This window comes from Sus scrofa, chromosome 13, assembly GCF_054392235.1.
Source record: "Sus scrofa isolate SSC_HxYL_T2T_F1_AM1 chromosome 13, Sscrofa_HxYL_maternal_Yorkshire_Landrace_v2.0, whole genome shotgun sequence".
Taxonomy (NCBI): Eukaryota; Metazoa; Chordata; class Mammalia; order Artiodactyla; family Suidae; genus Sus; species Sus scrofa.
In genome coordinates this window covers 38,843,939-38,988,117 of record NC_139395.1, presented here as the reverse complement: position 1 = coordinate 38,988,117, position 144,179 = coordinate 38,843,939, and the positions used below count along the sequence as shown (strand labels likewise).

The window sequence follows — 144,179 nt, the reverse complement described above, 5'->3', positions numbered from 1 at the left end:
GGCTAAGACTTTCCTTTCTTTCTTTTCTTTTTTTTTTTTTTCTTTTTTTCTTTTTTGGCCGTCCCAGGGCATATGGAGTTCCTGGGCCAGGGATCAGATCTGAGCTGCAGTTGCAACCTAACCCACTGTGCCAGTCTGGTGTGGTTAAGACTTTCTTGATCTGGGAACATATGAGATAGTAAATCTTCAACAAGAGAGTATGATACAGCAATACCTAGGTCATTCCATTTCCTTGAGAACAATTTTATGGTACGACAATGGCAGAGAATGGATGAATGTGATGCTCATGCACCACCACATTTTTGCTCACTTGCTACTTTGAAATACTCCTTTAGAGAGTAGACAAAACCTCAGATGTAAAAGGAGAGCCTGGAATAAAATTTTATCACCATCTGGGAATATAAGTTGGTACAGCCACTGTGGAAAACAGTATGGAAGTTCCTCAGAAAACTAAAAATGAATTACCATATGATCCAGCAGTCCTATTCCTGGGCGTTTATCCAGACAAAAAACATAATTTAAAAAGACATATGCTCCCATATGTTCATAGCCAAGACATAGAAACAACTGAAATGTCCATTATCAGAGGAACAGATTAAGAAGATGTGGTACAGGAGTTCCCACTGTGGCTCAGTGGGTTAAGAATCCAACTGCAGTGGCTCAGGTCACTGTGGAGGCAAAAGTTCAAAGCCCAATTAGGTGCAGTCAGTTAAATGATCCAGCATTGCTGCAGCTATGACTCAGATTCAATCCCTGGCCTGGTAACTTCCATATGCCATGGGTATGGCCATAAAATTTTTAAAAAGCAAAGCAGAAGATGTGGTACACATTATAGCAGAATACTATTCAGCCATTAAAAAGATGGAAATAATGCCATTTGCAGCAACATGGATGCAACTAGGGAGTCTCATACTAAATGAAGTCAGAAAGAGAATGACGAATACCTTATGATATCACTTATATATGGAATCTGAAATGTGACACAAATGAACCTTTCTATGACACAGAAACAGTTTTGGCAGGCTGTAAGTCTGAGAAAGTTGTCCATTTCTTCCAGGTTGTCAAATTTGTTGGCATACAATTGTTCATAGTATTCTCTCACGGTTTTTTGTATTTCTGTAGTATCCATTGTGATTTCTCCTTTTTCATTTTTGATTTTGTTTATTTGAGTTTTTTCTCTCCTCTTCTTGGTGAGTCTAGCCAGAGGTTTGTCAATTTTGTTTACATTTTCAAAAACCAGCTCTTGGTTTTATTGATTTCTTCAATACATTACCTTTTAAAATTGCACCCCCAAAAATAAAATACCTGGGAATACACCTGACCAAAGAGGTAAAGGACTTATATGCTGAGAACTATAAAATATTAATCAAGGAAATTAAAGAAGATATAAAGAAATGGAAAGATATTCCTGGCTTGGAAAAATTAACGTTGTAAAAATGGCCATACTACCCAAAGCAATCTACAGATTCAATGTAATCCCTATCAAATTACCAAGGATATTTTTCACAGAACTAGAACAACCAATCCAAAAAATTTATATGGAACCACAAAAGACCCAGAATTGCCAAAGCAATCCCAAGGAACAAAAACAATGCAGGAGGCATAACTCTCTCAGACTTCAGGCAACATTACAAAGTCACAGTCATCAAGACAGTGCAGTATTGGTACCAAACCCAACAGACAGACCAGTGGAACAAAACAGAGAACCCAGAAATAAACCCAGACACCTATGATCAATTAATCTTTGACAAAGAAGGCAAGAACATAAAAAGTCAGTCTTTTCAGCAAGCATTGCTGGGAAACCTGGACAGCTGCAGGTTTCAATGAAACTAGAACACACCCTCACACCATGCACAAAAATAAACTCAAAATGGCTTAAAGACTTAAATGTAAGACAAGAAACCATCAAACTCCTGGATGGGAACATAGGCAAAACATTCTCTGATATCAACCTCATGAATATTTTCTCAGGTCAGTCTCCCAAAGCAACAGAAATAAAATCAAAAATAAACCAGTGGGACCTCATCAAATTGACAAGCTTTTTCACAGCAAAGGAAACCAAAAAGAAAACAAAGACAACTTACAGAATGGGAGAAAATAGTTTCAAATGATGCAATTGACATCAATCTCCAAAATATACAAGCAACTTCTACAACTCAACAGCAAAAAAGCCAACAACCCAATGGAAAAATGGGCAGAAGACCTGAATAGACATTTCTCCAAGGAAGATGTACAGATGGCCAACAAGCACATGAAAAAATGCACAACATCACTGATAATTAGAGAAATGCAAATCAAAACTACCACGAGATACCACCTCATTCCAGTCAGAATGGCCATCATTAATAAGTCCACAAATAACAAATGCTGGAGGGGGTGTGGAGAAACGGGAACCCTCCTGCACTGTTGGTGGGAAAACAGTATGGAGATACCTTAGAAATCTATACATGGAACTACCATATGACCCAGCAATCCTACTCTTGGGCATATATCCAGACAAAACTTTCCTTAAAAAAGACATATGCACCCACATGTTCATTGCAGCAGTATTCACAATAGCCAAGACATGGAAACAACCCAAATGTTCATCGACAGATGATTGGATTAGGAAGATGTGGTATATATACACACACAATGGAATACTACTCAATGAAATAATGCCATGTGCATCAACATGGATGGAACTAGAGACTCTCATACTGAGTGAAGTAAGTCAGAAAGAGAAAGACAAATATCATATGATATCACTTATATCTGTAATCTAATATATGGCACAAACGAACCTTTCCACAGAAAAGAAAATCATGGACTTGGAGAACAGACTTGTGGTTGCCAAGGGGGAGGAGGAGGGAGTGGAGTGGTGGGGGAACTTGGGGTTAATAGATACAAACTATTGCCTTTGAAATGGATTAGCAATGAGATCCTGCTATGTAGCCCTAGGAACTATATCTAGTCACTTGTGAAGGAGCATGATAATGTGAAAAATAGAATGTGTACATGTATGTGTAACAGGGTCACCATGCTGTACAGTAGGAAAAAAATTTGTATTGGGAAAATAATTATTAAAAAAAAACTTGGATTTTTCCAAGGCACAGTGTTGTATAAATGAATATGTATTTTTCCCCTTGGGGACAGAAATAAAGAAATGGAATAAAATGTTAAAAAAAGAAAGAAAGAAAAAAAGAAACAAACAGATTCAGGACGTAGAAAGCAGACTTATAGTTGTCAAAAGGGAAGCGGGTTGGGGAAGGTATGGAGTGGGAGTTTGGGTTAGCAGATGTAAGCTATTGTATGTTGAATGGATAAACAACAAGGTCCTACTGTATAGCACAGGGAACTATATTCAATATTCTATGACAAACCATAATGCAGAAGAATATTTAAAAAAAGAAAAAATATGTAACTGAACCACTTTGCTGTATAGCAGAAATTAACATGACATTCTAAATCAACTATACTTCAGTAAGAAAAGATATTATCATCATCTGTCATCCTGGACACGAAAGAGGAATGCAGGTTATCTGGGGGGAGAAGCACTGGCTAGTTTGTGTCCTCAGTGCTTTGTGGTAGATGAACTTCTTATTTGTTTCCTCCTAAGTTGGAGGGTAGAATGATCCCTAGATATGATTGCCCTTTGAAATAATTAAAGGATGGATGTATCACTAGTAGTGAACAGAGGAAAAATGGAGAATAACTTCAAATTTCTACTCAATGTATCTTGAATAAGAAAAGTAATGAATTTTGTCTAAAACATCTTCTGATTGATGTCTCTAAAGTTTTCATTCTTCTCCTTATGAACTTCGTAAAGGTACCTGTTAGTTCACTTTGTATCTAGCTAAGCAAAGTAATTCTTCTCTGATCTTTAGCCAAAATCTCTCCTAAAATATTCTGATGTCATCTGTAAGAAGTCTGTGAGTGAACTCAAAGTTTTTACAGATAAGTAATATGAAAGAGAAAAATCAAATTGAATACTCTTGAGGCATGCATGAATGCATGTTTATTGCTAAATCTGATATGTCGTGTCTGGTGTAGTGCCTGGCATTTGGTAGGTGCTTAATAAATATTTGTCGAATGAATCAGTGAATAGGTTTCATGTTGAAACATGGATTGGTAGTCTAATTATTTATTAGTTTTTCTTTCTTATTTTATTTGCATTTGGTGACCTGACAGAAAAACATTTAAATGCATGGTGGCTTAAAAAGTTTTTTTTCTAAAAATTATAAGAAAAAGTCCACTTGCCCATTAAATGAAAAAGGCCTTTAGGAGGACCTTACATTAAAATTCTTGCACCCCCTAATGGTTATCCATGGGATTACATGTTGGAATTAGAAATAAAGTTGGAAATAGGGCCATATTTTCAAGAGAAATTTTAGTCTAGAACCTAGACTCAGGCATGCTCAGTCAAAGGGTTCTCTTTGGAAGAATTTCGTGTTTTTTGATGACCACCAAGAAATGACAGATTATTTCTGAATAAGTTCTTTGTAAGTTCAAATGGTGAAGTCAATGTTCACACACAAATAAACAAAAGCAATCTTTCATAGCTCAGCTTTGAACATAGGAAAGCCTATGATGGCAAAAAAACTGCACTATAATAATGGCTTTTTAAAGAGTCTATTTAAAGTTTAGTTCCTGGTACAGGTAGATGAGGCACTGTCAGCCCCAGCTATGTTTCCAATGCACCTGAAAGAGATGCTGGCTTGGACAGGGTGGAAATATGGCAGAAATTAGTCAGCCTCTCCCCATTCAAGACTTTATCCCTTCCTTTCTCTGTAGGTTTTTGTTTGAAAGTAAAAAATAAAGCCATGTCTTTACTGTCATACACCTCATACTCTCTGGATAAATATTATGGATTTGAGCAAGGATCCTATGGAGAAGTCTCACTAAAAGACAAAATTCTGATAAAGCTAGAATAGAATTCCAGCAGGCTGAACCCAAGCACATATATCTATTCCTTTATAAACCCCGTTAAAGTAAAATTTAAAGGCGTTCCCGTCGTGGCGTAGTGGAAACAAATCCAACTAGGAACCATGAGGTTTCGAGTTCGATCCCTGGCCTCGCTCAGTGGGTTAAGGATCCAGCATTGCCATGAGCTGTGGTGTAGGTCACAGACACAGCTCAGATCTGGAGTTGCTGTGGTTGTGGCATAGGCCGGCAGCTATAGCTCCTATTAGACACCTAGCCTGGGAACCTCCATATGCCGCGGGTGTGACCCTAAAAAGACAAAAAAAAAAATGTAAAATTTAAAGAATTAAAGGCCATCAATTCAGAAGAACAAAGAGAACAGGAATTTAGTCAAGTAGAACCAGAGATTACACCCAATTTCTATGAATTTTGAAAGGCTGGAAATGAAATGATTATCTGGTAACTGGCTTAGCTAACCAGGCCAGTCTTAAACCTGGTGCTGCAGATAGTGAAGGCAACAAGAAACAAGTGATGACTTGCCAGCACAGACCTCAAGGAAGATGTAGGAAGCAGAGTTACCAATTACTCTGAGGTGAAATGGGGAGTCTGTAGGTTGAAGCTGAGAAAGATTTGTTGATAGTTTGAATGTGGAGCTGATAGAATCCACCCCCAGATCGGCCCTCATACCCCAGGTAGCCCAGGGACATGCTGGCAAGAGAAGGGAGATTAACTTTCTGGAAATCTAAACAGCTAAGGGTGGGGGGAGATGCTGTACAGAGGGTCAAGTTTGCATTCTGGGTAATGATGCTTCATGGATCTCATTCCGTATCTGGTATAGGAACTCCGGTGTCAATCACATGCATCTCAGGAAGGAGACTGGTAGACTGTCCTCTGGGGACATTGACCTTTAAAATCTGTATAAGTGTATTACTTGGATTCTAATAAAATTAAACTAAAAGAAAGAGAGTGGAGGAGCTAATACATGACTCATCAGGAATTTTAGCTCAAGTTATGATTTATAGCAAACCTCCTGGATGGTGTGCAATGCTGTGGCTAATGTTGTGATATGATATGAGCGGGGAGCGGAGGGGTGTGTGTGGGGTGAACAGTCAGTTTAGCTGGGACTCCAGATGTCCTCAGTGAGTACAGTCCTCTGAATATGCTTGTGTGAAAAGTAATATTTTGGATAATAAGAATAAGGAATTTGTGATAGCCACAATTTGGGGGCGATGGGAAACAACTGTGGTCATGGAAAATCCAGGAAGAAATAATTGGATATTAGCAAGGAAAAGTCTCCGAACACATATCCACCCCTAGAGCAGTCAAGGGCAGGGGACCTGCTTGTTACCTTTTAGGGACATGCAAGGAATTGCTTTCTAATGACACTCTCACTATCTTAATAGCTTTTAATGGGGCAAGGTATGGTAGACCCTACTGATGCCTTCCTAAATTTTCTTTACCACCTGGCGCACCTGTCCACAGCTACTGCAGGTACTGCAGCTAACAGCTTACATGGGCGAGCTCCCTCACATTGCCCTTGGCTGATAGAAGCTTCCTCGCCAAGCAGTTGCCTGAGAGATTATACCCTCAGCCCCAAGAGATGGGGTCTGGACAGGCTAAGTGCCTTTCCTCTTGGGAACACTTGGCTTTTCCTCTGAAACTTTTCCATGAAGCCTCCTTAAATGTAGACTTACTCAAAGGAGGCACTTTTAAAAACTACTCCTTACTCTTTGGGTACAGAGAGATCTTCTGCCTTTAGATTTATAGACCTTTTATCTTGGTATTATCTCTTTTGGCTTTGTTTCCAGAATTTTTAACTTTCCACATTGACAGTATGCCAAGGCTTTTGTCCTGGTTGTAGCAATGTCAGAGGGTTTATCCCTTACCTATGATACATCTATTACTTTTTAAGTGTTGTTAACTGGTAGGCTTATTGCAGATTTCAGGTTTCTATACTCCAAAACCTGTGAGCCCCACTGGACATATGGAATGGGCAACATCCACACCACTAGTACCAGAAATTGGCTTTTGAAGCCTTTTTCTTTAGCCTAATCATTGCACTTTCTTCTGCAGTAGCTCTGGGTCTTAGGTTAGGCTGACTAGAAGCAGCATCTGAGAGAGGCATTGGATGCCTGTCATTTATTAGGAGAGTGTTCTTAGGAAGAAGGGAAGGAAGGAAGCAAGAAGAGGCAGGGAGGAGTTCCTGTCGTGGCTTAGCAGAAATGAATCTGACTAGCAACCATGAGGCTGCAGGTTCGATCCCTGGCTTCCCTCAGTAGGTTAAGGATTTGGCATTGCTGTGAGCTGTGGCATAGGTTGCAGATACAGCTCAGATCCCATGTTGCTGAGGCTGTGATATAGGCCAGTGGCCACAGCTCCAATTTGACCCCTAGCCTGGGAACGTCTATACACCATGGGCACATCCCTAAAAAGACAAAATTAAAAAAAAAAGAAAAATAAATAAAAGGCAGGGAAAGTAGCTGAGCAGAGATGTTGTCCCAGGTAAAGTCAGCATGAGGCTATATTTTGTCCCAGCATTGCCCCATCTTGGGGCAAAGGACAGTATTTTGTAGCCCCATGTCCATCACTGGGCCCCCAGAGTGGGGATTAACCTTCTGGGCTACTCCAGGTGAGGAGGCTCTCAGTCAAGAGCAACTCTGAGGAGGAAGTCGTGGAGAGCAAGGAAGGTTCCTGAGAGGGAGTTTGGGAGTAAGGAGGCCTGTGGGTCTGGAGTTTGGCAAGGGAAGAAGAGAGAGGATGTGGGACCTTTTAAATCAGGATATGATTTTGTGTGAGCTGGGAATTGCTGAGTGATTGTGAGCAGAGAGGTAAATTTTTGGATGTCCATGTTTGAAGGCCCACTTCTATAGGGGATTGTGGAGGAAAGTACAGCTGCCTGAAGCCCACCTGAAGGTTCTAGGAGAGAAATGGTTTATATAAGTGTAGTCGGGCCAGGTGTCATGAGAAGTGGCTGTATTCAAAATTCAATTTAAAAGAAATTGATATTTTGAAAAGAAGCATGTTTTGAAAGCAAAACCAACTTTATTTGCTATTAATTTATTTGTGCAAGAGCCAGAGTAGCTAAGGTTCACTACATGAGTTTCCTCTGAGGGAAAAAGAAAAGAGGAAATGGGCAGACATGACAGAGGAAATGAAAATGTGGAAAGAAAGGTTTAGCTTTGAGTGTATCAGTAGTTCCTCACTTTGTATTGCTAAGTAGTATTCCACTGTATGGCTCTACCACAGCATGTCTATTCATGCACTAACTGATAGACACTTGAGTGGTTTCCTATTTGAGATTATTATGAACTGAAGCTTCTAAAAATATTCTTTAAATAGATCATTACTGAATACATGGACAAATACCTGTTATATTTAGGAATTGAATTCTTGGGTCATAGGGCAATTCCAGTACTTTTTAATTCTAGCATTTCTGTTCTTGCTTATATGTTCTAGTTTTCTTGTAAAATTCTCTTTTCTTTTTTTCTTTTTATGGCTGCACCTGCATATATGGAAGTGCCTGGGCTAGGGGTCTAGTTGGCACTTGAGCTGCGAGCCTGTGCCTCAGTCACAGCAACACCAGATCTGAGCCACATCTGCAATGTATGAGCCACAGCTTGCAAAAATGCTGGATCCTTAACCCACTGAGGAAGGCCAGGGATCAAACCTGCATCTTCATGGGCACTATGTTGGGTTCTTAACCTGGTGAGCCACAACAGGAATTCCATCTTTCCTTGAATATATTATTTCTAAAAATGTTAATGTCCCTCTCTGATAGCTCCAATAACATCTCATCTGTGAATCTGCTTCTATTGTTTGTTTTTCTCTTGGTTCAGTTTCTTAGAAAGGCTTTGTAATTCCTTGATGAGTTTATATATTGTGTGTCAAGCTGTAGAAAGCCTGAATGATATTTTATTTCTCTAAAAAGTTTCAACATCTCCTCTGGTATGCAGATCATGAGATGATGGACTAATTACCTTAATCCATTCAGGGACCAAGCTAATTCAAGGTTGGGTTGCACTTTTGTCATAATTTAGTCTACCTCTGATTCCCCCTGCTTCTGCCCTGTGGTCCTTTGGAGTTTCTAACTGAGCTACTAGGTTGCTAACTGGCCCTCTTGCTCATGGTCAGCCCTAAACTCAGTTTTTAATTTTCTCAGTACTATTAAAGTGCAAAAGATTCTGCTTTGCCCTTTGTTTTTCTTATCAGTGTCTGATATTTCTTCCCTGCAGTTTAAGAATTTGGCAAATGCCTCTAAGAAAGCTGACAGCATCAGACTCTCTTCCAAGTACTGTCTTCTCTCATGGGGGTCTTGTGGCTGTTTGGGCCACCCTCAAACTCCACTTCTTATCCCCTGGTCTGTGAGATTGCTAGAATTTCTGCTTGGTTTTCTGCCTATAAATGATGGCTCTCTGCCTTTCTTTGCCTTCTGCCTGGATGGGTGTCAAGAATTGGCAAATTCCCTGAAGGCAGAATAGTTCTAGAATGTCTGCTCACCAGTCTTCAATTCCCTTCCTCTATAATCTTGGCCCAGAATCCTGTTTCCTCAGCAATTTTTCTGTGATTACCAAAAAAATGAAATTTTGTTATTTTATCCACTTTTCTCATCAGTCTTAGGAAAGCATTAGTCTGTTGCAAATCACTGTGTCATATCAAGCAATGGAAATCCCCTATCATTTTGTTTAAATACTGTTCTTCATGTAGCATGTCTCCTTTTCATTTTTTTTAACTTACTCTACTATTTTTAAATTCCTACATATCTGTCACTTCTCATCATTATTTTAAAAACACTAACTATTAGAAATATATATATATATATATTCAGCCAAGAGGGCACTAAGAAGAAACTATAGGAGATGCATATTTTCATGTTGAAACCAAACCAAATAAAAAATTAATAAACATTTGACTCTTGAAGTTAGACTAGGCAAAAGAAATCTGAAAAAGAGCAAGGAGGTTAAAGAAGATGTCAAAGAATTTAAAAAAAACAAATATATTAACAGAACGAAGACAAGCCAGAGATGGGGAGGAAAATCTTTGCAAAACACAGGCCTAATATAAGGGACTGATAGCCACATATACAAAGAACACTTAAAATTCAACAATAATAAAAATAAACAACCCAATTTAAAAATGGGCAAGAGGGAGTTTCCGTCGTGGCTCAGTGGTTAGCGAATCTGACTAGGAACCATGATGTTGCGGGTTCCATCCCTGGCCTTGTTCAGCAGGTTAAGGATCTGGCGTTGCCGTGAGCTGTGGTGTAGGTTGCAGACCTGGCTTGGATCCCATGTTGCTGTGGCTCTGGCGTAGGCCGGTGGCTACAGCTCCAATTAGACCCCTAGCCTGGGAACATCCATATGCTGTGGGAAGCGGCCCTAAAAAAGGCAAAAAGACCAAAAAAAAAAAAAAATGGGAAAGAGATCTGAATAAATACCTCACCAAAGAAGATATACAGGTGACAAATAAGCATATGAAAAGATATTCAATATAATAAGACATCAGGGAACTGCAAACTAAGACAACAGGCAGATACTACTACACACCTCTTAGAATGTACAAAATCCAGGAGTTTTCGTCATAGCTCAGCAGAAACGAATCTGACTAGCATCCATGAGGACGCAGATTTGATCCCTGCCTTTGGTCAGTAGGTTAAGTATTCGGCATTGCCACGAGCTGTGATGTAGGTTGCAGACATGGCTCGGATCCCAAGTTGCTGTGGCTGTGGTATAGGCCAGCAGTTGCTGCTCTGATTTCACCTCTAGCCTGGGAACCTCCATATGCCATGGTCCAGCCCTAAAAAGACAAAAAAAAAAAAAAATGTACAAAATCCAAAACACTAACAACGTCAAATGCTGATGAGGATGTAGAGAAACAGGAACTCTCATTTATTGCTAGTGGGAACTCATAATGGTACAGCCACTGTGGGAGACAGTATGGCAGTTTCTTAGAAAACTAAACATACTCTTACCATAAAATCCAGGAATCATATTTCTTTCCTTTTACCTAAATAATCTGAAAATATATGTCTACACAATCACTTGCATATGAATGCTTATAGCAGATATATTCCTAATTTCCAAAACTTGGAAGCAACCAAGATGTATTTTTTAGGTGAATGGACCAACTGGTACATTGAAAAAAGTGAAATATTCCAGAGTGATGAAAGAAAATGAGCTATCAAACCACAGAAAGACATGAAGTTAAATGTATATTACTAAGTGAAAGAAGACAGCCTGAAAATGCTTCATACTGTATGATTCCCACTCATTAAGGAAAATGTAAAACTCTGGAGGCAGTAAAAAGATCAGTGGTTGCCAGTGATGAGAGGATCACAACTACTCTGTTCTCAAGTTCTGTTTATCATTTGCATGTTGAGAATACAGACTGCATTCTGAAGGACGGCACCTAAATCAAGCAAGGTTTTTCCGTTAGCAACACAGCCATTTTATGGGGCCAGTTCCTTCTCAGTGATGTAGAAGACTGTGAATCCAGAGCATTTCAAAGGTGAGAGCTAAGTGTGTCATAATTTTTATGCTATGAAATGGGTTGCTCAGAGAGAAACTCTGTTGTGAGTGATGATTGATAGGTTCCAAGGCATTCAGTAAGTTTACAGATGGTGCCTTTGGTACTAGCAAATTCTGGCCATTCATGTCCATTCTCCAAACGGGAACATATTCCAAGTGAAGACAAATCACTGCTATTTCCATGATGAAAAAATCAAACTAGTGTTCCCCAGTCTTTCATCAAAATATGCATTATTTTAGGGAGTTCCAATTGTGGTGAAACGGAAATGAATCGGACTAGGAACCATGAGGTTGTGGGTTAGATCCCCGGCCTCACTCAGTGGGTTAAGGATCCAGCATTGCCATGAACTATGGTGTAGGTTGCAGATGCAGCTCAGATCCTTTGTTGCTGTGGCTGTGGTGTAGACCAGCAGCTGTAGCTATGATTCAACCCCTAGCCTGGGAACCTCCATATGCTGTAGGTGCAGCTGCAAAAAGCAAAAAAATAAAAATAAAATAAAAAGCATTATTTTTAAAAAGAAGGAGTTCCTGTTGTGGCTTAGCAGTTTAAGAACTCGACTAGTATCCATGAGGATGTGGGTTCGATCCCTGGCCTCGCTTAATGGGTTAAGGATCTGGTGTTGCCCTGAGCTGTGGAGTAGGTAGCAAACATGGCTTAGATCCCCTGTTGCTGTGGCTGTGATGTAGGCCTGCAGCTGCAGCTCCAGTTTGACCCCTAGCCTGGAAATTTCTATATGCATCAGGTGTGACCTTAAAAAGCAAAATTAATTAATTAAAATTAAAAAGGAAACTATGGGAGTTCCCTTGTGGCACAGTGAGTTAAGGATCTGGCCTTGTCATGTAGTGGTTTGGGTTGCTGCTGTGGCATGAGTTGATCCTTGGCCTGGGCACTTCCATGTGCCAAATGCACAGCCAAAAAAAAAAGAAAAAGGAAAACTACAAAAATTTACATTATTGCTTACTCTAGAAGAAATAAACTCATCTGCTCTGTGTATGCATGTATATGTAAATATACATGAAAGCTTATTTGCATCTTTCTTTCTTTTCTTTTTTTTTTTTTTTTTGCTTTTTAAGGCCACACCTGCAGTACATGGAAGTTTCCAGAGTAGGGGTCAAATTGGAGTTGCGGCTGCCAGTATACACCACAGCCACAGCAAGAGGGAATCTGATCCACATCTGTGACCTACACCACAGCTCATGACATCGCCAGATACTTAACCCACTGTTTGAAGCCATGAATAAAATCTGCATCCTCATGGATACTAGTTTATTCATTACTGCTGAGCCACAACAGGAACTCCTGAATCTTTCTTTTGATGGGAAAATTTTTAAGAAAAAAAAAAATGCAATAACCTAGGTCATTCAAAAGAAAACAGGAAGTCCTGAAAAGCCAAAATTTTCTTTGAGAAAGACACCTTGGGATTTCCCTGGTAGCCCAGCAGTTGTGGACTCAGGTGTTGTCACTTCTGAGGCTGTGGTTACTGATGTGGTTTGGGTTCAATCCCTGGCCCAGAAACTTCTGCATGCTGCAGATGAGGCAGAGAGAGAGAGAGAGAGAGGGAGGGAGAGAGAGAGAAAGAGAGAGAAAGGAAGGATGGAAGGAAGGAAGGGAGAAGGAAAGAAAGAAGGAAAGAAAGAGAGGAAGAAAGAGAGGAAGAAAGAAAGGAAAGAAAGAGAGAGAAAGAGAGAAAGGAGGGAGGGAGGGAGGGAAGGAAGGAAGGAAGGAAGACACCTTGCTCAAATATAGAATTATTCCCTGCTCCCCACCCTCCTAGCTTGCATGCCAAATGTAGTCAGTAGCCTAGCACTTTCAGAAATAGCAATCTGGCAGTTTCAGAGATTTGTAAGCCTTGAGCCAGATGTTTAATATCCCATTGAAAGTACTGTTTGTTTTAGCTATACTTGCATTAGGTGCCTTACCTGGGTTGAGGACACCAATCTGCTTCAAGTAATTTTGTATCTGTGGAAAAGTTTCCAGACTATGACAGGAACTTGAGAATTAAGTTTTTAAGGAGATAATAAAATTGTAAGTTTGCTTTTGCCATCTCAATTCTTTATGATACATTCAACCATGTAGGCAGAATCTGATGTTTGATCATGGCTTAAGATATTCATCTATTTGCTCTTTTTTAAAAAGAAGTTTTTAAAAAGCTTAAAATCCTTTGATTACTTCATCTTTATTTAAACTTTGATTTTATTTTTGTTGTCTTTCTCATTTTACTCTTTCTTGGCACTTCCTTGATAAGAGGGATCCTACATAAAGCATTATATGCTTACTGCTTTACCCACAACTTTGTCTAGATTCTGAGTTGCAGCTGAAAGAGAGCCTCACTGGGCCAATTACCCAATTAAGAAATAATACTGAATGTGGTAGCAGAGATTTCCAACTGACTGGCCAGTTAAGGTCTTAGAATGTACGTCAGAGATATTGCCCAATTATAAGGTCTAACCTCTAGATTTATGTTGGGGCCCATGCATGGGTTGGAAAAAACTCATAGCAAGGTGAAGAGAAAAAAATGTTTATTGAGATAAGAGACACTGCTAGCACAGCAGGACGACTTCCTAACAATCAGGGAAAGCTAACCCCAAGCACGTGGGCATGTCTATTTTTATAGCCCAGAGACAATGAAGAGAGGGGAGGTCAAGGATACACATGCTGGTTGGTTGGGGCCTATATTACTCCTATAGGGGTGGGGTGAGGAGTAGGCCACATATCTTTCCTAGTAGGGGGCAGGAAGGAGTAGACCAGGTTGCTCAAGGTGGGGGAGGGGGCTCAGGTACTTTGTAACAAATACAATGAGATAGGTGGGATGATAAGTGTCTGGTAATTTTTATCTCTGCCAGAGGCTTTTTGAGTTTTATCTCCTTGGAGAGGCCTTGAAGTCCTACAATTTATAGTCCAGAGACTTAATATTATCAATATCCCAAACATGATAAAGAACAGGTTCACACATAGAACATTCTCAGGATACTGGAGAAAGGAGGCTTTCAAGATGTTTCTCTCCATATAGAATTATGACAGCTCTGAGAGTGAATCTGAGCCCTGGATCAGCTATGAAGTTTGGCTTTGCTAGTCTTCATTGACCAGGTGGAAGACCTTAGTAAAACACATTGTGATTGGACTAGATAACCTAGAGTCTATCTTATGACAATTCTAAAGCTCCCAAACATGTATGTCCATATGTGGGACTTTACAGACTTACTTGTTTTCAATATCTGAGACCAAGAAGTTGGTTATAAAGAAACAAAATAAAGAGGAACTTAAAACTAGGACAAAAGGTTATTTGAGATAAGAGAGATCATAAAGCATGCCTGAATGTCTTTTTTCTTAATCAAAACAAAACCTCCTTTGACTCCTTATCTACTTCTAGATATTACTGCATGTTCTACCCCCTTCAAACCCAAGCCACAAAATAATGGTCTGCACAGTGTTTTCATTTCCTCACTGCCTGTTTTCTTTCCTTCCCTTTCCAATATGGCTTCTCCACGGCCACTTTCCTGAAATTTGTCAAAAATCACCCAAAACCTCCATATTTCCATATATGATAGAAGGTTTCAGTCATCATCCTGACCTCTCAGTAGCATCCAGCATAGTTGACCTCTGCTGTTTTTACCAAAAAACTCACTTCTCTTGACTTCCATGACACCACTCACACCAGAGCTTATCGATCACACGTTGGCTGAATGACTTCTTTCCTACAACCCTTCTCCTAGCTACTTCTAAGGGTTAGACTTCTTAAAATTTCAGTTCTCAAACTTATTATTTACCTTAATGTTGTTCTCCTGGGTGGCAAAGGATTTGATTGCCTCCAGCTTGGGTCATATGCCTACCATATTGGGGGAAGTCATGATTAAAATCCCCACTAGTTGTACATGGAATCAACAGGAAGCTCACCAAAGGCATCCAAAGAAATTGAATGATAAAGATGTTGGATGAGCAGCCCTCCATTGCACTCAGATCACTCCAAAAACTGGTAATAGGCTCTCCACCCATGTGCTAACCCTACAGAAAAGTGGCCCCACCTGCTGAGTTCATTTCTCTGTGTTCTATTCTCTGCCCAGTTCCTGGAACAGTAATTATTCACTATCTTCTCAATTCTCTGATGCCTCTGAACAGATTCCTTAAAAATGCTTTCTTCCATGTTTCTAGTTGTTCTTTTTTTTTTTTTTTTTTTTTTTTGTCTTTTGTCTTTTGTCCATTTAAGGCTGCACCCATGGCATATGGAAGTTTCCAGGCTAGGGGTCAAATCAGAACTACAGCTGCTGGCCTACGCCACAGCCACAGCAAGACTGGATCCAAGATGTGTCTGCAACCTACACCACAGCTCATGGCTATAGTTGTTCTTGATGAGAGGTTGGTCGGAATTACTTAGGCATTATTACCAGAACTAAAAATTCTTAGGGTGGAAATTTTGTCTCACGAAAACTCATTATAGTTGATGGTGCTTGATTCTCTAGTTTGATGATCCATATGCTCTGGCCATAGGCAAAAATGCCCTCTTTCTTTGGTAACCACCATGTATTTGAACAAAAACTCTTGTCTAGAATTCTTAGACACTCTGATGATGGAAGAAAATATTACTCTGTTTCTTGCTTTAACACTCTAAGTAGAATATCTAAGTAGAATCTGGATTGAATGTCCTAATTTTCCAAAGGCAGTGTGGCATTTAATCTGTTAACTTAAAGTTCATTTTTGATGAATCATAGCTAGCCAGTCTGGATCACAAACCAATGATTTTTCTATTGATGTGAATAATTTGCACAGAAAAATCTGTGACTCTGTTAGGTTGTCTAGCCTGACTGCAGAAACTGAAAACTCAGAGGGAGCCCAAGTGTTCTTATTTTGAAATATTTAGTCTATCATCTGGTTGGGTTGCTTCTTAAATTTGTCTGAAAATGTAGAGGATAAATAGGCTTTGAGTGGGAAGATGACAGACTCAAGAACTTAGACTTAACTTTATATAAGAGAAGCAACAAAAGATGAAGATAGTTGGTTACTGGTTGACAGACCCAGATGGTTTAGGTTTGGACTGAGACTTAGTGACCAACTTCCAATGACTGATAATCCAAGCTCTCTCAATCACTAAGACAGAATTGGGAGCAGTCAAGCATCCAGTATACAATGCAGCATCCTTGCATTGACTGCTTCCTTTCATTGTTTACTTTTGATAATAAGTTTTGGTAAATATTTAGAGTTTTTCTAAAAAAAAATAAAATGCAAACACATTAGAAGTGGTAGATGTGGAGGCCAAACTTGGAATTCCAAAGCATGGAGACATAGTAAGAAAACGTCCCAAAAGTTCATTGTGTGGACTATTTGGTCTGTGCTTTAAATTTTAAAGGTGGGTTGGCTTTAACTTCAGGACAGCTTTAATAAGGTCTTTAGTCTGCCGTTACATGGAGACTTAAATAAGCCCCCAAAGCCCAATTCCTAATTAGATTATTAACAGATAAGTCAATGATTTCTTCAGTAGCAGCTGCTTCCTGTGGTAACCATCAAAATAGCTTTGCATTCCAACTGACTCTAGTAACCAGGTCAGTTTTCACTGACTTCCACTGCTTCCAAAAATACTTTAGGCTGATGGAGTACCTGTCATCTATGGCCTGCATGCTTCAAGAATAACTCATCCTTAACATCTGTGAGAATTAGAAGGTTTATGTCTTGATTAATGAGTAAATAAAATGGTGGCATTAAGACTTGCTCACCTCTAAACCTAAGTCAACAGAAAATACATTTGGGGTTTACTATTGGCTCCTCAGCTTTCTTTTTTTCTTTTGACATGTACCACACTCCTTCCCCCAATCTGTTCTATCTGTTCTGATCTCACCACTCCATGTGATATGTTTCTCAAATCTCAGATGCTTTGGATCTGCTTAATGATGTACTTGTGAGTATACCAGAGACCATATGGGAAGCAGGGTAGGGAGCCTGACAGAGCCGTAGACCGAGTGTAAAGGAGATTTAAAACTCTAGTCCCAGCATGAACTTGGAATGAAGTCTTAGGACTGGGCTTTCTGGCCATGCAGTGAAGTTGGACTACATCAGATTCTATTACAATTTTCCAAACTGCTATCTAGGCGCTGCTGAGGTAAGGAAAAGAGGAGGAGCAGGCAAAACCCCAGCTAACTTCCTTACACTTACGTACACTCTAGTCACACACAAACACACAGACACACACACACACACACACACACACATCTTAAACTCTACATTCTGTTCCTTAAAAGAAATAAAACTCTGCACAGATTTCTTGGAAAATGTTCAACTTCTAAATAAATTTTTTTAAACTCATGGATCTTGATGATCAAGAGGACCTTGATTAAGCTTTCAGGGATGTTATAAGATTGCTCCACTTACAGATTAAATACTTACCTTGAATGGTGCAGGCTTATTGACTCTTAAGTTTTCCCAAGGTGCCTGTCCTAGAGAGAATGAAAATTTCCCCCTCACTTTATTTAGGCTTTTACTATCCCCATAGGGTGAAAAGTTAGAGAAAATACTTTCTCCTGGGAGGGGGATCAGCATCCCTGAACACTTCCCCACTTACATACTCTGCTCATACTAAGTGACTATAACACTTTTAGGCAATTAAAACATGGCTCCTCAAGAAAGTCCTAAATTACCAACTTAGGTAACCACTAGCTCCATAGGCCCGTATCTCTGAACTTGCAGTATCCCTTTCATTCCCCTTCAGAGTCACTCTTCATCCCTGCCATTTTTCTCTTTTCACCAGAATTCTGACTTCTGTGGATTATCTTAGTATGTTCTCTTGTCTTCTGGCTTCCAGAAAGGTTTTATGGATAGGGATTCCTAGAGATTGGATGGACAGAGACAAGGCAGGGAGATGGATAGGAGTCATATCATGCAGGGCCTTGTGGCTTGGGCTTTTCATCCAGTATCACAGTAGCCTGTGCTAAGATTTCAAGCCAGGGAGTTAATGATCTCATTTACACATGACAAAGATCACCCTAATGCTACACTGGCCGGGTGTGGAGGATCCAGTAGTAATGGAGGCTAGCAAATTGGCAAGCCTCTAAGCATCCCCATGTCACAGTTCCTTCATCCTGGACCCAGTGGTTGAGCCTCTTGCAAAAGGGAGTGAAAGCTCCTAGGCAGAGGTACCATGAGGGTAATGGGCACCTGAGAAAGTTGGGAAAGACACTAGCAAGGGTTAGTCAAACCCAAACGGCAACACCTACTCCTTTCCTCTCCATCCTGAAATGTTCCCACTGCATGTCTTCGCTCAGCTAATGAAGTTGTTTGAGTGTTGCTCAAGTTAAGGTTTGGACTTATTATATTCTTCCTGGGTCAAGCCAAGTTCATTCATAAAACAAAATAACCCAACGTCTAAGGAATGTAAGCACTCTTTAAGAAAAGCCACTCTGGGGTTCCTGTTATGGCTCAGTGGGTTAAGAACCCAACTAGTATCCATGAGGATGCGGGTTTGATCCCTGGCCTCACCCAGCAGGTTAAAGATCCGGCATTGCTGCACGCTGTGGCATGGGTCATAGATGTGGCTCAGATCCTGAGTTGCCATGGTGTAGGCTGGCAGCTACAGCTCTGATTTGACTTTTACCCTGGGAAAAGCATACTTTTTCAATATGCTTCAGGTGCAGCCCTAAAAAAGAAAAAAAAAATTAATAAAATAAAAAGAAAAGCAGACTGAATGAATGATACTAAAGGAGGCCAAATTAAAGGGCCACTTGGAAAAAAAACTCATGGAGTAAGAATTTAAAGTATGTTCAATACATATCCTTAGAGTGGCAAGAAAGAATTTTTTGAGACATGAAACTTGAACAAGCTGTTATAGAAAAGAATTAATTACAAATATAGAGCACGAGGAAGAAAAACTGCCCAAATTTGGTTCAAGAACTCTTTTGTGTAACGTTTTTAAAGTTTAACATCAAACAGGAGTTTCCATCGTGGCTCAGTGGTAATGAACCCGACTAGTATCTATGAGAACGCAGGTTTGATCATTGACCTTGCTCAGTGGGTTAAGGATCTGGCATTGCCATGAGCAGTGGTGTAGATCGAAGACTCGGCTTGGGTCCCATGTTGCTGTGACTGTGGCATAGGCCAGCAGTTGCAGTTCCCATTTGACCCCTAGCCTGAGAACTTCCATATGCCATGGGTGCAGCCTTAAAAAGACAAAAAATAAAATAAAATTTAACATCAAACAGAACATGGATGCTTTGCTATATATTTTTCTATGATTTTTCCTTTTAATGGACATTTGAGTTGTTGCAAGAATTTTGCTGTTGTAAAGCCTGAAGCTGCTAGGTATTAGAGACCATGGCAGGGCCCCTGCTCCATGAGCAGAGGGTGAGTTGGAAAGCAACATGTGTAAATGAAGATAAGTAACAAAACAAAGCAAAACAAAACAAAAAGAATGAATTATTGTCATATTTCAGTCAAATCCTTTCACATATCCTTAATTATAGCCCATGCCCTTTCTACTGAACCATGTTGCCACATTTTGTCACATATATATAGCTCTACAGGTGCTAACCAGGAAATATATCCAAGACAAAGTGTTAAGTAATAAAAATATATACTGTTGAGACACAGTATATATTAAATCCCACATCTGTCAAAATGTATTTATATGTCTTTATATGAACAGAATATTTTTAAAGTAACCCAAGGAATGTTTTAGATTGATTACTGCTGAGTTCTTGGGTATCCAAAGTAACTGGAAAGAAACTTCATTTTATGTGTTTTTGTTCAGTTACCACTCTTACTACTTGCATATATTACATTTATAATACTTTCACTGGAAATTATTTTAGAAGAACTAGTGGTCATAAATACTAGGAGTATTAGAAACAGAAGTAGTAGCAAAATTATTAGAAGCATCAAAAGTTATAAGAATAGGAGCTCCCGTCGTGGCACAGTGGTTAACGAATCCAACTAGGAACCATGAGGTTGCGGGTTCGATCCCTGGCCTTGCTCAGTGGATTAAGGATCCAGCATTGTCGTGAGCTGTGGTGTAGGTTGCAGACGCGGCCCGGATCCCACATTGCTGTGGCTCTGGTGTAGGCCGGTAGCTACAGCTCCGATTCGACCCCTAGCCTGGGAACTTCCATATGCCATGGGAGCAGCCCTAGAAAAGGCAAAAAGACAAAAAAAAAAAAAAAAAAAAAAAAAGTTATAAGAATAGAGAGCAGCAAGTCTTTAAAAAGTCTGTTACTCATCTAGCCTCCCAGCAGGGTGCTCTATCTCTTCAAGCTTGGGCTGAAAAACTGAATTATCCTGGCCAGAGAATATCCCTGTCTCCTGTCCCCTGTCCCCTTCAAAGTACCACCCTGAGTCCTGTCTGAGTCCAGTCTGAGTCCTGAAAAGGCAGAAGATCAAACTGTCATTTAAGTCACACATAGGATCTGGGAAATGTACTTCTTCCCAAGCTCCATCATTACTTTTGTAGAGTTTCTTGTTCCTCAGCCATATAGACTTAATTCGCTCTAAAAGTAGAGAGAGGAAAGGGGCTAGCTGTGAGTGGAGAGTGTGGGGTGATTCACGTGGGACCACTTCCCCTCAAAGACATGGGATCTTATGTTCAGTTTTTCAACATATCCAGTGTCCAGCTGTGGATTTTCTGTTGCATTATCAAGATGCCTTCTTATATATAGCTCATCTCTGAAGTTTCCACCCTGATCATCTTTACCAGCTTGGCCTCAAAGGAGGAATCTAAAGTATTTGCTTTCCCTACAGCACACTTTTCCCTTTATGTACCAGAAAGGAAGCATGTTCTGCCCACAACAACCTTTACCTGTGGGCTTTACGAAACTGTTTGACTTTCTGTTCAAGGAGAGCATTGTAACCCTGGCAACCGGACACCATGGTACAGATGGCAGATCTAATATCCAAAGGCAGTTTGACAGGAACACGCACTAACACTGCAGGCTGAGGCTTCTCTTTTCTGTATCTGACAGGACTTGAAATTGAGCTCAGTTCTGCAAAAAGAAGCCTCCTGGATGCAGTAGGGCTCTTAGTGGTTTACCAGGTTTACCAGCCTTCCCTCTACTCCCAGATCTAGCTGGCGTTCAACCTTCGATCCCTACCTCAGTCACAGAATCCAGATGGTTAGTATTCAGAACACTGAGTAATATTCCACAGCTCCATGCACTGTGACAGTGAGCTGTAAGTCAACTGTAGTAGCTTCTGCTCAAGTATTGAGGAGACTTGAGAGATCAGTATCATACTAGCTTTGTGAATGTGAGCATATTGATAAGCCCCTCTTAGTCTTCTTCTATGACTGTATTTTATCAAGTCCAAGATGGAGTACTAAAATATGGAAATATATGCATTTAGAACTGAAGAAATATGTTAAGTAGGGCTGGCTAAATACTGTAACAGCTAAACCTCCAAATCTTAATAATATAATACTGTAGATGGTTTCTTGCTCATGCAGTTCAGTGATCTATTGATTCATGAACTCTCCATCATGTGGCTCCACCCACAGGCAGATCCTCAGACCTTTCTACAGTCAGCCATAAGGTATATAATTTCTTCTCATCTTCCATTTGTCAGAACTAGTCATGTGACCATGCCTAATCACAAGGAAGTCTGGGAAATGTAGTTTCACTGTGTTTCACCCTGATAAAAAAGGGAGAGGTTTTGATGAGCACTTAGTGGTCACCACCACAGACTGGCAGTCTATGAAATATCCTGTTTATTCTCCCCTTTGCTTAGAGAACATCCAAAAACTTCTTCTACAAGAGAGTCAACCTAAAGTTCCCTTGTGAACCTGCATACAGCTCCAAGTCCAATATCCCTGAAGCCCCCTCTATTAGTTTCATCCTTTTAGGAATGGGCACCTGACACCCAGTATAACAGAGACATTGGTTTCAAATTCTATGTGAAGCACTCAGATATCTTTCTTAGGAAGACCTAGAATTTCCTCACAAGAGGGAGGAAGCTGGAAATAGGATTTTGAGTCATGGATATGCAATTAGCAGCTCTAAATCTTTTATCCGTTGACATGACCTTGACCTCAACTGTAGTCCCGTGCTGGTGAGGAGAACATAATCAAAAATGAAAGTGAGGAGATCATTCTCAAGTGACTTTCTAGGGTCTCTTGGCCTGATAAACCTTTCCAGGATGTTGGCCACCCTTGCATATCTCTTTTAGTTCTTATCAAGCATCATCACTCACCCTCTTAAGTGACTTCCCACAGACCTGTATACTCTTTACTGAGCAGACATGACAAATAGCAATCTGCTGAGGCCTCATGTAATGTAAACATCTTTGTGTGAATGTGTGCACACGTGCTTCATTACAGCTCCTAACGGGCTGGCTGTTGTGCTTGTGCCATCTTCCAGCTTATGGCCCCTCTCCCCACCTTCCTGTTTTCTTCCTGGCATTGCACCAAGGCTGGGTTAGGGGAGGTTATACATCTTGCTCTGCCCAGCATCTAGCATAATGCCTATTTACACAGGCATTTTAGATAAAGACTATCAGTTTCTCTGAGGAAGGAGTGCCCTACCTCCCCAGAAAAAGGGCAATGAGGGTGTTCTATTCCCATTTCTGCTCCCCATACATTGTATGGCCGTGAGAAGTCCCCTTCTTTTCTCCAAAACTTGGTGTCTTTTGTTGTTGCTTTGCTTGAAAAATGGAAATTGGGCACAATTAATTTGAAAATATCTTTCAACTAGAATGTACTATGACCCTATAATTAGCTATGGCCAACATTTTCAGATGGGTTGGCTAATTGTTTCTCTTTCTTCATAATTTTTACAATAGGAGTCCAGAAGCCTCTCTCCCAGATCTTATAAGGTTTCAGTTTCCACCTCTAATTATATATCCACACCATTGCATATGACTCTTTCTGACCCTACTCCTAACACACACACACACACACACACACACACACACACACACACACACACACACTTTGGGTAGGGAGGAGGTAGTTGTTCTCTCTAGAACAGTTGCCTAGGCTTCCAGCTTCTTTATGAGTTTTTGCAAAAAATATCCTGGACCTCCATGGAAAAGAAACAACGTTTTATTAAGTGTCTATTATATATCACACATTTTTCATTTACCCCCCCCCACTTAATCCTCATAATTTAAAGATAAGCCTTATTATCCCTCACACTACATATGGTAACACTGGGGCTCAAAGAAGTTTAAAAAAAATTTTGTTGCTACCAATTTTAGATGGAAGCCATAGTGACCTCAGATCTATCTGACTTTGTAGACCTGCCACCTCCTGAAGGTTTGTTACAATAATTCGGTGGTCTCTCCCTATTGGGTCATAAAGCATATAGTGGCTCAAAGAAAATTATCTTTCAAAAATATTTAGGATGTCCTTGTTTCTTATTCAGCTCAAACCATCAGCATTCTGGGCCCTTGTGAGGTGAGCCAGGAAGAGTTAGGATACATTTTCCTTCAGGATGTGGCAGTATTAGTGTAGTCTCTGATCTAAGAGGATGCTTTATAAGTCTGGTCACTACATAGCTTTCTGCTGGCCAGTGCTATGGAAACAGAACTGGGCTGGTAGATCTTCTTTTATTGAGCATGTTGTCATAGATTTGATGAGGGAGAGAGTGTGGTTCATATCAACATGTTGCTTAGTAATAGGAGAGCTTTCCTGTTTTACTCAAAAGGGAAACATGAAACCATAGAAAACATTTGATGGAGAATGTGAATTAAAGTCCAGACATGCAAACGAATGCTTCCATTTTTGCAAATTCCTCTTTCCACCCGTGCTGAATTAGCTGCTATTTGTTTATTTTGCCTTCAAGGTGAGCAGTACCAAAAATTTCAAACAAATTCTTCTCATTTTGCAGAGGAGTAAGTTTAAGCCACAAACAATAATGGCTTGTTTAATAAATATCTTATTTAGACCAATATACATATACTCTGAGCACATACGTAATTTAGGAAGGATTGTTTTGACTCCTGTACATCCTTTTTCATAAATTTAACATCTCATTTTCTTTATAGAAAAGCAATACATACTTATTAAATATAGCAAAAACTAGAAAACATTTTTTAAAAAATCCATAGCCATCCCAGTCACAAATGACTATAGTTGACATCTTGGTTAATTTTTTTTCCTATCTTTTCTTCCCCAATATGTTTTTTAATACAGAATTTGTATTTATACTATAAATACATAGTATAATCACTTTATTTTTTCATATGCTATTATATCATAGATATCTTTACATGTTTTTACATATTCAACGTATTCAACATTTTCCAAAAAGTGGTAAACAAACATAAGTTCCCTTATATTAATTAAGCATATTTTTTGTTTGTTTATTTCTTTTTCTTTCTTTTTTTTTTTTTTTTTGGCCACTCCACAGCATAGGGAGTTCCTGGGCCAGGGATCAGATCCCAGCTATAATTGCCACCTGTGCTGCAACTGTGGCAACTCAGAATTCTTAACTCACTGTGCCAGGCCAGGGAGCAAACCTGTGTCCCAGTGCTCCAGAGACGCTGCCAATCCTGTTGCTCCACAACAGTAACTCCTATATAGCTGTTTTTTTGTTTGTTTGTTTGTTGTTTGTTTTTTAATTTTGTCGAGGAATTCCTGTCCTGGCTCAGTGGTTAACGAATCCGACTAGGAACCACGAGGTTGCAGGTTCAATCCCTGACCTCGCTCAGTGGATTAAGGATCCAGCATTGCTGTGAGCTGTGGTGTAGGTCACAGACACGGCTTGGATCCTGAGTTGCTGTGGCTGTGGCGTAGAGGCTGGTGGCTATGGCTCCTATTCGACCCCTAGCCTGGGAACCTCCATATGCCGCAGGAGCAGCCGTAGAAAAGGCAAAAAGACCAAAAAAAAAAAAATATATATCAAGAAAAGTTTTCCGTACAGGTAAAGTAACCCTATTTATACAATTGTTGCTTTTTTTTTTTTTTTTTTTTTTTTGTCTTTCTAGGGCCACATCCGTGGCATGGGGAGGTTCCCAGGCTAGGGGTCTGATCAGACCCACGCCAGATCCTTAACCCACTGAGCAAGGCCAGGGATGGAACCTGCAATCTCATGGCTCCTAGTTGGATTCATTAACCACTGAGCCACGACGGGAACTCCATAATTCTGTCACTTTTGACAAATTCGTACTTGACAAACACATGACCAATGCCTGTGACTACCACTGCAATCGATAGAACAGTTAAAAATTCCTTTGTGCCCTTTTGTAGTCAACCTTTCCCCCTACTCCCAGTTCCTGGAAACCACTTATCTGTGTTTTGTCCCCATGGTTTTTTGTCTGTTCCAGGATGTCATGGAAATGGAATTGTACAGCATATAGCTTTTGGGTCTGGCTGTTTTCACTTAGCCTAATGAATTCAGATTTGTCCTTATTGTTGCATGTATTAATATTCTTTTCTTTTTATTACCGAAGGGTATTTCAGTGCATGGCTGTATCATGGTTTGTTTATTCATTCCTCAGCAAAAGGACATTTGTTTTTCCAATTTGAAACAATTATGAATAAAGCTGCTATAAACATTCATGTACAGGTTGTATGAACATAAAGTGTATATTCAACTTTATAGGAAAACTTTAAATATGTTTTCCAAAGTAGTTGCACCATTTTGTGTTCCCACCGGCAGAGTTCCAGTTCCTCTACTTTATCACCAGCACTTAGCATTGTCTTTTTTTTTTCATTTTAATTATTCTAATAGGTATGTAATGGTATCTCACTGTGGTTTTAATTTGTATTTCCTCAGTGACTAATCATGTTGACTACCTTTCCATGTAGCACATTTAGGTTTGACAAGCACAACTCTGATCTCATTATAATCTTTTCTACTCTTTGAAAATATGTTTCTAATTTTAGCCATTATCAATGGTGGTGTGACATATATCTTTGTAAGTGGACTCAAAGAGTTACATTTTAACACACTTGATGAAACTACCCAAGTTAGTCATATCAAATTTTATACCCATTAAAAATATTTAAGAAGAGTAGAATGCTGTTTTCAATATATTTAAAACATTTTCTTAACAGCTCTTTGAGAGATAATTCACATACCATACAGTTCACTAATTTAAAGTATACAGTCCAGGCGTTCCCATCATGGCTCAGCGGGAATGAACCTGACTACCTATGAGGACACAGGTTCGATCCCTGGCCTTGCTCAGTGGGTTAATGATCCAGCATTGCTGTGAGCTGTGGTATAGGTAGCAGATGTGGCTCGGATCTTGTGTTGCTGCGGCTGTGGAGTAAACCGGCAGCTCTAGCTCCAATTCAGCCCCTAACCTGGAAACTTCCATATGCTGCAAGGGTAGGCCTAAAAAGCAAAAAATAAAATAAAAATAAAAATGAAAATACAGTCCAGTATCTTTTAGTACATTTACGAGGTTGTGCATTCATTCCCAAATCCAATTTCAAAATACTTCCATTGCTCCTGGAAGAAGCCCCACATCCCTTAACTGTCGCCACCTACCCCACCTTACATTTCCCTCATCCCTAGGCAATTACTAATCTCCTTTCCTTCTCTACAGCTTTGCCTATTTTGGGCATTTTACATAAGTGTGATTATATAACCTCTAGTGCTTTGTGACTGGCTTCTTTCACTTAATGTAGTATTTTCAAGATTTATCCATATCATAGCATGTATTAGTATTTCATTTCTTTTTATTGCCGTGTACTGTAACATCATGTGACTATCACATTTTATGTATCCATTCATCAGCTGATGGATCTTTGTTTCCATTTTTTGGCTGTTATAAATAATGCTGCTATGAATGTTCATGTACCAATGTTAATATGGATGACTGCTTTCAATTCTCTTGGGTAGGTATCTTGGCATGGGTTGCTGGATCATATCTTAACTCTATGTTTAACCATTTGAGGACATGCCAGGCTATTTCCAAAATGAGTGTAGCATTTTACACCAGCAAGATATGAGCATTCCAATTTCTCCACATGTTGGTCAATACTTGCTATTATCTGACTTTTTGATTGTGATTAACCATTCTAGTGAGTGTAAAGTGGTATCTCATTGTGGTTTGACTTGAATTTCCCCAATGGCTAATAATATTGAGCATCTTTCCATGTGCTTATTTGCCATTGATACATAATTTTGGCAAAATGTATATTCATACATTTTGCCCATGGTAGACCTGCTCCCTATTCTATCCTGGCAACCCAAGGAGCCCAGATTGACCTGGATCCCTGGCATGCTTAGCATCTCCAGTCAGGGCCCAATTGACTCACGGTCCTGTTAAGTCAGTAAATCATAAGGCACTGGTGACTCACCTTTTCCTTTTGTGAACATAATAAGGAAGTCTCTGCATAAAGCCATGGCATTCATTTTCAGAAAGTTCCCTGAGATTAGTTGATGAGCACATTTTTATTCATCACAGGAAAAGGTCACATTAAACTGAAAAAAACAGAAAGTCATAAATTATTTTATAGGTGATATTGGAGGGAGTAAAATAGACCTACGTGCCCTCTTTGAGTAAAAGAGAATTATTCTCTTCCCCAAGTAAGAAGTAATGGCTTCAGTAGTGGGTGGATTATTGAACTAAAAATGTGGCTGGTTGGTGAGAACATAACAAAAAGCTATCAAATGTGATTTTAATCTCTGACATACTAAGAGGAGTGACACAAAAAATGAATATCTAATAGTTTCCCATTTTTATAAAGTAGTCAAACCCTTCGACTTGAGTTGCTTATGAACAAACTCTTTGTGTTTTGAATTTGAAACTGTAAAACCCATCCTAATACATTTTTGGAAGCTGACTATGTGAACACAGCACTGTGTTTAACTTAGGAAGACAGAATTTGGTATCTGCTTCTTAAAAGCTCACACTTGGTTGGGCCTGAAATTCATGTATATATTTATTCATTCAATATTTCTTTAGTGTCTACCATGTAGCAGATATACTGGGATTAAAGCAATATACCCCTTGGGCTCTGATCTCACGTTGAAATTGTCCCCCATTTCAAAGTCATATTATGGAGGTGTTGGCCATGTTGACCAACTTTCAGACACTCTTTTGCATTATCTCGTTTATTTTGTACAGAACATTTTGGGAGGTGTCACCTTGTTTCACATGTGAGAAAACCAAGATTCACAGATGTTGTCATTTACCCAAAGTGATACAGCCAGCAAGTATCAGGGGTGGGATTTGAATCCATGTCAGGTCTCCATAAATCCAAGCTCTTTTCAGTGTGACCAGCTCTATATTGTCCCAAGGAAATGCCTTAAAATTTCATGTGACAGTGGACGAGTGGAAGGAAGCTGCTGCTTCTCTCTGGCTTTAGCATTTATTTCCTTGGAAATGCGAGGAAATCAGAGTTGATAATTTTGTAGTCAGATTGGTTGGATGTGGCTTGACAGTGCTTCAGAATGTCATAATCATGGCAAACATGAATTGTTTGATGGGATGGTTAATTTTATGTGTCACCTTGACTAGCCCATGGGGTGTCCAGATATTTGGGCAAACATTATTCTGGGTGTTTCTGTGAGGATGTTTTTGGATGAGGTTAACATTCGAACGCGTAGGCTGAATAAAGCAGACGGCCCTCCCACTTGTAGGTGGACCACATCCAGTCAGCTGGAACCTGAATGAAACAAAAAGCTGACCCTGACTGAGCAGGAGAGAATTTCTCCTGCCTGACTGCCTTTGAACTGGGACCTCAGCCTTTCTTGCCTTTGGACACAAATGGAAATGTTTTCCCGGGCTTTGGGCCTGTCAGCCCTTGGATGCTTCTCCTGGTGCTCAGGCCTTCAGACTCATCCTGGAATGATTCTGTATCTCCAGTTTGATGACTCATCCTCTAGATCTTGGTCCTTGTCACTGGCCATCATGGCAGGAGCCAATTCCTTATAATAAATCTCTGTGTATATATATTAATTATGTTTCTCTGGAAAACTCTGGGGCTGTGAGGGCACTGGGGCTTTTCTGTCCATCACTCCCAGTGGCTATCATCCAAGCATTATCTAGCAAACATGCAGGGGGAGGCATCAGGCCAGACCACAAGAGTCAGTCCTCATAATATGTCCCTGGGCCATGCTGCCACCTATTACATGTCTGGGCTTTAGTTAAGTCACAAGCATTGAAGGTAAGAAGTTGGCATCTAGTGTCCTGGGTGTTGTGTCAGCAAGAGCTGACAGCAGCCACCTACCTAGGGTAGTGAGTGTGGAATCACAAGGCCTGTCTGGGAGGGAAAGACAAGTGAGCCAAAGCTCTCACATTTCATCTGACTCCCTTGCTTTGCTATGAAAAAAATATATAAAAAAGCGTATACACATCCCCAAGTCCTGACCCCAAGCCACCTCCACTATTCCTGCCTCACACAATTCTGAGTGCCCGCACTGGCCAGGAATGGACAGATGACTGCAGAGATCTTGCAGCATCCTCGACTTTCTCCACAAACCCAGGCATAAAGAGCTGATGAAGTGCCCTGCACTCAAGAGAGCTTGAAAGAAGCAGAGCATGTACTTTTCTCTGTCAACAGAGCCTGGAGGATTTTGCTGGTAAAGGGAAGGAAAAATCAATAGGACTGTTTAAAATGTAATGGTGGCTGCTAAGCAGTGCAGAAAGGGCAGGCCAAGGAGGATTTCAAGGCCCTGGAGGATGCCAGGCCCCCGCCTATCGAGGAGGACTGGCCAAGGAAGCAAATTTCTAGAAAAGATGAAATGCTTCTACCTTCTTCTTTCCCTACTTCTGAATCACATTCCTCAGAAGGCTTCTTGCCACTCTCATGCTGCACAGCATCAGCAGTAGCTCCAGGACCTCCAGGACCCACCTTGTGTCAGGTTTACTCAGCATTTTCCCTGTCTTGAGAAATCGGCTAAGCAATTTACACACAAACATAGATGCACGTGTTATCTCCAGTTTACATGAAAGGAAACTCAGCTCAGCAAGGTTAAGTAACTTGTCCATCTTCACACAGCCAGTGAGTTGCAAAATTCAATGTAGTAAGCCCAGGTAGGCTTGGTTTCAAAGCACATGCTCCTTTTGTCTTAGCATGTCACTCCAGCCAAGGTCACCTGAGAGTCGATTAACCTGCTTCTGTGAGTTGCAGTTGGTCGGTCATTTCGGAGCTTCTCCTAAGTATATCACTTAGGTATTGGGCTGCCTTTCAGCCCCTAAGCTACTCACAGGTCAACTTGCTAGTCATCTTGGCAAGAGTAATGGGTGTATAAGTGGCTGCAGAGTGCGACAGTTTTAGTCCTTGGTAACTGATTTATGTCACCTAAAGTCTTTGGCTGTGGGTCTAATGGTCAGTAGTCCATTTTCCCATTTAGGAGTGGGGCTGGTGCACACTGGGGATCTCATGTCCAGCTCAGAATTTGAAAGAAGATATACAGGCACCCCCCAAATGATTGTGTTTGTGTTTTTTTTTTTCTTTCCTAGTTCTTTAAAGAAGTTCTGGGCACAAGGCTGTTAGTAGGAATGAGGAGAAGGTGAGAAAATGCACATGTAACTTACAGTTGTTGGCTTTGGGAGAGGTTCCTCTATCTCCACCAGTATACCTCCACAGATGCAACCAACCACAGATCATGTAGAACTCTAATATTCATTATTGATGAAAATCCATGTATTCATGGACCTGAGCAGTTCAAATACATGTTGTTCAAGAGTCAATTATCTGTGTGTGTGTATCTGTGTGCGTGTGTGTATCATATTTTGTGTATTCATTCATCCACCAATGGACGCTGGGGTGACCTACTGGATATTGCAAAAAAAGTGTTCCTATGAACACAGGTGTGTAGTTTTCTTCCTGTTTTTACATATGAAGATCCTTAGGTGCAGGAAAGTGGTATAACAGCCCGAAGTTGCAGAGTCAGTAAGTAATAGAGCTTGAAAAGCTAAAAAGTCAAGGCATTAAGGGGACTCTACAAAATTGCAAAGCAAAGCACTGCTCCCTGGAGGGCCAACTCCTCCAGTCTGTGCCCAGGACAGAGATGGAAGGGCCACCTTGCTGAGCAGGGCTCAGGTCTAGTGCTCCTCGGTGGAAGTTTTGCAGAGGCCGCTGTAGGGCTGTTCTTCGGGGTGATTGGCTCTCTCCCTCCTTGGTGCCCACAGCCCAGGGAAGTGGAAAACCAGTGGGGACCAGTGCCAAGGGTGGCTGGACAAAGCTTGGAGAGAGAAGAGCCCATCCTCAGTGCCTTCCTTCTGGAGGCGTGAACAAGAGTGTGTAATGGGAAGGGGCTGGCTCATGAGGACACAGGCAGCTGCCAGCATGGAATCTTGTGTGTGTGTGCTTTGATATAGAAGGAATCATTTGGAGTGTAATCCATGACTACCACCTGGTAAAAATGCAGATTCTCAGGCCCCACCCTAGACCAGCTGAATCACACCTGCATTTTACAAGTTCCCAAGCAGTCTGAGGGAACTTTAAGGTTTGAAGAGCACTGCCTTAGAGCTTTTGGAAGTACATACACATTTATGACATTTCTTCCTCACTTTTAAAATTCACAAAGTCTTCACCAGACAAGGCTGAAGGTGTAGAGTGGGCTGCCTGCTTCCCCCGTGTTTCCTGGAGGCAGAGGAGAGTTCCCCTGGGGATAAGGGCCTGTCTTCCCATGCCACGTGTCTCAAGGTTCTGGAGGGAAATTCTCAAAACCAATGAGAGATTGTGTGAGGGAAGGGAGAGACCAAATGGGAAAGTATTGCTTTTGTTGAATAGAGATTCAGCTCTGTCAGGCATATACTTATAGACTTACTTAATTGCACAAAAACCCTCTGAGGAAGTCACTGTGTTTACACCATTTTGTAGACAAGGAGAATGATATTCAGAGAGGTGAAGTGCCTTACCTAGGGTCACACAGCAAAGTGGCTAGTTCTCCCTGAAGATGGCCCCAAATGAGGCTCTTCCCCTGCTGCCTACAATGTCAGGTTTGCTGTTTGGGTCCCAGTGTCAATTCCTGGACTCTGCAGTCTTAGGACACTCAAGCAGGGGCTATGAGTTCAGTATTCACTCCAGGGCTAGGTGAATAAATTTAAGGGTATTTGAATTTAAGGAAGTAAAATAATGAATAAGTGGGATATATATTCCTGGTTGTGGAATTACTGGGTCAGAGTTTGTATTCTTCTTGTGGTTTTAATTTGCATTTCCCTCATGATTAATTTGCATTTCCCTGATGTCGACCATATTTCATATAGTTTATATCCTTCTATGTTAAGTGTCCACTTTTCTACTGAGTTGCCTTTTTAATTGATTTGTGGAAGTTCTTTATGTTATTAGTATACAGATGGCAAATATTTTCTCCTGCTCTGTGGGTATTTTTTACTTCCTTAATGGGATTTTGATGAATAAAAGTTTTTAAATTGTGGGGTTTTTTTTTTCTAATGAAGAGGGGAGATTAGAGAAGGGCCTTTTTCTAAAAGTTCTTAATTTTAATGAATTCTAACTTAAGTATTCATGCATTTTTGTGTCCCATCAAAGAAATCTTTGCCTATGTTAAAGTCATGAAGATATTTCCCTATGCTTCTCCTAAAAGCTTTAATGGCTTAATATTCACATTTAAATCAGTAATCTATCTGGAATTGGGTTTTGTGAACCATGTGATGTAGAGGGTCTAATACCATTTATCAAAAAGACTCTCCTCCTCCAACTACACGGCAGTGTTACCTTTGTGACAATAGGCAATGCATTCATCTAAATCTCTTTTCAGATTCTACATTCTGTTTCGTTGATCCATATGCCCAAACTTGCATTCATTAATGTAATTCTAAATTAAGTCTCAATAGCCTCCAATTTTGTTCTTCCATATTGGCTTGGCTCTTCTTAGGCTTTTGCTAAAATCTGCTTGTCGATTTCCCCCAAGAAACATCCTTCGGAGATTCAACCCTGATGCATTGAATCTACATATCAATTTGTGGAGAACTGACATTTTCACACTATTGAGGGTTTATAGATTCCTTCTATTGATAGAAGTAGTCTTTAAAGTTTCCTGTTGTGATTTTTACTTTTCACTGTGAAGGGCTTAAACATCTTTCATTATATTTATTCCTAAATATTTGGTACATTTTATGCAATTGTATTTTTAAAACAAAATTTAAATTTTATTTTCTATAGTGTTTGTTTAAAGAAATACAGGTGATATTTATATGTTGCCCTTATAGCTGAAGGACTTAAAATTCACTTGCTAGAGTTCCCATTGTGGTTCAGTGGTCTAAGAACCTGAGTCCATAAGGATGCAGGTTCGATCCCTGACCTCGTTCAGTGGATTAAAGGATCCAGTGTTGCCACAAGCTGCAGTGTAGATCACAGATGCAGCTCGGATCAGGTGTTGCCATGGCTGTGGTGTAGCCCTCAGATGCAGCTACAATTCGACCCCTGGCCTGGGAACTTGCATATGCCATACATGCAGCCCTAAAAAGAAAAAATAAATTAATTAAAAATAAACAAATAAATAAAAATCCACTTACTAATTCTAAAAATTCACTTATTAATTCTAATACTTCTATTGATTCTACATCTATGTCCCTGCCTTCTCTTCCTCATCCCTCACCTCTGGCCAATTTGGGGACATTGCCTCAAAGAGACATGAAATAAAATTCCACTCACTCCATAGCTCTAATATGTCAAAAGAATAACAAATTTGGGGGCAAAACATGGTCTAAAATGAGTCTGGAGGTTTATGAACAAATTTAATCTGTCGTGCCATATTATCAACCTAAATTATAAGTGGGCTGAATTTGTGAGGCTGCAGTCTGTAATGTCTCATTATATTCTGCATGATGTGACCTAGGAGGCATTTGGTGTGGTGCTTACTATTTCTAGCCAACTTGTAAAAAGGACTGATGAAGAATCTGAAATAGACAACTGGGAGCTTGATGCTGCCCCAAATGTAAAAACCGGCTGTGTGCTACAGACCATGACAGGGACCATCTCTTTAAATTGGCTACAGATTTTCAGCTCATTAGCAGAAGCTCAAAATCATGCAAGCCTCAGTCTAATTTGTCTTGGTTTATTGTCATCCTGTGACTCTGAGAAGAGGCTGAATTTCTGTTTCCAATTAAGGGTTGGAACCAGGGTGAAAAGCTGGTACCAGGGAAGCAGGAAGATTAAACCTGGTAGAGCTTAGCCACCAAGAGCATTTAGCAAACCCAGGCAGCCTTCATCTGAGTCTGCCCTGTGCCTGTGGCTCTACCCCAGAATAGCAACAGGAAAAAATAGCAAATAGAACATTTCCAAATCTGAAGGATTTGGAGACACTTCCTCATTCCTCCCCAGCCCACAAACCCTTTATAAGTGCCTGTGCCATGACCTGGAGGTAAGACACACTCAGAGATGATGCTGTATAAGAGGCAGAATTTAGACTTTGGAATTACCCTTTAAATTGGAATCTGGGCTCTTCCGCTTTCTAGCTGAGTTACTTTGAACCCATGATCTATCCTCAGTGAGCCTATTTCTTCACCTATGGAAAGGTGACAATGAGACCTACTTGAGTACCATGAGCCCCACCCCTTCCACCCCCTAGCATGGCACCAGTTGGCATGAACTGAGTCTCAGCTTGGGCTCTCTGGCTTGCTTCAGTTGACTTCATTGGCTACCTGGACACCTCTAGGATCTGAGTTTGCAAGCCCTGATCTGGCCCAAGCACCAAGCCACTTCTTGATTCTGTGAGAAAATAGAGACCTATGAGTAAGGGAGCTTGCTGCAGCCATCTGTCTGTCAAAGTCCCTTTAAAATATTCCTGTTATATATGTCCTATTTAGGCCACCAGGGCAGAAACTGTTGGTGGGCAGAGAGTCAGGGATAAAAGTATTCCTGAATGAATGCTTAAAGGATGGGCTCCAGACCAGCACTTTTGGCATCACCTTATACTTGCTGTAAAGGCAGATTCACAGGCCCCTTCTGAGGCCAGCTGAACCAGAAATACTGAGAAGAGCCCAGCAATCTGTGTCACAGCCAGCTCTGAGGGTTCCTCTAATGCAGGCTGACATCTGAGTACAGCTTATCCAAGCAAGTGCTGGCAGTAACAGATCTAACTTGATGGTCTTCTGCCTGGGAAATGGAGGCAGCAAAGGGACTCTGGTGTGTTCTCAAAGGCCGTGGGCAACCCATGAGCTTCTCACAGTTCTCTCAGAAGGGAGCTCATCAAGGAACAAGGTACAGAGCTTCCTCCCATAAGTCTAGCCCCTTAGCCTGGTGCCCAAGCCTTTACAGAAGGCTTCTTCCTCTCTAAACTTAGCTACCAGACTGCTCTGCTCCAGCTCCTTTTCTTCTCCTTTGTGTGGCCATTCCCTGCTTGCTCCTGTTGCCACTGAGTGCTTCTTGTGTGACAGTCCTCCCCAAGTGGAAAGGTCAAAGTCAGCTTTCCCAAATTGTGTTCCTGTTGATGTCAGCAGGTGTTACTGAAAAGAAGCTCTGTGGTCAAGTCAATGTGGGAAATCCTGGCTTACACAAGTAACCGGTGTGGGAGCTACAAAAATGTTTAATATCTGTTGTAAATTCCCAAGGGAGTGGATACAAGAGAGAGAATTTTCCAAAGTGATTTAAACACAGAACTTTTATGAAATATTTGGAGGGGCCTCTTCTGTGGGTCATACTTTCAGAAAGACACATGTTGTCACATACTTCCTCACACGGTTATTTAGGTTTTATTTGTGGACCCAGCCTCTCCACCTAGGCTGATTATACAGCTGCCATTGAACTAACATCAAGCTCTGGGTATCTTAGGTGTTCAGTGAGATTTTGATACCACTGCAGCTGCTATTTTCCATTTGAATAACATTTCTAAAGTAGCCATTTAATGGTTGCACTATCCCTTTAGTCGCTGTATGAGGAAGTAATCTCTAAGATTCAGGTGCTCTAGGACCCAGGCAGACCAATAGATTTCCTCAAATGTTAAAAAGTGATATTTGCAGGATGAGCTGGACCAGAATCTAGGTGTCCTGATTCCCAGCCTAGGTTCAGCTGAGTCTTAGCTGGGTCTGGGGAAGAACGGGTCTTGGGATTTTCCTATATGCCTGAGTGCCCTGCTGTCGACAGGTGGAGAAATGAGGGTGTGGGTGACAGCTGGAGTCTGTCTGGTTGTTCCTGATCCTCACTTCCCAGCATTAAAAATACTTGGATTTCACAACACACTACATCTTAAAGTAACACGGTGTTATATGTAAATTATACCTCGAGAAAGCGGCGCGGAGGGAGGGGGCAGGAAAAAACAGCTTTCAGAAAGCAGAATACAAGAATTCTGGCTTGTCTAGAAGCCTAGACAGAACCTTTCTTTAAAATATATATAATCAGGAGTTCCATGGTGGCCTAGCAGGTTGAAGATCCAGTGTTGCCACTGCTGTGGCTCAAGTCAGTGCTGTGGTGTGGGTTCGTTCCCTGGCCCAGGAACTTCTGCATGTTGTGGGTGCAGCCAATAAATAAATAAACAAAATAAAGTAAAAAATTAGAAGAGCTGATTAGCCCAGTAATAAAAAGGCAGAGAGACGGGCCAGTCTTTGGGATAAGGATGAGGTCTTTCCTTATTTCCCTGTGGATCTAAAGACCTAGTTGACCTCCCATTAAACAGAACACTGATTACCAAGTCACAGACCACTGGACAAAGTCCACTCAACATCTTAGCATCTGAAAAGGGGGGTTCTCGGGGCACCAGGGGCTTGAGGTCTGGTGGGGGCACTGCTACTGTCCAGCCATTTGGTCTGTCTACCTTGATTCTACTAAGGCAAAATAGTTATAAAGTTCAAAATATTGAGTTCTGCAAATGAATCTATTTTTAGCACAATGACATAATAGATGCTTTGCTGATCGCCCCCAGCTGCTCCAGAACACCTAGATCTTAAAGGAAATTTACTTTTTGGATTGTTGTACTTGCAGGAAGTAGAGAAAAATCTCCCAGGAACCCTCCTTCCTAAAGGAAGGGTAACAAATTCCAAGCCAGAACCAGAGCTAAGAGCCAAGAGTGGAGAATAAGCTGCAGAACGAGATTCCTGACAGCAGCACTCTGATTTGTATTTGGGATAGTAAACCTTGAGCCACAGTGAGGAAGGGGAGTTGAACAGAAATCTCTGCATCACACCAAAATAGCAGCAGCCCTCCGACTCCAGCAAAAGCAGGTGCGCATTGTGTTAATGTGTTTTAAGTAGCTGCAAAATATAATCTCCCGGTGCCCCGCCATTTTTCCTTCTCAGAATTTATGTGTCTATTCTCAGAGCTTATTTTTTAGATTAATTTTATATTGTGGTATCAAGTTCCAACATGATTTTATAGATCATGTCAGCAAAGATCGACATTCTACAGTGTCAAATCGTCGCATGTGTGAACAGGATGTATTGGGAGGTACTATCTTCAGGTACAAAGGCCTCTCATCCCTGATAAATGTTACCACTGTGCAGTGACATAGACAGCATTGGTGAGGTTAGAGGGAGACTTGGTTCAACATGTTATTGAGGGGAATTCCTGTCATGGTTCAGCAGAAAGGAATCTGACTGGGATCCATGATGACACAGGTTCGATCCCTGGCCTTTCCCAGTGGATTAAGGATCTAGTGTTGCTGTGAGCTGTAGTGTAGGTCACAGATGCGGCTCAGATCCCGTGTTGCTGTGGCTGTGGCCGGCGGCTGTAGCTCCAAATCAACCTGTAGCCTGGGAACCCCCGTATGCCGCAGGTACAGCCCTGAAAAGACCAGAAAAAAAATTTATTGAAACAAAATGTCATTAAATTTATTTATTTATTTTTGCTTTTTGGGGCCATACCCATGGCATATGGAGATTCCCAGGCTAGGGGTCTAATTGGAGCTATAGCCTATACCAGAGCCACAGCAATGCCAGATCTGAGCTGCATCTGTGACCTACACCACAGCTCATAGCAATGCCGGATCCTTAGCCCACTCAGCAAGGCCAGGGATCAAACCCACAACCCCATGGTTCCTAGTCGGATTCTTTTCCACTAAGCCACAATGGGAACTCCCGAAAGGTCATTAAATTTAAAAGCTACCCATTGTAGTCATCCCTTAGACCAGGCCCTTTATCATGTCCTATTTTAGAGGATACAAAGATGAGTAAGAACCCATTAGGATGGCTACTATCAAAAAAAACAAAATAATAAGTGTTAGCAAGGATGTGGAGAAATTAGAACTCTTGTGCACTTCTGGGGAGAATGTAAAATGATGCATTGCTGTGAAAGACAATACAATGGCTTCTAAAAAAATTAAAAATGGAATTACTATATTATCAAACAATTCTACTTCTGCATATATTAAAAAATTGAAATCAGAACCTTGAAGAGATATTTGTACACCTATGTTCATAGCAACATTATTCACAATAGTCAAAACATATCAGCAGAGCTCCTGCCATGGTGCAATGGGATCGGCAGTGACTTGGGAGCATTGGCACTCAGGTTCAATCCCTGGCCCAGCACAGTGGATTAAGGATCCTGCATTGCCACAGCCATTGCTTAGTTCACAGCCATGGCTTAGTTCACAGCTGTGGCTTGGATCTATGCTTTGGATCTGATCCCTAGCCTGGGAGCTCCATATGCCATAGTGAGGCCACAAAAAAAAAAAAAAAAAGCATAGAACAACCTAACTGTCCACTGATAGATGAGTGGACAAAGTGTGGTATATCCATACAATGGAATAGTATTCAGTCTTAAAGAGGAAGGAAATTCTGACACAAGGATGAACCTCGAGGACATAGGCCAAGTGAAATAAGCCAATCACAAAAGGACAAATAATGAATTATTCCACTTATATGAAGTACCTAGAGAAATCAGATTCATAAGGATGGAAAATATAATGGGAGTTGCCAGGGGCTGGAGGGGAGGGGGAAATGGGGAGTTATTGCCTGATGGGTAGAGTCTCAGATTTGCAAGATGGAAAGAGCTCTGGAGATGGATGGTGGTGATGATGGTTGCACAACAATGTGGATATACCTAATGCCACTGAACTGGACACTTAGAAATGGTTAAGATGGTAAATTTTATGGATGTGGATTTTACTACAATTACAAATAAAAATCATAAAATAGTTTTTTTAAAAGATGAGTGAGGAAAATTGTGTATGCTCAGGGAACTCCAAGGGGAGGAACAGTGCCAGGAAGCACAGGACACAAGCACCCCAGTCAGTCAGAAGTCTGCAGAGAATAGCTCCATGACATAACCTGCCTTGATGCCAGACTTCATCCAGGATCGTGGAGGCTGGATGGCTTAAGGAAGAAATCCAGGCTAGCAGAATCAGAATCAGAAGAGGCTTCTTTAAAGCATATTCCAAAGGCCACCCCTACCTCAATGTTGTCAGTTGGTATGTTCATGAGCTCTCTGAAACCTGAAAATCACTTCTTATTTAATGGACTCCCTTGCTTTCTCCTTCTTCTCTGTGTTTGCCCTCACATGTCTGTCTTAGGTGCTCTGACTTTTGGCCTCACTACTGACGGATGCAGCAGCTCAGGCCCAGCACTGACAACCATCCACCAAACTCAGGTGAATAATTTCCCTGCTCCAGAAGCTTTCAGTTCCCATCCAGAAGGTCACGTTATTCATTAAACAGGCCAAAGCACATTTTGGAAGGTAGCTCTGTTAGTCTGCAGGAACTGCTGAGTTGACACTTCATTAACTGGAAGTGTAGATACTGGCATTAAGCATCCAAAGAAATCCATTAAAATGTATCTAAATATAATCTAAATGCTGAGAAAATATGGCTATGAAATGCTTTCAGTCAAATTCCTGCAAAATCATGACCTATACAGCCAAGTTCTGCATCCTGGCACCATCATGTATATAAAAGGGCCCATCTTCTTAGGAAACTAGTTCTTATTTTGGAAAATAGAGTGCTTCATGATTTATGTTAACATGTAATGATTTTATTATCACCATTAGTTGAAAACGAAGTCATATGTATTTTTATGTCTTGCTGTTCATTTCTAATATGGTAAGTATCCATGGACATATCCTATACCAACAATCTCTTTTTGGGGTCCTCAGTAACTTGTAGGAATATAAAGGGTCCTGAGACCAAACATTAAAAGAATCACTAAGTGCAGAAGTTCCCCACGGAAGAGGAAAGATGTTGGTTACCACAGCTGGAGGTGTGGGTGGTGAGTCCCCAGATTTCTAGCACTGGTTGTAAACAAGAGGTAAAACAATTCAAGCCAGGTGTGAAAACTACTACCTGACAGGGGAGGACCATTCGGGAGGTGCTAGGGCTTATGAGTGTTGTACTTTGCACCATCATTATTGCTAGTCAGCCCCTTTTATTTCACTCCCTCCTGTCCCTCCAGGTCGCCTCTGAGAGTAAGAACTGTGGGCTCTGAGTCCTCTCTGCCCCCATCTTCTGCCCCTCAACAGTCCCCCGGAATCTGGCCAGGCTTCTCTCCTGGGTGAGTACCTGTGTGACCTTGGCTATTGCATACACCATCCACAGAGACTCTGCCCCTGGCAAGGCGAGCCCTCTCTGCACCCTGTGTTAGTCACATGGTGAAATGTCATTATTGTCATCATCATGGTTAATATTTAGAGATTATCTACAATTTCACTTTGCCTTTCTGCAAAATAAGGATAATATTCCCCAACTTCCCTACTTCTCAGGGTTGCTTCAAGAGATAAATTGGTTAATGTGTTGGTCCAATATATGCTTGTGGCCCAAACATTGAAGGTGGTCAATTCAGGACACAGCAGGGAAGGCAGTTTTCCTCCAAAGTCAGGCTGGCTGGTTTGACCCTGATGCCATCATCATTAGTGAGCTGGTCTAGGTGACATTATTTGACTTCTTCATGCATCTCCATCTGTAAAGCAGGAGTGATTGGAGTACCTAAATTTCAGGGGTTTAGTGTAAGACAAGCCCTTGTACAGTAGGCATTAAATGGAAGTTCTTTCTTGTAACATTAAGAGAGACTCTTGGTTCTTATTATAAAACATAACTAGAGGGGGATATTGTCCCTGTTTCTTGAACTCTTTGCGCAGTAAAAATGGAACATAAAATGCTTGGACAGGAGGAGGGCCATACGTACAGGTTAGAATTTTAAGAATAATGGAGACTCATGAAACAGCCTAAGTAGGAGAGAAGTTTCATAAAAAGATAAGTCCCATTCCTGTGTGTGGAGACTGTATTGTGTGGGGACCATGTACAGAGGAGGCATGCAGGCAACTGTTACAATGGTATGAGAGTGGAGAAGTGCAGGGGTTCTGTCAAGCTCTAGGAAGTGGAGGTGATGGGCTTGGTAACTGGTGGGTGATGTGGAAAGTGAGGAGAGGAAGGGGCATAGGATGAGTTCATGTTTTGAGCCAGAGTGAATATTGTTTTCCTTTTCTGACTTGGGCTCTAAAAAAGGTGGAAAAAAATTATATACAAAGAAAAAATATTGAAAATTGGAAAAGAAACAAATAACATACAAGGGAACCCCGATAAGGTTATCAGCAGATTTTTCAGCAGAAACTCTGAAGGCCAGAAGGGAGTGGCATGATATACTTAACAGGATGAAAGGAAAAAACCTCCAACCAAGAGTACTTTACCCAGCAAGGCTCTCATTCAGATTTGAAGGAGAAATCAAAACCTTCACAGATAAGCAAAAGCTAAGAGAATTCAGCAACACTAAACCAGCTTTACAACAAATACTAAAGCAACTTCTCCAGACAGAAAAGACCACAACCAGAAACAAAAATACCTCAAATGACAAGGCTCACCAGTAAAGGTATATATATATAAATATATGAAATCATCCATGCATAATTATATACCAAAATCAGAAATCATGAGAAGAGGAGGGTAAAATGCAGGACACTGGAGATGCACCTGCAGATAAGAGACCAACAACTTAAAACAATCTTGTATATATATATAGACTCTTATATCAAAACTTCAGAAATTGCAATCCAAAAATCTACAATTGATACACACACAAATAAGAAAAATCAACTCAAATACAACACCAAAGATAGTCATCAAACCACAAGAGGAGAGAACAAGAGAAGAAGGGAAGAAAGAAGACCAACAAAAACAAATTCAAAGCAATTAATAAAATGGCAATAAGAACATACATACATACCTTAAATGTTAATGGACTAAACACGCCAACCAAAAGACATAGACTGACTGAGTGGATACAAAAATAAGACCCATATATATGCTGTCTTCAAGAGACCCACTTCACTTCTAGGGACACATACAAATTGAAAGTGAGATGATGGAAGAAAATATTCCATGCAAAGGGGAATCAAAAGAAAGCTGGAGGAGCAATACTCAGACAAAATAGACTTTAAAATGAAGAATATTTTAAGAGACAAAGAAGATCAGTACCTAATGATCAAAGGATCACTCCAAGAAGAAGATATAGCAATTTTAAATATCTACACACCCAGCACAGGTTCACCACAGTATATAAGGCAACTGCTAACAACCTTAAAAGGACAAATCAACAATAACACAATCATAGTGGGGGACTTTAACACCCCACTTACAGCAATGGACAGATCATCCAGACAGAAAATCAATAAGGAAACACAGGCCCCGAATGAAGCATTAGACCAGATGGACTTCATAGATATTTATAGGACATTCCATCCAAAAGCAACAGAATACACATTCTTCTCAAGTGCACGTGGAACATTCTCTAAGACTGATCACATCCTGAAATACAAATCCAATCTTGGGAACTTTAAGAAAATTGGAATCATATCAAATGTCTTTTCTGATCACAACACTATACGACTGGAAATAAACAACAAGAAAAAAACTGCAAAAAACACAAACACGTGGAAACTAGACAACATGCTACTGAACAACCAATAGATCATTGAATAAATCAAAGAGAAAATTTAAAAATACCTAGAAGCAAATGACAACAAAGATACGACACTCCAAAACCTATGGGATACAGCAAAAGCCATTCTAAGAGGAAAGTTTATAGCAATACAAGCCCACCTCAGGAAACAAGAAAAAGCCCTAGAGAGGGAAGAACAGACAAGACCTAAAGTTATCAGAAAGAAATAAATCATAAAGATCAGAGCAGAAATCAATGAAATAAAAAGAAAACCATAGAAATGATCAATGAAACGAAAAGCTGGTTCATTGAAAAGATCAACAAAATTGATAAACCCTTAGCCAGGCTTATCAAGCAAAAACGAGAGAGGACTCAAATCACTAAAATTAGAAATGAAAAAGGAGAAGTAACAACAGACACCACAGAAATACAAAGGATCATAAGAGACTACTATGTGCAACTATACTCCAATAAAACAGAAAACCTAGAAGAAATGGACAAATTCTTAGAAAGGTACAATCTTCCAAGACTAAACCAAGATGAAATAGAAAAAGATGAATGGACCAATCACAAGAACTGAAATTGAAACTGTGATTAAAAAATTTCCAACAAACAAAAGTCCAGGACCAGATGGCTTCACAGGAGAATTCTATCAAACATTTAGAGAAGAGCTAACACCTATCCTTCAGAAAATATTCCAAAAAATCACAGAGAAGGGATGCTCCCAAACTCATTCCATGAGGCCACCATCACCCTGATACCAAAACCAGACAAAGATACCACAAAAAAAGAAAACTACAGGCCAATTTCACTGATGAACATTGATGCAAAATCCTCAACAAAATACTAGCAAACCGCATCTAACAATACATTAAAAGGATTGTACATCATGATCAAGTGGGATTTATCCCAGGGATGAAAGGATTCTTCAATATCCACAAATCCATCAGTGTGATACACCACATTAACAAAATGAAGAATAAAAACCATATGATCCTCTCAATAGACGTGGAAAAAGCCTTTGACAAAATCCAACACCCATTTCTGATAAAAACCCTTCAGAAAGTGGGCATAGAGAGAACCTACCTCAATATAAGAAAGGCCATATATGAAAAACCCACAGCTAATGTCATTCTCAATGGTGAAAAGCTGAAAGAATTCCCACTGAGATCAGGAACAAGACAAGGATGTCTGCTCTCACCACTACTCTTCAGCATAGTTCTGGAAATCCTGGCCACAGCAGTCAGAGAAGAAAAAGAAATAAAAGGAATCCAAATTGGAAAGGAAGAAGTAAAACAATCACTATTTGCAAATGAGATGATACTATACTAGAGAATCCTAAAGACTCTACCAGAAAACTGTTAGAACTCATCAATGCATTTGGCAAAGTCACAGGATACAAAATCAATACACAGAAATAGAAGCATTTCTATACACTAACAATGAAAGATCAGAAAGAGAAATTAGGGAAGCAATCCCATTTACCATCACATCCAAAAGAATCAAATACCTAGGAGTAAACCTACCTAAAGAGACAAAAGACCTGTACTCTGAAAACTAGAAGACACGGATGAAAGAAATCAAAGAGGACACAAAGAGATGGAAAGATACACCATGCTCGTGGATTGGAAGAGTTAATATTATCAAATGACTCTACTACCTAAAGCGATCTACAGATTCAATGCAATCCCTATCAAATTACCAAGGACATTTTTCACAGAACCTGAACAAAATATTTTAAAGTTTGTTTGGAAGCACAAAAGACCCAGAATAGCCAAAGACATCTTGAAAAAGAAATGGAGCTGGAAGAATCAGGCTCCCGGACTTCAGACTATACTACAAAGCAACAGTCATCAAAACTGTATGGTACTGGCACAAAGACAGACATAGAGATCAGTGGAACAGGATAGAAAGCCCAGGATTAAACCCACGCACCTACAGCCAACTCATCTATGACAAAGGAGGCAAGAATATACAATGGAGAAAAGATAGCCTGCTCAACAAATGGTGCTGGGAAAACTGGACAGCCACGTGGAAAAGAATGAAATTAGAACACTCCCTAACACCATACACAAAAAGAAACTCAAAATGGATTAAAGACCTAGATATAAGGCCAGACACTATAAAACTCTTAGAGGAAAACATAGGCCAAACATTCTCTGACATAAACAACAGCAATATCTTCTCAGATACACCTCCTAGAGTAATGACAAGAAAAACAAAAATAAACAAATGGGACCTAATCAAACTTCAAAGTTTCTGCACAGCAAAGGAAACCCTAAATAAAACAAAATGACAACCCACAGAATGGGAGAAAATCCTTGCAAAGGAATCAACTGATAAGGGATTAATCTCCAAAATTCATAAACACATCCTACCACTCAGTACCAAAAAAAAAACAAATAACCCCATCAAAAAATGGGCAGAAGATCTAAACAGACAATTCTCCAAAGAAGACATATGGATGACCAAAAAACACATGAAAAGATGTTCAACATCACTCATTATTAGAAAAATGCAAATCAAAATTACTATGAGGAACCACCTTACACCAGCCAGAATGGCCATCATCCAAAAGTCTACAAACAATAAGTGCTAGAGAGGGTGTGGAGAAAAAGGAACCCTATTACACTGTTGGTGGGATTGTAAATTGGTACAACCGCTGTGGAAAACAGTATGAGATTCCTCAGAAAACTAAACATAGAACTACCATTTGATCCAGCAATCCCATTCCTGGGCATCTATCCAGAGAAAACCATGACTTGCAAAGATACATGTACTCCAATGTTCATTGCGCACTATGTGCAATAGCCAAGACATGGAAACAACCTAAATGTCCATCGACAGAGGAGTGGATCCAGAAGATGTGGTACATATACACAATGGAATATTACTCAGCCATTAAAAGTTACAAAATACTGGCACTTTTAGCAACATGGGTGGACCTAGAAACTATCATGCTAAGTGAAGTCATTCAGACAATGAGACACCAACATCAAATGCTATCACTGACATGTGGAATCTGAAAAAAAGGACAGACTGAACTTCTTTGCAGAACAGATACTGACTCATGGACTTTGAAAACTATGGTTTCCAAAGGAGACTGTTCGGGGGCGGGAGCTGGGGTTGTGGGATGGAAATCCTATAAAATTGGATTGCGATGATCATTGTACAACTATAAATGTAATAAATTCATTGAGTAATGAAAAAATTAAGTAAAAATAAATAAATAAAATGAAATAAAACTAAAAAGGTGGAAAAATGAAGCTTCGGTTTTGACTTGGTAGAATTTAAGACTTTTCCAGGCAGTACCTGCCAGCATCTCTCTTCCACCTGGCCCCTCTCAAACCACCCACAAACCCAGCTACCTAAGAAACTCAGAGCCCTTGTATAATATTTGTCCCTCTGTCCCTCTAGGGAGTTCCTGCTGTGGCTCAGTGGTAATGAACCTGGTTAGTAATCATGAGGACACAGATTTGATCCCTGGGCTCACTCAGCTGGTCAAGGATCTGGCATTGCTGTGAGCTGTGGTGGAGGCTGGCAGCTGCAGCTCTGATTCGACCTCTAGCCTGGAAACTTCCATATGCCACTGGTGTGGCCCTAAAAAGACAAAAAAAAAAAAAAGTCCCTCTGTGAGCATGACCTCCTTCCTTATGGGAATTTGGGCCAGCTCACTGATGTGTGGGGGCTGCTTCTATGCCCCTCAGCAGACTCCTGTCCCTGTACCTCCTCTGCCATTCCAAAGGAAGCACGGGATCTGCTTTCCTAGGAAAGAGGGGTATGCAGAATGTCCTCTTCTAGGAAGTCCGCACGTCCTCAACCTCCATTTCAGAAGCAGATATTTCTAGAGGGCACTCGCCCAGCACAACTCTCTTAAATTGGGTTCCCCTAAAAACAGAGGGTGAGATAAAGTCTGGAGTACAGATGGTTTAATGAGGTGATTCTAGGAAGCAGAAATGAGGGAGCAGGGCAAGGGAGAGAGGAAAGAGGAAAATCCGGTATCAACCTCTTGACCCTGACCTGGACCCTTTTACTCCAGAAGGTGACATAAGGCAGCTTCTGGAGGGAGATGAGCAGCCATCTGCCTATTCCTTGGGGAAGTGGGGCGGGGGCGGGGGGGGGCGGCTGTCAGGAGGCCTGAAAATAAGAGGGAGGGGAGAATAAACCCAGCTCCAACCCACAGAACTGAACTCTGCCAGTCCCTAGGGAGTATTTGTTCTCCTTGAAAAGGGGAGGCATTAAATGCCTGTGATTGGCAATTTTTTACAAAGTCATCAGAGAAAAACGCACGGTGCTCTGGTTTGCCCCTTCAGCCTTCACATTTTTCCCCACCATCATCTTCCTTTGCTCTGAGTCTCTTTTATTTTTATTCTTAATACCTTGTTCTTTTGTCTCACTGCCCTTAAATCTCCTTTGTGAACAAGATGCAGTTTAGAGAAATAGGTGAGGATGAGTGAGGGGCCCCTCCTGGCATCCTCTAAACAGATTCCTCCCCGTCTTCTCAGAGGAGCATCCTATAGAGTCAGATCTGAGAATTCTCTGCCACTGGAAGGAATTGCCGGTGAGAAATGCTGTCACATGCTTGCTTTCATGAACTCAGCCACAGGCTGTTCGGAAACTTGAATCCAGTGGCTCCCTAGGAGGAGTCTGCCCACAGCATGGAACCCTGGACCCTTCTGGACCCAGAAACTCGTGGCTGGGCTGCTGGAGGCAGATCCATGGTTGACCGTCCCCACATTCCTGATCACGCTGACCCATGGTCAACATCTGAAGGATGACTGTGAATGTGATGCTTCTCTAGAATAAGCATCTGCGGGAAACCCGAAGCTGTCTGTTAGGTCTGTTGGGCCAAAGGAAGCCTGCTGGGTTTCTTCCACCTCTGCCAGCAACAAAATGTACTGTCAGTATCACAGTCTATGGGCAGAGAATGCGTTGGGCACCGAGGCAGAAATCCTATAATGGGTAAGGCTCCCAGCCAAGCACATTTAAATAGCACTGATAACAGAGTGAGTACCTTGTTTCCCCAACACAGCATTCTCTGTAAGCAGGGATCCTGCCAGCTGGGCGAGAAGCCACAATCGCCCCACATTTTATGGAGAGGGGGTTGAAAGTGTGGACTCATCCAAGAAACTAACCAAGGTCATACCGTTGGTCTATAATAGAGGTGACTTTTTTCTGTAAGGTTGATGTCCTGTTTACTCTACCAGGACATCTGCCCTCAGGTGATGCCAGTGCTGGTGGAAGCCACAAGCAGCCTATGATGGGACTCATCCTACAAATGTTACAAATCCTTGAAAAGAAATATTCTACTGAAAAGTATACCTGCATATGCATACCCATGCACAAGCCCCCACCAGAAGTACCTCCCCACTTCTCATATCCATCCCACCCTGACTTTGCCACTGTTTATCGCTTTTGGGATCACAGAATTCCATAACGAGGCTCTGGCAGGTGGGGTAGGCTGCAGTCTTAGATACCTTCTTGGTTCATAGGGAAAGTATTCATACCTGATAGGTTTATGCAGGCCTACATCAAACAAAAGGTAGCATCATTGAAACCAGGGATAAAGTCAGACCCATGTCCCTTCCTCTCTTCCTGTGCAATAGCAGATATGGCCTGGTCACCACAGTCAGATTCCTATGGAAGCTGAGTTTTTCCTTGACACGAATTAATCCAATTCTGAGCCAGGCCCATGCAGCATCTTTCAAGGCTTCTGATGAGGATTGAAACCTGCACAGACCTTACTGGGTTGGCCACTTCTTATTCTTCTGCCCATATCATTTGGTGAGGAGAGAAGGGATCCTACCCACTGTTCCTACTGCAGGGATAGACTGAGGTTGGACATAGCTGACAAAAACCGAGGTGGGGAAAGCTGGTGTGGAGGCAAATCTATGGGCTGAGCTGAGTCTAATAGGTTTCTCTATTAGGAATGTAAATTACAAAACTCAGACCCTGTGACTAGACGCTGGGTCATGGAAAGTCAGGCCATGCTGCTGCCATGGTGAGCCGGAGCCACAGTCATTCAAATATTTTTTGAGTGTCTATTAGGTGGAGGAATCAGAAGCAGAAACAGGAGAGTCTTATGGCCCAAGAGTTAGAGACCTCAGGTTCTGACTTAATAGACTCTGTCCCCTGAGCCTGGCTGACTTTATATTCAGCCCTTGGAAGCCTATGCAATGCCTCACAAATGATCCCTCTTTTCTGCCTCACAAATGATCCCCCTCCACAGGGGGATTCTTTTTCTTTCTGCTCTGTGTACTTGCAGCAAGACAGCTCCTTATCCTCTCTGTGAAGGTCAATGGCAGTGGGATGTGTGGTCAGGCCAGTGATGCTGCTGCTGAAGGCAGAAGACTGCCCAGCACCTACTGTCTCCTGAGTCACTGCAGAGTCTCAGGGGTACAGGCACACACTGGCCAGGTGAGAGGGCTCTTTGTGTGAGGCAGAGCTGCTAGAGAAAGGGCTCAAGAAGGAACAGCAAAACTGTTAGCAATAAAGTAGATCTAAGATATTTCTCTGATTCTTGGGGAGTTCCCGTTGTGGCTCAGCGGAAACAAATTCAACTAGAAACCATGAGGTTGCAGGTTCAATCCCTGGCCTTGCTCAGTGGGTTAAGGATCTGGCATTGCCATGAGCTATGGTGTAGGTCACAGACGTAGCTTGGATCCTGCATTGCTGTGGCTGTGGTGTAGGCCAGCAGCCACAGCTCCGATTAGAGCCCTAGCCTGGGAACCTCCATATGCCGCAGGTGCAGCCCTAAAAAGACAAAAGACATAAACAAACAAACAAAAGATATTTCGCTGATTCTAAACATGCTTTTTTTTTTTCCTTCATGGTTTAACATTTGTGAGATCAGGATGTATCTCACAATTCCTGGTCTGGCAGCTAGAACCATTGTCATTATCATGAACAAACTTGGCCAGGGCTGTTGCCAGTATTGTCGCTTTAGCATTGTCAGAGCTACAAATGTTGAGTCTATTATTGAAAATATCTTCAGAAAGATTTCACTGTAATTTGGCAAACAAAAAAAAAATGCCTTGTGTTTGCAGAAAAGGCATGGAAACAGAGCAGTCGAGTATATATTTTATATTAATGAAGCAGATATTCTTGTTAAAGGAGTGATTGCAATCTCATATTTCTTTCAAAGCAATAACCAAAAGCTTTAGAAACCCACAAGTAGAAGAAATGTGGGTACATTTTGTTACTGAGATAAATATACAAGGATGGTTTATCACAATGAGACTAAAGGCAGGAGAAATTGCCATGTCTCTCAGAACCAATAAAAGGCATTTCAAAGCACTGGAAAGTTGGTGTGCCCCATCCATGCACTGAGTGGGGACATTGTTAAGCCTGTGTCCTAGTGTACTTGGTGCTGTTTGTTATTTTTCTTTTTTTTAGTGGCACATAAAATCATGGTATGACTTACAGTGAAGGAATCTTGGATTAGACAAGAGACATTAATAATAACCATCAAACTGTGGCTGAACCGACTTACACCCAACCAAGAAGAAAGCCAAAGGCCACTCAGGCTTCAGCCCCTGTTAATCCCTAAAGGACAACAGTAGGAGAGAGCAAAGGGTCTCACGTGGTTCTATAGAACTTCAAAGTTACAGGCTTTGTGGCTACAAGTTTAATACATGAGACACACCCTCTGCGCTATAGGCTCAGTACAGGCACCAGATGCTTAGGAACTTGTACTTGGCCATGTTGTCTATTGGTTTTAATTAAGATGTGAAAAAAAAAGGAGTCTCCTTTGTGGCTCAGCAATGAACAAACCCGAATAGGATCCATGAGGATGCAGGTTTGACCCATGGCCTCACTCAAAGGGTTAAGGATCCAGAGTTGCCATGAGCTGCGGTGTAGGTTGCAGACACCATCCAGATCCCACCTTGCTGTGGCTGTGATGTGGGCCAGCAGCTATAGCTCTAGTTCGACCCCTGGCCTGGTAACCTCCGTATACCATGGGTACAACCCTAAAAAACAAACAAACAAACAAACTAAAAGATGTGGAGTGAAGCTGGAGGAAAGCCACAGTATCCTGTTTTTCTCTTCACTTCTCACAGAGAGCCCACTGTTCCCGGGTCCATGTCTGGCATACCTTCCTTCTTTCTGCCTCCCTAGCCCCTTCCTTTCTCTATCTCTCTCTTCCTTTCTCTATCTCTGTCTTTCTTTTACCTCCTCATAGTAGCAGGCTATACATAATGGAGAGAAAGGAAAGTTTGGGTAAGACGGGGGTAACAACTAGGGGTAAGTTCAGTATGTATGCATGTATGTGCAGGTGCACACATGTATACATATGGGTGCAGAGACAATGTTTCCTCTCCCATTTGCAATGGGGTCTTAAGAAACAACAATATGAGAAGTAAGTTCCTCTCAAAGCACCAAAACAAAAAAAAAAAGATCATTCAGGAACATGGAGTTCCCGTCATGCTCAGCAGTAATGAACCCAACTAGTATCCATGAGGACTCAGGTTTGATCCCTGGCCTTGCTCAGTGGGTTAAGGATCTGGCATTCCATGAGCTGTGGTGTGAGTTGCAGACATGGCTCATATCCTGCATTGCTGTGGCTGTGGCTACGGCCAGCAGCTGCAGCTCCAACTCGACCCCTAGTCTGGAAACTTCCATATGCTGTGGGTGCAGCTGTAAAAGACAAGAAAGAGAGAGAGAAAGAGAGAAAGAGAAAGAAAGAAAGAAAGAAAGAAAGAAAGAAAGAAAGAAAGAAAGAAAGAAAAGAAAGAAAGAAAGAAAGAAAGAAAGAGAAAGAAAGAAGGAAGGAAAGAGAAAGAAAGAAAAAGGGAAAGAAAGAAAGGGTAGGTGGAAAGAAAAAAGAAGGAGAGAGGAAGGAAAGAAAGAACAAAGAAGGAAGGAAGAAAAAGAAAGAAAGAAAGGAAGAAAGAAAAAGCATATATATATGCTTCCTGGTCTAAATTACCTCCACTTCTATTCTTTTTTATGGCTGAATAGTACTCCATTATATATATATATATTTATATATATGTATCATATTTTCTTTATCCATTCCTCTGTCGATGGACATCTAGGTTTTTTCCATGTCTTGGCTGTTGTGAATAGTGCTGCTATGAGCATTGATGTGCATATATCTTTTTGAATTATGGTTTTCTCTGGATATATGCCCAGGAGTGGGATTGCAGGATCATATGGTAACTCTATTTTTAGGGTTTTTTTAAAGAAACCTCCATACTATTCTCCACAGTGGTTGTACCAATTTACATTCCCACCAGCAATGTAGGAGGGTTCCTTTTCAGTTTGCAAAATGACTTATGACTCTAAAACCTTATTCTATGACAAAGCCTTCAATTGCATATTATCTTTGCTAAAGAGAACCTTTGTCTTTATAACATGAGTACAATGGTAATTGTAAGTCAACTGTTGTCATTTTGACAACATCAGCCTAAAGTCATCCAAAAGAGGCTTAGCAACAGATTAAAAGTTCAAAGCTGTCACTTCAAGACAAGGATCACTTGGTGCCCACATGATGTCAACACAGCTCATAAACTGCATGGCAAAAACTGGGTTGACTGTGAGTGTATCATCCATATGAATGAGAGCTTGGTTAAGTCTTTCAAGACCATCAACTTTTGAGAACGTAACATTTTCAAGAACGTTATCTTTGGGGAAAAGAAAAAAAAAATGTAATTCTCCTAGAATTCTCTCATCCACAGATACCACTGTGTGATCTCTGCCATTTTCATTGTTCAGGAGAAGAACCAGGCCAGAGAGATGAGAGAAAACTGACTCAAGGCCACTCAGTTGCTTCATGGAATGGCTGAAACTCCAGCCCAGAGCCTGTTCTATTCTACTGAGCTTTGCCTCTATATCATTTCAGCTCTTGTATTCCAAGAAGCAGTCTGGTCTCAGTTCAGATATACAAAATGGTGATGTTAAAGGATACTTAGTGTTTCTTAGTTTAATTATTTTTTAAATACATATTATCTGTGTCTCCATTAAAACCTGGAAATAGGAGTTCCTGTTGTGGCTCAGTGGAAACGAATCAGACCAGTAACCACGAGGTTGCTGGTTTGATCCCTGGCCTCGCTTAGTGTTAAGGATCCGGCGTTGCCTCGAGTGGGGCCCTAAAAAGCAAAAACAACAACAACAACAACAACAACAAACACCTGGAAACAGTTTCACATTAATGTTATCAATTCATAGAGGATAATTCTGTTTCTAAGATACAACCAGAGCTCCCTCTAATGGCTATTTATTTGGAGAGCAAATTCTGGGGGAATTGAAATAACCCCTGATTTTTTTTAGAATTAAGGATGTCTAAAATTATTACTGTATAATGAGTCATTATTTGCCTTTGCAAGTAGATCATTTTAAAACAAGACTTACCTGAAGTGATGATTAATTTTATGTGTCAAGATTGACTGGGCCACAGGATGCCCATATATTTGGTCAGACATTATTTTGAATATGTCTGTGAGTGTGTTTTGGATGAGATTAACATTTGTATCAGTAGCCTAAGTAGACTGCCCTCCCTGGTGTAGGTGGGCCTTGTCCAATCAGTTGAAAGCCTGGAGCAAAAAGGCTGAGCTTCTCTCAAAACAGGGAACTCCTACTGCTGACTGTTGAGTTGGGGCATCAGTTTTCCCTGCCTTTGGTGTGGAACTGAAACATTGTCTTTTCCTGGGTCTTTAACCTGGCAACTTTGGGACTGAGACACTGTCATTTCTCTTCGTTCCCAGGCCTTCAGACTCAGAGTAGAATGGCACCATCAGCAATCTTGGGTCTCAGCTTGCAGCTGCAGATCTAAGACTCTATCATCAGGCAAGCCATGTGAACTCTGGCTAGTATATTTGATTTCAAAGCACTTTTATCAAAAACATGAAAAAAGAAAACAGTTACTGTGTAGGGTAGTTCTCCTTGAAGTGCAAGTCTGCCTACCATCATGGATGGTTTTGACTAATTAGTAGTAAGTCAGGCTGACAGTACAGAACACAAGAAAACTGAGATCTGTGACCACTGTTTTTTAAAAAACATCATATAACATTAAATGTAAGTGTATTCAATAAAAGTTATATCAACTCTACTGATATTGCATTTTTCATATTTTATTTATTACCACATTTGATTGGCTCCTTGCAGCCATGCTGAGAGACAGAGCAGATATCCTGATCTCAGTATAGAGATTCATAACCTGATCCCCTCAGGTAGTAACTGATCTCTAATACTGTGGCTTTTCCATTGTAACCACAAGATCACTCTGAGTCATTCTCTGCCATAAACCAGTAAAACAGCATCTCCAGTTATTTCACTATAGTAACTATTGATGACTTTCAATCCAAAATGTGCTATTCAACGGCTGTTTTCTGGCTAAAGTGGTTCAATAGCCTGGAGCAGAATGAAAACAATCCCTGGCTCTTAAGATATACAAGAGATGAAGCTTACTTACTGTCTCACACAAATATCTTCATATTGAAATTCCAGGTGTATTTTTTTTTGAAGAGTTTTATTTTGATCCTTTCTTACCAGAAATCCCTGAGTGGAAACTCAACTACGTGGCTCTTATAGAATTATTGACTTTATCTTTGGGACAGAAACAAAAACAATCCTCATCCACCAATGTTACCATTCCCTTTCATCTGGACTTGCTACAGATAACAACCAGGACTTGCTCTTTAAACTAGGTTTTTATATCATCTCAGTTACCCTGGACCTTGCTTTCTTCATTTATATGTCTCAGAGATTCTTCACTAACAACAAACAAAGCTTTCACTCCTTTTCTAAGTATTACATATTGTTCCATTATATGAATTCCCAATAATGAATGTGACACCTTTTTAGTGAAATTCAAATCAAGAAATCTTTATTCAAGTCTGGAAGGCAGAATAGAATATATTATGATGTGATGAATAATGCTTAAGGATAAATGACAAAAACACTACATTTAATGTTCCGTTGATAAAAATGTTTATAAATACAATGACTTCTATTTGCTCTGTCTTCATGAAAAAATCATAGCTGGAATTCCATGTTAGCATGGATGGACTGACATTTCTCAGTCTCCTACATCCATGACATGCATAACCACAGAAGGGAATCAGATTACCCATATTACAATTATAGGATTATCTATGTAGAAGGAGATGATGTCCAGGGTACAGCCCAAGATCTGTAAAATCTTGGTAAATGTTACCCAAATGTAGGCCTTTTCGCAAAACTGAAAACAAAACCCAAAATTTGCTATCGTCCCCTTTTCTTTTTTTTTTAATTTAATTTTATTTATTTTTTTCCGCTGTACAGCATGGGGACCAAGTTACACTTACATGTATACATTTTTTTTTCCTCCCTTTGTTCTGTTGCGATATAAGTATCTAGACATTTTTCTCAATGCTGCACAGCAGGATCTCATTATAAATCCATTCCATCATCCCCTTTTCTTTCCTATCTATGTATAAAAGACACAGAAATCATTTTTCACTATGTCCATTTCTTCAATCTCTTTTATGCTACCTCGCTAGAAGACAAAGAAAAAACACACTCAATAAAGTTAGAAAGCTATAAATATGTAAGAACTAAATTCAGGAGAATGCAGAAGAGCAAACTGAAGAAGAAAGTTCAAATACTATTTATCAGAAGTAGAGAGTGGCAGGAACAATTTATTGTTCACTGAAATCTGGTTTTCTTCTTCTTGGTCACACAACCAGATTGCACTCCCCAGCTTCCTTTGCAATTTGCACTTCAGCCAATAGGATGTGAACAGAAGTTACACGTGCTGCTTGTGGCAGTGATCCATGAAAACCTTTCTTTGCATCTTCCACACTCTTCCCTTCTTCCACTTGATTGGGAAGGACGTGACAGTAGTGACCTTGAAAGCCCTGTTCTGAGGATGGCAGAGCCTCTTTCATCCTAGGTCCTTAAATGTCTACCTGGGGAAGAGGTGTCCACAAACCTGCTCAAGACTGTCACCTGAGCCTGGGCACAAATTGTGGATTGTCTTTGACTCATTAATCAGTAGTTGTTACTTCAGCCTGGTATAGCATAAATAACACATGTGATTGACACAAAACACTATAAACCCATATTTTGTATTGGATTTCGGTAGGTTTTTTGACAGATGGGAAATAGCCTAGACAGATATTCACACAGCAAACAGCAGTTTAGGGTATGCCTGGTTTGAGAATGGCGTTAGCCCTCCTTTTCAACATTGGAGTGGGTCTCAGCTAGAACAAGGGGTTAGCAGATCTTCTAAAGAGGTAAGACCAGAACACTTAGGGAGTGTTGCTAATGAGCCTCAGGAAATTTCTGGGGCAGGAGGTGTCCAGTTGAAGGGCATCACCAGTTCAGAAAACAGGGTCATAACTGAAAGTTGAGGAGGCCACGGTGTCTGTGAGTCACTGAGTCAAAACTAGGAAGAAGACCTGTGGTCAGTTTCTGGAGTCAGCCAATTTGACAAAACCAAGAACTCCTGGAGATGGCAGGTCAAGAAAGCCAGGATGTAGGCTACTGGGTTCAAAACCCAGCCTCATTCCTGCCTAAGTATGCAATCTTGGACAACTTATTGTTTCTGGGCTGATTTATTTCTTCTACAAAACTTGGATTACAAAGCTAGGTATTTCAGAGTGTCATTGTGAAAATTAGATCTATCTTTGGGGCTTAGTTCAGTGCCTGGCACCTAAAAGCATTCAGTAAATGATGGTTAGGTTTTTTTGTTTTTTGGTTTTTGGTTTTTTTTGTCTTTTTTTTTTTTTTTTTTTTTTTTTTGGCCATTTCTTGAGCCGCTCCCACGGCATATGGAGGTTCCCAGGCTAGGGGTCTAATCGGAGCTGTAGCCACGGGCCTACGCCAGAGCCACAGCAACGCAGGATCCAAGCCGCGTCTGTGACCCACACCACAGCTCACAGCAATGCTGGATCCTTAACCCACTGAGCAAGGCCAGGGATCGAACCCGCAACCTCATGGTTCCTAGTCGGATTCATCAACCACTGCGCCATGACGGGAACTCCCAGTGATGGCTATTTTTTATGAAGATGATTGAGGAGGGTGGCACATACCTGGGGGAATCAGGATCCAGTGCAAACCAGGAGCCTGGCCAGAAATGGTTCAGTACCAGATTTCACTCAATGCAGAGACTCCCATTTGAAGCTGTGGCCTGTGGCTTTGGGTCTTGCGCCATCTGGATCTGAAGTGTGGAGTAGCTGGGTCATTCCACTGCTCACCACCAGTGGCCACTACCGGCCAGACAGCATGTAGGACTTACAGGGGGCGGGGAATCAACAGCAGAAGCACCCATCCTGAGGGAAGACACGGCTGAGTCCTCCCAGGGGGACACCAGAGAGTGTCAGTTCATGAGATTTCCCAGGAAAAGAGGGCTTGCCTGGGTGTCAGAACCTCAGGTCCTCTAAATATCAGCTATGTGACTTTGGAGTGGGTCTCAGAACTTTACTTTTTTCTCATTTAAAATACTATCTCAGGAGTTTCCATTGTGGCACAGCAGAAACGAATCCAACTAGTATCCATGAAGATGCGGGTTCCATCCCTGGCCTCGCTCAGTGGGTCGGGGATCCGGCATTGCCATGAGCTCTGGTGTAGGTCACAAATGCGGCTTGAATCTGGTGTTGCTGTTGCTGTGGCTGTGGCATAGGCTGGCACAGCTCCGATTCGACCCATAGCCTGGGAACTTCCATATGCCACAGGTACAGCCCTAAAAAGAATAATTAATTAATTAACTAATTAATTAAAAATATAAATAAATAAATAAAATGCTACTCAAATTGCTGTGTTATGCGTAAAGAAGTTAACAGGGTATTGTGAAATACCTGAGAGGACACAGCTCAATAAATCTTTAATACATGTCAGTGGAGGCGGGGGTAGGGGATGGTGTTAATATGGTCTGTGCTAATGGGTAGGTGGCTGGGCTGGGCATGGGGACAGTTCACTTTATTTCAAAACCACACCCAGAAGCACTGTTGGTTATAATTAAATAGCTAATACTGTCTAGTGTGGGGCGAGTTGGCTCTGGTGCTATAAGTTACCATTAAGGCTCTGTGTGTGCTCAGTCTAGTGGGCATAACTTGGCATTCTGGGGGCTGCTCCCTGAGCTCCTGTCTCCCACTCACTCTGTGTGAGCAGCGCTGCGCTTAGCTGTGGTTTGGGACACCTTGCTCCAGGGTCTCCTCATGGCTTCCATCGTGCTGTCCATTGGAAGCTATGAGTGAATGTGTTTGTACTCCTTTTATTACTGGGCTTTCAATATTTCCACTCTGTGTTGGATCCTCTTCTGGAACTTTGCCACATGCTGAGTTCTTGGGTACAGTGAACATTTCCAGGCTTTGCAAGGAAATCCTCATTCCATGGAGGTGGACTTATCTGCTGCTCTGCCTCTATAAGGCTTCCTAATCTCCATTCATGCTGCATCTTTTGGAGGCTTTCCTACCTCTGTACAACCATATACAGTGTTACCTCAGCTGGGAACGTCTGGTCCCGGGGAAGTATAGGGATGAGCAGATGGGGCTGGTGAGGCAAATGACTCTGAGTCTCCTTTTTTGACATTAGAGTCCACTCCTTCATCAACTATTTCCTCGACTTTTAAACAGCCTCCTATATGTTTTTCCTGCCAGTCTCTCCCTGCTCGAATCTGTCCTCACAGCCTCTAGAATGATGTCACTAAATTGCTCTTGATGGAGTGTTTTTTTTTTTTGAACACTGAATCTGGGTGTGTGACTTTTAGCACAGCTTCTCTGAGAAGTATAGGGCGAATCATTCGTCCTCTCTGGGACTCGTTTTTTCCCCTGTAAGTTAGATGTGTGGCACTAGATAAACTCTCATGTCTGTACTTGTCCAACGAATCTGGAGTAAAGGAGTCATTGTACGACTTTCATTGTCCTACAGACTCAGATGCCATCTCCTCTGTGAGGACACTGCTGACTCCAAAATGTTACTGGCTCTTATGAGAAACTATGGGATCCATTCTGGGTAAAAATAATGTTAGTGAAGAATTAATTGGAGCAAATGCTCTTGGTATGTAAGAGAACAGAGAGAGACGATCAGTATGGTGTGTTTGTATCTCAAGAGGGAGCACGGAGGCCCATAGGTAACAGAATTCAGGTAAAGGAGCAAAGCCAGAAGCAGGAGAGGGCCCAGATTCTCAGTATCAAAAATAAGCCACTGGACTTCTTGTTGTGGCTCAGTGGTAACAAACCCGACTAGTATCCATGAGGAGAGGTTCGATCCCTGGCCTTGCTCAGTGGGTTAAATATAGGGTGTTGCTGTGAGCTGTGGTGTAGTTTGCAGATGCAGCTCAGGTCTGGTGTTGCTGTGGCTGTGGTGTAGGCTGGAAGATGCAGCTCCAATTAGACCCGTAGCCTGGAAACTTCCATATGTCACAGATGCAGCCCTAAAAAGCAAAAAAAAAAAAAAAAAAAAAAAAAAAAAAAAAAAAAAAAAAAAAAGAGAGAGAGAGAGAGAGAGAGAAAGAGAGAAAGAAAGGAAAGAAAGAAAGAGAAGAGAAAAAAAAAGAAGCCCAGTACCTGGAGGGAAATCTGGATTGGGCCACACAGAGTTCAGATGGAAGCAGGACAGCATCCCAAAACTACAGGATAAAAATCCATCCAGTCTGAGTAAGGAGGCAAAGCACGGGGAGTAGGGAGAGTAAGGGGTAAATTTGAGAGAATTTGTATGTGGAATATTTGTTGACTATGGACTCACCAGCTTGTGACTTTTGAAATGGGACAACATATATTAATACTCCCAAACAACTTCCAATCCCCAACAAAATACCCCTGATTTTCTGAGTGGTTATGGAGGGGTTGACACACCAGGCTTCCTCAGCAATTCTCAGTAAAGTCTGCCTTCCCTTCTCTCCAAGCTGACAAGGCCCCTGTTGCTTCTCCTTACCGAAGGTCTGGAGCTAGAGCCTTCTGTATTTTTACATATATCCAAGCAAGAGGTGTCCAGCGGGGTCCAGAGTAGTATCACCCCAGTGGCCACAAATTGTGTTAAGTGATTTAAAGAGCCAGGACAAGGTTGATGCTCACGTGTTCACAGCTTCCTTTTTTACCCTCTCTCCAGAAGGCTCATCTTTCCTGCAGGGATGTTAGCAACGAGGGCAGTTTGTTTAGAGCATTAGACTTTCTCCATCACGATGAATCCAGTTTGATTCACAAGCTCCTGGGTGGGTTCTCACAGTGACACCCATGGGAGAGAAGAGGAAACTAAGGAAGGCACATCTGCCAGTCCCACATGATGGACACAGTCTGACTGTGGACGGTGCTCAGAGTCTCACCAACACCCATCCTTGGACTTACATATTTAAACAAAACCAAAAGCCCTCCTCTCCTTTCTTCCTTCTTCGGTTTAACCCCACTCCATTTCCATACAATACTCCTTCACGCCGCTCACTGGGCAGTTCTACAGGGTGCTGACATCTTGTCCAAAACAGCCCCCCCACCTCCTTTAGGGGAAGGGTTTGACCTCCTCTTTTTGTGGTTGACACCATCTCTCCTTTGTTGATGATAAACCTGTTGGTAGTTGGTTTCCTTCTGATTTCGTGTAAACCATAGTATGTGTCAAAGATAAGGATTTTGCAAAGAGCCAGATGTTGTCACAAACACCAAATCCTGTCTAAATGTCCTTTTCTTCACTGCTTTTATCACAAAACAAATGGCCTTATACTGACCTGTTTTTCCACTTGATTTTTGTACTTTTGGTGTTTAGTGTGAGCATGTTTTTTCCTCATCTACTTATGACCAAGCTTACCCCTTATCATTCTACTCTCTATTTTTCACTTATTTCCTATACTTTAATTTTAAAATCTCCTTAGAATAAGAAGTTCAGTTAAAATTTCCATTTTTGTGGAACAATTTTCCCTTTATCTTTTTTGCTTCTACTTTCTAACTCACTTTGATACTTCACTAACGTGCCTTTTGTCTAATACTGCCCTCTCAGCTTCCTGTTTGGTAAGGCCCACTTAACATTTTCAGACATCTACATGATTTTTTTCTTCTTGTGGTAAGGCATGGTGAGGTCTACTGTGGGTAGAAAAGCTGCTTCTGATTTGCCATCTGAGGTGCACAGCCATGTGCTAATAAAAATAATATAGAAATAGGATATAGAGCCCTTGCACATATAGTGAATCATTACTGGATGAATAACCATAAGCAACACACCATAACCTGCAATAGTGCATGTGTGCTGGCTAGTTGATAAAACTTAGTTTTCGGTATTCTCTGGTGGTGCAGAGGGTTAAGGTTCTGGTATTGTCACTGCTGTGGCACAGGTTCGATCCCTGGCCTGGTAGCTTCCACATGCCTCGCATGCAGCCCAACAAAACAAAACAAAACAAAAACAGTTTTCAGAGGATGCCTCTATCTGCTATGCAACCACTGCTGGTAATACTTAGGGAAGATTGTAATTCATTGCTGGAAAGATAAGAGAAATAACTCCTAAAGGTCACCCCTAACTCACCCAAAATCCCAGTTCCCTCCAATCCACTTGCATCCTCTTCTATTAAATAAGTCACATTTCACGGAGATCTTTGGAACTTTGATATTGTCCAGTGACTGTCCTGCTACAGGTTCATCTCCTTATAGAAAAAGGTAGCATCCTTCATCTGCACCCTGTTGCTTATGAAAACTTAGGGGTAGAACTCATATGATTTTTATTAATCAATAATACAGCCTTTTCAGTAAACAATTTCAGAGACTGTTTTTCAGGCAATTCTGTTTTATCTTCTCTTTTGCATCATTATGGATTTATGACTCTCTGATACCCTATGCCACCTTGCTTTCTTTCAATGTCTAGAATTTACAAATGAATCCTGGTTTTTTTTCTCCCCTGCCCAGAAATATGGAATCAACTATCTTCCAAGGACATTTGTTCCTTGCAGTGGAGAATAGTTTTAGAAACCATAAGCACTAATTCTACAAATAAGCTTGTCCCACATTCCAACTGGAACTAGGCAGATGGCAGCAAAAATATCCAACAGCATAAATCACTGTAGGGATGGAACAAATAAACCTCCTTTAAAAACATGCCCGTGGATTCTTATTGATATTTCTAATTCACCTCAGTTTTAATAAGTTCCTCTTGCCTTGCTCTAATAGAAGAGTTTATTAATCCATTTTTTTCAATTTTTGAACAACTGCTTTTTTCTTGTTTCCATTAGCATTAACTTTTAAAGCAATATATTATCATACCAAACCACACATATAAATATAAGTGTTGCCTCCCCAAATTCAGAAGGCTCCTCATCTTTTCTTCTGTCACCACTCTCAGCTCAGCCATCCTGAAACTGGCTTCACAGTGAGCAGGTCCCATCAATTCTTTGGACAGCATCATCTTAGCACCAATATCTGAAAGGAAAGAAACCCTAGCCTCCATCTCAGGGAACACCAAAGAAACTAAGAGTTCAGAACACTGGAGATGACACATAGATACTTTGTTTTCTTTTAAACATATAATAATAAAATGTAGCATATAGACAAAGTTGAAAAAATCCTGTTATTTTCTCCATTTGAGCTTCCAATTTGAATTTATTTTCCCTTTATATTTTTTCTTCCGCTGGTACCTTTGTATATTTATGGGGCAACATTTTTAGTAAAAAACTGTAGTTTCACACAGGCTCCTGGGTATATACAGTGGCTTGTATGGACTCACAAGTGTCCACATTGCACATCCTTTCCCAGTTCTGCACTCAATGATAGCACATTCATAGCTTGCAGTCAGCCAGAGTGGAAGTAGTATTTACACCATGGAAATTGGCAAACACCATCAATCAGAATTTTCCACCCAGAAGGCCAGTTTTTAAGCATTTGCCAGGAAAACTCTGGGTATACACCTCATTTTTCCCCAAAGCGGTCAAAATGTCAGAACATAAAACCAATTGACATATACAATTATCAGAGTAATATGCCAAACATCATGAGAATTCCCACTCAAGAAATTTACATAGAGTAGCTTTTGGAGTTTTATGTCATTTTTGTAACATTCACTGCATAGTGCTCCCCGGAAACAACCCTTAAAGGACAAAAAATACAATTGGATTACAGTACATTTTAGTTATCATTCCATTTAGTTATTCACCAGTTTCAAGTAATTTCCAGATATTTTTGATCCATCCCCAGAGGGCTTTATTTCCACAACAGACAACATAGAAAATTCAGTAATTTCTAGTTATTAACATTGCTGTGCTTATACCCAGGGTTTTTTTTACATGAATAAATACACACCACGCTCTCTCCTCAGTGTCACCTTCTGCAGTAACAGTGTATCTTCTGGATGATATGGAGGATAGAACCCAGCAAGCTTGGAGCATGGGGTCTGGCTTTGCCAAAAGCTAAAACAGGCTAAAGGAATATGAAGTTTCCTCCTTGGGTCTTACTGGAGTGGGGCTGGCCCACTAAGTTGTTCTTTCTAGTTGTCTGTCATGGCACCCCTGGCTTTATTCCCAGGAATGTAATGTCCTCGGATATCTCATGGTTGGAAACTCTTCATAGTAGAGGTTCTCATTTTGTTGTTTGTTTAGCACCTGAATTTGGGCAGGAAATATTTCTCCCTGAAGGCTCTGAGTAGTTCAATTCCCCTGCCTTTGTATTGCCACTTCCACAGAGAACTGGCCTCCCCACGTGAAGAAGCAGGATGCTCTGGCTTCGCCCTCCCGCTGCCTTGGAACAGTACTTGGCCAGGTTCCTCTTTCCAGGAGCATGGTTTTCTGAGCTAAAGCTCAGCTGAATCGAGCATGCTTCCCCACTTCTCCTGGCACTCCCTCTCACCCCAGCCCCACACCTTGAGCAGGACTTCCTCTGGTGTTGCTCTTGTATCCTCACTTGCCCTTTGAGCTTGGCTGGGTCTGGCTGCCCTCACTCAAGGACAGAAATCCATGACCTTGTTGGTGCATCAGGTGTCTGCCTGTGCATTTCGACCCCAGCCCTCAGACAACACTGCCCCCATGCCTTCTCCTTTGCTCTGAACTTCTGTCCACCTAACATTGCCCATGTTACATCCCTCTACATTCTACTACGTTCTTTTATCTTCTATTGTGCTTTCCTACTTGTTACTAAAGGAAGGTTGGGAGAGATGGAGAGAGGGGTACATTCTAACTCTTCCCCCCTTTTCCCCATGTCAGAAACCAGCAGAAGCCACAGGAAAACCCAGAAAAAAAATGGACTCAGAACAAGTATCTTTGCTTTCTAAGACTTGTAACCTTGGAGAGACCCCGGACTGATCACTAGTCTCCCTTAGCTCCACGAACACATCTGTGTCTGGCTAATACTGTTGACCATTTCTATGTAGCTTTTAATTTCTGTTATTTCTTCAAACCAGGAATTATTTTAGATCTTCTTTTTTGATTTCCAAGAGGATAAATATTTCTTGGATTGCCTTTTATCCTGTTTCCTTTTTTTTTATTTTAGTGCATTGTAGAAAATGTGAAATCTCATGGTTTCTACATATTGGGCAATTATAGTATTGTGGGTGGTTAAAATTTATCCATAGGGAATTGTGTTGCATTTATCATCTACTTTTTACTTTATTATATTTCTCATTTTGTCTTCCAAATTTGCCTACCTTGTGTGAGTATATCTGATTCATTTGTTTTAACTGCTGTTCAGGATTTTATTTTTGAAAATTATGTTAAAGATTCATATATCCTCCTATTGAACATTTTGATTAATTTCTTTCTCTTTTTTTCCCAACGGCAAACAATGCTTCACTGAACAGATGTGCATGTATCTCCTTTTTCTATGAATGCAAGTTTTCTCAGGATTGGTGCCTAAAATTATAATTGCTTGATCTTAGGTTATCCTGTTTTGCTAGTACCCCCAGATGGCACCCCAAAAATGTTGTAATCATTTATAAATTCTCATTGGTAGCATATGAGAATTTTTCCCATATCCTTGCCAACACTTGATAAGTTTTAATTTTTGCCATTATGATGGTTGTACAATATCTTTTTTTGCACATCCTTGAAGAAAGATGCATATCTTCAGATTGAAGAAATTTGAGTCCTGAGCAAAATAAATAAAAATAAATCCATACTTAGTGGCATCATAGTGAAACTTCAGAACACCGAAGACAAAGAGAAAAACTTTAAAAGTAACCAAAGGGAAAATACAATTTACTTACAATGGAAGAACAAGCAGACTGACAACATATTTCCCATTGGCAATTATAGAAGTCTGAAAATGACAGGACACTATCTTCAAAATGCTGTGAGGGGGGGAAAAAACCATCAAGCTAGAACTCTATATTATTCTCCCAGTGGTTGTGTCTTGCATCCTCAACTGACCTTTACCACCTTCTTCAGAAACAGATATAGCTCCGTGACTGAAGGGCTGGGTAGGTGTCTGAAGCTGGGCACATCCTAGAACTTCATGCCTTCTGGTCACATGATGGGTCCCTTCCCTTGTCCAGAACCCTTTGGTTCTATCCCAGGATTATATACACCACTTGGCAAGGGAACATGCTTTGGTTAACCAGATTGTTCATATTCCTCAAGCTCGCCCCACCTTGGGGAGCTTTGTTCAGTTTGCTCAGCCATGGGGCATGCATGGTTCTAGGTCCAAAGGATGGGACCAGCATATCCTTTTCTCAGCCCAGTATGGCTCCAGGCCTTGTTCTATGTCAGTAAGCAGACTGGCTTATACTGTCAATAAGCAGTACTGTGTTCAGTACTCTACTTGATCACCACGTTCCTGGAGTTCTAGATGGCTAAAAAGTGGTCAGATAATTTAAAAAAAAATTCACATGTATAATATACTGAGAAGTTGGGAGTTCCCATTGTGGCTCAGTGGTTAATGAATCCAACTAGGAACCATGAGGTTGTGGGTTCGATCCCTGGCCTTGCTCAGTGGGTTAAGGATCCAGCGTTGCCTTGAGCTTTGGTGTAGGTTGTGGATGCAGCTTGGATCCCACGTTGCTGTGGCTGTGCTGTAGGCCAGCAGCTACAGCTCCAATTCGACCCCTAGCCTGGGAACTTCCATATGCCATGGGAGCGGCCCAAGAAATGGCAAAAAAAGACAAAAAAATAAAAAAAAATAAATAATATACTGAGAGGTTAACATATTCAAATGAAATCTTACTTTATAAATATTAATTTATAAATATAAATCTTACTTTATAAATATAAAGCCTAAATAGGAATACTCATATAAATATTTCTCAGAGCAGAGGAAAAATCATTTGAAAAATCAAAGAATTACATTTAATAGATCATTATTTTCTGAAAGCCAGCTCTTGGTTGGCTTAAGTAAAATCAAGCACCTTGGTCATAAGAGTTACTCTGTGGAATAGCAGCAAAAGATCCATGTGGGGATCTGACATCATATCATCTACTCTGACTAATGAAGGCAGAGGGCCTGCAACAGAGGAAGGACTCTACCTTCATCTTTTGCTCTGAGCAGATGACAATAGCTCACATTAGTCTTACTCTGCCATAGCGTCTCTGGCCGCAGCCCCTCAAATGAAATGCTTTATTCCTGACTAGGGTAGGGCATGTAAAATAATCACATTTTTGTCTAAGTCACAGATGTAACCCCTGAGTAAATGAGCTGGAGGACGAGAGCAACCTGAAAGTTTTTAGGAGGAAGAGTCTTACAGCATATAGAACCTTTTGGGTAAAAGCTGTTACTGCATGCATCTTAAGAAATGGTATACTTATTTTTCATGATGATGCTTTTCATCATTATTATTATCTTTTTTCTTTCTTTTTATTTATTTATTTTTTGTCTTTTGTCTTTTTAGGGCTGCACCTGCAGCATATAGCAGTTCCCAGGCTAGGGGTCCAATCAGAGCTGTAGCTGCCAGCTTACAGCACAGCCACAGCAATGAGGAATCTGAGCCGCGTCTGCGACCTACACCACAGCTCATAGCAATGCCGGATCCTTAACCCACTTAGAGAGGCCAGGGATTGAACTCACGTCCTCATGGTTGCTAGTTGGGTTCATTAACCACTGAGGGAACTCTATTATTATCATCTTTCAAAAAGGAATTGCAAAGATGGCACATCTCTAGGTAAAGACTGTTCATCGTAACAGAGTGGCAAGTATACCAAATCCATACTCTGCAAAGTCAATAGCATGGTGGATATGGATGTTTAAAAAGGGGTCAGAAGGGGATTCAAGACCATGTTTTCAAAGCTGTTCTCATAAACCCTAGAAAATGACATTTGTCCAGATCATATAATCAAGGGGGACAAGAGACAACACAGGGATGTGAAACCATGGTCCTCAATCTTGCATTCTAGTGGTGGAAACAAGTGGAAAGTATACAAATAAGTGCAAGAGGTAAATACAAATGGTGATGAGAACTATGCATATGAGAATGAGCATCATATTTCCATTTTACTGAGTGCTTTCTATGTGCCAGCTCTATGCTCATTAGCTATTTAATTGTCCTCACCTATAAAAATGAAGCCTAAAGAGCTTCATTTTATTCAAGTTCCCATAACCAGTAACACTCAAACAGGGGTCTGACCACAGGGATTTTCATATCCCTCATTCAGAACCAGCTCTCCTAACAATGGTAAAGTGATAGCTGCCATGGACACTTCCACTTCTGCTGAGAGTGTGAGAGCTGCCCTGATCCCATGCCCTTGGCCCAGACCCATGCCCACACCCTCCCACCTGCAAGACCATCAGCCAATAAAGGGAGCACTCGCCAACGTTTAGTTTAGGCTACACTAAATACAGCTGTGTGTCTAGGCATCCAGCCCCATATGGACGGAGGAGTTGGTTGCATCCTCTTAGGTGTGCTCAGCTAGCCTCTGGAGTAGTTGTGTGAGCTTGAGCATCTTATGCTGTTGTTTGGGCTCTCTGCCTGATGGCTGGGATTTTCATTTCTGAGTCTTTAATTACATAATACTCAGTATATCTCTAAATAATTTTTCTTTAATATAACTTGATTATTTATTAATTCAGAAAATATTGACTTTCTTAGCCAGTGACTCTAGTGATGAGCAGACTTTTCCATGAACTTGAGGACAGACTCTTTTGTTTTGATCTTTTAGATATCACTATAAAAGTGTTTAGTGCACCAGGGTTCCATGGGGAAGGAATGCTCCTAAAAAAAAAAAAATCGGTGGAGAGCAAAGGTAATCTCCTAAAAATTTTAAATGGGGGCTCAGATTTTGAGACCAAATGATTTATCTATTAAGAAAGAAAACACACCTGTGCATGCACACGCACGCACGCGCGCACACACACACACACACACGCCTGATTTTTACCCTGGGTTAAACAAGTTCATTGGCATAATGCATTCCTTGTATGAGAAAGCCACTATATAACATTGTTTTAATTCAGTTATATCCTGGGAGGGGTTAGAAGTGTTCAGAAAACAGAGCTGCCTTAAGAAGTGGATTTATGAAGTCCTGTTGGGTGATATATGTACACTAAAGCATTTTCATGTTCACAGTAACTTGAGTTTCACAAGTTGAAAGAGAGAAAAAATTGGAATGTCATGCCAACTAAACCTTATTCTGTTTGGGCAAGGAGTACCACAGGGTTTACCCCTGCCAAGAGCCCTGTACCTCTCATCTGCATATGATTTTGCTCACGAGGAAGACAGGGAATCAGGGGATGGAAGAAGGAATAACCTCTCCCAGAGCACATGATGCAGCAGAAGGAAAGAAGCCACATAAAGGGAAGAACCCCCCACCCACCCATACAAACACATGTCTGGTGCCAAATGCTCCTAAGTCTCTTCCTTTGGACTCCAGAGATTCTCCTATTAGGATCTCAAGAGCTCACATACACTAGAAGAAAAGGGAAGGTATCACCTGAGAACTAGTATTTGAGCACTTTTGGAGACTTAAGGCAATGCAAGTAGCAGCAAATTAAAACTGTAGGTGAAAGCAAGTTAATGAAGTAGATTCTACAATGATATAGCCATGCACAGTCCAGAGAGCAGATCTGCACCAGGCCATTTGGGGAAGTGAAGAAAATTGGGATTGGAGAGACCCGGAGCCAGAATGCACCTGGATGTTGGTCAGCACCCCTCTTAGGGTCATTCTTGGTCACATGACAGTGGAGACCTGCATGAATCAAAGTGATTCTGGTTTGGGCATAATCTGAGTTGGCAGCTGGGAACAAGATCTGGAGAAGATAGTGAAGACAGTGTGAAACCCAGAGCAATAAAAGTGCATAAAGTTGTTAGCAGCTCTGCTAGAGATCTAAATACCAAGATCTTCTGTGAATTTAAGCTGTAGGAAAACAGACGAGTGAGGGAAAGAGATAGGAGGAAGACAGGAGCTAGGAGAAGAGTAAGAGGTGAGAGTTGGGGGTGGGGGGCAGAGTATAGAGAAGGCTATGGTCCCCTTCTGCCCTCCCAGCCCTGCCCACTTGGATCAGTAAGCAAACCAGATAAGATCTCAAGTCTCAGGAAGAACTGTGACATAGAAAAATAATGGAGTTGGAGTTCTCCATAAATATGCTCTGCAGCTGAAACAACTTAATCATGATCTTTGCATCAGAGGAGAAAAATCACAGGGAAGGAAATGAGCAGGATCATTTTAAAAGTAAAGATTAGGTTGGAAGATTACCACAGTAAGAAGATGAAAAGTCAGAAAAGTTGGGTACCAAAATCCACATTAACAAGAGTTGAAGAAAACAGAAACTATTTACATTCCAAGCCAAATAATGAGGTGTCAGCAAGGTATCAGCTGGAAGAAAAAAGTTGGAAAATGATTCCCCCTTTTTTTTCACTGCTTGCAGCAAAATCTCTAGTTGAAAATAAATGCAAAATCTTGCAGCTGGCAGTAAAGATCCTTAATGATCTCCATCAGCAAAAAACTAAGATTCTGTTAAAGGGTCTGACTCAGAAAGTTTATAAACCAGAAGAGAAAGAACAGAAGCTGTCAGCTGCAGAAGGGAATGTTCACAGAGAATTCAAGAAATGGAGGATGAATTATAGGGAAAATAGATTATGTAAAATCTGTTGGCTCACCATATGCAGGGAAAAAAATGCCCAAGACACCAAGCTTTTTCTTTTTGATGCATCAAGATTTCTTCCTGGAGAGAAGAGAGATGTTCCCTTCCGGAGACAGAAATTGCAGATGGCAAAGCCAAAGATGAGTGTACTTCAGAGAGCTCAGAAATAAGCCAAATCCAGCAAGATCACTAAGTTAACTCCCATCACTGAGAGGCCCTGGGACCCAAGCTGGCTGCCTTGGCACATTCCTCATGAAGACGAGGGCACTCTGCTTCACTGTGCCCATCCCCTCTTCCTTGCTATGGAAGAGGCATGCCTAAAAGTGAATTCCTTGTGCCTGGGCTGCCACCTAGGTGGAGGGACCTATGACAGGTCAGGAAAAACTACCTCTGTTCTGCATGCAAACATGACTTAACTATAAAAAATTGCCAAAATGTCTATTGAATCCCACACCCTCTGAATGACAGACTGCCCCACCTTCATTGATGGTAGACACCATAGGGATATCTCCACTTCATCATTAATCAAATAGATTTGCCTAGAGCTCAGCATGGGACTGCACAAGGACCACCACCTGGGCCAAGGGAATATTTTCAGTATGTGATAAAACATCTGCCTCTTATATTGGCCCTGATGTGGCTTCATTAACAAAGTAATGGCCCCAGGAGCTCTTACTTTCTTCAGGGAGGGCTGCTTTGGCTAATGCTAAAGTCAGTAACTTCCTGTTTTTATCAGGAACATCTGTCATTAACTCAACACATAAAATTCTTCAACTGCCATCAGCCACCTTCTCAAACATGGACCCAGACATTCCCAAGAATCCATCTTCTTTCTTGACCCTAATTGCATGAGATTGTCCATCTTTCTGTCTCTAAAAAATACATATAGCCTTTGGGTTCCAGAGAGGAGCTTCTCCAGATATCACTACTGGCTCCCCAAAGCTTCCAACCTCAAGCTATGACCTTTAGGATGGTTCAACTGCTCCAAAATCCAATGTGACTGTTACTTTAGTAATTAGATTAAGTTCTATTTTAGAACTTAGTTTCATTGTTAAGAGATGTTTTTGAACCAAATGACCCAAATCTGATAGATATTTGATTTGCTAATATATATATACATACACAATATATAATATATAAACATATATAATGTATAATATAATAGCTATATTATATATATAAATAACTTGAGCTGTTGTCTTTCATTTTCTCCACTCTCCTCAATTTTATGTACTATTAACACGGTTTATATAATTAATGTAGCATGTGCAACAGAGATGTGTTTGAACACAATCCACGTTGAATATAATGTTTTTACATCTGTTTGCTTAAAAGGAAAAGTGTATGAATAATCATGAGGACTATTTGCTCATCTATGTTCTTCTGCTCATCCATAGTTTGGATAGACCTTGTTCAAAAGTCAAAACACTCAACTTGGTGGTAGGTGAACTGTTACTTAGGCAGATTTAGTAGTCACTGAAATACCCGTCGACTAACCCAGACCTATGATGTGAGGCACTCTTCCATTGTCATTCTGTTGCTGCACTCTTCAGTTAAAGAAACACTCTAAATATATTCTTCAATTCAAGAAACCATTTAGAAAATTACTAACATATGTATTCTATCAATATTTGCTCTCAGGCATGAAAGTAGGTATTGCCAACTTGTTCAGCACAATGGGACCCTTTATCTAAAAATTAGAAGTCACCATAAACCCTAAAGGCTGCAGTAACTGACATGGAGATGGCCTGGTCCCCTGTTGGCTCCACCTCCCTCTCATCATTTAAGGGGACCTCTCTACACCAGGGCTACACCAAGCTCAGTTTGGCAACTTCTAGGTCATAACATAATAGCCATAAGGTCAAAATTATGGTTTCAGTGGTCATGGAGATCATAACCAACTTTTCCCATTTATAAACATAAATAGTTGATCTTCAATAAAAAGAAAGTTCTATCACTATCCTTAACAGCCTTCTTGCAAGTGTGTACCTGTGTTACCAATAAGAAGAGTAAGTATGCAAAATCTCTCCAAGTTACAAATGTACACCCCACTCTTGGATCAACAACATCATGTTTGTCAATAATAATACTTCATTCTATTTAAGCAGAAATAGTAAGTGCCTTTTAGTGATGCTGTTAATAGAGCTGAGACATGTGCTATGGGGTCAGGCAAGCAGCCCTCCAGTCCTGAGTTTTCACATTTCTCTGGTGTTAGAACAGCAGCCCAGGTGGACACTAAGCAAATTACTGTCTCACAGCACAGTCCCATCTCACTGTGATCTGTCAGCATTTTTGCAGCTTCCCATAGTGAAAGCTTCCTTGTGATTCTGTATTCCTTGAGGAGATTAGACTCTGCCTTTTTCCCTCCAACTCATACCTTCCCTCTTGAGATCGCATGGGTCTCAGCTTTAGATCTTAGATTTACATCTAAATGTGAAATTGTAGGTAACGTTTTAGGGGGAAAATAGACCTTGCACTGTAAATTAATTAATTAATGACTTTCATCTGGAAGAAAGGTTTATCTAGGAAGATTTCAAAGACCTTAGATAAACTGATTTCTTTATAATCTTCTCCACTGTCCTCATATCTCCAACCCCAAGCATCACCCCCTTCACCCCCCATTTATGAATGGCCACTTTACCTCCCTCTTCAAAAGAAAATCAAAGCCACAAATAGGAATTGCTTCAAGCTCCTGCCACTGACCCTGCAAACCCACCAGAATCTATGCTCTCCTTCCCTCCTTCCTTTGTTCCAGTGAGAAGGGATCCCTGCTCTGTGCCTGATCTCCTCACCTTTGCCCTGGATTCCTCCCAAAATCGCCCTCAGTTCCTGATTCCATCAGTTAACTCCTCCTCCTTCTTCTTACACCTTCTGCTGCCTCCTTCCCAGCAACATCTGACATGCCCAAGTGTCAGCTGAGTTCATGGAAAACTCCAGCTATTGCCCCATCCTCTGCTTCCCTTCATGATCCAGCTTAGTTGAGGGAGTTGCAACTACCTTCATGAATTCCTATCCTCACCTCCCATTTATTCCCACAGAGGATGCCCTGCAAAGTCACCCTACAAAGTTCCTTGTTGCTAAATAGATACCTTTGACTTCTCAAAAGTATCTAAACTTTTGGAAAATTATCCTCATTTTTAAAATAACAAGCAAACATCCATGCGGTCAACAAGCATTTATTGAGCTCTTAACTAGTGCTGGGAACTTAAAGTGTAGCAGTAAACAGGTGTTGGCAGTCATGAAGTTTACATGAGGAAGAGGAGGGGACCCAAGCAATAAATAAGTAAATAAATGAACAAGGTAATTCCAGAGGGTGATAAGTGCTAGAGTGATGGGATAGAGAGTAGCTATGGAAACCACACTGAATTTCCAAGGAAAGCCTCTCTGAGATGATAATGGAGCTTAAGGCATTAGAGCAAAGATCTTGGGCCAGAACATCAAGGCAGAATGAACAGCAAGAACAGAGCCCTGAGGTGGGCACAAGCATTGAATAGATATGACAATATATTGTTTACAGGTACAAAAAGAGAAAAGAGAAGGAAGCAAGAGAGTGTGGTCTTGCTGGGTAGGGAAAGGGCTTCTGAGTCACAAGTAAAGTAGACTAAGTCTGGAAGAACAGTGAGCCTCAATACCTTTTGGGTTAGGGTTTGGCTCCACTTCCCCCCACCCCCCGGGCCTCCTGAGTAGAAGGATCGGAGGGGTGGAGGAGGAGTGGGGGAAGGATCTGTTGCCTGCATCCTTCACCCTTCAATTCCAACTTTTGAAGCCAATAAGCAAATCAGCCAGCTTAAAACAAGTTTGAATGGCTTCTGGAATGGACCATAGTGGAGCCTGAAGAAAGATGGATCCCCTCCACCCTCTCCCTCAGCTCTGAGCTGAGTACAGAAAATAGCCCAGGAGGGGCTCCTGCACCGCCACTGCTGGGCACACAATGGAACCCTAAGTCAAGGTCAGCCCCTGAAGGGAACATGTTGGAATTCAGTCTTCTTTCATGATCAGCTTCAGTGGCCAGGGTCCTCGAGGGGCATGGACTTGGAGGGGCTCTTCAGCAATTGCGCCTGGGAGAGAAAATGAGCCCAGAGGTATTCTCCCAAAGCCAAGTTTCTCAACACACACACACACACACACACACACACACACACACACAACACGCACTCTCACACATGCATGTGCAGACTACATTTCACAGGACTGAAAAGTGATCTAAGGGTCCTCCATTTAACCTGGGGACAACCCTGCCCCGCCCCCAGCATGTGTATGTGTGTAGGGACTGTGGTACAACCACAGTGGAGTTAGGAGGGGGGTTAGTTCCCATGGCCCTGATAGAGAGCCCATGCTTGAGGTCAAAGTCCTTTTCAAGAGTCTAGGGCTACAGATAGTGGGAGAAAATCAGAAAGAAAGAGGTAAGAAGTCTCCTTCAATCTCGCTGCATTGTAATTGGAGTCAGACTGCCACATGCCTCGGAACAGCCTCAGACACAGGGAGAGAAGTCTTAAGACTACCTACCTCCCCTAACTCACCTCTTCCCACACTTAATTCTCCTCTCCCCAAGGCCAAGTTCGTCTCCTAGTTTTCCTGATTCCTGCACAGTATATAGAGGGTCCTAGCCAGGGCCAATGGGGTGGGGGTCAGGGGACCAGGCCTCAGCCCTTCCCAGGAATTTGAGGGGCTATAACCCAAAAACAGCAACTCTCTGAGCACCCCTTCTGGTCCTGTGAAAGTGCCCACCTGCGTCCTGAGGTGGAGAGGGTGGGAGGGCAGTGGCTCTGTCCTACAGGGAGCCGTACTTGTCTCCAGGAGCCCTCAGGAGAGGGGAGGTGGGGAGGGCATTGTGCATGAGCCCAGGTTGCTTGCCCGGAGTCACACATTTTGCAAAGCAATTAGTTCTGGAGTTGAGACTGTCCAGATGGGTTAGACAAGGCTCAAAGGCAGTGCCTTGAGTGTTTTGCTGTCACCTAGGCAGATCAGGAAGAAACATTCATAGATTCCAGGATGAGGTTGGAGATGGGGACCTGGGGAGTGGGAGGGAGCACCTTTCTCATGACTTTTCTCTCAGCTTCTGACACAGCACATGGGCTGCATCTGACCTGTGGATTTAGACAACTCCTACCCTCCCTGGGAATCTCCTTGCATCTCCAGACCATTTGGTAGCCTAATAGCTTATTAAAGAACTTGAATTTCCCCCAAAGCCAGTGGTGTCTCTGACTGTGAGTTGGTACCGGGAACTGATTGGTGAAATGGAAATCAAAGGACACAGGGGGAGAGGGGAACCCAGGTAGAGGATTAATTACAAAGAAGGAGGTTGAGGTCAAAAGTCTGACTAGGCAACAGGATGCCAGGGGCAGAAGGGGCTAGAGGTTGGAGGACAATGCATGGACTGACACTGGGGCCATCCTGAGCCAAAGATCCTGGACACCAGTGCGCACTGGGGGGAGAAGGGACTGTAGCTGAGACCAAAGGAGCCATGCACAGAGCTCTGGAGACTGAGTGATGCTTCTAGGAGGACCCCCCCTCGCCCCCACCTGGAGCATAACACACAGAAGTACCCCCTCTCACCTCCAGGCTGGCTGCCCAGCAGCCCCCATGACATGGAGACTGTGGGCATTGGCAGTTGCTGCATCAGCAGGTGTCTGCCCCTGCATCATATTCAAAGCCAGATAACCTGTCCAAGGGCATGTGGGTCCAGAAGCAGAGAGACTGAGAGCTGAGGCCGTCCATTCACCTGAAACTCCTCCATCACTTCTTCCGAGGGGTGGGCTTGCTCTTCCTTTTCAATCTGATTTACAAAGAAAAACATAAAAATCCACAGTGTTGCTAATGATGTACTCTTTCTCCTCACTCCGTCAATAGAACTGTAAATTTATAGACTACATTTGAGGTTATTACATTTCTGGTAAATTCAGCCTTAAAAATCTCTCTTTAATTTCTTAATTCTGGAAGTATCTGGCCAAATAATATAATCATATTTTTTCCTGGCCAGAGCTTCTTTAAAAGAGCTTCTCTTTGGAGTTCCTATTGTGGTGCAGCAGCAACGAATTCGACTAGTAACCATGAGGTTGCAGGTTCAATCCCTGGCCTTGCTCAGTGGGTTAAGAATCCAGCGTTGCCATGAGCTGTGGTGTAGGTCACAGACGCGGCTTGAATCCTGCATTGCTGTGGCTGTGGTATAGACTGGCAGCCATAGCTCTGATTCAGCCCCTAGCCTGGGAACCTCCATATGCTGCAGGTGCAGCCCTAAAAACAAAACATAAAAATAAAATAAAAATTCAAAAAATAGAAGAGCTTCTCTTTTTAGATACAGTAATTATTGCTTTTCTATTTAATCATTACAGACATTTTGAAATACAGAAAAACACACAGGAAATCAAAATACCCACACACCTAGAAAAAACTGGTTTTACTGCCCATAGGCATGAACACAAGAACGTACATACATATACATGTAGGGGTGTTCTTTCACATTATAAAACTGTGGCCATATTGACATGTTCTTATTTTGATGGGGAATCTATTTTTCAAAAAGAATATTCACAACACCCAGTAAAAAAAAAAAAAAAAAAAAAAAAAAAAAAAAACATTTTACATATGTGGCCCCAAAATAATATTGCTCAAGAGCTTATTCTCTAACTGAAGGATTAAATTATTTAGACAGCAAAAAATTTACATGACCATCTTCAAAATGAGGCCATCGTCAAATGCTTTTAGAACATCACCCAAGTTCTTAGTTTAAAAAATAAAGAAAAAAAGAAAAGAACACCAAAATACATGCATCAGGAATGTACACTTTTACACTAGAGACTGAATTTATGGGAATCACAGCTTTTCCTGTAATTTGGGGAGTTTAAAAATTTAGAAATAAAATTCATATTCAAGTGCTAACGAGAGCATACTCCAAACCCCAACGTTATGTCAAGCTAACAATGCTGGTGTCCTTCAGAAAGGATTGAGGATACCAGGAAGAATAAATGAAGAGATACTCTATATCGAAACTTGCAGGGTGAATTGTTGCCTGGAAGGTTGGAACATATCCCTTAGAATTTGGGGAGAGAGTATCTTTCTGTTTTCTGGATTGCTTCCATGACCTCCAGACTTGGGCCAGCCTGTTCATATTAGCACTTCCTGTAAATCCTGCTAAATATAAAACCCTGGATGCTGACACTAGCATGGAAGCTCATGTAGCCTGGCTATCACTCTGTGCAGTTACCACTGTAAATAGGTCATTTGGCATCTTAGATAATATGAGCACCTAAATATTCGGTGGCACACCCCTTCCCCCGGTGGCCACATTGATGCCACTGGGGATGGCCAAATTGTGCAGCAATACCTCTGAACTCCTATTCAACCAGGGGAAGCAACTGAATTGGGGAGGGAGGATCTGCTGGTAGTTAGGATCAAATGACACAGTGTATCTATTAAATAACAATTCTACTAACATCCATTTACTCTGAGTAGAAGATGATGAACTAAGCACTCCACAATGATAACAAATGAGGTAGATTATAGCGACATTTCACAGATGGGAAAACACAGCTTTAAGAGAATAAGTGACTTGGACAGGCAGCAGTGCTCAGCCTCAAACCTGATGCTAGATCACTTGCCCTCCACACTGGGCCCAACTGACTTCTAGGTATATTTATAGGCCTCATTCAGTCAGTAAGAGCAGCCAAGCCCTGAGTTGGACCTTGGGAATATAATAGTAAGATAGAGACCCTGCTCCTGACTCACACACACTCCAGCAAGGTAGCTGGACCTCGGGGTGTCAAATGTAGCAGTGAGGGTACCAGCTGAGCCCATGGAGGAGGTGGCCTCTGCTCAGTGTGAAGGCTCTTAAGTCTAAGGGCTATTTCAAGGCTGCTTACCACCGACAATAATGGCAGGAGTCCCCTGACTACATGAATTACCCTGCACGTCATCCTCACGGACCAACTCAAAATAGGAAAATAACAAGTCGCTATTATGCAAAACTCAAACCTATATAAAATCATCTTCTGGTAGCACAGCTTTGAAGGGTGAAAATTATAGACGGTCTACATAGAGCAAAAGAAACAGCTCAGGCCCATGTCGGGTTGGGGAAGGAGGAGGCATGAGTTTCGATCCACACATGGACAACCATCACATGACTGTTCTTCAGGGTATGTGTCCTCTTCAAGAAGAGGTTGGCCCTAAATGTAGACTAGAATTAAGTCCATCATATAAATCCAACACCAAAAGTTTCATCTCTCATAAGCATTAAGGGGACCTCAGTACCTGGTGATCTTGGCAATTACCCAAATTAAGAATTGTAGTGGTCACTGTAAACTAGCTATAGTGAAAAAAAAAATTTAAATCATTAATAAAATGTTTTAAAAAAAATCATAGTGGTAATGGGAACCTCTTTGATTCTCTAAGTCCAAAGCTCATTCATGCCCATTCTCTGGTTTGATGATAGAGTATGTCAATCAATGCAGAAAGATGACCCATGTCCTGAAATAAGGATTTGAGGAAAAACAGATAGGAACCTACGACTCAACCTAAGTACATTATCTGGTTGGGCTCAGGCCTTTGGGATCCAAATCCTTTTAATGATTCAGAAAGCCAATTTGGCAAGGACTTAATCTTGTGAAAATATTTTTCTCAAAAGAAAATGTTCTAGGGAGTTCCCGTCGTAGCGCAGTGGTTAACGAATCTGACTAGGAACCATGAGGTTGTGGGTTCCGTCCCTGCCCTTGCTCAGTGGGTTAACGATCTGGTGTTGCCGTTAGCTGTGGTGTAGGTTGCAGACGCGGCTCGGATCCTGCGTTGCTGTGGCTCTGGTGTAGGCTGGTGGCTACAGCTCCGGGGGGGGAAAAAAAAAAAGAAGAAGAAAATGTTCTAGGAGTTCCCGTCATGGCTCAGTGGTTAGAATCTGACTAGGAACCATGACGTTGCGGGTTCGTTCCCTGGCCTTACTCGGTGGGTTAAGGATCCAGCGTTGCCGTGAACCCTGGTGTAGGCCGCAGACGTGGCTCACATCCCGCGTTGCTGTGGCTCTGGCATAGGCCAGCAGCTACAGCTCCAATTGGACCCCTAGCCTGGGAACTTCCATATGCCTCGGGAGCAGCCCAAGAAATGGCAAAAAGAAAAAAAAAAAAAAAAGAAAGAAAGAAAGAAAGAAAAAATGTTCTAAGTGAAATAGTTTAAATCGTATACAAAATCTAGGCATACAGATCAAAAAGGAAAAAAATAAAACTGTCTCTACTTACAGAAAACATGATTGTCAATGTAGAAAATCCCAGAGTCTACCCCCCAAACAAAAGCTAGAATAAGTGAGTTTGGCAAGAGCATAGGATACACTATTAGTATATAAAAATCAATTATATATATATTTTTTATATATTGGCAATGAACAACTGAAATTGAAAAAAGTACTATTTTTAATCATACCTAAAAGCATGAAGTGCTTAAGTGTAAAGCAAACAAAATATGCACAAGATCTATATGCTGAACATGACAAAACAAAGAGGACCTAAATGAATGGGGAGATATGCCATGTATAGTTCTCCCCAAGTTGACTTATAAACTTAATACAATCCCATTCAGTCTTACCAGGATGTGCTGTAGAAATTCACACACTGACACTAAAATTTCTATGGAAAAGTGAAGGAACTAAAATAGCCAAAAAACAATTTCAAAAATAAAAAAGTGTTGGAGAATTTACACTAAACTGATTTTAACACTTACTATAAGGCTATAGTAATCAAGTTGGTGAAAGAAAAGATACAGATGGAGTTCCCATCATGGCTCAGTGGTTAACGAATCTGACTAAGGTTGTGGGTTGTGGGTTCGATCCCTGGCCTTGCTAAGTGGGTTAAGGATCTGGCGTTGCCTGTGTGCTGTGGTGTAGGTTGCAGACGCGGTTCGGATCCCGTGTTGCTGTGGCTGTGGTGTAGGCCGGCAGCTACAGCTCCGATTTGACCCCTAGCCTTGGAGCCTCCATATGCCTGGGAGTGGCCCTAGAAATGGCAAAAAAAAAAAAAAAAAAAAAAAAAGATACAGAAATTAATGGAACATAATAGAAAGTCCAGAAATGAACATGCACATTATGGTCAACTGACTTTTGACAAAATTGCAAAATTAATTCAGTGGAGAATATCTTCAACAAATTGTGTTGGAACTATTAAATATCCATAGGCAAAAAAAAAAAAAAAATGAACCTCAATCCATATCTCCCACAATTTACGAAAAAAATTAACTCAAAACAGATTATAACATAAATGTGAAACGTAAATTTTTAAATTTATTTGGGAAAACATAGGGGAAAATCCATATAATTTTGGGTTAAGCAAAGAATTCTTATAATACAAAAAGCATGATCTATAAAGGAAAAAAATTGGTAAATTGTGGACTTTGCCAAAGTTTAAAACTTTGGTTTTCACAAGACTCTGTTAAGAAAATGAGAAAGCATATCACAGACTGGGAGAAAGTATTTTTAAATTATATATTTGATAAGGGATTTGTATCCAGATATATATTTTTAAACTCTCAAAACACAATTTGAAGGACATAACCCACTTTTTTAAGTGGGCAAAATATTGAGCACACATTTCACCAATAAATGTCTTTTGGAGGATGTTATATAAGCTCATTAAAAGAACATCATTAGTCAACAGAAAGTGTAAAATTAAAACTACATTACAGTGTGGGAGTTCCCATTGTAGCACAGTGGAAACAAATCTGATTAGGAACTATGAGGTTGCAGGTTTGATCCCTGGCCTTGCTCAGTGGGTTAAGGATCCAGCATTGCCATGAGCTGTGGTGTAGGTCACAGATGTGGCTCAGATCCAGTGTTGCTGTGGCTGTGGCTGGCAGCTGTAGCTCCAGTTCGACCCCTAGCCTGGGAAACTCCATATGCCACGAGTGCAGACCTAAAAAGAAAAAAAAAAAAGTCAACAACAAAAAAGAACAAAACAAACAAACAAACAAAAAAAAACCTATAGTGTATTACCACAATACACATGTTAGAGTGGATAAAATTTTAAAAGCTGACGCTACTAAGTGCTGACAAGAACACAGAGCATCTCACATTCCTAGTGGGAATAAAAAATGATCCAACCACTTTCAAAAACTATTTAGCAGTTTCTTATACATTCACACATACACCTACCATATGTCCCAGCAATGTCAGTTTTAGTAATTTACTAAAGAGAAAAGAAAACTTACAGTAACATGAATGTTTACAGCAGCTTTATTCATAATCACCAAAAACGAAACAACCTATATATCCTTCAACTCATGAATGGAAAATTGTTATAGGTTCATGCATACAAAGGAATACTACTCAGCAATAAAAAATGAAAGAGCTACTGATCCATGCAACCACAACATGGATCTATCTCACTTGTATTATGGTAAGTGAAAGAAACCAAGCCTCAAAGGGTCCATACTGTATGATTCCGTTTATGGACATTCTAGATAAAACCAAACTACAGGTACAGAAAACAGATCAGTAGTTGTCAGGGGTTTGGGGATTGACTTCAAAGAGGAAGTATGAAGGACATTTGAAAGGTGATGAAAATATTCTATATTGTGATTATGGTGGTTGTTACACAAGTCTGTGCATAGAACTGTTTGCTGAAAAGGTTGAATTCTATTGCACGCACATAAACCTGATATACATGGAGTGTGTGTTTGTGTGTGTGTTTTGTGTATTACACAAACATACATGGTGCTTTTCCTATCATGGTCCATGGCTTTATCTGAATGCAGGTAACTGAAATACGACTTCCCAAAAGAAACAGGGCTTAATGATATAATGACCATGATCCTGCTTTTACCCAAATACTACTGCCCTGCTGTGTTTCTTCCCCAGTAAAACTCAACAGACATGGTGAAGGCAGATGAATGGATCCATACAAAGATGGAGTTTTTCCCAAGAATTTGAGACATATTTTCAAAGGGTAGGGAAGTGTAGGTTATTTTTGAGAGAGTTTAAAATGTTGGGCTGTGGTTTCTAATTTGGAAAGGGAGAGAAGTGAAGAAAGGAGTCTGAATAGACATTTTTTCCGAGAAAACACACAGATGGTTAACTGGTACCTGAAAAGATACTCGACATTACTAATCATCAGGGAAATTCAAATCGAAACCACACTGAGATATCACTTTATACTTGTTAGAATGCCTATCATTAAAATGACAAGAAATAACAAGTGTCGGTGAATATACAGAGAAAAGAAAATCCTTGTGCACTGTTGATCGAAATGTAAATTGGTGCAACCACTATGGTAAACAGTATGGAGGGTCCTCAAAAAATTAAAAGTAGAACTTCCATATGATCCAGCAATTCCACTCCTGGGTATTTATCCAAAGAAAACAAAAACACTAACTTGAAAAGATTCACCCTCATGTTCATTGCAACATTATTTACAATAGCCAGGATATGGAAACAATTGTCCATCAGTGGATAAGTGAATAAATAAACTGATACATACAATGGACTGTTATTCATTCATAAAAAAGAATGAAACTTGGATTTTCAGCAACATGGATGGACCTTAACGGCATTATGATAAGTAACATAAGTCAGAGAAAGATAAACATAGGACCTCTTCTATATCTGGAATCTAAAAAAACAAACACACGAATGAAAAACAAGCCCATAGATAGAGAACATATTGGTGGTTGCAGAGGCAGGAGTGGGAAGTGGGAGAAATGAGTAAACTGTTTTGATTTTTTAAATTTAAATAAATGGAGTAATTTATAATAAAAATAATAATTTAAATATTTTAAAATCAAACTTCCAGGGGAAAAAAAAGGAGTATAATGGATGGAGAAGGAAAAAAATGGGGGTCAGAGTACCAGAGGCACCTGGTAAGGTTTAAGAACAGTTGCTGTGGGGACTCTTAACAAACAAGCTGGAAGAAAAGCAGCCTGCCGGTGTGGAGTTGGATGCTTCCACCGGCGATCTCAGAGATGGCAATTTATTTCCCTCACTGGAGAACAAACTTCTCAGAACAGATGGTTCCTATGCAGCTCCATTAAGCAGAGCTCAGCAAGCCCTCAGCAGTGCTCACAGCTTGTCCAGTATTCCAAGCCTACCCTAACCTTCTCAAACCTCCAGCTCTCTCATCCTCAGGGTATGAATTGCCTTCGTCTTAACACCCACTAATGGATCTCTCTCTATTTTGCAAAATCAAATGGCTTTGCATCAGTGGCCAGTCTTTCCTCACATACCATGAAAGAGCCTTACTCTACTTTCTCTGCAATGCTCTCCATACCCTCTCCTTTCTTTCCAGTCTCACCCTTACTTCCACACCTCTTTCCATCAGCTCTTAACATACTTTAAGTTAGAGTAAAAAAAAAAAAAAAAAAAATTCTAGAAAGTAAAATCGGCAGCCATGTGGTAAGAGGTTGGAGGTCAGGGTTGTGCTTCATGGGGGTGATTAGAGGGGTTGAGGTGCTCTTGGCTGAGATTGTTTTTTTCTTTTTTGGCCACACCACAGCATATGGAAGCTCCCTGATCCAATCCACCTACACCACAGCTGCAGCAATACAGGTTTCTTAACCAGTGCATCAGGCCAAGGATTGAACCAGCACCTCCACAGAGACAAGCTGGATCCTTAACACACTGTTCCACTGCAGAAACTCCTTACTGAAACTGTTAATAAGAAAAAGAGTTGGTGTTCATGGGAAAGAAGTCAAAAGGAGATGAGTTGAGTTTGACAACATCTGTGTTGATCTGCATTAAACATATATGAGTTTAACACCAGGGCTATTGTAAGATTTGAAAGTCATCACCATGCCACTCATGGTTAAACCCATGAAAGAAGGCAAAGTCACTCAAGCTGAGGGCTCAGAATAGAACCTATCGGATGCCAAGGTAAAATGTTGGCAGAAAAGGAATGACTCATAAAGATTAAGAGGGAAAGTTCAAGGGGACTAAAAGGGTTAGTTGACCCAATTCTGCACAAAGAAAGAGAGAATGCTCCCTGGTTTTCTGGAAGGAGAAAATGCATAATGTATGCCTTGGCACCAGGAAAGACTAAAGCAGAACAAGTCATATCATAGTATCTGGAACAAGTGGGGGCGTGCAGACCTGAAAAGCAGGCAGGCTACCCCTACCCAACAGCCCAAACCTTAAAAGCTGGCCCCAATGCCTGGTTCTGTCAGGACACTCTCTTGGACCCTTCACAAGAACTGCTCACAGGCTGGCCGTCTTTCTGAAGTAAATCCTAGCGTGTCAAGTAAGTAAGTGTTTATAATTGCTTTGTTCTTTGGCAGTTTTGATCATTCCAAATAAACCCAAAACTTCATACAAATATGAATCTTCTACAACTGCAAGGGGAAAGGAGAGTGCTTTACACTCTGTTACCAACGAAACCGGCATGCAGTCCTTCAGTTGGGTTTCTTTTGCTCAACTTTAGGAGCAATTCACAGCCATGCTTAGCCCAGGATCGTGGGCAGATAGAAGACACCAAACCTGGCTGGCTTCAATTTGAGACTCAAACCCAGATCCTCCTCTGTCTCCAAAAGATCAGATTCTATAGAGAACCAAGAGCCACGTGGAAACTTTACCTTCCAACAGTCAGCTGTCTTTCCTGGGTTTTGATTTTTTCATCTGCTGAAGTGAGATAAGAGAATAAAGACGTGGCTGAAGGAGAAGAAGAAGGATCAAGCAGGTGGGACCACTGAATGTGGGCTAGCTCAGTGTTGTTACTGAGGAGAATAGCAGCATCACCAAAAGATGGGCGACTCACAAATACCATCTGAGCAGCTGGACCAGGGGTGTACATCATCTCTCCTGATTGTCCAGAGCTTGGTGTGGTGCTATGCACATGGTCTTGAGGACTAGGCTTGAAAATGTATGTAGAAATAGGTTGGTCCTCCAGGCTTCTAGTGCGCAGGACTTGGTTTGTACAAGACATGCTGTGGAGGAACGTGTCAAAGACACACACAGCACTTCCCACATATATGTGACTGGCCTCAAATCAGTCACTCACAGCCACAATGACAGCCGTTTTCAGAAAACCACAGATCCAAGCTCCCAGAGGTGGAGCACCGAGAAACCAGAAGAGTCTTATCTCATAAAACATGTATTAACCCTAAAGGCAAGGGAAATCTGTGAAATCCTAAAATCTTGAAGAACTGAGAGTAAAACAAACTAAGAGGAAGATGCCAGGGTTTCCTCCCTTCAAATAAGAGAATGCTGCCATGTTCAATCAGGATGCAAGGATTCGTGCCTATTGGATCCTAAGATTTAAATATTCTCTGTTTTTTTAAAGATCTATCCAAGAGAACTAGTAAAGTCCCAAAAGGGCTTTGTCAAACTCATCTCCTCTAAAGATCAGACCTCAAAAATGGCACCATTTCAGAAAACAAGCCTGTTTCAGGAAAACTTTTTTGACTCTTTCTTCCTGTATAATTTAGTAGCTCTGCTTAGGAGTGAATTTTTTCCCATTAACCTTTCTCCCATCCCTTTGATTTGGGATAGTCAGTCAGTGTCAACAGAGTATGTATGCATACAGCAAACGGCACAGTGAAGTGATGGCTCTAATGCATTACCTTAGGACCTTTGGAAATCTGAGAAAGAAAAAATGGATATCACAGGACAGGCTCAGATGGTGCATCTGTGATGTTGTGGGGCATTAAGAAGGGAGTCTTTCAGGCTCCCTCGTCCTAAGGAAGAGATAACGGCTGAAGAGGCATGAGGGCTGAAGAGGCATTAGCAGCCTCTGGAGGCACCTCCCCATGACTCCCACCAAGAACAGTTAAGAGAGGAAGTCAAAATACACCAACACTAAAATATCTCTCCAGTTTAGATGAATAAAACCAGCAAGGTTGAGTTCCAACAAATCTATGGCTCAGATGAAATTGGCTTTCACTGTCTTCCATCTCCTTTCTGTGTCCTGGTTCAACTCTCAGCCAACCAAACTGCCAATACACAACTCACATGAGACAATGGGCTTGAAGGCACCACCACAGATGACATGCCTCATATGCAATTCATTTCCTCTGCTCTGCACATTTCCTAACTACCTCCATATGTCAAAACTTACCTGTCCTAGGCCCTTATTACTCAGGCCCCTTAGGCATAAATGAATGATTAGGCAACCTGATATACAATTTCCTATTACTTTTTTTTCTTTTTTGTCTTTTTTAGGGCCACACCTGTGGCATATGGAGGTTCTCATGCTATGGACCAAATTGGAGCTGTAGCCGGCCCCACAGCCACAGCAATACCGGATCCTTAAATCACTGAACAAAGCCAGGGATCAAACCTGCATCCTCATGGATACTAGTCAGATTTGTTTCCACTGAGCCACAATGGGAACTCCCCTATTACAGTTTTAGTGACTGGTAGACCATAACTTCACAAATTAACCTCACATAATTACACTGGAGGTGAGGTGGTTGCTTGTTGAAAATGCAGATCCTCAGACCTCATCATTGGCCCAAGGAATTTGATTTTCTGGGAGCATTTTAACATGCTCCCTAGTTGATTCTTCTGCAGACTAAACCTGTAAACATCGTGGGACATGAACATACACATAGGTGCTATGCAGGTTCTGGGCATCAGAATAGATATGAGAACCTCAAACACAATTAACACTCATTATTAACTTATAAAATGGGTTCATTTCCAAATACTAAAAGGACTAAAGAGTTGGCCTGCCATGTGTGTGGACAGGGAGTATATGGGAAACCTCTGTATCTCATGCTCAACTTTGCTATGAACCTAAAACTGCTCTGAAAAATAAAGTCATTTTGAAAAGTGTAGTTCCTATTGTGACTCAGTGGATTGAGGACCCAACATTGTCTCTGTAAAGATGTGAGTTAGATCCCTGGCCTCGGTGGATTAAGGATTCAGCGTTGCCGTGGCTTTGGCATAGGCCTCAGCTGCAGCTCCAGTTCAGCCTCTAGCCCGGGAACTTCCACATGGTGCAGGTGCAGCCATAAAAATAAATAAATATAATTTTTTTAAAATCTGACCTACCTAAGATGGAGCAGATGAACATGGGTTCTCTGGCTTGCCTATTCTCTCTACACGTATCACCCCCTTTTATCCTCTACTTATTCTAACCTAACCTCTGTGAAGCCCCAGACAGGCAGAGCCCATAGCCTAATGGACATACTGATTGTGAGTGTATTGGAGTAGTTAACCCTACACTGTGAGCAACTATACTCTTGTTTGGTCCTGGTGAATAGCAAACAACCTGACTTGTTCTGATCATGTTCCCATCCCCCAGCATGGTATGTGGAACTCTGTAGGATGCGATCAAGTCTGTTGAATGACTGAATGAGTGAATGATCTTGCCACTGAGGTTAACATCAGATGAAGGGTATTGGGAGGAGGGATGGATGAGTTGGCTGAACCTTTCCTTTTGCATATACACTGATACTCTTTAGCATCACCATTCCTTCTCTCTCTGAGACATGGGCATTGAGGGCCTCATTTATTCAATCTGTTACCCAGTCCATACTTTGAATTGATAGATTAATCACTTCCAGTCCTTCTAGACAAAGGAAGCAACCAGCACTGCCATCTGAAGTACTGTACCAACAGTGTCTATGAGGAAACAGAAGCCACACTAGGTGTTTCAAATGAGGGGATTTAATGCAGGGAATTGGGTACATAGGTTTGGTAAGGCTGAAGGAGGGCCATTGAGACAACCGGTTGTTAGTTAACACAGGAAGCAGCTACTAACCTTAGGGCTAGGGAACAAAAGGGAAGAGATGGTGTTACCAGAACCTAGTAGCTTTGATGGGGGACCCCCCACGACTGGTGCCTGGCCCTCTGTTTGGGCTGCTGCGCGGCGGCTGCTTGGGCTTCTGAGCGGGGCGCTGCTTGGCTGGTGGAGGTCGGGCTTCTGGGCGGGGGCGTGGCTGACGTTCAGACCTTGGAGGGGACCGTGGCTTGGCTGGTGCTCTGACCACCGCGGGGGGTGCAGCTGGCTGGCGCTTGGGCCTCTGAGGGGACGTTGCACGGCGGCTGGTTCTGAGAGGGCCAAAAGAAGCTGGAGGCTGGAGCAGCGGCTCTCCTCTGCTGCTTAAGGGATGCTGACAGGAGCTGGAAACCGGTAGGCAGGCCCTGCTCCCCCTCCCACCTTCCAATCTCCCTCCTGCATCTTCCAATGGCGGAGCCTAGCAGGGAGCCGACGGTCGCGATTGGGGGAAGCGCGATTGGCAGGTCCCCAGCCCCAGCATCACAAAGTAGAGCAGGAAGGGGGATTCGAGCTGAGAGACAAAGACCAGCGTCCAGCCCAGGCGCTGGTGGACAGTGTAGACCACTCACCTGGTCTTCTGGCAGGCACAGCAGATCCAGTCCTCCTCTTTCTTCTGGTAGAAGCAGCCACTTTTACAAATGCTGTATTTGCGATCCACAATCTCGCGTTTGGAGTTGAGGAAGGTGAATGGCGGGCAGCAATGTATGCTGAAGTGCTCGGAGAACTTCTGGTTCTTGGAGAGTCTGGGGCCCTCCTTAGCTACTTTCTGACTCATCTCACTGAAAATCAGTGGTGCGGGGAGAGGTGGGGCGACAAAAAAAAAAAACAACAACACATCAGGTGAGGGAGCTTTCTACTCCAGGAACCCGCTCCCTGCTACTCCCATATTCCAAATTAACATCCAGGGAATGGAACATGATGGAGGATAATGTGAGAAAAGCAATGCGTATGTGTGTGACTGGGTCACTTTGCTGTACAGTAGAAAACTGAGAACACTGTAAACCAACTATAATGGAAAAAATAAAAACCATTAAAAAAAAAATCCAGGGCTATCCTCCACCCTTAATCGAGATCAATTTGCTGTCCAACACTATGGAAAGGAACTAACTTAAGCATTTGTTTATTTTTTTCTTTTAAAAAAATTTTTTGTTTATACTTTTTCAAGGTTGCACTCCATTTATAGTTATGACAACATATTGGCTCTATTCCCCATGTCGTAAAATACATTTCTGTAGCCTACCTTTATGTACTTATTTATTTATTTCTAATTTTTATTTTTTGGCCACACCCATGACTTGCAGAAGTTCTCAGGCCAGGGATTGAACCTGCACCACAGCAGAGATCTGGGCCACAACCATGACAAAACCAGATCTTTAACCACTAGTCCACCAGGGAACTCCCTGTAGCCTAAAGTTTGTACCTAGGCAATACAGGGGAAGTGTCTATTAATTTTCATTTGTGTATTTTTAAGTCATGTTTTATGAAAATGTACTCTTTTTTCCCTTCATGTTTTAACCACCCATTTAGGACAGGAAAAATATTACAAAGCCAGACACATCCGTGGCAAAATGACATTCTAGGTTTAGGGTAGGCCATTTCTCTTAAAAAAAAAAAAAAAAGAAGAAGAAGAAGAAGCATTTGTTCTTAAAAGAAGAATCATTTGTTCTTAAAAGCATAATCACTACTCTCCACACAATGAAATACAACACCAGAATAGACTATGCACATACGACAGCAGGTTTGACTCTCACAAAGATAAAGCTGAACAAAAGAAGCCAGACAAAAGGATACAGGCTATATGATTCAATCTATATGTGGTTCAAAACCAGGCAAAACTAGTGTAGTTTATGGTGCTAGAAATCAGAACATAGTTATATTTGGAGAAGGTGCAGTCTAACTAAGAAGAGGCAGGAGGGAGCCTGCTGGGGGCAGGAAATGTTCTGCATCCTGATCTGATAGCTGACTGCCCTCATGTATCTGTATGTACAAATTTAGAGAGCTGTACACTTAATTTTCATGCATTTGACTGTTTACCTCAGTTAAAAAGGAGGAGTAAAAGAAGGAGGAGAGACTAAAGGGAATTTTGAGTCTTGAAAAAAATTCCAAAGGGGGATTAATTACTACAACATCCTTTGTAGGAATGTGCCATGTGCTGATATAGTCTCACCTAACACTCCAAAACACTGAAGCACACAGGGGACTTAAAGGATTATTAATAAGCAAAAGTCTACAAATATACACAGGTGATCACATATACTAGACACTGAGAACATTCCTGCTTTCAACAAACTCAAGGTCAAGTTCAACACATAGACTCTGCAGTGTGTAATTTACAAGACACCATAGAAGTCTGTACAAAGTCCAAGGAAAGCAGGGAAAAAGAATAGAGTCTTTGAAGATAGAGTAGGTTTTAAGGATGAATACATTAAATGGGTTTTAAGGATGAATACATTAAAAACAACTAAGTTACTCTGAGGAGATCTTTGATTTTCGTTTGGTTGGGTTTTTTTTAATTGAAGTATAGTTGACTTACAATGCTGTATAATTTTTTTTTGTTTTGTTTTCTGATGGACTCGTCTTCTGCTACAGAGAGATGTGAGGACTGAGGAGCCAGCTGAGTGTAGTTATAAAAAGAAAATACATTCTTTGGCACCTCAGTGTGTACAGTTCAAATTATGTGTTACACTTGTTAAACATGTTGCAAATGTTCTTGCCCAGTACTTCATCTGCTTTTATTATGCAAAAAATAATTTTTATGTAATTTCATTTCCTCTTACTTAGAGTTTTAAATTTTGGTTAGAAAAGTCTTCCCCATTTCAGAAGCCCCTAAATCATACTCACGAATATCCCATTTTAAAAGAGAATCCTGGGAGTTTCCATTGTGGTGCAGCAGAAATGACCCCAACCAGCATCCATGAGGATGTGGGCTCAATCCCTGGCTTCACTCAGTGGGTTAAAGATCCAGCATTGCCGTGAGCTGTGGTGTAGGTCGCAGACACAGCTCCCATCTGGCATTCCTATGGCTGTGGTGTAGGCTAGTAGCTGTAGCTCTGATTCAACCCCTAGCCTGGGAACTTTCATACGCCACTTGTGTGGCCCAAAAAGAAAAAAGAGAGGGAGAATCCTCTCTGGATCTTACCTCCATGTGTCTTTTCCTCCCTATAACTCCTGATGTTTATAGGCAATATTCTTGAGAAGTTAGCAAAAGTCCTTTTTTCCATCTCTACATCTCCTCCCCAGTGCACTCCAATCTGGCTTGTGTTCCTGTCCTCCCAAAGTGGTTCTCACACCTCCCCAGAGATGCCATGCTGTTAAAGCAGCTGTCTTCTTATTCGATCTCTCTCTCTCTCCTTGTCAACTCTTCCCTGTCCTGTCACTCCACATTCCCCTAGATTCTCTCCTCCATCTCTGGCCCTTCCTTCTCAGTTCCTCTTACAGGCTCATCTGCTTTTTCCATCTAACTTTTCATGTTACAGTTCTTCAAGGTACAGTAAATACTAAATGAAGAATGGGGTCACCTTCAACCATTCGATTCAGGAATTATCATATTCTTAGGTTGTGCCAGGCACAGTGCTAGCCTCTATAGTGGATGCAAAGCTGAACCATGCTTAGTCTAGTCTTCAAGAAACGTATCCACCAGCTGGAATGACAGGCAAGGATGCTCACTCATAGTGTGCTATTGGCCACAAAAGACATCTATTGAGCCCAACAGTACAAGTCTCTGGGGAGGTTAAGGGGGTGGATCAGATAAATATCCTGCTGAGAGTGAGCTTACAGTATAGATGAAGAATGTTGCAGAGATGTCAGTAAGTGCAATGCAAGGAAGGCATGCTTTGGAATGAGAAGGTGCTGATACAGTGGCATGGAGAGTCCCCAAAGGCAGGGCAAGACATTGAGCTAGGGAAGCAGGTAAAACATCATGGGTAGAAGCATTTCATCTGGACCTGAGATTTGGACAATCAGACATAAGGGTTTGTGGAGCGATGGGAATGTTTGATTCCTAAACAAAGATACAGAAGGGTGAACTGCAGTCCCCCCCGAGAGCCCACCCGGTCCAGTGTGGTGTGAAAGAAGTGATGGTGCCAGGACACAGGTGATGAGGCAGTACGGGAGTTACCCATCATCACTGTGAAGGAGCAAGCCCTTGGGAGTGGGAACCCAGTCATGCCATCTGCCGAGCAGAAGTCTAAGTAGATGAGGGGGAGGGTGATCATCTCATCGCTCTGGGATATCATGAGTTCACGGCACTCACAGCCTCCACATGCCAGAGTCCTTCACCTCATGGACCAGCACAGCCTTGGGAGTGGATGTGATGGGTGTGAGCGGAGTGAGGAGCCAGGCCTAGGAAGGCTCCCGGGAGCCTTCCAGCCCCAAGAAGAGGGACCAGGGAGGAAGGAGCAACAGGGGCAGCCAGGGAGGTGAGAGGAGTAAGCAGCCTCTTGGAAGAGAAATTTCCAAATTTGTATGAGCAGAAGATGGTCAGCTGTATCCAAAAAAAAAAAAAACAAACCTTTTGTGCAAATAAGCACTTTATAAACCAGTGTAAACCTAAAGTCAGTTTCTAGGGTCTGAGTCACTGTAATTATGAACCTAAAGATCTGCCAAATCCCTACCAAACCCTACACATGTAGTAAAGTTCAGATCAAGTTTCTTCTCCCTGGGATATAATGAAATTACACACTCTTTAGGCTCCTAGCACAGAGATGATGTTACTCAGCTTTTCACAGACAACTCGGACATCCCCAATTCCTCCAGCCTTTTGGGGGTCATCTCCCCACAAATGGCTCTGACACTCATCACACATAAAAGAAAATCTACAACTTGCCCCAAATTTTTAAGAATAACTGACATGGGGAGTTTCCACTGTGGCACAGCGGAAATGAATCCGACTAGTATCCATGAGGATGTGTGTTCGATCCCTGGCTTCACTCAGTAGGTTAAGGATCTTGCATCACCGTGAGCTGTGGTGTAGCTTGCAGGTGAGGCTCAGATCTGCTGTGGCTGTGGCTGTGGCGTAGGCCGGCAGCTGTAGCTCTGATTTGACTCCTAGCCAGGGAACTTCCTTCCATATGCCACAGGTGCGGCCCTAAAAAGGAAAGAAAGAAAGAAGAGAGAGAGAGAGAGAGAGAGAGAGAAAGGAAGGAAGGAAGGAAAGAAGGAGAGAAGGAAAGAAAGAAAGAGAGAGAGAGACAGAAAGAAAGAAAGAAAGAAAGAAAGAAAGAAAGAAAGAAAGAAAGAAAGAAAGAAAGAAAGAAAGAAAGGGAGAAAGAAAGAAAGAAAGAAAGAAAGAGAGAAAGAAAGAAAGAAAGAAAGAAAGAAAGAAAGAAAGAAAGAAAGAAAGAAAGAAAGAAAGAAAGAAAGAAAGAAAGAAAGAAAGAAAGAGAGGGAGGGAGGAAAGCAGGGCGGAAGGAAAAAAAAGAATAACTGAGATGGAATAAAAAGGGAGATTTTGTCTCCTGTGACTCTGAACTCCTGCTCTGACTGAATTCTCAATTTCCACCTTCCTGACATGATGCGTGGGTCACTCTGCACCTCTCTTGACTCCCACTCACCATCCCTTCCCCAGGGGGGAATGTTCTCAAATTATTGACAGCTCCCCTCACTGTCTGCCTTCACCCATTATGTCCAGCAGGGGGCAACCTCACCACTTGGGTGTTTCTAATGGGAAAGCAGTTGTCTTCCCTGGAACCCTGGAACATTCTTCTCAGACAACCAGATGAAAAGTCACCCAGCTTTAAAATAGCATTTCCCCCTTTCCTTTGGCAAAATGTTTATAGTCTGTGAAAAGGCACTAGTTACTATGGCCCCTGGGAGCAGAAATATTATCTTTAGTTGGGGTATGTGATTAAATGGCTATATCTACTTCCCAACAAATCTATCCCACACCATGCCCCAGTTTAGGAATGCTAAGGTCCACACGCTAAGCCACAGCAATATACACACGAGCCATCCTTTCCCACAATACCTAGTAAATTAGTCAAAACTATTGGCAAATAACTATTATTCACATTCACTGAGACCCTATTATATGATGGTTATTTTATTGACTTTATCTCATTTTTATAATATGGCATTATCATCAACACACTAAAGATGAGAGAGGCTAAGGAACATGTGCAAGTTCAAAAGGCCAATAAGAGGCTGATGGGAATGTGAACCCAGGTCTGTGTGACTCCAGCCTCTGGTGCTGTCTGACCAGGCTCAATACTGTCTGAGGTCCCTGTGCTCTGCCCTCCTCTCTGAGGAGCAGGCATCCAGGTGATTGGTCCAGCCTGGACTTCGGGGGACTGGAGATGGGCCCAGGGGTGGGATAAGACTGCAGGGAATGTGTGGGTCTCTGTCCCAGGGTGAAAAAGACTGAAAGGTGGGGAAAGAGCTCCCTGAAGAAAAAATGGTAGAGGATGTAGTTTAGAGACAGCAGGACAATCCCAGGACCTCCTGCCAGAGTAGGAAGATTCAAGGGGGGTGGGGAGAAAATGTAAACTCAATCAGGGTCCTGAGGGGAGGGACCCACAGGTGCTTCCTCCATCTCTCCCCCACCAGTCTTTACGTGGTTTTGAAAAAAACAATTTATTGAAGTATAGTTGATTTACAATGTTGTGTTAATTTCTGCTGTATAGCGAAGTGACTCAATTAAACATATTTTCGTAAAATTTTAAGACCTGTATTCACTATTGAGAATTAGAACACTTGGATGAATGAAAATAATTAAAATTCCTCATTCTTGTCCCATAGTTAACCACTTGTAAAATAGTTGAATGTTTTTTGCCTTGAGAATATTTACATGTAAATATGTAGTTAATAAAAAGTCAGACCATAACTTATGGAATTTCCAAGTTTATATACTTGGAAAAATCATTCATTCTTTTAAGTTTTATAGATAGTGATATAACATTGCTTATAGCATTTTCTTATGGCTTTTAAAATCTGTGATTAATTTATAGTCATAGCCCCCTTTATGGTTGATATTATATATTTGCATCTTCTCTCATTTTCTTGATTAATCTTGCCAGATCGCAGATTGTATCCACTTTATTAGTCTTTTCAGAAACAATCTCTTGATTTTCTTTCTTTCTTTCTTTTCTTTTTTTCTTTTTTGTCTTTTAGGGCCACACCTGCAGCAAATGGAGGTTCCCAGGCTAGGGGTCAATTCTGAGCTGAGGCCGCTGCCACTGGCCTGCACCACAGCCACAGCAACGCCAGATCCGAGGAGCGCCTGTGATCTACACCACAGCTCACGGCAACACCAGATCCTTAACCCACTGAGCAAGACCAGGGATCGACCCCAGGTCCTCATGGATGCTAGTCGGGTTTGTTAACCACTGAGCCACAATGGGAACTCCTCTTGGTTTTCTTTCTTATCTTTTCTCTTCTTTTTTTCCTAGTCCATTAATTTCTGAATGCATTAATTATTTCTTTTTTGCAACTTTCTTTAGGTTTATGTTCTTTTCTTTTTCTGTATTCTTGAGTCAAACGCTTCTCACATATGCGTTTATGACAACTTTCCCATACAACATTAGCTGCATACCACAATATTACCATAAATTTTTCATTTTCTCTTCACTTTAAATATGAATGAGTTCTTCTTTGATTCATCAATTATTTGTAAAAAGTCGTTGAAAACTTTCCAAGTGTTCAAAGTTATTTTTATTACGTTTGATTTTTTTTTTCACATTTGATTTTAAGGCATTCTAGTCAGAGAGTGATCTGTATATCTCTTTGATATTGGTTGAATTTCATGGTTCACGGTCAGCATTTTTTAATGTTCTATGTGTGCTTTGAAATATTGTGTTTTTCCAGAAACAAGTTGGATTGGGGAAGATAAAAATGTGAACAAACTACAATCTATCAATTATTTATTCTTGGGCACAGACTACATGCTAGCAATTTATTCTTGGGCACAAACTACAATCTAGCCATTTATTCTTGAGCACAAACTACAATCTAGCAATTTATTTTTGGATCATGGCTCAATTTTGTACATAAAGCCACTTCGTGGAACATAAAGCTAGAGGAGCCTGATTCCTTGATGACAATGTTTCTGGGCCTGGACCCTTGAACACTGAACACCTTTTACAGGACAAATAAACCAACTTCCACCTTGTTTAAACCACTATTATTTCAGCCACAAGCAGTCAAATAAAATTCTGAATTATTATGCTAAGTTTCATCATCTAAAAGAGGGTGTCTTCATCAGTTTGGGTGCTACAACAAAATACCATAAACTGGGTAGCTTATGCACAACAGTAATTGATTTCTCACAGTCTGAAGGCTGGGGAGTCTGAGATGAAGGCGCTGGCAGATTCTGGGTCTGGTGAGGGCCCTCTTCCTGATGCATATGTGACTGGCAGAATGAGTGAAGGCGCTCTCTGGGGTCTCTGTAATAAGGGCACTAATCCCATTCATGAGATCTCTACCCTCATAACCTGATCACGTCCCAAAGGGCCCACCTCCAAACACCATCACACTGGGGATTCGATTTCAACATATGAATTTTGGAGGATACAAGCATTCAGTTCATAGCAGAGGGGACTAACGAATAATAACAATGTTCAACTCAAAGGGCCTTTGATAGTATTAATAAAGTAGATACAGAAACCTAGTCCTACCTAATACAAATAACTTGCTTCATAAATTCCATTTCCCTTTCACTAAGAATTCATTCAAGTGACCTGTCTAATTCTCCTAAATTCATCAGACATACTCTTTATGTATCTCACGTGGCATTTAATTCAAGCATTAATTAAATGATTAACCAAGTAAAGACATCGTAATACTTTTGTGGCTAAAAGAAAATCATTGTAAAACTACATGTTGTTGGGAGTTCCCATCATGGCGCAGTGGAAACGAATCTGACTAGGAACCATGAGGTTGTGGGTTCGATTCCTGGCCTCTCTCAGTGGGTTAAGAATCCGGCATTGCCAGGAACTGTGGTGTAGGTCGCAGACATGGCTCAGGTCTGGCGTTGCTGTGGCTCTGGCATAGGCCGGCGGCTACAGCTCAGATTCGACATGTAGCCTGGGAACCTCCATATGCTACAGGTGTGGCCCCAAAAAGACAAAAGACAAAAAAAACCCAAAAACTACATGATGTTTTCACAAACTATACCATCTAATTGCAGAGCAAATATAATTATAAGTTGGCACAATGAAGAGAAAAATGACTGAATTTGAAACTGTAAAATATATTCTCTTCCAGAGTTTCCAGACATCTTCATATACTATAAAGAGGAAGGGAAAGTGAGGCAGATATTTGAAGAAGGAGAAAAGGGAAGTGAAGGAGAGGAACCAAAGGGAGAACGAGAAGCCCTCATCGCAACTTATTGAGCATGTACTATGCTCCAGATGCTTTATACCTGTCATGTCTAATTCCCTGCTCCAGCTAGTATCTACAGTCCCCATCTTAGGGATGAGGAAACTGACACCTGAAGAAATTATGTAAATTCTCTAAAATCACACAGTTGTAGTAGTAGTAGCAGCAATAATAGTAAGATGATGATAGTAATAATAATAATAGAGAAGTTCCCATTGTGGCACAGCAGAAAAGACTCTGAATAGGAAGCATGAGTTTGCGGGTTCGATCCCTGGCCTCATTCAGTGGGTTAAAGATCCAGCATTGCCGTGAGCTGTGGTGTAGGTTGCAGATGTGCCTCGGATTTTGCATTGCTGTGGCTGTGGTGTAGGCCAGCAGCTGCAGCTCTGATTTGACCCCTAGCCTGGGAACTTCCATATGCTGCAGGTGCAGCCCTAAAAAGCAAAGTAATAATAATAATAGTAATAATAATAATAGAAAACTCATAATGGCCAGTATGGCCACTGACTACTCAATAACCACTCTGTCTTTCATCAATAACAAGCCCTGATTTTGGTTGGCAGCATGGTATACCCAGTTAAATATCTACAACTCCCCATGTGATCACATTCCGGCTAAGGAGATGAAGGCAAAAATTCACAAGGAAGATGGCTTTTTTCAATAAAAAGGCTTTTATTCAAGAAGGGACTCTCCCCTACATCAGCTATACTTCAATTTTAGAAGAAGAAGGAGAAGAGAAGAGAAGAGAAGAGGAGGAGGAGGGAGGGGGAGGGGAAGGAGAAGAAGAAGGGGGGACTGTCCCCTGGTGAGTACATCCAGCCCACCCTAGCTTCTGCTGGTCCCCAAGAGGCAGGATTATTTCAAGCCTTTGGACCTTGAGCCTTAAGATTCCTTCCCCCCTACTTCCTTCAATTACACCCAACAATCACATAGGAAATGCTTCTAACACCCTGGGGTTCAGCCCAAAGCCAAGTTTACTTCCTGGGGAGACTTTCTAGAGCCTTCCGTTCCCCCAAGGAGAAATAATCATTCCTCCCTCTTATGTGCCTGGTCATGTGTGCTGTACATAATTCTAGGGAAGCATCTGGATCCTATAGTTTCCTTAAATATTCTGCCCTCTGAGCCTTGTTCGATGCCTGATTCAGAACAGCTGTTCAATAGACGCTTGAGTAATGAGAGCATGAACCAGGGGTGCCTCTCACATGGGCTGCAGGGGCCCTCGACCTGTTACTGCCTGTGCCCAGAGGCCCTTTAGCAGTCCCATGTCCCTCAGGGACCCCTGCTCTAGCTCAGGCAACAGAGTCTCGTCAGTGAAAAAGGAAACACAGGAAAGGACCTCTCTAACTGACCTCAAAAGTTGTAAAACTGGGCTCCTTAGGAAAAAAAAATAAGACGTTGTGAATCCAATTCTTCTTTTCCTAATTCAGGCAAATTAATTAGCAAACTTGAATCAAGACATCCCTACACAGTCTAGAGATGGCGCTAGCATCTCTGCAGACCCACCCGTGTCGGGGTATCTTTAAGCACACTCTCACTCTCCCCTAAGGAGTCTGCAGCTGGAAATGAGAACCCTGAACATAAAATGGATCTTCTTCCTTCCATACATCCTCCCTTCTTTTCTATCATCTTTTTAAAAAGGCGACTGGGGCATGGAATAATCATTTAACAGAAGCGGCCCACAGCCCTTAGTCCTGGGCGGCCCTCTGGAAAGAAAGACAGTACAGGTAGTAAGGTGACATGAGACATCTGCATGGGATCACAGGAAGTGAGATGTGGAAATGGGTACAGGCCCTGCCAAGAGAGGGGTGGATGCAGGTCAGAATTTGGAAAACAGAGCATGTCTCCAACTCTTGTTCACGAGATCCCTTGGAACCGTGAGAAAGGGCCTATCCTGTCTTGTGACTAAAGAGCTCCACATGGGAAGGGCAAGAAGCAAGACTTTATCCTAACTACCCAGGGCCTGAACCCTCTGTGAGAACAAGGTTCTAGCTTCAGATATCAAAATTCCACAGGAGGACAAGATCCCTTAATATGTTACATGGATAAAGGAAGGGGATATTTAAAATATACTTGGGAAAATTTCTTCAGTTAATAACGCGTGAAATTTCAGATTTATTGAAACAGCTAAGATGTATCAAAAATAAAAAACAAACAAAAAAACACACAGTTTTTTTCTTGGCCACCTTCACAGCATGCAAAGCTCCTAGGCTGGGGAACCTGCATCACAGCAGTGACAATGCTAGATGCTTAACCTGCTGAGCCACCAGGGAACTCACCATTACAACTCTTCATTACTCTATAATTGTATAACTAATGCAATACTACAAGAAGGGAGAATGGAGAGGGCAGGAGAACTTCTGAATTTGTACTACTTCATCACTTCTGGCACAAACTCTCTTGCTAATAAGTAGTCAGCTATAGGGGGTTCCCTGGTGGATCCATGGTTAAGGGCTTGGTGTTGTCACTGCTGTGGCTCTTGTTCGATACCTGGTCTGGGAACTTCCACATGCTACAGGTGCAGGCAAAAAAAAAAAAAAGTCAATTCCAATTCAGCTCCCTGTCAGGACTATTCTTTACCCTACTCTGTTCCTTCTCAAGGTAGACTCATAGCAATGCAGAGTTCTTAACCCAGTGAGCAAGGCCAGGGATCAAACCTGCATCCTCATGGATACTAGTCAGATTTGTTACTACTGAGCCACAATGGGAACTACCCTGAATGGTTTCTTTTGTTTAATTATTTTCCATTTTCGAATTGGATCTTCCTGACCAATTGAAATGATTTTGATATACTGATCTTGGGTCCAGAAATCTCATTGGACTTTCTTTAAGTTTTTCTTTTCTTTCTTTCTTTCTTTTTTTTCCTGTACTCCTGGCATGTGGAAGTTCCTAGGCCAGGGATCAAAATTGCACTGCAGTTGCGACCTGTGCCAAGCTTTGGCAATGTCAGATCCTTAACCTGCTGTGCCACATGGGAACTTCCTTTTTTTTTTTTTTTTTTTTTTTAGACTTTCTTTAAGGTCTATCTCAAATCCCTAAATTTAACTCAATTCCAATTAACATCAGATTTTCATGATGATTTCATGGTTCTTATAAATGAGTTGAGACAATTTTGATTTAGAGTAGGGTTTTGCTCAACCAAGTATCAACACTCATCATAAACTATACTAATTAAGACAGTAGAGGAGTTCCCCCTGTGACATCTCTGCAGCACCAGGACAAAAGTTCGATCCCCACCCAGCAAGGTAGGTTAAAGGTTCTGGGGTTGCTGAAGCTGTGGCTTAGATCACAACTGTGGCTGGGATCTGATCCCTGGCCCAGGAATTCCATTTGCCATGGGATGGCCAAAAAAAGGGGGGGGGGGAGGTTGAAGGTAGAATACTGGCTTGGGAATAGACCAATAGATCAATGGAACAAATTGGAATCTGGAAGCAGACACATTTGTGTATAGAAGCAAAGTTTATAACACAGGGGGCATTTTTAAAAAATAGAAAATAGTTAAACCACTCAAAAGGGAGATAAAAATGAAAGTAGACAGAAGACCCCAACAGCATCAACACTCATCAGAAACTATACTAATTAAAACCAAGACACAGAGAAGTTAGAACGAGAAAATGGGAGCCCCAGGATTCCAGCCAAGCTAAACTAGTCTGTATTCCTAATCTTAGCATTTGCTTCTAACACAGCAAATGTGGGGATGAGGGAAGGAAATCAAAGACTATGATTTTATAGAATAAAAGATACCAAGAAGTTACAAGACCTATGCCATGAGAAGAAAACATACAAACACATAAAACTATAGATTTCATAATAAGAATGTTTGGGAAAAAAACAAACTACAAATTTTTTAAATAAGTAAACAATAGAGAGGAATCTTTAAAAGCCAGAAATCATTTAACTCTAGGACTCAAGGAAAGAGAAAATAACTGTAATAAGAGATTGTCGATTTCACACTCCTTCTGAGCCCCCCCCAAAATGGGTGGGGGTATGACATTCATGAAGGAGGGGAAAATGCAGCCAATCAGAGCGCGGGGAGGGGCACAGGGACTGGTGCGTTCAGGGTTCAAAGCACCTTCCCGGGCTGTCAGTGCCCAAGCTGCTGAATGCACTTGAGTGCTTTGTTGAGAAGCTGTCTCTTGAATAAAACCTGGCTGCGAAGTTTCCACTGCAGGCTCCCACTTCTCTCATCTACCCCTACCACAGCTTTCCCAAGGCTGCCCAGCATGACAAATCTTGCTATGAAAACCATTATCACTGAGGAGAAAATCCACTCCACATTCACCATCTCCCTTAGACATCTTGAACAGTTTCTAAAACCTTGCTAATTCCTCTCAGGCCAGAGGCTAAAGCTTTCCTCTGGGAGTGAATTTACACAGTTAAAGACAATGGCTTCCGTGTTGATAATTGACAGCAGCAAAAAATACAATGTCGGAAGTGAACTTTGCTTCAATTAAATGCAATAACTACTACATGCTGTCTCTCAGGATGGTTTTATCCATTTGTCCTCATTTATTCATTTGTCTCCTTGGCAACCAAAATGTTTACAAATTAGTACAGCAAATGTTGAACAGTAGATTCTTGTTAGGAAACCAGTTCCCCTGGTAATGGAAAATTTCATACAGATATTTGTTTTGAATCAGAGTGCTTTTCCACAAAGAGCAGCATGTTGCCAAAATCCAGCACTGATTTGGGGAACTGCTGAGACTATGAAAATTAACAGCATAAGAGAATACTGAGGTCTTGAAGTTGGCAACTCATTTGGGAAGACAAAACAAAGTCCTTGATCCTTTACTTTGTTTCCAGATGACAAAGACAAATGAAAGTGGCCCAAGGACTACACTGCCAGAAACAACTATTTCACAATCTCATGCAAAAGCTCTGTCTAGTTGAACAAAATCTACCTAACCCTGACTATTTGAGGGAAGGGAACAAGTGTGACCCAAAGTTGGTATCCTTGGCACAAAGATAATGTATTTAGAGAATGTTTTAGAGGTAAAAACCTTTCTTATTACAGTGGAGGTAAATAAATTTGTAAGAAGTACGGTAATTTTCTGAATGCAATTTAAAAAGCACAATGTTCTGGATTTTTTTACATCTAAAATTATATAATACATCGTTTTAGCTTATCCTGTGGACTTACACTAGAACTGTGTTTAAATGAATAATTCATAAGTCCATACTTTTCTACAGGCAGGGGCAAGAGGGTCCAAGAAGGAACCAAAAGCATGACTCTGTCTCCTCATTTATCCATTCCCCTACTCAAAACTTCAGAGGCTCTCCCCCATGACAGAGCAAAGTCCTTTCTTCTTAGTTAATTTGGCACATAAGACTCCCCATGATCTGGTACCTGTCCACCTTTCCCCTTTATCTCCTACCCCCTTACACACTGCTAGAGGACAGAAACATCATCCTATGATCGAAAGATGTGCCTTTGAACATACTGTCTCCTTTTCCTGGAATGCCTTTTCCCTATCATGTTTGGGTGGTAAGCCCCTATTCATTCTCAACAACTCAGCCAAAGTCTCACTTTGCCAAAGGATCCTCCCCTCCTGGGCTATAATTTGTACATATTTCTTTTGGTGAACACATCACACTCTGTAATGTTATAATAATGTGGCTGTATGTCTGTGATCTCAGGCTGAATTCTTTGAGAGAGGATTTCTGTCTGAATCCTCAGGATTCTGCTGATCCTTCCACTCAGTGAATGAGAAACAAGCCGGATCATAACCCACTGCCCCACAGCAGGAACTCCACACTCCTTTCTAATTCCTTTGAATGATGGAGAAGGAAATTAACCTTCCAGATTTGCATTGTCTAATACAACAACTTAAATGTTAATTTGGCCCAAGGTCTTAGCGATGGGGATGGGGGTGGCTAAAGAAGAGAAATTACCTGATGGGCTGGTTTATTGCTCCACTGACAGCTAGCGGATGGTGAGAGCTTCTAACCTGAGTTGGGTTCTGCCTTGGGTTCTCCAAGGGCATCCATCTCAGGGAGACAAAGAGACCAGGCTAGAGACAAGCTGAAATAAGCATTGTCAACCACACTTTTTCCCACATTTTGTGTCCAAGGCCACCATCTGAGTCAGCCAATAGCAGTGACCCTGGTAAACTTCCTCAGTTTGATGAAATGCCACTTATCTTTGTTCCATTCTGCAATTTGTACTTACCAAATTTTATTGAAATCATTCACCTCTTCACAGAAGCAAGAGTTGTCAAAGGTGACTCGAGGGTATAGAGGTTGAGCAAGTAGGTAAGTGGTTGGAAGCATCTACTAGAGGAGAAACTTTGAGGGAAGAGGTCACATAATGAGTTCAGTTTCAGATGCATTTGGGTTGAGGTGTTTGAGGGCAGCTAGATGAAGACATGAAGTGAAGAGTCAGAGAAGTCTGGGGAGGAGATAGAATTTGAAAGTTGTTGGAGTATAGGTGGTGATCGAAGCCATGGATATGGATGGGATTGCCCAGATGACAGAACGTAGAGTGAGGAGAGAGTATGACAGTGTCTGGGGCACTCCCACTTTGGCAGATTGGATAGAGAAGCAGTGATTGACAAAGGGTAAAGAAAAGAATCAGAGAGGAAGGAGGGAAACCTGAGCATGTGGTATCATGGAAGTCAGAGGAAGGAGTGTTTCAACAGAGGGAGTGGTCAACTTTGGAGGATGATTTTGAGAGGCAGTGTGATATGCAGACTATAAAGAGTACATTAGCTGAAGGGATATGGAAATAATCAGTGAACTTAACAAGAATGTTTCCACCAAGGGGTTGAAACCAGTTGATCAGAGGGTTTATGGAGGGAAAGGGGGCTGAAGATTTGGAAAGAAAAACTATAGGCATCTTGGGCCAGAAATTTGAGAATAAATGGAAAGAAATTAGTGGTAGCTAGAGAAGAATGTCACTTCCAGGGGTCCTTTCTCTCTTTCTTTCTTTCTTTTTTCTTTCTTTCTTTTTTTTTTTTTTTTGGAGGGGGGAAGTGGTGATTGGTTCACTTGTTGATGTTTTTGTTATAATGGGACAGATGAGACCATGCATTAAGTGCTGGTGGAAAGGGTCTAATAGGAAGGAAGAGATTGAAATAAAATACAAAAGAAAACAGTTAGTGTTCTTGAGGGAAAGCTGAAGAGATAGAGTTCAGAACACATGTAGAAGGGTTGTCTTTTGTTGGAAGAGGAAAAACACCGGCTGTATGAAGTTCCCATCTAATAATACCAATTTTCCAGTTAAATGGAGGCAAGGTTATCAGCTGAGAAAGAGAGAGTTGGAGACTTGAGAAGAACAGAATGAGTTTGAAAGATTTTGCAGAAATCTGAAGACCAAGCTATCAGGTATTTTTGATAGCCTAGTTGAGGTCACCGACCATTAATTTGTAGTGGCACCAATCTGCTTCATTGTGTTTTGCTCCAACTGTTCTCAGAAGCCTGGGTGGAGACATGAAGACAGATATGTTCATCTAGGGTCGGGATTTGCCAGAGAATTTGCAGGAGAACAGTTGAAGTGATAAATCCTAGAATCTATCCATAATAGGAAGACAAATGTAGAAATGAGTGATTGATGAATGCATGGGTGAATGTATTCATAAATGGATAGGGAGATGAAGGGGCAAGTCAATCAGAAGTACCTAGTGAAAGAACAGTTGTAGCGGGGCACTTAACAATTAAAGTTGAGGAGTTCCCATCGTGGCACAGCAGAAACAAATCTGACTAGGAACTATGAGGTTGTGGGTTCAATCCCTGGCCTCTCTCAGTGGGTTAAGGATCCGGCATTGCCATGAGCTGTGGTGTAGGTCACAGACACAGCTTGGATCTGGCATTGCTGTGGCTCTGGCATAGGCTGGCAGCTATAGCTCTGATTAGGCCCCCTAGCCTGGGAACCTCCATATGCCACTGGGGCGGCCCTAAAAAGCAATACAAAAACAAACAAACAAACAAAAAACCCCAACAATTAAAGTTGAAAAAAAAGGAAGGTTATGAATGAGATGCTAGATGTTTGTACTATTTCATTCAGAGATAGAGTAATTTCAAGCATTGCTAAGTTCCACAGCATGACAGTGGATGGATGAGGCAGAGTGAATAATACACTGGAGTTGTGAATAGGTTATTCACATGGAAGCTACAGTCATCCAAGTTGATGGATGGAGTTGAAGTGGAGAGGGAGTGGGGAGTCTGGTAACACAATTATCAGTGAAGAAGGAGAAGTGACTGGGAAGTCAGATGAAGACTGACACAAGGAATGGAGCACAAGCTTTCAATTTTGGAGGAATAACTAGAGAGTGAAGGAGTAATGGCCTGAAAGTGGCTGTGGGGAGGACACTGACCCCACTCTCAAACTGAACTCCTTGGAGTGTAAAACGGCCCGCATTTAACAGGCAGACAGATGAATCCTTGTTCTCAGAAGACCAGCTGGATTCAGTTAAGACAACAAGATAGAAAGAATCTCCTGCACAGAGTCTGAGGATACAGGGAGTAAAGGTCACATTTTACACTTCACTCTGCACTGTGGTATGCGGGTTTGTCAAAGGTGAGCAGATGGTGACTTGGGTCAGAATTCCTCTGATCGATGCCGAAGTGTTTTTTCCATATTTCTACTCCCAAAACCCAGAATATTATAAGACACCTGGAATAGTTGTTTTAAAGTATTTAACTCTTATCGGAAGTTTCGTAGTTCAGTCTTTTGCTGATTCCTCATTCTACTTTGACATTCTGAATACTAGCAATCATTATACCATAATTTAGATGCTGATCCAAAACAGTATGAGATTCACTTGTACCTGTATTTTCATCCGAACACTTCTGTTGAAAAGATCTCTGTTATGAGCTTTTCTTGGTATCATTTGCTTCTTTTTTCCCTAAAAATGAAGCAGTAGAATGTATTCTGGTTAATTTAGTGTTTTGATTACTGAGGTTGTAGTTAACTCAAATGTCTTATACACAGAGCTTCACACTCACAGCCCTAGAAAAGATCACAATGTTTGATCTAGGTACTGTCTGTCAGTTGGAGGGTAGGAGGAGGATATAATCACAAAATCCCATGCAAACTTTTAAAAGTCCACCTTATAATTATAAAGGAAAAACAGTATAGTCTAATTAATTCACCATCATTAAGTAAAAAATATTTAGCCCTTTCTCCTAGTAAACATGAGCTCTACAGACTTGATTCTTGCTTATAATACTAATGTCTGAAATTCCAGTGTTTTGCTCTTGGTGAAGGAATCCACTTTGATAAGGCATCAAAGAACTGAGAACTGCTAGAAAATATCAATATTGTTTTCTCACGCACTCCAAAGATTTATGTGACTATTCATACCATTTGTTCCATTCTTTCTTAACATATATCATATATTGGAAGTGCTGCTTAAACAAAGGGTTCTTATGCAATTATGAAGATTCTAGACACAAAAACAACTTCCAAAAGAAACCTGTCATTCTGATTGGTTGTTTTAGTTGATGCTTTTTCTAGTAATAATGTTGTAATTGGCCACTCTAACTGTGTAAATCTCTGTAAGATTTCTCTAATAAATCAGATGAACATCACTGGCACACTCCTCTTCTCCCATCTGCTTGACAGAATGATTGACATCATATGATTCTACAAGCTTTCTTATTTAAAAAATTGTTTAGTCATGCTGTAGTAGCAAGTATTGAACTTACATTTCCACTGAAAACAACTACAAAGGCTGAACAAAATATACAAAAGAATTGTTTGCAGGCAGTGGGTAGCAAATATTGCAGGGCTATGATCCCTGAGAGAAAGATAGAGAAGGGAACCCCACACTTACCCTGGTTTTCTCCCTAAAGATATTTTTCAAACTGTTGTACGGGGGAAAAGAGTTCAAGCAGAGAGAAGAAACAGAGATCAAAGTTAGGGGTTTCTAAGACCACAGAGATCCAGAAGGTATTGGAGGGGTGCGCAACAAATAGTAGGGATCTACTAAGAAGATACACAATTTTTCTCAGATTCTTAGCTAACTCCAAAGTTGGGCAATTGCAGGATAAGACTGTGGGAGGCCAAGAAAAAACATTTGCTAAGATGTTGATAACTAGTTGGAAATATCAGAGCTTACACATTACTGGGGGAAACAGTGAGATGTTGGTGAACACTTTGGGCTTTCAGTTGAAACCCCATAAAGACCTCACCCTAGGATGGAACCATGCCTAGAAGTAAGGGCAAAGGTGAAATAGGTCTGCCTAAAACCAAGCCTAGACAGGACCATGGTGATCCTCCAGTAATTTAGTTAACCCAGAACCTCTAAAATCTATTATCTACAATGTTCAGCATACAATAAAATAACAAGACACATGAAGATTTAGCAAAAGGACACTGAAATCAAGAGAAAAAGTGGTCAATAGGAGCAGACTCAGAGATGATCATTATTGATATGTTAAAGGAAAGATGAACAGAATGCATGACAAGATGAGGCATTTCAAAAAGAATAGGAAAATGTCCTTAAAAATCAAAGAGAAAATCAGTCAGGATGTAGGGAAGGAGAAAATCAGTCAAGATGCAGTAAAGATGGGATGCAGACTGTGGCAAATGAATCTAACGGGATTACAAATTAGTTACATAACCCCACTGAAGGAATGGGGGGAAAAGATGTGACCTGAATAACTTTGGAAAATAGTATCTTTAACTGGACACTATAAGGCTAAAGACAAAAATAACTATACTCAAATGTTACATATACCATTTGCTAGTACTCACAGAAGTTTATAGATTAGCAGCTCTAAAACTACTTCATATGTGTACTAGGACTGAGCAAATAAGTAAATATATGTAGACTATGAGAATCAAGTTTCTTTCTGTCAGTGAATGAAGTTACAAACAAGGAAAAGAGGAACACTAGGATGAACCTTTGGTACTGTTTTGGAGTCAGAGATACAGAGATAAATAAAGATGTGAGTGTATATAGATTAGTATATATGTGTGTGTTTCTTATCTCTGTTCACTTACAAGGCTTAGAAGTGACATCCCAAAAGCAAAGAATACATTTAGCACCCAGATCTTGGTTTCTAAATAACACTGTCCAATAAAAGAAACCCTGGCACCTTGGAATAGTGGTAGACTTCAGGCTAAAGCAGAGAAAATACAGGTTGGTCTTGGAGCAAATTTAGTGATATAAAAAATAAGGAAAGTGTTAATAAAAGGTAAGGACATGTCAAAAGGGCACAGGAGCCAACTTAAAGAGTTCCCAAAGACCAGAGCCATCTGAGCAAGAAAATAAATGGCACTGGTATTGGATTATAAACAAAAGAATAAAATAAATATCATTGGATTCAGACTGATATAAATAAATAACTGAGTAAATAAAGAGATGAGGTATCAGAGACAGTCTTCCTTAAAGAATAATTACAACTAACAAATGCAGAAGCAATGAAGGAAATAGAAAATCACCATTCAAACAGCACAGTAATAATTTCTGCAAGCAACGTTCACTAATGTGTGCTAAAATTAGCAGATGAAAGTTTAAAGAAAAAGGGGATATAGTCTCAAAATATATTCCCCCAATAAATAGTTATCAATTAAAAAGAAAAATAGTCATTTTATAGTGAAGAAATGTGGCAAATACCACCTTAACCAATGTGCTCAACATTTATTAATCCTAAACCTCCTGTGAGAGGCAAAGTGGTCCTCTCAACCAATTTCCAAATCCTAGTTCCTGAAACCTGTGAATATGTACTATCACACAGCAAAAGGAATTTTGCATGTATAATTAAGGTCGAAGACCTTAAAATAGCAAGAGTATCCTGGATTATTTGGGTGGGCCAAATCTAATCCCATGAGCCATACAAATCAAAAACTTTCTCCAGCTGTATTAAGAGAAAGGCAAGGGAAGAAGTCAAAGAGATTTGAAGCATGCAAAGAGCTCAACCCACCATTGCTAGCTTGAAGATAGAGGGAGCCAGAGACCTGAGTCCTACAACCATGAGGAAATAACCAACACCCAGAGGAGGCTTGAGTGTAGATCCTCCACCAGAGCCTCAAGATAGGACCTTAGTCAGCCAACACCTTGATTTCAACCTGTGAGACCCTACTGGATGTCTCATTTACAGAACTGTGAGATAATACATAAGTATTGTTTTAAGACACTAAGTTTGTTGTCATTTTTTACATAGTACTATAAAACTACTATACTCACTGCTGTGTATCGCTGAAAATCCACTTATGGATTTTCTATCCTTGTAATGAATTTTTTTACTTGCATAAGAAATAGACACATTCTTTGAACGTACCTATATCAGATATTCTGGCTCTCAAGTGCCATCTCTCTCAAGTGTATATGTTGTTTTCCTTTGTCATACCCATTCACTCCAAATGTGGTCTCTGCTTGTGTGTTAATTATATTCTTATTTTCTCTATTCTTGATGCTCTGGCATCTAGAGCCTTGCTAATCTTGGAGAGACTGCTAGGATTAAGCTAGCTAATTCTTACAGATAGCAAATGACTTCCCTGTGAGGGTGACTTTGGTTTGCAAACCAACCAATTTGGAACCTAAACTTACCAACCACCTTATTTGTAAATAAATGGATTGAATAATAGCATTTTCTCAATGTTAATTTTCTGGTTTGGATTGTGCCTGTAGTTTAACTTTAAATGGCTCAATAAAAAAATAACATGTAAGTGTGTACACAGAGAGAGCGTGATAAAGGAAATGTGGTAAAGGTACATCTGAAATTTTTATGCTATGCGTGACTTTTTCATAAATCTGAAACAGTTTTTTAAATCCACTCACCAAGGCATTATCCTGTTATTCTAAATAAACATAAACTAGCATAGCTGCATATCTGACAGCAGTCTATTCTCCACCTCCCTGTTTTATTCACAAAGCTTTCAAAATTCTTTCCCTGATTTTCCTCCTAATGTTCTAGCCAAGTTCGCTAGTTTATTCCCCTGACACATAATTTTTTCATTCCTTTTTCTACCAACCACAACATTGAAAAACTGATTTTTAGGAGATTCTGTGCAAGATGTAGTAGCATTTGCATTTTTCCATTGAAGCTTGCTAGTCTACAGGGAACAAAATTCTAACCAGACTTGGGCCTTGCTGTCCCTCTAGTACACCTCACCCAACCCAGCTGTAGGAGGAAGCAGCTCTTCCTAGATAAGAGGAAAAACTCATTTTCAAATTATGACAAGCAATAAAAAAAGAAATAGGAAAAAAAAAAAAAGAAGAAGAAGCCAACAAGTGCTATTGATCTAGCTCCTGTAACACAGGAATTTAAACCCAAGAGAATCTGGGTTAAGGTTTGGCGATTCTCATCAGCCTCAGACCATCCCAAATACCAGCCAGAACCTCCCAGGAGGGCCCTCTGCCCACATCAGAATAACCTTGGTGTCCTCTGTGCTTTCTTCCTCCATCTGTCTACCTCCTCCCAATCCTGACTGCTATTACCTCCTTTCCCTGGGATGTAACAAAAGAGCCCAAACGAAAATAGACACTTGCCCCCTGGAGATGAAGCACCACGTGAAGTAAGATGCAATGGAATCCCCTTACCTTCAGGTCGCAGTTGTGTGAAACAGGTTCCACGTCTGCACTAGGTCCCTGGGGGGTTGAGGCTACCTCAGTGCATGCAGAATATATAGGGACAGATTATATATTCACATTTTGCATTACACAAGGTGTTTTTGATGCGTTCTCAGCCAAGATCCACTTAAAAACAAAAGCTACACAAAGACTACAAAAAGCCCACACAAAGTTTAAACAAAAGGCCAAAGAAAGACCAAACAAAAGCCAAAGAAAGTTTAAACAAAGAATGAAACAAAGACAAAACAAAGGCCAAACAAAGACAAAAACAAAGACCAAAACAAAGGGCAAAGAAAATCTAAACAAAAGCTAAGCTAGGCTACAACTTTGTCTCACACACACCCACATACATATACACACACTCCCATATTCTGGTCTCAGGCCTCCCACATCCCACATAATCAATGCTCTGTGCCAAACCCCTCACTAAGGCTTATTCCACACCAAGTGTACCCCCTTAAACCACATACCAGATCCAACCACACCACACAGCAGCTCACCCCACCAAACCACACATGCTTCCACCAATGCACCACCCAACTATAGCAACCGTCTCATCTCATCATGCCATGTGCCATGCCATGCACCACAAGCCAAAACCACAAGCTGTGAACAGAGTTGGAGTCAAACTGACAAATCTCTATTTTTAGGCTTCTGTTTCTATACTCTATGCAGATTAAACATCCTTCCACACTTCCCTCCCTAACATACCTACACACACACACAAATACACACCCAAGACTAACATTCACATTCACGTGTCCTCATACACTTAATTTAACAAGAGATTGGATTGGGAAGATGCTGTGACAATTACCCTCTGCATTCAAATCCATGAAAACTTTTAAAAAACATCTCTTTTTGTACATGATGTCTGTAAATGAATCTCACTTAATTAACGTGATAATATTGGCTTCAGTAGCAGACATAGTAGACATTTGCGTTTTCTTATCATTGTCCTAAAATTTGGGGTCACACCATTGAGTCATCTAGCTCTGTGCCTCTGTTACATTTCATGGATCCTATAACCCAGTGCCCCTGGAAAACTTCATTTTGTATACTTAGAACTACACACTAATGATGTGCAAGATATAAGGACACTCCTGAAACTAATCCAACCAACAGCAGCATTGCCACTTGAATTCCCAAAGCTCCCTGCGTGATGGTAAGGTATAAATGTCACCATGGCCATCAAGTTTCCTTTTAGGCTTATGTCACATTGCATGCAAAAGAGAATCACTCAGGGAACCTTGAAAAGGCAAACTAATGAGACTACAAGAATCCAATATAAATCTCACCGTATTCTGAGTTCATGGCTAACAAAATATTCTTCCTCTGAGTAAGGAGTTATGAATATATGCTGGCTGATTCACTCCTACCATGAGGCCAGGGCTTGGCTTGTGCTGCAGTGGATGAACTTGAGACTCTTGAGGTCTGGGTCAGGTAAGGTGGTTCAGAGCAGGGGCTCTGGAAGTCCTGGCCACTGGGGGAGTCACAGGACTGTGGCTCCAAGGAGAAGCCAAGGCTCGTTGACGTGTGGTGGAAAGGGCAGCCAGGCTGGCCTTCACCTGGGCAGACCTCAAAATCCAAGTAGCTGGAGGATTTTCCCCTCAGTTAATCTTCAGGAAAGGGCAATTTATTTTCCAGCCATGCAGGGTAGGGAAGGTAGGGGAGTTTGAATATCTTCTGTTGACATGCTGTGATCAGAGTGCTCAAGGGGCTCATATGAGTATGTGGATGTTCCCTTTTCTAAGCCCTGCCTGTCACCCTGCTCTCTACAGTTTCTGAGTCTGGAAATTTCACCATAATAAACCTCCAGGAACTAGGGCATGTTGGTTCAGTGAACCTGAAAATCCCAGCAGAATGTGCATCTTCCTCCATGGCTTACCCTGCTTTCTTCTAGGCCTGGTGCCCCAAGTGTAGAGACAACACATACTTTTGACATGCTTTTCTCTGGCATGACCCTGCCAGCTCTTAAAATGGAACTTCCTCCAGTCAACCAAGTCATTTACTGCCCTCCACTCATTTCTATCTCCCCAAATTGTACGTGGTTCTGCAGGTTAAGGATCCAGCATTGTCACTGCTGTGGCTCCAGTCACTGCTGCGGTGTCAGTTCAATCCCTGGCCCAGGAACTTCCACATGCCGCAGGCACGGCCAAAACAAACAAACAGACAAAAATTGTGTTATAATCACTCATCTTTTGGTGTCTCCTTTTCTTGGATGGGTTAAAACCTTTTTAAAAATTCTGTACTGCCCATGTGGGAGTAAAAATTGTTAAAATTCAGAGTTCCCGTCGTGGCGCAGTGGTTAACGAATCCGACTGGGAACCATGAGGTTGCGGGTTCGGTCCCTGCCCTTGCTCAGTGGGTTAACGATCCGGCGTTGCCTTGAGCTGTGGTGTAGGTTGCAGACGCGGCTCGGATTCCGCGTTGCTGTGGCTCTGGCGTAGGCTAGTGGCTACAGCTCCGATTCGACCCCTAGCCTGGGAACCTTCATATGCCGCGGGAGCGGCCCAAGAAATAGCAAAAAAAAAAAAGACAAAAAAAAAATTTGTTAAAATTCTTTCCCTTTTAAAAATGTTTTGCTGCTATAATTTTAGTAATTTTTTGGATAAGAGTAGATAAAATAAGCATGTGTCGCTAACCTGCCACTTTTGACCAAAACACAGTAATTGATTTTATTGAGATAGAATTTGCACATCATAATAGTCACAAATTCAAAGTGTAAAAACTTTTTTTAATGTTTCTTTTCAAAAACACTGTATTTAATATACATTGCTGGTTCATTAACATTGAACTCACTGCCAACATATTATGTCTGAATGAAGCTTACATAAACACGCATTTTCTCTATATGGTAAAGTGTAAAATTTAGATTAATGTATTCATAGCATTGTGGAGGCATTGCCACTATCTAATTCTATAACATTTTCATCACTCTAAAAATAAATCCATATGGATTGGCAGTGAAACATAGTACTATTTTATATCAGTTCATAGAGAGAATCGAGCATAAAGGGGGTTAGAGGGTATGGCAAGCATTGTCTTAAAGGGGTCACTGAAAGTTAGTACCAAGTGAGTGAATCACCTATAGAAAAAGTTACATTAGGAATGACACTGGTGAGAACAGGACATCTCCATATTCTACCTAGAAAGTTAGATGGACATAAATTCATATCCACATTTAGACAATGGAATAGTGTTGGTGGTATAGTGGTGAGCACAGTTGCCATCCACAATTGGACAATGGTTGTTTACCTAACAAAATTATGTACCAAAATATGTGTTATAAAAGTTGTTTTTTGATTTAAAAAAGGCTAGAGATGTTCAGATCCATAACAGTGCTATTTTTCCTGTGGAAATATGAAAAAAAATAGTTTTATAAATAGCTGTAAGACCATTTTGTTATTGCAAGGTAGGAGTTCCTGTGTGGCTCAGCAGGTTAAGGATCCAGCACTGTCACAACAGTGGCTTGGGTTGCTGCTGTGGCGCAAGTTCAGTCCCTGGCATGGGAACATCCACCTGCCATGGGTATGGCCAAAAAAAAAAAAAAAAAAAAATTATTGCAAGGTAAATAATGAATTTATCAAATCTGAGAGAAACAGAGAAATGTTTCTTCATTTTCTCTTTAATCCTCACTTTCAGAGAAAACCTATCTCCTCCAAGACTTTGACCTTATTTTACAGATTTTGAGCTGTGCACTTCCCAACTTGAGATGGTAATCAGAGGAATTCGACACCCACTAGGCTGCCAGGAAATCAGACAAAGACCCTGTGTTTCCAAGCTCCACACCCAATATCTCTCTCCCTTTCTCTCTCTGCTCTGCTTGAGCTAAGTCACAATTGTGTTCTGGTCAATGGTGACCTGTATAAATGTACATTATGTTCCCCACTTAAGGGACTGAGTTTTATCCAACTTGGTGTGTTAAAACTCACTCTGTAGAAGACATGGTTCTGCAGTTCAACCTTCTAGACCCACCCCCTGGATTTTACCCCTTGTAATATTGCCATTAGAAAAGGACAGGGTGGACACAGTGTAGCAAGGATTCTAGCAAAAGGAGAGCTTCAGAAAAAGAATGTACTAGAGTCCCCGTCGTGGCTCAGTGGTTAACGAATCCAACTAGGAACCATGAGGTTTCAGGTTTGACCCCTGGCCTTGCTCAGTGGGTTAAGGATCCGGCATTGCCGTGAGCTGTGGTATAGTTTGCAGACGCGGCTCGGATCCCAAGTTGCTGTGGCTCTGGTGTAGGCCAGTGGCTACAGCTCCGATTCAACCCCTAGCCTGGGAACCTCCATATGCCGTGGGTGCGGCCTTAGCAAAGGCAAAAAGACAGGAAAAAAAAAAAAAGAGAAAGAAAGAATAAGAATGTACTGTATGAAGTGTTAAAGAAAACCAAAGCTGAATTGTAATTAAAGTGTTAAAACCAGATTTTATTCAGCACCTATTGCAATAAGAGAAAAGAGATCTCAGTACAAAACTAGGCTCGGAGTTCCCATCATGGCTCAGCGGTAGCAAACCTGACTAGTATCCATGAGGACTCAGGTTCAATTGCTGACCTTGCTCAGTGGGTTAAGAATCTAATGTTACTGTGAACTGCAGCACAGGTCACAGGCATGGCTCAGAACTGGCACTGCTGTGGCTGTGGCATAGGCTGGCAGCTGCATCTCCAACTCAACCCCTAGCCCGGGAACTTCCATAAGCCGCAGGTGTGGCCCTAAAAAGAAAAAAAAAAAAAGAAAACCTAAATTCCCTGGTAGCTCAGAGGGTTAAATATCTGGCATTGTCACTGCATGGCCCAGGTCACTGGTGTGACCTGTGTGTTCAATCTCTGGCCTGAGAACTTCCACATGCCACAGGCGCAGCCAAAAAAAAATTTAAAAATTAAAAAAAAAGAAAAAAGTAAGGGATACAAAGATGGACATTGAGGTCCCAAGTTCAAGAGCTGGTTGGGAAGAGGGTTCAGAGTTGACCTGAATAAAGTTGGTCCAGGAGGATCTTTGTCATATGTCAATATGTGGCAGTGACAGATCCTTGATTATAATTATTAATATCAGTTATCCAGAGCTGAGAGTGAAGTGAAGGACTCAACTGTTAAATTAATTTTACCAATATGAATTATTATTAATGGGAATAATCTTTGAAAAAAGTGAACTATCTTTGTTTTCATTCTGTGCTTAACAAGCTGCCAACCACCTATCATTTTTGTTATCAAAATAACACATGCCAAAGTGGCCCATTTTAGGGTATTATATTCTACTCCTCTTCCTATAAAAGTACCTTGAGAAAAGGTTGTATTAGAAAGTATCATGTGTGTCGGGAAAGTAAATAAAAGATAGAATTTTCACACAAGTGCATTCAAGGCCACATCCTGTTCATTTCTCTTCTATGTTCCCCTTTCAGGGTTTGCTCCTCTTAGGCCAACAAGCTGTTTGGGCCACTGCAGCATCCCAGATAATATGTCACACAGCACTTCTATGTATAAAACCTATGGTTCCTGAACACTGCAAGATTCCCTGGGGTGCAGAGCAGGCTCACAGGGTGCCATGGAATATTTAAAATGTCAAGAAAAACCCAACCACGCTAGACCTCTCTCTGACACCCTGTGGACCAGTGGCTTGAGATATTTCAATCATCTCAACAGTACATTATACTGTGGTATTTTCAGATAATGTCATATTCTTTATAAAGGTGGATTTTTAGGTTTTTGCTTGGTAAAAAAGCAAGCATTGTGGAAAAATCATGTGAAACAGGAAATGAGAATAGTGTTGTCAAACTTTGACTTCCTGCACATAGCCCATTAGCAGGCTGTGGTTACCTAAGAATAGAATAACATGTTACTGTTCTTTTCAATTTAACGTGTATTTTTCAAATTATTGCTGAGTTATTAGAATATAAATGCTTATTACATTATTTGGGCCTAACTACTTCATAAAAAGAACTGGCAGGTATTTCTTTCGGTCTATGGCTATGGTGAAAAAATTACAGAAACCCCTAAAAGCTCCTTGAACCAAGATGCTCAAGAATTTCTGATCTAAAAATGACAGAGGTATTCCACAAGAATGTTGTCTTGACTTTTACTAGAAAAATGTTTATCTATGGAATCCCTGAAGCGACTCTGATGAGCCCTAGGTTTCCTCCTAGAGCAACACTATGAAAAACGTAAAGAACAGCACAAAAACTAACCAAAGTGAATTTATTGAAACCTTTGATCCAGACACATTAGTTTCACCGAGGTGATGGCTGGAGGACAGGGAAGAGTATCTGAAATATCCTGGACTACCTGGAAGAACCATGGACCACAAACCACTAATTGCCCCCAGTACCTCCTCCATCTGTCCTTCTTTGTCCCAGAAGCCCTGTAATAGCAGAGCAGCTCAGCTGTGGAAAGAACTTTCCCACCCCAGCCTTGCTGCCCAGGATGGCCGGATGATGTGGAGGCAGATACCTTGGGGGCCCTTCAGGAGGCTCTTTGAGTGGACTTGCTCAGTGGCAGGCACCCTTCCCCCTTCCCTTTTCCCCGCCTTCTGCCTGTAACATGAGATATTTCAAATGGATCCACAGTGGCCACTGTACAACCCTGGGAATAAAAACCTAGGTGGCAGAGCACAAATAGGAGGCCCTGGTGCCGAGACCAGCTCAGCAGGATGGAGCTGAAGAACGGGTGCTGTGAAACTTAAGGAAACTTAAGGAAAAAAGTTAACATAAAACAAGACACAGAGACATTTATCTTAAGTAAAGGTGGGAACCGGGGCACTCACGGTCTCAAGAGCACCGCCTTAAGAAACCACACTGCTTTTATTGTGTTTTTTAGGATTACGTCAAGTGAGAAGGGGGTTGTAGGTGCAGGATATAGGTTTTTTTAAGTTATTTTAAAAGTCACATAGCTGGGTGCTGATTAAGCTTTTACTCTGACCTTTAGGCATTTAACAATCATTAGCATTTGAGGAAGCTTGGCATCAGCTATCTATGCATAGCATCTAGAGAATCACCATTGTGCTTCTGCAGACATGCCTATCTGCAGCAACCCGGTGTGCCTAGGTTTGCACCTCGGTTCTTCTTTGCCAATGTGTATCCAGCTAACGACCCCTCATAAACTCCTTGGGGCTATGGGGCTCCTCTTTTATTCTTAAGAGGACGTATCATGCTGTGCTGTGCAAATCTGCACAGGTCCAGTGTGCCTAGACCAACACAATAAGTCCTCATTCAGCTGACCCTATGAATAACTTATGCCTATAGGTCTGTGTTCTTAAGCTTAAGTACCGTCACTGCGACTGTTTTTCAAGCAGGAAGATGGGGTAAAGTAAAGCAGGGCAAGACAGAGTTTTCAGCAAAGAGGCTAAGAAAATATTGTAGAAACATGTCTCGTGACACCCTGGAACACTGAAAGCAGCCAGAGCATCCAAACACTCTCTGGGTGGCCTAGAGAATGGAAGTCACTTTATTAGAGTGAAAACTGGGCACAGCAGAAACAAATCTGACTGGGAACCATGAGGTTGCGGGTTCGATTCCTGGCCTCTATCAGTGGGTTAAGGATCCGGTGTTGCCATGAGCTGTGGTATAGGTCGCAGATGCAGCTCGGATATGGCATGGCTGTGGCTGTGGCTGTGGCATAGGCTGGCAGCTGTAGCTGTGATTTGACCCCTAGCATGGGAACCTCCATATGCCACAAGTGTAGCACTACAAAGCAAAAAAAAAAAAAAAAGAAAAAAAAAGGAAAAGGAAAAAAAAAGTGAAAATTATGTCCCCATCATAATTAAGGCACTGTTCTTTTAGGCCTCGTAACCAGCAGCCAAACACTTTCTAGGTGATACAACTGGTCTCCTTAAGGAATGGAAGAGAGGCAAACATGGTTGGAAATGACCCCTATGTATAATAAATATTCATGTTATAAAACTTAAAAATTTTTTTCACATCATGTAACTTCAGTATACCAATTCTTTTTTTTTTTTTTTTTTTTTTGTCTTTTCTAAGGCCACTCCCACGGCATATGGAGGTTCCCAGGCTAGGGGTCGAATCGGAGCTGTAGCCGCCAGCCTACGCCAGAGCCACAGCAACACGAGATCCGAGCCGCGTCTGCAACCTATACCACAGCTCACGGCAACGCTGGATCCTTAACCCACTGAGCGGGGCCAGGGATCGAACCCGCAACCTCATGGTTCCTAGTCAGGTTCGTTAACCACTGAGCCACGACGGGATCTCCCAACATCAATTCTTAAATCAATTGTATCTCACCTATGGAGTTCCTGGTGGCACAGTGGGTTAAGGATCTGGCATTGATTGCTGCTATGGCTCAGGTAAGGTGGCAATTACGGTGCAGCGTAAGACAGCTGAAAGGATAAATACAAATGAAAAAACAAGGAAGACTTTTAAAGACTTAATTCCATCTGTTGAGAATAAGAGTCCCTACTCCTTCTTGGACCATTTACTTTAGAAAACCTGTAATTATGTGTTTTCTGTCTGTCTCTTGAAAATGTATATAAATCCTTTTAAAAACTCACTAAGCCTCCTGCCAGCTTTCCATCCCAGGAATGTCTTCCTTAGGGATCCAGGAGTCAGCTCTGAAATATCATCCCCAAGGAAGATGCCCCATCTTCCAGCTCCCATGGGAGGGTAGGAGCCTAACTCCAAGCAGCAAAAGATACAGGAGGTTTTATTTTTCTCATAAAGATCTTTATCTTTATCTTTCTCATAAAGATACAGGAGGTTTTATTTTTCCTTTGGATAAATCCAATTAGCTAATTCAGATGGTCCCTCCAATACCAGTTGAATTTAGGATGAACTGTGTGTGACAAAGTCCAAAAACCAAATGCATTTGTGATAGCTTTGAAAGTTGTGGGACAGCGTCATTTTCTTTCTTCTAAAAGATTTCACCCCTGAAAAGAATCAAATGTCCTTTTTATCAAATGTCTGTCTTAACAGGTGCTATCAAGGAGTTCCCTCATGGCTCAGCAGGTTTAGGATCTGGCATTGTCACTGCAGTGGCTTGGGTTGCTGCCGTAGTGTGGGTTCAACCCCAGACCCAAGAACTTCCACATGCCAACGGTGTAACCAAAAAAAATTAAATAAATAATAAGGTGTCGTCAAACCCTCTTACTTGAGGACAGCTATCATTTATTGTGGGGATGTGTCTGTATTAGGTTTTATTTGCCCGGCCGTGTACACCAGATGTGGCCAGGCCAAGTCAGCAGAAACAGCAGAAAGCCATCACTGCTAGGAGCATGGTGACATAATGTATGCAATAAGAGGTAATTATTATCACCAGCTGGAGAATGGGACTTTCCTAGATTTCAGCCTCGCTGAAGTGGTGAGATGTTACCAAAGCAGCTTCCTCGTTACACCGAGGCTCACACGTAGCTGTGACTGGGTGACATCCCTGACAGATGAGCAAACATCCCTCAGGCCTAGAGTGGCCTAGTTTATGTCACTTTTCCCTCTATCCTTTCTGGTTTATCATTTGCCTGAGTTTTTTGTTTTTTTTTTTTTTTTTTTTGGTCTTTTTAGGGCTGCACCTGCAGCATATGGACGTTTCCAGGCTAGGGGTCCAGTCGGAGCTGCTGTAGACACTGGCCTACTCCAAAGCCACGCAACATCAAACCTGAGCCACATCTGCGACCTACACCACAGCTCATGGCAACACCAGATCCTTGACCCCCTCCCCGAGCAAGCCCAGGGATTGAACCCCCATCCACACAGATATTAGTCGGCTTCTAATATCTGGCCCACAACAGGAACTCCCAAGATTTTTATTTTGTAACTTAATATATTTTGGCCACACCCACAGGCTCCAGGTCAGGATGGAACCCATACCACAGCAGTAACTCAAACTCCTGCAGTGATAATGCCAGATCCTTAACTTGCTGAGCCACCTATATATATATATTTTTTTTTAATTTTTTTTTGTCTTTTTGCCATTTCTTGGGCCTCTCCCCCAGCATATGGAGGTTCCCAGGCTAGTGGTCCAATCGGAGCTGTAGCCGCCGGTCTACACCACAGTCACAGCAACATGGGATCCGAGCCGCATCTGCAACCTACACCACAGCTCACGGCAACGCTGGATCCTTAACCCACTGAGCAAGGCCAGGGATCAAACCTGCAACCTCATGGTTCCTAGTCAGATTCGTTAACCACTGAGCCACGATGGGAACTCCCAAAATATTATTTTTAATGGCTACATGGGACTAAGCCAGGCCAAGTTGGGTAGGTCTCCACGGTGTACATCTGCTTCTGTCATGATCTCTTCTGCTGGTGTGTAAACATGGGTGTGGTGAAAGGCACTCTCACTTGGATGGGCTTATATCTGAAAGATGACCCCAGGAACCATCTCTCTTTTCTCTATTCTTTCTAGAAGCAGCAGCTTAACTAATGCCTCCCTTTCAAGAACAGCATTCAGGGCACTTGCTAAAATTATAGTGAGCTAGGACACGAGGACCCAGAGGCAGTCAATTCCTCCTTGTCTCAGATGGTTAGAGAAGTGCTCCAAGCTGCTGCCTCTGCTGGAGACTTGAGTACCAGCCAGATGCACAGTGACAAAGAGTAGTCTGATGGCTTTTGCTACAGTGGTTTTTTTAAGTTTCTTTGTACGATATAAATCTACAACTATTTATGTATTTGGCAATGGTTTTTGCATTTCACAATGAGGTTTTTGATGACAAAGAGCTCAAATAAATGAAAGCCAAGATTTAATAGAAATGTGAGTGTTGAATCTTAGTTTCTCCAGAAAGTTGGTGATGAGTGTGTAATTTGCACAAAATGTGTATAAGCATTTACATTCCACTATAGCTCTGAGGTGATGTCAATGGTCCTCCTACTCCCTTCCCCAACAAAGAAAGAAATCTGCTAAGGGGTTCCTGTTGAGGCCAGCAGAAATGAATTTGACTAGTAACCATGAGGACACAGGTTCGATCCCTGGCCTTGCTCAGTGGGTTACGGATCTGGTGTTGCCATGAGCTGTGGTGTAGGTCGTAGACTCAACTTGGATCCCGCACTGCTGTGGCTGTGGCATAGGCTGGCAGCTGTAGCTCCGATTCGACCCCTAGCCTGGGAATCTCCATATGCCATGGGTGCGACCTTAAAAGCAAAAAAACAAAAACAAAAAATGCATTAAACTCTTTAAAATATTCAGGTGTTCCCTGGTGGCCTAGTGGTTAAATGATCATGCATTTTCACTGCTGTAGTTTGGGTCATGGCTGTGGCACAAGTTTGATCCCTGGCCTGGGAATTTCTACATGCTACGGGCCTGGTCGGGGCGGGGGGGGGGGGGTGGAATTCAAAGAATGGAGCACGAAAAACTTCAGTTTTTGAAGTTTCAGCAAGTCACAATTATCATTAAATTCCAGAAACTTGTTAATCAATACCCACCCCCACCTTGCCACATCCCCCTTCCATTGAGATGCTCTGTGTTATGCGTGGCTTCCCAGAGTCCCCAGCAGACGCAGCCCCAGTGGTCTGGTCAGTGAGGCTCACAACCCCATCTCCCTTCCCTGCTTCCCTACATGTGGGGGCTTCCTTATACTAGAGCCCTGGTCCCTGGGCTGGCTCCTGGGGGAGCCCAATCTAAGACTAGACCACAGGACAGTCTTCCTATGAGCCTTGGCCTTTTTTCCTTCATATGGTGGAAGGGAGGCTCATCGAATTTGGGGTCTGCGTCTACTTTTTATGAGAAGTCAAGTTCCACATCTGGAACTTCAGCTAAGTGTTTGCTTGTTTGCTGCTAAATCAGATGCCCGCACAGTCCACCTTGTTCCTACCAGCAACTTCCGCTCCAGCAAGTCCATTAACAGTTGCTGAAGTTCAGCACATTTCCAAGTATCACCTGGCCACACAGTTTTAGTTTATTGTTAGCTTCAAGAAATATTCTTTTTAAAAATAATATGAACCGGTTATATACATATGGTATATACTACATTGTGTAAATGCATAACATTGCCTTTGATTTTTTTTTTTTTTTCTTTTTTGACCGCACCCACAGCATATGGAAGTTCTCTCATTGCCACAGAGATAGGCCAGATCGTTAACCCATGGCCCCACCACAGGCTCTCCATGTTCTCTTCCATTGTTAAAGGAAAACAACTTTATGTGTGACCATTTGGAGATTATCAATCAGAGCACATCCAATTGCAGTGATACAAGGACAAGTAAAGCAGTTAAGTCCTCACATTGAGGTTGTAGATTCGGGCTCATGGAACCTGTGATTGAAAGAATTGAACACTGAAAGGCAGAGCATCCAGGCTTGTGAATAAGGAACTCGTTGCATCTCTCTGCATCTGCAGTGTCTTTGTTAATCACACAAAGTGTGCTTTTGCATTCTAATTACAAATGCCATCAGTCTTTGCACGGATGTGAGCCGAGGCAGCCACAATCATAGTCATTTTATGACATGGGATTCTAATCTCTTCACCAATTATTAACATTTTGAATATTGTTTAATTGACATGGTTGATTTTTTTAAAAAACACCCAAGGGTGACAGCCAAGATCCAACAAATACTTTCATTGAAAACAGAATATTTCAGGAAACCCACTGTGGAGGCTGCATTTCATGGTCAGTGTTTTAGTTAAATACTTGATATGGGTTAATTCTGGGGGTTTTTGGTAGTAAATTTTAGTGAATTACATTGCGACTGTTATCTTTATTATGAAGAATTTTAAATATACACAAAATTAGAAGGGAAAGTTCTCTCTTTTATTTAACCTAGTTTCAGTAACTATCAACATTTTCCTTTTCTTGTTTCATTTATACCTAATCCTCACTTACCCCCTCCCCCACTCACATACAATTTTTTTTTGCTGGGGGTGGGTCAGAATTTTTAACATCAAATCTCAACCATATTATTTCACCCTCAAATTGCACTCTGTATTGTATATAATGCTAACAAATTCTAACTTTTTAAATTAGCCACAATGCTATTATCATGCCTAACAATTTATCAATAATTCCATAGCTAACATAATTCATTAGTGATTGTTGTTGATATTCAGTAGTTCAAATTGGCAGTGTAGAAAAGAACTCAACTGGGAGTTTATTATTTCGAAAATACAAATTATCACAGGATTTTGCTTCCATTTCAAATTCACCTGCTAAGCTTTTCTGCGAATTCAGTGAATGTGGGAAAAAACAGAACTGCTCCTCTATTTAGAACTGTTTATTTATTTATTTATTTATTTTGGTCTTTTTGCTATTTCTTTGGGCCGCTCCCGCAGCATATGGAGGTTCCCAGGCTAGGGGTCCAATCGGAGCTGTAGCTGCCAAGCCTACGCCAGAGCCACAGCAATGCGGGATCCGAGCCGCGTCTGCAACCTACACCACAGCTCACGGCAACGCCGGATCGTTAACCCACTGAGCAAGGGCAGGGACCAAACCCGCAACCTCATGGTTCCTAGTCGGATTCGTTAACCACTGCGCCATGACGGGAACGCCAATATTTCTCGTTTATAGTTTTAAAAAAAAGTCTGCCATTCTCCACCTGAAGGGCCATCCCTAGGCTGCTCCCTCATACCTAGGTCCCCCACACAATCTCCTGGCCAATTTCCTGTCCCAGACTTGCCTGGGAACTTTGCCCATTGCTCCCACTGTCCCCAAAGCTTCCTTCAATATCACATATCTGATGGTACCCTTTAATACTCTTCTTCCAGGCATGAGGTCTCATGATCCCACCTCTGCTTTCCCATCCATCAGTGTCTCTTTCCACTCTCTCCTCTGCTTCTAAGGTCCAACTGCACAGTAAATGACAAGAAAGGTTCCCAAACACACAGCTTTCTCTGGGGACCTCTACAAAATGTCATGCCTTCCTTCTCTTCATCTCACAACAACCTGAAGACCCTCTTCACTTGTGAGCTTCTAGCCCTACTAAACACTACCTCCTCAAAGGAGCTGACCCAACCACAGTGACCACCCCATCAGGAGAGGAGGTTAAGAACCAAATTCAGGGTCATTGAGGACCATTGGGGACTGGCTGAGCTACTGTCATTGGCTAGAACTTTTGGGAATTGGCTGGGGCGGATGGGAGCCCTTAGGGATTAGCTAGGGTAAAGGGTATTGGCTGGAGTCCTTGGGGATTGGCTGAAGCTCATGGAGATTCACTGGGAATTTGGCCAGAGATTTTTAGGTTTGGCTGGAGCCACTGGAGATTGGTCGGAGCTGCAGGGGATTGGCTAAAGCCTTTTAGAATGGGCTGTAGCCTGTGAGGACAGACTTGAGCCACTGGGGATGTGCTGGAGCCTGTGGGGATTGGCTGGATCTTGGGGATAGGCTGGAGCCACTGGGGATTGGCTGAAGCTTTTCAGAATAGCTGGAGCTGATAGTGATTGGCTTGAGGATTTACAGATTTGCTGGAGCCACTGGAGATTGGCTAGAACCTCTGGAGGTTCTAGGAATTGCTTGGACCCACTGGAGATTGGCTGAAGCCTTTGGGATGGCTGGCCATTTTAGAATTGGCTGGAGCCATTGCAGGTTGGGTGGAACCCATGGGCATTGGCTGGAGCCACTGGCTATTGGCTGGAGCCCTTGAGGATTGACCTGGAAGGTTGGGGCCTCAGATAGTTGCTAAAGAAGTTCACCTGTGTCCATGGTGGGTCATGGAGACAGAGGTAAGCAGGAGGAGAATGTGGAGGAGTAGGTGCCCTGAGGAGACCGTCTCCCCACAGCTACAGTGTGGATTGAGGGGAAATCCAACCAGGAGGCTGCCCCACAGCCTCAGAGGGGTGGCCTGAGGACCCGGGATGTGGGAGAACCAGGGCGTCCTTGGCCATTTTCCTGGCTGGCTGGGGTCAGCGGGGTGAGGGCTTCCCTGCAGTGAGCAGCAGGTTTGGTGCTGGGGGGGAGGTCAAGCCCCCTGGATTGTCTGGGGAAAATCAGCCCTCGGGGGCCCCAGGTGGTCACCAGGTCCTAGCCTGTGGCATACTGAGAGCTGGAAGACCCTTGCAGTCTCAGCCTCGCACCCCTGGGAGCCACACAGGATCCTGGACCCAGTTTTCTGTCTTTCTGTGGCTCTTTCCAGACCTGTTCGAGCTCAGGCCCCAGTTGTAGCGGTGGTGGAGGACTGGGGCAGGGCACTGCCCTGACTTTAGGCTCCCAAAACTCTTTACCCAAACACTCACCCCAGGGCAGGCGGAGCCCAGATTCCTTGGTCAGTACTCCTTGCTCATGAAGTCAGAGCTGGGATCTCCTGACCAATCTCAGGAACCTCCTACTTATTTTTAGTTTAATTTATTTTTTATATTAGTTGCCTTTTGTCTCTTATTCCTCCACAGTGTAGACTTTGGCCTCTGTTTGCTCGGACCTTCCCATTCTGAGGGTGGCCTTGGACAGGTGACTTGTTTTGGCCAACAAGACAAAAGCAAAGTGATGGAAGAGGAAACTTGAAAAATGCTGGTTACTGCCAGAACCTGCCCCCAAAGTCCCAGCTGAGAGAGAGGCGTCTTGAATCATCCAGCCCACCTGCCACCCGACCCCCAACACGGGGGTAAATCCCCCACAGGTGGGCTGAGCCTAGGGAGGATTGAAGAATCGCCTAGTGGGATCCTGCGCCATGTAAGTGTTGTTGATTTGAGGTAGGGTGTTTTGTACCCCAGGTGATGTATATACTACTCAGACCTTCAATCAAATCCCCTTGTGCTCTCCACCCCACTCCCATCTCTCATCTGACCCCGTCACTCTGGACAGCAAGCCCATTAAGGTTTCTAAAGAAGTGTTTCCCCCAGTTTTTCACATAGACACCCCTGCATCTGAATCTTTTGCCTGGAAAATCTGGGAAACACTGAGTCCTGGTGATGCTAGGAATCCTTAGGAGTGAAGGATGAGAATCTCTAACTTGACAAGTCTGTCTGTCCTTTGGCACACATTTTAACACTCTTTTCTCATCCACAGTTGTTGCAGGGTCCACGTCCTCGTCCCGTGCAATAGGGAAAACCTTTATATTTTATGTGAGTGAATCACTAGGGGGTGTTGCCTAGAAGCTTGCCTTAGACATCACGGCCCGTCTCTGGGAGCCCGGCCTCCCAGGTAGGGAGCATTAAGCTAAGTACCCTTGTTTAGCTCACGGAAAACATCCTGACCAGGCCCACCCGGGAATGACTGCAGGGAGGTCGGAGTCAGCGCATCCCCTCCGGAGGCTGAGAGGAACCAGGGGATGTTTGACTTTTCTCCTTTCCCTCTCAGTGTGAAAGGAGCCGGAGTTCTAACTCGGACAAGATGGTCCTTGGTCCCCCATCTTCCCTAATAACGTCGCCGTTCCTTCCCCAGCAACTGCCTCTCCATTTATTGGCCTGTCGGGGGTGAGCAGTGCCAGTTTGGACTTGGGAACAAATTGCGGCGGTCCAGCCACCCAGGAGCCTTGCCACGCGCTGCTGGCGGCCCCGGTGGGGGCGTTTTCAGGTAAGGCCCTGGCAGCTGCTGGCACCACTTGTCCTGAGGGTTTTCCCTCCAAACCCCCAAGGCGGAGCCGGCTGCCCCAGCGCTTGGCAGTCAAGCGAGGAGTGAAATTTGGGAGCTGAGGGACAGCACACAGCAGGGTAAGCCCCGGGTGTGTACAGCCGGGAAGTTTATTTCCTCTCCGTTTGGGGCTTTTTCTCTGGAATAAACTAACTTGATGGGGATTCCCTGTTGGAGGGAGCAAAGAGTTGTTGGACTTTTCCTGGATTTGTGAACCAGTTCGTTTGTTTCTTTGGATGGTAGCATTGGTGTGTGAAGTTTGCGTTTTGTTTGTCTTGAATTTCTGTCTTTACAAATGGGGGATGTTTCAACAGTCCCTAAAATCCTCTGAGGCACATTTTGGGTACGTGACCTGATTCAGCTCTGAGCCCGTGGGGAGAGGAAGATGCTCGATTAACAGCATGTGGCCACAGTACCTGATGAGAGCTGCACAAGGGGTGTAGGCGGGGTTACCTGGGCCCCTGAGCCCCATGTACGGCTGCCCTTGCTGTGTTCCTTACACCTTGTTGTTACAACCCTGTGTTGCTGGTGTATGTAAAGCCCCAAGACCAAACTTGAGAGTTTCTTAGGATTTTCTGTTTGTCCTTTGGTTTTTTTCATTTTGTTTTGTTTGGTAGTGTTTCCCCATTTACAGCCAAATCAGTTTTGTGATATTTAAAACTTTTACTGGTAGCAAATGGAGGAAAAGGACAGGGAAAAAAAAAAAGAAAAAAAAAAAAAAAACCACCCAAAACCTGTGTGTTCTTGTCCAAGAGTGGGACAACCCTAGGAAGAAGAGGAAGGTTCAACTTTATTGCCAAAAATCACCAAATGCTGCAAATAGAAATGAAGGCGTCTCTCCCATAAATATTAGTAAAAGGGGTTTAGCCATCTAGACTGGTGACCTCAATTTGTCCCTTCTGCCAGAAACTCAATTTGAATCCAACCTTGTTTATAACTGTTAGGTTTTACATTGTTCTACCTGATTTGTAAAATTTTGGGGTGGAAACTTTGAGATCCCTCTGTGTGTGTGTTATAGATGTGTGACATTGCCAATATTAATTTGTAAAAGAGCTGTCTTTAGTTGGCTTAATGGAAATTAAGCACTTATATACTCAAATATAAAATTGGCCAGAATGAATTTCTGGCTCACATGATCTAGAAAATATTCAATATTAATACCTCGTATAAAAGCTTAAACTTGGTTTGATTACTACAGAGTAATTAACAATACATATAGTACTTTTATTATACCTAGGTTTGCTAGACATCTAATAAGACCTTATGCCTGCTACAAAGTTTGTTAGCAAGAAAAATAACAATATGAGAAAGCGTTTACGTAAGTAAAATAGAGGTAGCAGGTTCCTGTCATGGCTCTGCAGAAACAAATCTGACTAGCATCCATGAGGATGCGGGTTCAATCCCTGGCCTCGCTCAGTGGGTTAAGGATCCCATGTTGCTGTGTCTGTGGTGTAGGCCGGCAGCTATAGCTCCAAATGGACCTCTAGCCTGGGAACCTCCATATGCTGTGGGTGTGCATAGTCAGCACTGGCTAAGATAAGATGGAACTTAACTAAGAAAATGATTGTTAGAGGTACAGTGGTATAAAACCTGAATCTGGTTCCCTAGGAGGACAAAGTCTTCTTTAGAAAATTAAACTGCTTTTGGTAGTTGTGCGTTTCTTTCAGTGACCTGTATTTGCCATTGAGATCTTTTATTACCACTGGTGAAAACTTTCTTATATTTTTAATTCCAAAGGAAGTTCATTTGACTTCCAGCTAACTTTGAGGTTTTCCAAAGGGTTCCTGGAATACTTAAGAGTACTGGTTTTCTCTCCATCTCAGAGAGAGGAATACTAATGAGGCTTACCTGGTATATTAAATTATGTGAAAAGCACTATCAAATAGGTGGTGATAACACTTCTTAGCTTGTATCATATGGGTAAATGTTATCAATATACACATTCTAGAAATCACGTAGAACTCCTAAAATTCGGATAAATCCTAGTATGCCACAGCAACTCGGGATCCGAGCAAACTACACACAGCTCATGGCAGCTCCAGATCCTTAACCCACTGAGCGAGGCCAGGGATCAAAACTACATTCTTATGGATACTAGTCAGGTTTTTAACCTGCTGAGCCACAACAGGAACTCCAAAAAGACATCCTTTTAATGGTTAGATGATCAGTTGCTGTTTATGGTTTGATAGTGATTTTGAATGACTGTGGCTATTTTGTGAAGTGGAGAAGAAATGAAATCGCTAATATGCAAGCACATGTGCTGTTACCTCAGGGAAATAAGAAAAGGGAGGGAGTGAGAGTAAGACTATATGGCTTCAAACCTTCAGCTTTAGCTGCTCCAGCCTCTCTGCCAACATATCCCCCTTCCATACCTTGTGCTCTTTTCCAGCCCCAGTTCCTGACACTGGGGCTTAGGACTGCGCCTCCTTCTAGAGGTCAGTTAGAAAAGCCTGTATTAGTTTCTGGGGCACAGGAACTTGGTCTGGTATCACCATCTAAGGCCCTACGGGGCACCCAGTTTGGACCAGAAACCCCTTCCAGAGCAGGGTAGTTTTCTTTGCTGTGACTTCATTTGGGGGCTAAAAGCAAATTCAGTTGGCTGAATTTTTCCAACTTATTTATTGGAAAGATCACATTTTATTTATTTTTTTTTTTGCTTTTTAGGCCCACACCCACAGCACATGGAGATTCCCAGGCTAGGGGTCAAATCAGAGCTGTAGCTGCTGGGCTACGCCACAACCACAGCAACATAGGATCTGAGCCATGTCTGTAACCTACACCACAGCTCACAGCAACACCGGATCCTTAACCCACTGACCAAGGCCAGGAATGGAACCTGCGTCCTCATGGATGCTAGTTAGAGTCTTTAACCACTGAGCCACAACAGGAACTTCTCATAACCCTCCTTATAGGAAGGCTCTTCCACACCTGAAGCCCGCTTGGCAACACCCACAACGGAACCAAATGGGACCCCAGTGGGGGAGGAAGGCCCTTATTAGAGCTCTGCTTCCCAGTGCACTTTGGCAGGGCTCTGAAAAGGGGACCAAAGCAAAAGAGTTTGAATGAACAGATTCAAGAAACTCAGCAAAACAAATGAAGATCTCTCTGAATTTTTGGAAGGGATCTATCAAGCCTACAGACATCATACTAATGCAGATCCCAAGGCCCCTGAAAATCTTAGAATGGTAATTTCATCTTTTTTTTTGGCGGGGGGCATTGGGGAGTGCCTCACATATCAGGAGAAGTTCGCCAAGAGTGGATGGTGCATTTGGAATGAACCCTTCTCAATTGGTACATGTTGCTTTCCAAGTGTTCAAAAGGGAACAACAACAGAAAAAAGAAGATGCAAAATGAAACACCACTTTTTTGGCAGGAGATCACCCTTGGGGATGGAAAAGAGATTGCCCCAGGCTAAAACAAATGAAGAAACACAGTAAGAGAAGAGCCTCTCATGTTGTAGAGCAGAATATCCTAATAAGAGGCCCAGGGGCTCCCTTGGGCTTGAGGCATTTGATTCCCCACAGGAGCCCCTGGTAAAACTGACAGCATGGAATGAGCTGATGAACTTGCTGGCTGACCTCACCCTCAAGTTGCTAACCAGAACAACCTGACATCAGAGTCTCATCAGAACATGCTTTAAGCTACAGATGGTTCTCATGAAAACCCCAGGAAAGGAGGCAGAGCCCCTACCATGCTGGCCCCACCACCTACCCCCACACCTCTGAGGTCTGTGAAAAGGTAAAACCAGAAGTATGTGCTAACAGCACCCAGGGAAGGTCAAAAACACATGGCCAATATGAATCCCATTAAAAAGGAACACAGATTGTCACCACAGGCTTCACTGAGCGGTGCCTGGTTACCAGATTGGGGTTGAGATGTCCTACACCCCAGGCCAGCTGGTCACCGCCATGGTACAGTGGTGAGTTGTGTCAAGGTGAGAACTTAATTCTGGGCTTCCGAATTGGAGGCAGAATTGACTAGGATCCCTCCCCAAATCCTTTCTCAGATTAAGCAGGCAAAGGCATTTACAGTCACACACGTATCTGAAGGAGGCCCTGTAGAAATAGCTGAGCTGCAGACTGGGGACAAAATCATGCAGATGAACAGCTGGGCAATGACCATGATCACACGCAACCAGCGCTGGAAGCAGCTCATCAAGTACTCAGAGGAGGTGAGCCGTCTGCTGGTGATGAGACAGTCACTGCAGAAGGTGGTGCAGCAGTCCATGCTATCCTAGCAGCCATCAAGGACCCTGACTCGTGCCTGCCCACCCCTTTGTACAGTGACACCTGTTCAACACCCTGCCCCTCACCCTGGCTTCTGCCAATTGCTGGGCCCACACTCAGAAGGGTAGGAGCTGATTTTAGAGGCCTGACCCAGCTTTCCTTCCCATCTCCTACCACTGGTCCAAGGCTCTGGGACCAGCTCTCTCCCTTGGACACTGAGGATTAGAAACAGGGCCTGGGAGTTCTCACTGTGGTTCAACAGGTTAAGAATCTGACACTGTCTCTCTGAGGATGTGGGTTCAATCCCTGGCCTTGCTCAGTGTGTTAGGGATCTAGCATTGTTGCAAGCTGCAGCACAGGTCGCAGATGTGGCTCAGATCCAGTATTGCTGTGGCTATGGCAAAGGCCGGCAACTGCAGCTATGATTCAACCCTAGCTGGGAACTTCCTTCCATATGCTGCAGCTGTGGCCCTAAAAAGAAAAAAAAAAAAAAAAGGAGGGCCTGAACCCAAGTTGGAGTCAGTCTGTAGTGACCACACTCTTAGTCCCCAGACCCTGTGGCCTGGCCAGAGCAGTGCCAAGGCCAACAGGGGGCCCCACTTCCTGAGAGCACCACAAAGCTGGGCAACACAGGGCTTGGCTGACCCATGTCTCAGCTCCACAGTGCCTGTGCCCCATGCTCTTCCCCTGTGTTGCCCAGCGGGGACTCAATTCACTGCCCAGAGGGACTATGAAGCTATGCCTGGATGGAAGCCAGGTAGGCTCACAGCTCACCCCACCACATCCCATCCCCCTCAAGGGGCACTGGCCTCCCTGGGGTTCACCAGCTCACAGAATTTAGATAAGGTTCAAAGCTGACATTTCAGGGAAGTTCTCAGTATTGCCATTTTCCTCTATGCCTATGGGTTTAACTTCTGTATTTTTTTTTTATCACAGCTTTGATACAAAGCATTTTAATCTTGCTCTTTGGAGATTCCAGTTCAACTTTTTAAAAAAATTCAATGAATTTTATTAGAGTTGTACAACCATCATCACAACCTAATTTTAGAACATTTCTATCCCAAACCCCCAGCCCATCCCCATCCCGTCTTCTTTGGTAACCATAAATTTTTCAGAGTCAGAGTCAGTTTCTATTCTGCAAATAAGTTCATTGTATCCTTTTTTTTAGATTCCATGTATAAGTGATAGCAATATGATGATTGTGTCTCACTGACTAACTTCACTTAGCATGATAATTTCTAGGTCCAACCACATTGCGGCAAATGCCATTATGTCATTCCTTTTTTATGGCTGAATAATATTCCATTGTGTATATGTACTACATCTTCTTTATTCACTCCTCTGTCGATGGACATTGAAGTTGCTTCCATGTCTTGGCTATTGTAAATAGTGCTGCAGTGAACATTGGGGTACATGGATCTTTTCCAGGCATGGTTTTCTCTGGATAGCTGCCCACGAGTGGGATTGCAGGATCAAATGGTAATTCTGTTTTTAGTTTTTTGAGGAATCTCCATACTGTTTTCCATAGTGGTTGCATCAATTTACATTCTCACCAAAAGTGTAAGAGGGCTCCCTTTTCTTCACACCCTCTCCTGCACTTATTTTTGTAGACTTTCTGTTGATGGCCACTCTGGCTGGTGTAAGGTGCTACCTCATAATTATTTTGATTTGTGTTTCTCTAATAATAAGTGATGTTAAACATTTTTATGTATTATTTTGGCCACTTATATGTCTTATTTGGGAATTGTCTGTTTAGATCTTCTGCCCATTTTTTGATGGGGGTGTTTGTTTTTTTGGCATTGAGTTGCAGGAGGTGTTTATATATTTTGGAGATTAATCCCTTGTCAGTTGCTTCATTTGCAAATACTTTCTCCCATCCTATGGGCTGTCTTTTTGTTTTGTTTAAGTATTCCTTTGCTGTGCAAAAACTTTTTAGTTTAATTAGATCCCATTTGTTTATTTTTTTGTTATCATTACTCTAGGAGGTGGGTCTGGGGAGATATTGCAGCAGTTTATGTCAGAGAGTACCTATGTTTTCCTCTAAGAGTTTTGTAGTATCTGGTCTCATATTTAGGTCTTTAATCCATTCTAAGTTTGAGTGTTCTAATTTCCTTCTTTTACATGTAGCTGTCCAGTTTTCCCAGAACCACTTATTGAAGAGACTATCTTTTCTACATTGTATATTCTTACTTCCTTTGTTATAGATTAGTTGACCATAGGTGTGCTGGTTAATTCTGGGCTTTCTATCCTGTCACACTGATCTATATTTCGGGTTTTGTGCCAGTACCTTACTATTTTGATGACTATACCTTTGTAGTATACTCTGAAGTCAGGGAACCTGATTCCTCCAGCTCCATTTTGCTTTCTCAGGATTGCTTTGTCTATTCTGGGTCTTTTGTGCTTCCAAACAAACTTTAAAATATTCTAGTTCTGTGAAAAATCCCATTGGTAATTTGATAGGAGTTGCATTGAATCTGTAGATTTCCTTGTGTAGTACAGTCATTTTGACTATATTGACTATTCCAATCCAAGAGTATGGTATATCTTTCTGTTTGTGCCATATTTGATTTCTTTTCTTTTTAATTAAAGTATAGTTGATTTACAATGTTCCTTCAATTTCTGTTGTACAGCAAAGTGACCCAATCACACACAGTTCCCTGTGCTGCACAGTAGGGTTCCACTGCCCGACCATCCAAATATAACAGTTTGCATCCCCAAACCCCAAACTGCCCATCCATTCCATTCCCTACCACCCCCTGCCCTGCTCCAGGAACCACAATTCTGCTCTCCTTGGCCATGATCTGCTTCTGTTTTGTAGATAGGATCATCAGTGCCATATTTTAGATTTCACAAATAAGTGATATCATATGGTATTTGTCTTTTTCTTTCTGGCTTACCTCACTTAGTATGAGAGTCCCTAGTTCCATCCATGTTGTTGCAAATGGCATTAGTTTATCTTTTTATGGCTGAGTAGTATTCCATTGTGTATATGTACCACATCTTCTTAATCTAGTCATCTGATGGACATTTAGGTTGTTTCCATGTCTTAGCTATTGTGAATAGTGTTGCAATGAACATGGGGTGCACGTATGTTTTTCAGTGAAAGTTTTGTCCGGATATATGCCCAGGAGTGGGATTGCTGGATGATATGGTATCATATGGTAGTTCTATATTTACTTTCCTGAGGTACCTCCATACTGTTTTCCATAGTGGTTTTACCAATTTACATTTCCCCAAACAGTGAAGGAGGGTAGCTTTTTCTCCATACCCTCTCCAGCATTTGTTATTTGTTGACTTGTTAATGATGGCCGTTCTGAGTGGTGTGAGGTGGTACCTCACTGTAGTTTTGATTTGCATTTCTCTAATAATCAGTGATGTTGAGCATTTTTTCATATGCTTGTTGGCCATCTGTATGTCTTCTTTGGAGAATTGTCTATTTAGATCTTCTGCCCATTCTTCAGTTGGGTTGTTTTTTGTTTTGTTGTTAAGTTGTATGAGTTGTTTGTATATTTTGGAGGTTGAATTGTTTGCAAGGAGGCCCTTGTCTGTTGAATTGTTTGCAAAGATTTTCTCCCATGCTGTGGGTTGTCCTTCAGGGTTTTCTTTAATGGTTTCCTTTGCTGTGCAAAAGCTGTTGAGTTTAATTGGGTCCCATTGGTTTATTTGTGTCTTTACTGTCATTATTCTACTAAGTGGATCAAACAAGATGTTGCTGTGATTTATGTCAAAGAGCATTCTTCCTATGATTTCCTCCAGGAGTTTTATAGTATCTGGTCTTATATTTAGGTCTTTAATACAATTTGAGGGTTTTTTTTTGTATGGTATTAGATAGTGTTCTACTTTCATTATTTTACATGTAGCTTACAATTTTCCCAGTACCATTTATTGAAGAGACTATCGTTCTTCCACTTGCCTTCTTTGTCATAAATTAGTTGACCATAGGTGCTTGGGTTTATTTCTTGGCTTTCCATCCTGTTCCATTAATTTGTATTTCTGTTTTTGTGACAATACCATATTTTTTGATAACTGAGGCTTTGTAGTATTGTCCAAAGTCAGGAAGATTGATTCCTCCATTTCGTATTTCTTTTTCAGTATTGCGCTGGCTATTTGAGGTCTCTTGTGTTTCCATACAAATTTTAAAATATTCTGTTCTAGTTTTGTGAAGAATGGTAATTTGATAGATATTGCATTGAATCTGTAGATTGCCTTGGGTAGTATAGTCATCTTGACAATATTGATTATTCCAGTCCAAGAGTATGGTATATCTTTCCATCTGTTTGTGTCATCTTTGATTTCTTTCATCAGCATCTTATAGTTTTCAGAATATAGGTCTTTTGGCTCTTTAGTTAGGTTTATTCCTAGATATTTTATCCTTTTTGATGAGATGGTAAATGGGATTGTTTCCCTAATTTCTTTTTCTGATCTTTCATTGTTAGTATATAGAAATGCAGTCAAGTTCTGTGTATTAACTTTGTATCCTGAAACTTTATCAAATTCATTGATGAGCTCCAACAGTTTTCTGGTAGCATCTTTAGGATTTTCCAGGTATAGTATCATGTCATCTGCAAACAGTGATAGTTTTATTTCTTCCTTTCCAATTTGGATTCTTTTATTTCTTCGTCTTCTCTTATCGCTATGGCTAGGACTTCCAAAACTATGTTGAATAGCAGTGGTGAGGGTGGATATCCTTGTCTTGTTCCTAATCTAGCAAGAATTCTTTTGGCTTTTCACCATTGAGAATGATGTTAGCTGTGGGTTTGTCATATATGTTAATATGTTAGGTAGGTTCCCTCTAGGCTCATTCTCTTGAGGCTTTTTTTTTTTTTTTAATCGGTGTTGGATTTTGTCAAATGCTTTTTCTGCACCTATTGAGAGGATCATATGGTTTTTATTCTTCAATTTGTTAGCGTGGTATTTCACACTGATTTGTGGATATTGAAAAATCCTTGCATCCCTGGGATAAATACCACTTGATTGTGGTGTATGATCCTTTTAATGTATTGCTGGATTTGGTTTGCTAGTATTTTGTTGAGGAGTTTTGCATCTATGTTCATCAGTGATATTGGCCTGTGATTTTCTTTCTTTTCTTTTTTGTTTGTTTGCTTTTGGTCTCGCATCTTTGTCTGGTTTTGGCATCAATGTGACAGTGGCCTCATTGATTGAGTTTGGGAGTGTTCCTTCCTCTGAAATTTTGTGGAATAGTTGGAAGGTTAGGTGTTCCTCTTCTCTAAATGTCTGATAGGAGTTCCCGTCGTGGCGCAGTGGTTAACGAATCCGACTAGGAACCATGAGGTTGCGGGTTCAATCTCTGCCCTTGCTCAGTGGGTTAACGATCCGGCGTTGCCATGAGCTGTTGTGTAGGTTGCAGATGCGGCTCGGATCCTGTGTTGCTGTGACATAGGCCGGTGGCTACAGCTCCGATTAGACCCCTAGCCTGGGAACCTCCATATGCTGTGGGAGCGGCCCAAGAAATGGCAAAAAACAAACAAACAAACCAAAAAAAACCTAAATGTCTGATAGAATTTGCCTGTGAAGCCATCTGGTCCTGGACTTTTGTTTGTTGGAAGTTTTAAAACCACAGTTTCAATGTCAGTACTTGTGATTAGTCCATTCATCTTTTCTTGCTTTAGTCTTGGAAGACTGTACTTTTCTCAGAATTTGTCCTTTTCTTCTAGGTTGTCCACTTTATTGGCTTGTAGTAGTCTCTTATGATACTTTGTATTTCTGTGATGTCTCTTGTAACTTCTTTTTCGTGTCTAATTTTGTTGATTTGAGTCCTCTCTCTCTCTTTTTTTTTTTTTTTTTTTTTTGTCGTTTTGCCTTTTTAGGGCTGCACCCACGGCATATGGAGGTTCCCAGGCTAGAGGTTGAACTGGAGCTGTAGCCACTGGCCTGTGCCACAACCACAGCAATGCCAGATCCAAGCCATGTCTGTGAACTACACCACAGCTCACAGCAACTCTGGATCCTTAACCCACTGAGCAAGGCCAGGGATCAAACCTGCATCCTCAGGGATACTAGTCAGGTTCATTACCACTGTCTGCGCTGATCTTTATGATTTCTCTCCCTCTGCTAACTTTTGGTTTTGTCCATTCTTCTTTCTCTAGTTGCTTTGGGCGTAAAGGTAGATTTTTTGAGCATTTTCTTGTTTCCTGAGGTGGATTTGTATTACTATAAACTTCCCTCTTAGAACTTCTTTTGCTTCATCCCATAGGTTTTGGATTATTGTGTCTCTGTTGTCATTTGCTTCTAGGTATATTTTAATTTCCATTTTGATTTCTTCAGTGATCCATTGGTTGTTTAATAGCATGTTGTTTAGTCTCCATGTGTTTTGTGTTTTTTGCAGTTTTTTTCTTGTCATGGATTTCTAGTCTCACATCATTGTGGTTGGAAAAGATGCTTGATATGATTTCGATTTTCTTAAATTTACTGAGGCTTGATTTATGGCCCAGAATGTGATCTATCCTGGAGAATGTTCCATGTGAACTTGAGAAGAATGTGTATTCTGCTGCTTTTGGATGGACTATTCTATAAATATATACTAAGTGCAACTGGTCTAATGCATTATTTAAGGCCTATGTTTCCTTGTTGATTTTCAGTATGGATAATCTGTCCATGGCTGTAAGTGGGGTGTTTAAGTTCCCTGCTATTATTGTGTTACTGTCAGTTTCTCCTTTTAAGGTTGTTAGCAGTTGCCTTATATGTTAAGGTGACAAACATTTACAATTGTTTTATCTACAATTGTTATATTTACAATTGCTATATCTTCTTCTTAGGTTGATCCTTTGATCATTATGTAATGTCCTTCTTTGTCTCTTAAAATAGTCTTTAAGATCATTTTGTATGCTATGAGTATTGCTATTCCAGCTTTCTTTTGATTTCCATTTACTTGGAATATTTCCTTCCCTCCTCTCACTTTCTCCCAAAATCTTAAGTGGGTCTCTTCAAGACAGCATATATAAGGGTCCTGTTTTTGTACCCATTCAGCCAGTCTCTGTCTTTTGGCTGGGACATTTAGTCCATTTGTATTTAAGGCAATTATTGATATGTATGTTCTTATTGCCATTTTATTAATTGTTTTGGATTTGTTTTTGCTGGTCTTTTTTTCTGCTTTTCTTGTTCTCTTGTGGTTTGATGACAATCTTTAGTGTTGTGTTTGAGTTGCTTTTTCTTATTTGTGTGTGTATCTATTGTAGATTTTTGGTTTGCAGTAAATAAGTTTTGATATAGACATACACCCCCCCCACACACACACACAATTGTTTTAAGTTGTTGATCTTTTAATTGCTAATGCATCTCCAGTATCCTGTATTTGTACCCTTCTCTTCTCACGATTTCTGGTTTTGGTAGCATAACCAGATGATGATTTCCTACCTTTACTATGTGTATGCCTTTAATGGTGAACCTTTCCATTTGTAATATTTTTGTTTCTAGCTGTGGTCTTTTATTTTCCACCTAGAGAAGTTCCTTTAGTATTTGTTGTAAAACTGATTTAGTGGTACTGAATTTTCTTGCTTGTCTGTAAAGCTTTTGATTTTTCCTTCAAATCTGAATGAGAGCCTTGCTGGGTAAAGTAATCTTGTAGCCTCTCCTGCTTTTTCTTTCATCATGTTAAGTATATCATGCCACTGCCTTCTGGCCTGCAGTTTCTGCTGAAAAATCTGCCAATAACCTTACCCAGGTTCCCTTGTATGCTACTTGTTTCTTTTCCCTAGCTGCTTTCAGTATTTTCTCTTTGTCTTTAATTTTGGTTAGTTTGATTAATATATGTCTCAGGGTGTTCCTCCTTGGGTTTATTTTATATGGTACTCATTGTGCTCCCTGGATTTGAGTGAGTGATTCCTTTCCCATGTTAGGGAAGTTTTCAGCTGTTATCTCTTCAAATATTTTTTTCTGGATTTTCTCTCTCTCATCTCCTCTGGCACCCCTATAATATGGATGTTGGTGAGTTTAACGTTGTCCCAGAGTTCTCTTAGACTGTCTTCATTTCTTTTCAATCTTTTTTCTCTTTTCTCTTCCACATCAGTGATTTCCACCAGTCTGTCTCCCACCTCACTTATTCATTCTTCTGCATCCTGAATTCTGCTGCTGGTTCCTTCTAGTGAATGTTTTATTTCAGTTATTGTATTTAGCATCTCTGCTTGCTTAATCTTTAAATACTCTATTTCTTTGTTCAATGTTTGTTTAATTTATCAATCTTTGCCTCCGGTTTATTTCCAAGATCTCGAAACATCTTTATTATCATTAGTCCAAAGTCTTTTTCATGAAGGTTGGTAATCTCTAGATCAATTAGCTGTTTTTCTGTTTGTTTGTTTGTTTTTTTTTCTTGTTCCTTTATCTGAGTGATAATTCACTGCATTTTCATTTTGTATAGATTTTTATCATGGTCTCCTTTTTGCAGACGAAGGGTTGTAGCCTCTCTTGCTTCCTGATGATAGGTACTAGTACCTGCCCACTGGTAGGTGGAGCTGATTCCTATCCCTCTGGTCAGTGGGGCTTTGTTGCTGGCTGTGATTGGAGGTGGCTGTGTGCCTATGGGGGGAGGGTCTTTAGCCAGCCTGTTTGCTGGTATGTGGGCTGTGTTCCCACCCAGTTTGTTTGGCCTGGGGCTTCTCAACCATGATGGGTGGGGCTAGATTTTTCCAAAATGGCCACCTTTAGAAGAGTTCATGCTGATGAGGAGAGGATTAAGATGGCAGAATAAAAGGACTGGAGCTCAACTTCTCTCCTAAAAACAACAAAATTCACAACTAAAAGCTGAGCAATCTCCACCCAAATGGACTGTAAACCTTAAAAAAGATACCCTACTCCAGAAGAAAAAGAGGAGGCCACATCAAGAGGTAGGATGGGTGATTTTGTGATATAAACAACCCCATACCTCCTGGGTGGGAAGCTCCACAGACTGAAAACTAACTGGTTCACAGAGACTCAACTACAAGAGTGAGAGTTCTGAGCCCCACATCAAACCCTCATGTGCGGGGATCTGGCACAGGGAGAAAGAGCCCCTGGAGCATCTGGCATTGAAGGCCAGTGGGGCTTATGCACAGGAGCTCCACAGGACTGGGGGAAACGGAGACCCCATTCTTAAAAGGTGCACATGAAATTTCTCGTGCACTGGAGCCCAGGGCAGAGTGAGGTCTCCATAGGAATCTGGGTCAAACCTGACTGCAGTTCTTGGAGGACATCCTGGGAAATCAGGGGTGAACGTGGCTTGTTGTGAGGGGAGGACATTGGAAGCAAAGCTCTCAGGAATATTCAGCAGCGTCCTTCTCATCAGGAAGTCTACAGCAAGCCCCCCATACTGACTTCAGACACGGGGGCAGACATCAGAAGTAAGAGAGGCTACAACCCTATTATCTGTAAAAAGGTCACCACACCAAAAACCTATAAAAATGAAAAGACAGAGAACTATAACTCAGATGAGGGAGAAAGGAAAAACCCCAGAAAATCAGCTAAGCGAAGAGGAGATTCTCGGCCTTCAGGAAAAAGACTTTAGATTGTTGATGCTGAAGATGATGCAAGACATTGGAAATAAACTGGAGGCAAAGATGGATAACTTACAGGAAATACTGAGCAAACAGATACAAGATATAAAACTTAAGAAGAGATGCAAAATACAATAACTGAAGTAAAAAATTCACTAGAAGCAGCTAACAGCAGAATACAGGAGGCAGAAGAATGAATAAACGAGGTGGAGGACAGATTAGAAGAAATTATGGATGCAGAACAGAAAGAGAAAAAAAATTGAAAACAAATGAAGAGAGTCTCAGAGAACTTTGGGACAATGTGAAACGCAACAACATCCATATTATAGGGGTGCCAGAAGGAGAAGAGAAAGAGAGAAGAGGACAGAAAAAATATTCCAAGAGATAATAGCCAAAAACTTCCCTCACATGGGAAAGGAACCACTCACTCGAATCCAGGAAGCACAAGTACCATATGAAATAAACCCAAGGAGGAATACACCGAGACACATATTAATCAAACTAACCAAAATTAAAGACAAAGAAAAAATCTTGAAAGCAGCTAGGGAAAAAAAACAAATAACATACAAGGGAATCCCAATAAGGTTATTGGCATATTTTTCAGCAGAAACTCTGCAGGTCAGAAGGGAGTGGCATGATATACTTATCATGATGAAAGGAAAAAAACCTCCAACCAAGATTACTTTACCCAGCAAGGCTCTCATTCAGATTGGAAGGAGAAATCAAAAGCTTCACAGATAAGCAAAAGTTGAGAGAATTCAGCAACACTAAACCAGCCTTACAACAAATACTAAAGGAACTTCTCTAGGCAGAAAAGAAAAGACAGCAACAGGAAACAAAAATTCCACAAATGACAAGGCCCACCAGTAAAGGTATACATGCAGTAAAGATACAAAACCATCCATGCACAATTATACCACCACAATCAGAAATCATGAGAAGAGGTGGGTACAAATGCAGGACACTGGAGATGAACTTGCAATTAAGAGAACAACAACTTAAAACAATCTCATATACATATAGCTTCATATCAAAACTTCAGAATAACTGCAAACCAAAAATCTACAATTGATGCACAAACAAGGAATCTCTGAAGAAGAAATATATCTCATAGTAAATAAGTGCATAATCCACCGTGAAGGGGGTCATTTGACATCATTCTTGAAATGCTGAAGTCTTCTTAGAACTGATTCTGATTTCCTCTCCATCAAAGAATTTATGATAGTTATAATTAAATAACGCAACTGTACAATTAAATAATACAGTTCTACAATTATATTATTAATAACCATTTCTCTCCATGGTACAATGTAAGGTCTTAATGTCTTGTTTATCACATCACCTAGAATGGTGTAATGCCTATATTGAAGAATCAATAAGATGTAACAAATTGTGAGGACATATTTTATAGTTACGCTGTTTTTTAACCAATTTATGCATTTTATATTTTACTTATTTTCAGAGGGTATATTATTTTTGTTATTCTTACCAGTTATTCTTTTTATTATGCCATATAAAATATTTAATGGTATATAAGTAAGGCTTCCTTCTTTATAAATTTTAGTTGCATAATATACACAATTTTAATATAATGCTAATATTTAAAGAAAAATTGAAATGTAATAGATAGGGAGTTCCCGTGGTGGCGCAGTGGTTAACGAATCTGACTAGGAACCATGAGGTTGCGGGTTCGGTCCCTGCCCTTGCTCAGTGGGTTAATGATCCGGCATTGCCATGAGCTGTGGTGTAGGTTGCAGACACGGCTCAGATCCCGCGTTGCTGTTGCTCTGGTGTAGGCCGGTGGCTACAGCTCCGATTCGACCCCTAGCCTGGGAACCTCCATGTGCCGCGGGAGCAGCCCAAGAAAGAGCTAAAAAAAAAAAAAAAGACAAATAAATAAATAAATAATAAAAATTAAAATTTCAAAAAAAAAAGAAATGTAATAGATAATACTAAATAGTAAAGATGAAAGCCATACAAAATGGGATAAAGTACAGAATAAATTTCCTATTTGTCTCAGCATATTTTCCATTCCACTTCTCCAGAGGGAGTCACTTAATCTGCTTCTTAAGATCCATGATATAATAATCTGTGTGAATATAATTGTATTTAAATATATATATTTTATTTTGTAAAAAAATAAAATTTCATGCACAAAAAAAAAAAAAAATAGAAGAGTTCATGCTGATGATTATTCCTGAGACCTTTGCCTCCAATGTCCTTCCTCCACAATGAGTCACAGTCACTCCTTGTTTACCCAGGAGATCCTCTAAGAACATCAGCCAGGTTTGACCCAGATTCCTGGGAAGTCTCTGCTTTGCCCTGGGACCCAGTGCACATGAAAGCCTGTGTGCACCTTTCAAGAGTGGAGTCTCTGTTTCCCCAAGTTCCATGGAGCCCCTGCACACAAGCCCCACTGGCCCTCAACGCCATATGCTCTTGGGGCTCCTCCTCCCAATACCAGATTCCCAGGCACAGGAACCTGACAAGGGGCTCAGAACTCTGTCTCCCATGGGTGAGTCTCTGTGATATAGGTTACTTTCCAGTCTGTGGGCCACCTACCCAGCAGGTATGGGGTTTTATATTGTGTAGCTGCCCCTCCTACTGTCTCAATATGGACTTCTCTTTGTCTTTTGGAGTAGGATATCTTTTTTGGTCACTTCCAGTTGATTTTATTGAAGGTTGTTCAGCAGTTAGTTGTAATTTTGTTGTTTACCCATGAGAGAAGTTAAACTCCAGTCCTCTACTCTGCCATCTTAATCCTATCTCCACCAGTTCACCTTTTGAATTTTGCCTACTAATTCACATCTGGTGACTACTCTCAGCAGGAAAACCAGCCTTATTTTGGTTAGTGTGAAAATGGGGTAGTAGGAAGGTGCCCCACATCTTATGTGCAATAAACTGCTGGAACTCAAAAAAAAAAAAAAAAAAGTGTGGGGACGTTGGGACACCTCATCTAAAACAACACCCTCTGAGGCAAGAAGATCACTCTTCCCATAGATGGGCTTGTCAAAATGCCGGCGAGTGCATTCCTTGTGTCTGCCCCTCCAGGTCATGGACAAAATTGGTGGTGGTGGTTCTGTCCCTAAGGGTCAGGTTGAGACTGGTGTTCTCAAACCTGGCATGGTGACTCCCTTTGCTCCAATGAGTGTTACAACTGAAGTCAAGTCTATTGAAATGAACTGCGATGCTTTGAATGAAACCCTTCCTGGGGACCGTGTGGGCTTCAGTGTCAAGAATGTGTCAAGATGTTGTCATGGCAGTGTGGATGGTGACAGCAAAAATGACCCACCAATGGAAGCGGCTGGCTTCACAGCTCAAGTGATTATCTTGATCAGCCAGACTTGTCCAGTTTTGATCCAAGATGCTGTCTTTTCCCACCTCCAAGGTGGCTAATGCTTAGTGGGGACACCCCCTACTCACTAAGCATTAGCCACCTTGGAGGTGGGACAAAGCCACCTTTTTTTTTTTTAAGGGCTGAACCCAAGGCACATGGACGTTCGGTCCCAGGCTAGGGGTCAAATTGGAGCTGTAGCTGCTGGCCCACGCCACTGCCACAGCAATGGAGGATCCAAGCCATGTCTGTGACCTATAT

At 41.6% G+C, this 144,179-nt stretch overlaps 1 protein-coding gene, 1 long non-coding RNA gene and 1 pseudogene across 15 annotated transcripts; 2 read left to right on the top strand and 1 right to left on the bottom strand.

Moving 5' to 3' along the window:
• Positions 1 to 35,338: 35,338 nt before the first annotated feature.
• On the top strand, positions 35,339 to 86,672 carry LOC110256426 (uncharacterized). 2 transcript variants are annotated; one of them, XR_014822804.1, is made up of 5 exons: positions 35,339 to 35,461; positions 37,178 to 37,416; positions 39,705 to 39,781; positions 40,579 to 40,677; positions 83,399 to 86,672. It is a non-coding gene; the product is annotated as an uncharacterized LOC110256426 (long non-coding RNA). The 2 variants fall into 2 exon arrangements; XR_014822805.1 differs by lacking the exons at positions 35,339 to 35,461; positions 83,399 to 86,672 and adding an exon at positions 47,562 to 51,452.
• On the bottom strand, positions 62,109 to 110,473 carry MOBP (myelin associated oligodendrocyte basic protein). 13 transcript variants are annotated; one of them, XR_014822789.1, is made up of 7 exons: positions 110,416 to 110,473; positions 105,694 to 105,771; positions 88,189 to 88,398; positions 87,602 to 87,891; positions 75,498 to 75,717; positions 65,140 to 65,192; positions 62,109 to 65,021 (listed from the first exon to the last, which is right to left on the bottom strand). XR_014822789.1 is itself a non-coding variant. In XM_084987859.1 (4 exons), the coding sequence occupies exons 3-4, from the start codon at positions 88,392 to 88,394 to the stop codon at positions 87,636 to 87,638; spliced, it is 462 nt and encodes a 153-aa protein (XP_084843985.1). In that variant the 5' UTR covers positions 88,395 to 88,398; positions 105,694 to 105,771; positions 110,416 to 110,473; the 3' UTR covers positions 87,492 to 87,635. The 13 variants fall into 13 exon arrangements, 1 of the variants encoding a protein (XP_084843985.1); XR_014822790.1 differs by having other exon boundaries at positions 65,140 to 65,223; positions 87,640 to 87,891; XR_014822791.1 differs by having other exon boundaries at positions 87,640 to 87,891.
• A 20,275-nt stretch (positions 110,474 to 130,748) lies between these two features.
• Positions 130,749 to 131,110, top strand: LOC146397267 (tax1-binding protein 3 pseudogene; annotated as a pseudogene).
• Positions 131,111 to 144,179: the final 13,069 nt, after the last annotated feature.

Excerpts from the sequence above, each read along its gene's own strand:
- MOBP (XM_084987859.1), bottom strand. The coding sequence starts at position 88,394 with ATGAGTCAGAAAGTAGCTAAGGAGGGCCCCAGACTCTCCAAGAACCAG. Across the intron at positions 87,892-88,188 it reads TGTGCCTGCCAGAAGACCAG|AACCAGCCGCCGTGCAACGT; the intron begins GTGAGTGGTCTA and ends TGGCCCTCTCAG.